Genomic DNA, 125,740 nt, shown 5'->3' with positions numbered 1-125,740 from the left:
GGGCTCCCACCGCCCAGCAGCACGGGGGGCCAGGGCTCCCACCACCCAGCAGCACAGGGGTCCAGGGCATGCAATTTCTCAGAGCACACTCCCTTCAGGCTGCTGACGGCGAGCCCGTGCACAGGGGGCCTGGCTCGTGCTGCAGCCCGAATGCGGCCTCCGCTCGGTCTTACCCCGGGAGTCCTACAGAGCTTACATGTGCTAGCTGTCCAGCTGCAGCGGGGGAGAGAGAAGGTCCTTCAGTTAGACACGCACCCTCTGCTCCGAGGTGCTCTCTTTGAGAAGCCATAAACAGAAAGAAAATCTACTTCTCTTTATTGCTGGTACACTGTGGTGTTCAACTCTTGTTATCCCAGTTTGGAGGAGTCCAGCCATGCATTCGAGAATGATCAAAGCAATAAAACTGCTTACAAAACAACAGAAGGGAAAAGCCCTCATCATCACATCTGCTGGAGTTGTTTATTAGCACCAGGCTTTGGGACTAGCGCTTTATATTCACCCAACTGAAAAGAAGAACCTTGTGCGATTACTACCAAGAGATTCAAACCACACTGATAGTGGGAAAGGGACGTCTGTGGCTTCGTGGTCCTAACTGTGGTCCGTCCATGGCACCAAACCCCAGACAGGCACTCTGGAGCAAGCAGAGTGCCACAGTCCACGCTTACCCACAGGCCACCGCTCTCTGCTGCCCCCCAAGGACACACTCCCCGATTCCGATGTGAAAGCGAAAAGTAGCTCATACTTCACCCTTCTTTTTCCACAAAAAATACACCAGTTTTTTTATTCCTTTCCTCCCATTTTCTCCCCCACTTCCCCCCCCCCCCAGCACTGTTTCTTACCCAGTATAATCCGGTTTAGAGTTTCTCCTTCTATAGAGGACAGCCAGGATCATGCTGATGAGCAGAGTGAGACCTAGGACCACAGCAGTAACTATACCCACCACCACCCAAACTGGAAACACGGGCAAGATCTCTAGAGAGAAAGAACAAAATCGTTTTAAGGTACTTTCCTACCAAGAGAAGAAGTGGGATTTTATTAAATTAATAATAAAGTGCTTTAGCAGTTTCCACTTCCTCTTTTATTGTCCACATTACAAATTCCTAGTGTCTAAATGATGAAATACAAATATTAATGGATGAAGAATGAGCTACAGAGCGAAGCATTTCTATGCACACAATCCCTCCCTCTCAATGCTCTAAGGTCAGAGAAATTCCAGGGGTGTGAATTTACCTCAATTGGCTCTCCAACAAAGCAGACTTTGTCTCAAAAGGAGACACCAGAACCTGCATTTCCTGCTTACTTTCCAAAAAAGGGAAGAAAAAAACTGTCCTGCTTCTGCAGATGTGAAAACTTTCTCTCGGGGAATATGGAAGCAGTATTAATCTTCTTTCCCACTGCCCACCCCACCCAACCACCGTGAATTTGGTCTGACTCCTAATTAATACTAAAGAATGCACACTGCTGAATTTGGATCAGCGGGCTCCAGGGACACGGATGAAGAACCTGGCTAGTCCAGCTGGAGAAGCAGGGGCGCCCTGAACGCGCTCGTGTGAGCGAGCCACAGGTCCACGGGGGCAGGGGACTCAACTGCAGTACAAACACACTCCTTCCCAGCACACCCGGAAATGTAAGTCCTGCTCTCCACCTAAAGCTGAGATAAAAGGGACTGTGTCACCACTGCCAAAATACTCAAGGAAGTACCTTTCTCTACGACATAGAGCCTAATGTGTCCTGGCTGGGCAACAATGTCAGGAGGGTTTTTGACGTCACAAATATAGGTGCCATTGTGTATAAACTGCATGTTTTCTATGTTGATTGACGCATCTTTCTTGTCGAGGTCTCCAGCCCAGCTGATTCTGTCCTTAAATGGTGGGTAATTCCCAGGATACGCTTGCCCTTGGGAGTAGTGGAAAAACTGCAGTTAGAAAAAAAGAACACATGAGCTCTTCTCAGTGGCAGGCACTCTAAACTCTGTAACAGGCATGCTGTGGAAGGTTCTTTTCAAAAGACTTCACAGAGAAATACAACTTCATATGACAAGTGAGCTATGGAATAGAAGCCAGACCAGAGTTTAGAAATCACAGGGTTCGACCCTATTTCAGTTGAAGAAATAAACTCGTGTATCATCTCAAATCCTCTCAATATGCCACTGATGAAGTGATTACTCCCCATTTTTCATACATAAGGAAAAGGAGACTGAAGGAAGCCATTTGCTCAAGGTCACAGTGATAACGGGGTGGATCCAAAGTCAAAGTCAGGACCATCTGACCCTTCAGAGGCAGTGACCACACCATGACTGAGCCTGTAAATCCAAATGTTTCGGTCTGAATTCACGAAGTTTACCATTTAATTCTACAAAGACCTGAAGTAAGCAAAGCCTAAAGTTCACAGATCAGTTAGTTAATCTGATGGGCTTCTCCCTCTTATGTATTGGTTTCCTAGGAAAATGTTACAGGTGTGTGAGAGGAAGCCCAGACACCCCAATGTCCTCGCTTCTCTTTGAAGATTCCGCCTTCAGCTAACTTTCCTCACACCTGCTTTTAGCAAAGGAACTCATTTCTCAAAGAAATCTTGTCAAGCCCAGCACCTTGGAAGCTAGGTATGGTCTAATGGGTGGGGCATCTATCCTGATACTTGGCTTCAATCCCAGCAGCTCTGCAGGGGGCTTGATGCCTTTCTTCTTATTCACAGGTGCAATGATAGTGGGCCAGGGGAAGAAATCAGCATTAGTCAAACACAAGCTCCGTGGTAACTCAAACAGAACATTTTTAGAACCCTCTGAGCACAGTAAATCCTCTGTGTAATTTAAGGACATTGATATTTTGGTAACTCCCCAACCCCTCTCTCCACCTGTGGTGTTCCCCTGAGCTCTGAATCCTCACCCAGCTGCCTACTCACTTTACAACCCAGCTGCCCCACCTCCAAGTTTGTCACCTTCACCTTCCATCTGTGTGTCCCATCTCAACTGGTGGATGACTGCAGTCTCCCAAACTATAAATCCTGGAGTAATCCTTGATTCCTCTACCTTCCTTCCCATCCAGTTAACCTACTAATCCTGTCAATTCTACCTCTTAGTTTTTCTCTTCTCTCTATTGAAGTTCCACTGATAATACATCATTTCGTGCTCTCATCATCTTGGACTGTGGCCTCTTAACTGCTCTCAACCTTCTCTAATCCACCCTCCATGATGCCTAAATGATCACTGGAAAATATTAATAGTAATAATTATATTATTATTATTACCATTTATCAAGCATATACCCTGTGCTTAATATAACTTATATGCTTGTTAAGAACAGCAAGCATTCTTATTTCCTGGGGTGGAAAAGAAGTGGGAGCAGATAGGGAAGGATAGGACCAAAAAACCCCCACAAGATTCAAGATTTAAAAATTGGGTCCTTAGACAAACACAACTACCCAAAAGAACTAGCAAAGAAGGTAAACAAAGGGGAGAGAAGATGAGTTCCAGTTTAGACATGGGGACCCTGATTCCACAGACCAGAAAAGCCATCTATGGTATGTCAGGCTTGAATTTTCCTGGAAATCTGTAAAAACCAAAGCATCCAGCTCATCTTATTAAATATATTCTGATACTTTCGAGTTAAAAGATCTTATATCAATAGCTAAGCATTCTGGAATTACCTGTAATCAGGTTGGTATGTAAGTATAAATTGATTAGCCTAATATGCTCATGAAAAATACAGCATGTTCTTTATATTAAGTCTTATAGACTTGCCTCAACCCACTTGACAAGAATGTTTTGAAAAAAAAAAAAAAAAGAATGTTTTGAGCATAAATGGAGCCAACTATTTGAGAGAGAGTTATTACCACTGGGTGTCTTCCTGGTGATGTTTTATTTCCTATAGACTAAACAATGCCCCTCACATCCACTCTTACCGAAGACTTCAGTTGGGAAACCTTCACAGGTTTGGACTCTCTCTCTCTCTTTTTAAAGATTTTATTTATTTATTTATTTGACAGAGAGACACAGCGTGAGAGGGAACACAAGCAGGGGGGAGTGGGAGAGGGAGAAGTAGGCTTCCCGCGGAGCAGGGAGCCCGATGCGGGGCTCGATCCCAGGACCCTGGGATCATGACCTGAGCCGAAGGCAGACGCTTAACGACTGAGCCACTCAGGCGCCCCGGTTTGGACTCTCTTGAGTAAACTTATGTGCGCTTGATTTTGCGTCTATAGGAAGCAGGTTCTGCACCGGGGCCACGTTCACATGAAGCAGCAGACTGTTTCCCCATGACATTTGCATGATTCCTGCTCTCACTCACTCCTGTGCTACCTTATACAGAATCACACCCAGCTGTACCCAGTGAGTAAGTTATCTAAATCTACACTCCTGGACTTGATCCCAGCCTTCCTTCCTTCTCAGGCATAACACGCAGGGCATCTTCCTTTTTTATGCACATCCTGGGGGACACAGGTCCACTTAAGAATTTGGAAGTCAGGGGGCGCCTGGGTGGCTCAGTTGGTTAAGCAACTGCCTTCGGCTCAGGTCATGATCCCGGAGTCCTGGGATCAGGTCCCACATTGGGCTCCCTGCTCAGTGGGGAGCCTGCTTCTCCCTCTGACCCTCTCCCCTCTCACGCTGTTTCTCACTCTCTCTCTCAAATAAATAAAATCTTAAAAAAAAAAAAAAAGACTTTGGAAGTCAGGTATATATATTCCAACCCAGTGCAACAGAGATTTTCTTTTGGAGACTTATTTCAACAGAAAATATGTAGCTTTGATGACATCGCATATGAAAATGAAGCCACTTAGGCTCAACATAAAAATGGTTTTATTCCAGGGGCTACAGTCATCTCTATACACACCCCAAGTTCTCCCAAAGGAGACCCTCAGGAACTCATGATGTAGAAATAATGGACAGGTAGTCACTCTGTTCTTTCAGGAAAGGCATCAAGGGGAAATTCTTAGCACAAAGACTCTCAGCAAAAAAAGACACTCAAAACTTCCACAGATGAACAAACAGCAGCTTCTAGAGTTTCTAGACCATGCATTCTCAACAGAGGTGACATCTCTCACAGTGGGGGCAAATATTGGCTCTAAGGGTAAAGAAGGATTTAAAAAAATCTTACTCTTTTTACAAAATAAAGCACAAATGAAGATGTAACAGTATATCTGTGGTCTTAAAATTTCATAGAAGGGGGACAGAAATTTGGAAAGCATGTTTCAAAAAGATTCCTTAGGAAGGTGATAATGAATAAAAAGACTGAGAAACACTGCTTTAAGCAATCCCTAAAGCCTAGAGACAGTAAGTATTATTAACAAATTTTTCCATCTGAGATAGAAAGGATATATAAGGGAAATAACAGCAACTGGAGGGAAACAAAACAGGGTTTGAACAATTCCAGCTTGTATGGTGTGACCTTGGGTAGGTCATGACCCTCTGAGCAGTTTCCCATGCCCCCCAAATCTGTAGTGGGGAAAACACTTGTTCCTCGTGAGGGTGAGGAGGCGATGTGACAGAGGCATGTGGGGGGCTCAGCATCCAGACGATGCTTAACAATGTAACTCGTCATCATGCAGAAGAATTTATCTCAAAGAAAAGTGGCAGACTCTGTCCCTGACGCGGACCGACACCCTGAAATGTGAGACCCTGCTAAAGCACGTCCATGTGCAGATGGAACAACAGAAACAGGATAAACTGTGCAAGTTAGCACTGCAGGAGCCAGACGTGGTCCTGAGCACTTGAACAATCCTCCGTGACCCTCATAGCAGCCCCAGGGGGAGGTCTGCTCATCCCCATCTTCCAGACAAGAATCAGGATGGTTGGGGTGCCTGGGTGGCTCAGTCATTAAGTGTCTGCCTTCAGCTGGGGTCATGATCCCAGGGTCCTGGGATCGAGCCCTGCGTCGGGCTCCCTGCTCCACGGGGAACCTGTTTCTCCCTCTCCCTCTGCTCCTCCCCCTGCTTGTGCTCTCTTGCATGTTCTCTCTCTAATAAATAAACAAAATCTTTTAAAAGTAAGTTAAAAAAAAAAAAAAAGAATCAGGATGGTCAGTCCACGTGGAAGCACCCCACTGCTCAGCTAGCACTCAGCTACTGACTGACTAATCTTCCTGTCAGCTCTCCGGGGCTCGTCTTTGTTCTGCCCCTCACCTTAGTCTGAAGTCCCCCACATACCATTCCTACCCCTAATTGTTCCCGGGGGAGGACACACCGTTCTGAGGACCCTACATAGCCCCTGCACAGTAAGTTTCCAGGACTACTGCTGAATCAGATGGACTACAAATCAAAAAACTTCATACTTAAATCAGAAAGGAGTGTGTGTGTGTATAAAATAGGAATACTTCAAAGAAATACAAATAAAAATGGGACAAATGAAAGCTGAAATGTGGAGGATAAACCGTGAATAGTCAGCCAGGTCAACTAGAAGCTACTCCGTGGAAGAGAAATTCCATAAGGGGATTTGATGGAGAAGAACAGGGGGCTGGAAAGAGGAGAGTGCCATCCATGTAAAGCCAAGGAAATAACTGCATTTAAGGGATGCTGAACTTATTTTCTTCCTGGAGAGTTTGAAGCTAGAGAAGGGCCCTGGAATCTACGTGTCAACACACTCATTTGGGAAGTGAACCATCAGAAGAATGGATATTCATTATACCACAGCAGTGAAGAACCCAGGAGGAAGGCTCAGCAGGAGGAAGTGAGCATTCTTACCGACACAGTGGTGTCGGTCCCCTCTGGCTGGAAGCTCCAGGAGACCGAGGTCAACGTGCCGGTGGTGTTAGTGGACTTGAACTTGCATGTCAGCTTCCCTTGTGTCCCATTTGCCACGAAGATTTCTTTTGGTGTATATACCTCCAAGGCTGATGCATCAGTGGTCACTGGAGAGAGAAGAACAAGGAAAGCTTGAGTAGGATTTAGCATAAATACCACAGTGCATATCTATTAGAGAAGACAACAAAGATAATGAGAAAGTTATTTGATATATACAGTATATCTGTCGCCATTGTGTACCATTGTGTACCATTGTGTACCATTGTGTACTACACATTTCTGGCCGAAGAGTCCACAGCCAGGTACTTCCAGCAAGCAGGATAAACTGCTGACCGTCTGGGATTCTGTTTTTGTTTTTCAGTAGGAAGATATTTTCACTAGTTCAGCTATACCTAATGTTTGTTTTCTTTTAAATTAACAGATTTTATTTCTTAGAGTAGTTTTAGGGTGACAGAAACACTGAGCAGGAAGCAGAGGGTTCCCATCTATTCCCTCACTCCCTGCCCCCACCAAGTTTCCCCTATTAGTAACATCTTTTGTTAGTGTAGTACGTGTTGCAATTGATGAATCAATATCGTTACATTATTGTTAACGAAAGCCCATCACTCACAGTAGGGCTCACTCTGTTACACATTTCACAGGTTTTGACAATGTATCCACTATTATAGTAAAATACAGAATCATTTCACTGTTCTAAACATCCCCTGTGCTCCACCTATTCACTCCTCTCCACCCTCCCCCTCAATCCCTGGCAACCACTGATCTTTGTACTGTTTCTTTATGTTTGCCTTTTCCAGACCACTATATAGTTGGAACCATATACCAAATGTTGCCTTTTCAGATTAGCTGCTATCACTTAGCAAAATTTATTTAAGTTTCCTCCATGTCGTTTTATAGCAAGACAGTTCATTTCTTTTTACTGTTGAATAATGTCCATTTTATGGATATCCACCTCTCGGAGGACATCTTGGTTGCTTCCCTGATGGTCTATTTTTAATAATGCAGAGGGCCTATTTTTTTTCACTTCTTTAAATAGTTCTATTTACCTGTTAAATTTCAACTGCTAGCACACTGAACTTTTCTCATCTTCCATATTTATTGCAATTAAAGCTATTCTAGGTAAGGTATCGCTTCACTTAAAGCTGTATTTAGGGGCGTCTGGGTGGCTCAGTCATTAAGCATTGGACTCTGGAGTTCAGCTCAGGTCATGATGTCGGGGTCTTGCGATCAGTGGGGAGTCTGCTTGAGATTTTTTTCCCTCTCCCTCTGCCCCCCACCCCGCTCTAAAATAAATAAATAAATCTTAAAAAGAAAAGAAAAAGAAAAAAGCCAAGGGCGCCTGGGTAGCTCAGTTGATAAAGCCAGTCCAGTCGGGCTCCCTGCTCAGTGGGGAGTCTGCTTTTCCCTTGGCCCCTCCCTGCACCCCGCCCCCCACTTGTGTGCACGCGTGCACACGCTTGCACTCTCTCTCGGGCAAAAATAAATAAAATATTTTTTTTTTTTAAAGATTTCACTTATTTATTTGAGAGAGAGAGACAGTGAGAGAGGGAACACAAGCAGGGGGAGTGGGAGAGGGAGAAGCAGGCCTCCCGCGGAGCAGGGAGTCTGCTTCTCCCTCTGACCCTCCTCCCTCTCATGCTCTCTGTCTCTCATTCTCTCTCTCTCAAATAAATAAATAAAATCTTTAAAAAAAAAAAAAAAAAAGCCATGTTTATTGTTTAACTGACCCTTTTCCTATATGGGATTTAAGGCAAAAAACATGCACAACATATTTTGCTTTCCTTAATGAAATGGTATCTACTGTTACATTTCAGCGTGCTTGATACATATGTATTCAAGAACTAGCTGACCACGCTGGGTCACATTTTCACTTCACCCATTGAGTTTATTCAGTTAGCCTAAGCCCAGAAATAGTCATTAAAATGTCTATCACTTATAATATAAAAATAGCTCCTTTTTTCAAATCTGTAAGCAGAGCCAACTGTAAGAATTTTAAGGATTGCTGCTAAAATAAAATAATCTTCACTCAAAAAAGACACTTTCATGGATTAAATGAAGGTTAGAAAAAAAATTATTTAGCCTAAAAATGAAACCAATTAAAGCTAACGTAGAAAAGATTATCTTCCAAATAAGGTATTTTTTTATTTTTTATTTATTTATTTATTTTAAGATTTTATTTATTTGACAGAGACACAGCGAGAGAGGGAACACAAGCAGGAGGAGTGGGAGAGGGAGAAGCAGGCTTCGCGCGGAGCAGGGAGCCCGATGTGGGGCTTGATCCCAGGACCCTGGGATCATGACCTGAGCCAAGGCAGACGCTTAATGACTGAGCTACCCAGGTGCCCCTAAGATATTTTTTTAAAGGCATAGTTTGGAAAGAATCCATGTCTGCAGTGTCCCAATTATTCCTAGAATGTAACAGATGAGCAGAATAAGGAAGGGTACTGTCTGTCACCCAGGACTGATGATCATATTCAGAATTTTTTCTTCCTGAGATCTTAACCATGACTCTAGGCCAAGGAGAACAAGAGTACTCCCCCAGTCCTCCCAACCATCTTCCAAATGTTTATTCTCAGGACACAATGGGCACTTTTGGCTATTCTTTTAAATAAACTGATAGCCACACTGCAACAAGCAGATTTTTTCTGCTAAAGAGGGTGGATTATTATTATAGAGAACAATGGATTATTATTTGTGGTCCAAACCTCAAAACAAGCCCTTCTTTCAAACAAGAAGCAAACAAAAGACGTTCCTTGCCATTGTGGGTAGGCAGAAAAGCAGCCCCAAGGCATCTGAGTTCAAAATGAGGGACAAAGCAGAAGAACAGGCGATCTGACCAGCTTATTCCAGGAAGTAGCACTGGTTTTTAATCCTTATTTACTCCGTGTCATTTTGACTAGTTTTCTCCACGGTGGTGAGCACTGCAAGGGAAGCCAGCCTACAAAGTCAATAAATAAAAGTCTCCTCAAGGGTTTTCTTAAACCAGATCCCTGCCTCAAGGCTGGCTTGCAAAATCTGACACCTGAGAGGTTATTTAAAGACGGAACTAGGCCAAGTGTCCAAGTTTACAGTCACTGAATTTTGACCATAAAGACTAACCAAATCCCTAAATGGCTTTTAGACAATCTATCTGAGACAGACTCAATTATATGAGAGCTGGTTAATGAACAAGTGACTTAAAAAAAAAGGGGGGGGGGGGCGCCTGGGTGGCTCAGTCATTAATCATCTGCCTTTGGCTCAGGTCATGATCCCAGTGTCCTGGGATCGAGCCCCGCATCGGGCTCCCTGCTCCGCGGGAAGCCTGCTTCTCCCTCTCCCACTCTCGTTTGTGTTCCCTCTCTCGCTGCGTCTCTCTCTGTCAAATAAATAAAATCTTAAAAAAAAAAAAAGTCACTCTTTGGCTAATTAGGACATGCAGCTCTTATTGCCAGGATTATGAATTCCAACTCTGGCCAATCAACAGTTCCAAAAAAAATAAAATGGCTCCATACATAGCTAGTTAACATCTTCTCATCCCTGGCTCTCTCTTTCTCACCAGCACTACTCTTGTCCCAGTTCTTGGGAGATCCCATTAGTCTTAAAATGAACCTTCCAAAGCCCTAGTCTCTTTGTTTATCTTCTCTTTTCCTATAATATCATCCTCAGGCCTATCCCAGCCACCCATTCCCACATCCTACCCGAGGCCAGGGCTTCTCAACCTCCGCACTGTTGAAAACTGGGCGGCACTGTTCTCTGCTCAGGGGCTGACTTATGCATGACAGGATGTTTAGCACAGTCCCTGGCCTCTACTAGAGGTCAGTGGTATCTGACCCCTTCCAGTTGTGGTAACCAAAAATGTCCCCAGACACCGAAACATCTTCTCAGGGCCAAACTGCCCATGGTTGAGAACCATGGCCTGAGACACTATTATTAATACAAGCACCCTCTCCACATCTCAGGCTTCTCTACTCCCTGACTCCACCTCCTGTCTTTCCAGAGCACTTCCCCCAATACCCTGAGACTTTGTTGATCCTTCAGCCGCAGCAGAACCTAAAATCCATCAACCCTCCAGTCTCTACGGTCTCTCATGCTCAGCACGTCTTCATTTTGTCCTACTCAGACTGGTTCCACGGCGCATGACTGGACTCATCCCCTGACTCTCTCCCCTCCGTGCACACTCCTGGCCAGACCTCAACCCAATCCTCTACCCCCTCTGCATCCCCACCAAGGGAGTGGACTATAGATGGAGAAAAGCACACAATCCCACTGACTGGTCTCACCTGAAATTCAGGACCAGTAACTTCAAAGGGGGCTCTTAATGCTGCCCAGCAATCCTTCCCCATTTCCCTAGTCCATCTACTTGCCACTCTCTGAGAGGACTATTTCATACCTTCCTCTCGAACCTCGACTTTCCACCCAAGACTGTGCTTCCTATTTCACTGAGAAAACAGAAGCAATCAGAAGAGAACATCCCTGGTTCCCCAACTCCCCGCGGCTGCGCCCACAAGCTCTTCCCTTCCGCCACCACAGGGAAACATCTGCGCTCCTCTCCAGGGCCGCCCCACTGTGCACAGGACCTCATCTTCTCTTGCCTAACTAAGGATGTCAATCCAGCAATTCTCCCTCTTTCTCTGGAATTTTTTACTCTCTCCTGAGTTACTGCCATCAGCCACATAACTGCCCATATTTATATTTATATCCCAGCTTTAAGGGAAAAAATCTTGACCCTGCATCTCCCCACCTCGATAGCTGTTTTGTCCTCTTCTATTTTACAAATCTTGAAAGGATAGTCCATGCTCACTGTGCCCAATTTCTCTCCTTCCATATTCTCTTATATAAACCCAACTGAGGCTTTTATTCCCAGTACTCCACTAAAACTCTTCTGGTTAAACAATCCAATGACTCCATGTGGCTAAATTAATAGTCAATTCTCAAACCTCAACATCTGACACAGTTGATCGCTCCCCACTTGGAACAACTGTTTTTTCTCAGTTTGACTTCTGAAACATCACTCTTTGGTTCTCTTCTTATCTCATTGCCTGCTCCTTTTCTAGTTCTCCTGACCTCCATATGCTGGAGAGTTCCAGACCCTTCCGCAGACCTCTTATCTCTTCTCTTGATGGTCTCATCTAGTTTTAAGGCTGTAATTATCTCCTAAATGCTGATGACCCCTGTATGTACACACACACACACAAATGTCTATGAACAACCTCACTTGGATCTAACTGGCATCTCAAATTTAATATGTCCAAATTGAATTCCCGATTCCCACTCTCAAACCCACCGGTCCATGGCCTCTTCCATTTCAGTAAATGTCAGCACCAGCCTTCCAGGGGCTGAGGCTTCCTGACACCTCTCTCTCTCACGACTCACCTCCATGCTATCACAAAACATGTTGTGTCTACTTAGAAACATCTCTCAAAAGTGATCTCTCCCTGCCTTGCCCCATGCCGCCATCTTGGTCCAAGCCATATCATCTTTCACTTGGGCTATTTCAGTGGCTGCCTAAACTGGTGTCTCTGCTACCACCTTCACCCACTTAACTGCAGCCAATCCATGGGGAGGCCAGAGAGATCTTTTTAAAATACGTATCAGACCGTATCACTCCTCTGCTCAAAATACTCCAAGGGTTCTCCACATTTGCCAGGACCAGGCTCACAGGCCCACAACTCTAGCCCAACTAGGAGCCCAACTCGTCTAGCCTCCGCTCAGACCTCGCCTCTCCGTCTTCTCCCTCAGCCACGCCGCAGCGCACCCTGGTCACTTTGTTGCTCCTCTGCCCGCGATGAGTGCCCCCAAGTACAGAGAACACGAAGGACAAAGAGATGTGAGGTATCCCGGGGAGTCGTGATGCCGTGAGACAAGGGCAGAGGAAGCCCCCGTCGGGAGGGCCGAGGCCGGCGCTCTGCCCAGCTGCGCAGTGGCCTCCCTTGCTTAGAGGCCCGCGGTTGGCCAAGCACAGCGCAGCCCGTTCTGAGCACCTGCGATGAGCAGGAATGGGCTGCGCCCTGTGGGCAACGGCAGGCACGGCGTGGGTAAAGGACAGGTTTCTCTCCCGCCGCATGCCCTGAGGCTCAGCCAGGGATGAGCTCACTGGTTTCTTAAACAACTCGGAATGGTTTGCTCTGTCCAGCCTCTCCCCACCCCCACCCCCCAGTCACTAGGAGTATTATGGAAATACATAGTAAAATCATTGTGGAATTCAGATGGCTTGTCTTCACAGTCATGAAAGAGAGTTAGCTAAAACGGCTAAAAACGCAATTGTACACGGAGATGTGGAGAAACTGGTGTTGTAAACCCCATCGCTCCACGCCACTGGGGCCTGGAATCCCAGTCTGAATGAGATATTAAGTAGGGATCTTTTAGGCCTAAGATTTAGGTTAGTGGCAAATATTGCTGTGAGAATTATTAAAGCTTTAATTCAAAATTCAGATGGGGAAAAGTCTCCTGTTGAATCCTGGAAAAACCAACTGCCTCAGGAATAAAAACACAGAAGTGAAATGAAATGAAATAAAAAGAGTAAGTGACATATAAACGTTTTTTATATCCTGCCGACTTTGGATTCTGAATTATATATTAACTCACATGTAAATTTCAAAATGGTTTAACGGGCGCTGAGCTTACTTTCTTCCTGGAGGAAGGAATCCTGCTAAGTTACACTCGCATTCAAAGGGCAAGAAATGGAACGAGGATAACCCTTCTTGTAGATCAATTCAAATGAAAAGCCTGAAAAATCATTTGATGAGGAATCAAAAAGTTTGTATAATCGACTCACCAGGGGTCATTCTACAGTAATCAAATATGATACCCAAAATTTGATATTCTTCTTTTTTGGATGGAGAACCACAACAGCTTAGGAAAAAACAAAGCAACAAAACAACATCCATTGCAACCACAAAGAAAAAAGCAAATTCAAGAATAGTTTGGCCAAGAGTCTATTTCTCGACATGATCGATTTCTTTTATTTTTAATTATTTTTTTTAAGATTTCTTTTTTTTTTTTGACAGAGGGGGATAGAGAGAGAGCACAAGCAGGGGGAGCGGCAGGAAGAGGGAGAGGGAGAAGCAGGCTCCCTACCGAGTAGGGAGCCCGACGTGGGGCTTGATCCCAGGAACTAGGGATCATGACCTGAGCTGAAGGCAGACGCTTAACCCACTGAGCCACCCAGGCTGGCACCCCGACATGTCCTATTTCAGTATTTTGAATTACTGAAGTAATGCAATGTCAATAATGCCTCCTAATTAACATGCCCAATTTACGCCAAGTAAATTCAAATTCTCATACCATAGAATCATTTGAAATACACTGGAATAGCATTATTATGAATGAATAAACACTTCCAAGGCCTAGACAGGGCCCCCAAACTTAACGATGGATGCAGTTCCTTGTCATATCACTGCTGGCCCGTCTGCAGCACCCCGGTTTGTAAAAACCTCACCCTTTCAACAACCCCCCCTACATTTTTCCTTGAAATTGAAAGAAGGCTTTTGTTTTGAAATTTTTTTTGAAACACTTTGATGTTATCAGTATATTCTCCTGCCTAAAAGAGTACAATCAAGCAATTTATTTAAATAGCTTTCTAGCCTATCTCTTGTTGGCTGTTGGTACACAGTGTTAATCTGGTATCATAATATCTCCTAACACAAGCCTAAATATGACCTTTTAAAACATACTAAAAGAGAAAAACAAAAGAACACGGAACACGATTCAGATGGTGGGTGTTAGTGGAAGAGGGTGGAGGGGGCAAGATGAAAAAGGCACCGACTATTGGTAATATTTGATTTCCTAGGGTAGGTCGTGAGGGCATGGGAGCTCGTTTTAACATTAGCTCTGTAAACTGTACACACACACACTCCTTTGTATATATTTTATTTTTCATAATAAAAATTGTGTTTTTAAAGAAAGGAAGACATCAGTAAGCTGATGAGACTTGCTTTTTAAATTCCAGAATGTTCCAGAGAAAGCATTCAGCACAGGATTCCTTCACAGTATCAACTGTGACTCCTACAATCAGGCTGGATAAAGTACAGCCAACGGATGATGTGTGTCAGTGGAAATCATACAGATGCTGGGCCAGAGGCCTCCCATCCTCAGAACAGGGCCACTCTGCCGCCGAAGTGGGCTCCTTTCTTCTATGAACCAGGCTCTCTATTTTGGACCTCTCTCAGCTGGATAGCACAAAGTAAGTGAGACTATTAAAAACATAACTCTATTCAATGAACCCTAAATATTAATAAATGGAGCTTTTCGGGGCACCTGGGTGGCTCAGTTCATTAAGCGTCTGCCTTTGGTTCAGTCATGGTCCCAGGGTCCTGGGATCTAGTCCTGCATCAGGCTCCCTGCTCAGCAGGGAGTCTGCTTCTCCCTCTTCCTCTGCCCCTCCCCCTGCTTGTGCATGCTCTCTCTCTCTCTCTCAAATAAATAAACAAAATCTTTAAAAAAATAAATTAAGCGGGCGCCTGGGTGGCTCAGATGGTTGAGGTCTGCCTTTGGCTCGGGTCATGATCCCAGGGTCCTGGGATTGAGTCCCACACTGGGCTCCCTGCCTAGTGGGGAGCCTGCTTCTCCCTCTGCCTCTGTCTCTGATGAATAAATAAATAAAATCTTTAAAAAAATTAATTAATTGGGCGCCTGGGTGGCTCAGTCGTTAAGCGTCTGCCTTCGGCTCAGGTCATGATCCCGGGGTCCTGGGATCGAGGCCTGCATCGGGCTCCCTGCTCCGCGGGAAGCCTGCTTCTCCCTCTCCCACTCCCCCGGCTTGTGTTCCCTCTCTCACTATCTCTCTCTCTGTCAAATAAATAAATTAAAAAAAAAAAAAAAAAATTAATTAATTAAGCTTTTCACTTGTCATGAACACACTCCTCTACACTCTGTCTGCAGTTATGCTCCGGGCCTCAATCTAAAAGTGACTTCCTCACGGCCTTTGCCCAAACTCCCCACCCTGTGCTTCCCCCCCCCCCACCCCCACATCCTGCCCTGCCCAGCTTGGCCCTGTGAAGGCCCCCCCTTACAGTCTGCTGGAATGACCGGCTGTCTGTAACCAGGAGAGAGTAGGGACTGTGTCCACCTTGTTCATCATCATATTCTCATTACCTCACAAATGCCTTTTGTCAATGTGTTCAACAAACATTTGTTTGAAAGTTGGAACAAAGGAAGGAAGGAAAGAAAGAAAGAAAAATAAAACATACCAACTAAACTCAGATAAGCTCAGCCATAAAAAAATATATTTGCTTCACAACAAATGCCCTTAGGATAATGCCCCAAACACTGTTTGCAGACATTACTCAGGGCCTAGTTAGGATGCTGACAACTATCTTGGAGGAAGTTTAGATAGGTTTCAAGAGTCTTCTTCCAATCTAGATGAGAGAGTCCCAAAGGAGACTCATCTTTTGAAATGTTCAATAAGAAAGGTGCATGTACTACTTTAAGACCCAGAATAGATAAGACAATCTTGAAAAAGAAAAACAGAACTGGAGGCATCACACTTCTAAACTTCAAGTTATATTACAAAGCTGTAGTGATCAAGCCAGTATGGTAGTGACATAAAAAGACACACAGATCGATGGAACACAATAGAGAACTCAGAAAAAAGCCCCACAATCACATGGTCAGTTAATCTGCAACAAAGGAGGCAAGGATATGCAGTGGGGAAAAAGACAGTCTCTTCAACAAATAGTGTTGGGAAAACTAGGTAAGCGGCATGCAAAAGAATGAAACTGGACCACTTTCTCACACCACACCCAAAAATAAACTCAAAATGGATTAAAGACCTAAATGTAAGACCTGAAACCCTAAAAATCCTAGAAGAGAACCCAGGCAGTAATTTCTCTGACATCAGCTGTAACAACACTCTTCTAGATATGTCTCCTGAGGCAAGGGGAACAAAGCAAAATAAACTATTGGAAGTACATCAAAATAAAAAGCTTTTGCACAGCAAAGGAAACAACCAACAAAACTAAAAGACAACCTATTGACTGTCATTTGCAAATGACATATCTGATAAAGGGTTAGTGTCCAAAATATATAAAGAACTGTAACAACTCAACACCAAAAAACCCCAAAAACAATCCAATTAAAAATGGGCAGAAGACACGAACAGACATCTCTTCAAAGAAGACATCAGATGGCCAACAGACATATGAAAAGATGCTCCACATCACTCATCATCAGGTAAACGCAAATCAAAACTACAATGAGATATCACCTCACACCTGTCAGAACGGCTAAAATAAAAAACACAAGAAACAAGTGTTGGTGAGGATGTAGACAAATAGGAAGCCCTGTGCACTGTTGGTGGGAATGCAAACTGTGGAAAACAGTATGGAGGTTCCTCAAAAAAATTAAAAATTAAACTACCATATATTCCAGTAACTCCATTACTGGGTATTTACCCCAAAAATATAAAAACACCAATTCCAAGGGATACATGCACCCCTATGTTTACTGCAGCTTTATTTACAATAACCAAATTATGGAAGCAACCTAAGTATCCATCAATAGATGAATGGATAAAGAAGATGTAGTATATATAATACAATGGAGTATTATTTGGCCATAAAAAATGAAATCTTGCCATTTGTAACAACATGAATAGATCTAGAGAGTATAATGCTAAGTGAAATAAGCCAGCGAGAGAAATTCTCGACAAATACCCTATGATTTCACTCATATGTGGAATTTAAGAAACAAAACAAACTAACGATGGGGAAAAAAAGAGAGAGACAAACCAAGAAACAGACTGTTAACTATAGAGAACAAACTGATGGTCACCAGAGGGGGGGGGTGGGTGAGGGGATGGAGGAAATAGGTGAAGGGGATTAAGAGTCCACTTATCAATGATGAGCACTGAGTAATATATGGAATTGTTGAATCACTATATTGTACACCTGAAACTAATATAACACAGGATGTTAAGTACACTGGAATTAAAATTAAAAAAAAAAAAACCCTTTATCTTGAAAAAGAATAATAAAAGAGAAGTCTAAAAAAAAACCCTTTATCTTGAAAAAAAAAATAGTAAAAGAGAAGTCTGTGTACTTCCACTAAGACACAGCATTACTAAACTCCTCTCAGAGTCAATTCCTTCCACTCACGATCAGCGTCCAGCCGGCCACATCTCTATCTTTAACCTTTTTTGCACCAACAAAGGTCTTTCTGTTTCTCAAATGAGAGACATTCAAAAGGTCCTGAATCAGGCCAGTCATTAACTGATCATTTGACTCCTTAAAGCCCTGGTATTTCTTCTTTGCCCTCCTCTATGTATGTACTGTTCATCTTTCTTTCCTGCTACCGCTTTTCTTTTTTTCAATCAACAATTCATTCTTTCAAACCACACTGGGACTCAGCCTCTGCCCTTAATGGACTGACCGTCTCATGGAGACAAACAAATTTCTACAGTGTGGTGAGAGAGGCACGGTGCCTGACCCCCCCGATGCACATGGTGCTAGCGCAGACTTTACACAGGCTAAAATGGGGCCCCTGGGTGGCTCAGTTGGTTAGGTGACTGCCTTCGGCTCAGGTCATGATCCTGGAGTCCCAAGATCGAGTCCTGCATCGGGCTCCCCACTCAGTTGGGAGTCTGCTTCTTCCTTTGACCCTACCTCCTCTCGTGCACTCTCTCTCTCAAATAAATAAATAAAATCTTTTTAAAAATAAAAATTAATCAATTAATTAATTTTAATAAGGCCAAAATGTGCAAACGGTCAAGCAGTCAACACAAATGCCATGGTTGTAGCCAACCTGAACTATGTCATCTACACCAGGTGTCCTAGCATTTCTCAGTTCTTAGCAAACAGATGAAAGTAAAAAATCAGATCATTTTACTTCTGAAAGATTCCAGTGGACTAAAAATGCTCAGTGTAAAGAACATGTTGAGACCTCTGTGGGGCACATCTTATAGATTAAAAAATAACACTCTCACATAGTTTATACTTCTCACATGCTGAAATGGCTTACAAATTTCATTCAAGCAAAAGACCACTGTACTTAAATCTATCTTTCTGAGCTCTCAAATCTTATCAGAAGGTCTACAGTATGTTAGAAGATACTTGAACCACAATTTAATCCAAATCAGAAAAAAACAATACAAAATATTAGAGCCAACAACAGACCATGTGATTGGAAAAGAATATGCCTATGGTCAATGACAAGAAGGGTATTCCTCACCTCCAAAATAAGGCAAAAAGGGTGCAATGGAAAAACCACCACTTACTGAGTGGTCATTATGGGTAAAGCATTACTGAACTAGGGAACATTTCTTATTTTTCCACAACACTGTTGGGTGTTATCTACTGAACAGAAGCTCAGAGAGGCTAAGAAACTTGCCCGAATCACTTATCCGGCAAATGTGGACCCAAAAGTTGAATCTAGGACATTCCGACCCCAAAGCCCAGCTCTTTCCACTATGCTGATTATCATGCTTTAACTGAATCTTTTATTCAAATAAAATATGGGTTCTCGTGGGGAAAGAAGACAGAGGTAGTTTTCACATACAAGTCAGATAAGAAGTACTCAAAACTCACAATAATAAATAAGGCCCAGAACTCCAATACAGCACAGTGGTTCTCGACCTTGGTTGCACATTGGAATCACCTAGAGAGCTTTAAGAAATACTGATGCCTACTGAAACCACTCAAATACTCCGCATGGTAATGATGGATGCATACGCACAGAATGTACAACATTAGAGTGAGCCCTAATGTAAATCACGGGATACAGGTGGTCATGATCTATCAGTGCAAGTTCATCGACTGTAACAAATGCACCACTCTGGTGGGGAGGTTGGTAATGAGGGAGGCTACGCATGCCTGGGAGAATATGGGTATATGGCATATGGATATATAACCGTTCTCTCAATTTTGCTGTGAAAAATAGTCTATTAAAGGCAAATATTGATGTCTGAGTCCCAACTCTAGCCCCAGGAACTCCGCTTAATTGGTGTGAGGTGTGGCCTGGGCATCAGGATTTTTAAAAAGCCCTCAGGTGATTCTAAACTTGTAACCACTGAGCTATCAGCTCCACGTGCACCTGAAGCCTATGAGCCAAGCCTTGCCTGGCATTTGGTTGAGTGTAGGTACCGGTATGTTCCCTTGTAAAACCACATTAGTGCACACACACAGACGTGAGTTTCTTAAAAGACTGGGGCAGTGCGCTACTACCATCTTAATCACACACGAGTATACACAGAAATGCGTACACAGAAATTACAATAATCTGCTTTATCCTGAAGAATGCATTAGCTGCCGGAATTAACATGGCAGTGGTCTCAACGTCCCCAAATTATGCCTCTGACTTCGTATCTATGTATGTTGTTCTTCGTTATTATCTTAATAATTGTTAAAAAATAAACTTTAGGGAAAAAAAAGAAATGCACATCAAACATTTGGAAGCTCTAAGGCACAGGTGCCAGAATTCCCCAGGAATCTACTGAAGAGAGCTTGAAAACTACTGTTCTGCTTGGTTTTTGAAAGTTTACTACGGAGGTGTAAGACCACAGTCTTCTCCCACCGCAATCGAAAGCTGGACAAACAGACTAACCATAGTTTAACCACACAGGGGAAGTGAATCGAATGGGGAAGGAAATACCAAATCCTTTTTAGAGCTATAGGTACTCTCACAGCTGTTGTCTAATCCCTGGTTATCCTTTGGGCAGATTCTTAATTAAAATGCAAATTTATCCATGCCAATTTTTAAAATTTAAAACCCAGTTTCAAAGCTGCCCCATTACGTCGCCAAGCCCACAGTCCTCGGCATGGCACACTAGACTTCTCAAAGTAACACGGCCCTTTTCGGCTCTACGTTGGCGAGGGCTGTTCCTGGTGAGCTGTATCAGCTTGCTCTCACTTCCCCCAACAGGCCGGGCAGATGGCCCAGCTTCGGGCACATGGCGCGCAGATGCACTGTGAGCTTGGAATGAGGCCCGTGTCTAAAATCGTACAGAATCTCAAGGCTCCACCCAAACGTGACTTTAGTAAACTCCTCCCTGATCTGACTACCTCTTCTGCCCTGCCTCTCAATATTTCCTGTACATCTCTCTCTGACTGCCGATTACTGAAGCCACACCGTCAAGTGAGAGGCAAAATCTTTTCGGGACTAGTACAGCAATGAACTGGAGCACCCTTCCTAGACTCAAGAATCCTTGAGGGGTGGAGTTACCTCTTACTTGGCCTTCGTGTGCCCAACACACAGGATACTTCCTGGTGGTCACAAAGCCCTCAAAGAACATGTCAGGAGTAAACAAACTGATAACAGCTGAATTTTTAGGATTCCTATAATGTGAAGTTATTGTTAATCAAACATATAAGCATTTTTTCCCCTAAAGTAAATTAAAGAAACCAACTTGCCCTTAAATGGATGCTTAACCTCAGTCAACAAGATTAATCAGCACCAACTTAGCACTGCCAGAAAGAGTTCAAAGTGTAAATGCTCACCCTTGGACAGAAAATAAAATATGAGAGAGAATTGAAAACATTTGCCACCCCCTCAATCCTGTTGAGATGCTGGCTTTGTTAGAATAAAATAACAAAAAAGATAAAAAAGATTAGTATCAATCAAACAACTAATTTCCTGAATAGCAAATGAAGGGCTAGCTAGTTCTGTGGGGGATGCAGTCTCATTGGATACTCTGCATGAACATACACATCCGTATGAACGTGTACAAGCGACACCGAGCGCCAGCAACCTGCGGGGTCGGGCACAAGGCAGGACACAGGAAAACGGTCCTCCAAACAGGGATCACAGGCTACCAGGTCTGTACTTGACTTGTTTATTTCACTTCATCGTCCCTAAAAAGTTCCTATGGAAGCCTCTCCTTAAAGTAGCAAATAGACTATCTGTGGTTATTTAAAGTTGAAGTTCGAAAAATGGAGAGGTCAGGGATGTTTCATGGAGAATGCACTTGAAGTTCAGCTGGAAGTTTGAGAAGAACCAAGATAGATGGATAGACAAAGAAGACATCCAAATGGCCAACAGACACATGAAAAAGTGCCCAACATTGCTCGACATCAGGGAAATCCAAATCAAAACCTCAATGAGATACCACCTCACACCAGTCAGAATGGTTAAAATTAACAAATCAGGAAATGACAGATGTTGGTGGGGATGCGGAGAAAGGGGAACCCTCCTACACTGTTGGTGGGAATGCAAGCTGGTGCAGCCACTCTGGAAAACAGTATAGAGGTTCCTCAAAAAGTTGAAAATAGAGCTACCATACGATCCAGCAATTGCATTACTGGGTATTTACCCCAAAGATACAAATGTAGGGATCCGAAGGGGTACGTGCACCCCGATGTTTATAGCAGCAATGTCCACAATAGCCAAACTGTGGAAAGAGCCAAGATGTCCATCGACAGATGAATGGATAAAGAAGATGTGGTATATATATACAATGGGATAGTATGCAGCCATCAAAAGGAATGAGATCTTGCCATTTGCAACGACGTGGATGAACTGGAGGGTATTATGCTGAGCGAAATAAGTCAATCAGAGAAAGACATGTATCATATGACCTCACTGATATGAGGAATTCTTAATCTCAGGAAACAAACTGAGGGTTGCTGGAGTGGGGGTTGGGGTGGGAGGGATGGGGTGACTGGGTGATAAGACACTGGGGAAGGTATGTGCTCTGGTAAGCGCTGTGAATTGTGCAAGACTGTTGAATCTCAGATCTGCACCTCTGAAACAAATAATGCAATATATGTTAAGAAAAAAAAAAAGAAGATAGGAGGGGAAGAATGAAGGGGGGGAAATCAGAGTGGGAGACGAACCATGAGAGACGATGGACTCTGAAAAACAAACTGAGGGTTCTAGAGGGGAGGGGGCTGGGAGGATGGGTTAGCCTGGTGATGGGTATTAAAGAGGGCACGTTCTGCATGGAGCACTGGGTGTTATGCACAAACAATGAATCATGGAACACTACATCTAAAACTAATGATGTAATGTATGGTGATTAACATAACAATAAAAAATTTTTAAAAAAGATGGATAGGAAGGGCATTTTGCAGAGAGAGAAAAAGGAGATGATGTTTACAAATGAACTGTGTAGGTTAATTTGGCTGGAATAGACAAAAGCCTTCAAGTTGAAAAGGCACACTGAGAAGTTGGAACTTGATCCCGTGGGAAGTGGGCACCACCGAGTGTATTTAAGAAGGGCAATATAGTAAAAGTGGACTTTTTGGTGGAGATGTGAAAGAAACAGAAAAAGGAGGGAAGGAAGAGGTACATCCCCTCAAAGGATTTTTGTTTGTTTCATTCTACCCCCAACCCTGGACAAAACAAAAACTCCCAGGTGTGACTCATTTCTAAATCTTTCAAAAGTAACAATGCTACTAACAGACCAAATTATTTGTACATTTATAAGCCTACAAATTGACTTTAGGTATGTGAGGAATATTTTTAAAAAACTAAGTAGTGTATATATCTAATTTCTTTGAAAGAATTTAGAATTCTGCATGGCTATATTTGTCCTATGGCTGCCACAAACTCCTTGAAGTGGTTTTGTTTTGTTTTTACAGATTTTTATTTATTTGAGAGAAAGTGAGAGAGAGCACAAGCGGGGAGAGGGGCAGAGCGAGAAGGAGAAGCAGACTCCCTGCTGAGCAGGGAGTCCAATGTGGGGCTTGATCCCAGGACCCCAGGATCATGACCTGGGCCGATCATGACCTGATGCTTAACTGACTGAGCCACCCAGACGCCCCTCCTTGAAGTTGTTTTGTAACACCACAAGCATTTTGATGGAAATATTGCTAAAATGTATTATCTTTTTTCTGTCTTCATAAAAAGATAATAGAGTGAGGGTTTGCAGAAAAACAATACTTACACACTTTCAAAGTATTCCTCCACAAGATAGTTATTAAATACAAAGGGAAAAAATAGTTACTTTACAGTGCAAAAATACGGCAGACACCATCTTAACTAGGGATCAAAGGTGACATCATTAGTAATGGAAAAAATTGGTAGGACATGCCTCCCTGCATCATGCACTGAGAACAGAACGCCAAACATGCATAACCGGAATCATCAGACAAATGTGATGGAGGGGCATCCTGCTATATAATTGGCCTGTACTCTTCAAAAATGTTAATGTAAACGCAAGAAAAAAAGACTCAGGCAGACTGAGGTGACAGAAGGGATCTGACAACTCAAAGAAACTCATGATTCTCTACTATAATGGACATTATTGGGACAACTGGCAACATCTGAATAACACCAGTATATTAGGGAACTGTACTGTATCAATATTAATTTCCTGATTTTCATAATTACATTGTGGTTATGTAAGATAATGCCCTTAGTCTTCAGGAAACATTAAATTACTTAAGGATAGGGGCACCTGGGTGGCGCAGTCGGTTAAGCGTCCGACTCTCAGTTTCAGCTCAGGTCATGATCTTAGGGTTGTGGGATTGAGCCCCGCATTGGGCTCCACGCTGGGTGTGGAGTCTGCTCGAGATTCTCTCTCCCTCTCCCTGCTCCTCACATTTCTGCTCTTTCTCTCTAAAATGGATAAATAAATCTATAAATAAACAAATAAATAATAAAGTACTGAACGATAATGGTCACACACAAAGTATTTAAGGATAAAGGACTGGCATTTCTGCTGCTTTCATATAGTTGAGAAACACACACATGAGGGAGAGGGATTAAGAAAATGTAATAAAATGTTAACATTTGAGAAACACAGCTGAAGGGTAAATGGTATTCTTTGGATTCTTTTGCACTTTTTTGTCTGTCTGAAATTACATCAAAATAAAAATGGGAAAAAAAAGAATGTAATATTTCATTTAACTGGTTTTTTTGCTATTTGGTAATAGGACTTGTATGAACGTCAGGAACATAATATAATTTAGTGATGTTTCTGGGGCCACTTGGATATGCAGGGCTATTTGCCCCCATCTAGATGTCCCCAGCATGATTATTTTCGAACTTTGGTAAATGCTTTTAATTATTTACTATCTGCTCCATCCCAATCAAGTCATCAGCTAACAGCAGCTTGCCTTCAGGGGCCCTTCCTGTACCTCCTAATTAATTGCTCTGACCTATTTATAGGCTTGGAAAAACTCACCTAGTTCAGAGTTCATTTTACAGATAAAAGAACTCTGGCCCAGAGAGGGTAAGCAACTGATCCATATTATCAAGAACAGAAAAAGGATTTGAACAACTCCTTTGTTCTTTTTATGACATCATGCTAGTTTGATCAGTGTATAAAATAAGAGGAAATTGTTTCTTTATGAAGAACTGTGTTATGAGTAAAGCTCAAGAACTTGAAGGAACAGACTTTGTCATATTAATCTTAGCTGTCCATCGCCCCCCCCCCTTTTTTTTTGCTTACTTTCAAGTAGACAGATAAGCCTCTGCAGATTAGTCAAGTGTTGGTGTATTCCAAGATTTCCCCCCAAGCTTACTTTCTTTAAAAAAGAAACCCACATTTCATAGTCTCCAGACATTCTATAGCCTATGGAGTGCCTGGCTGAATTGCCCAAAGTTCAGATTATTACTCACTTAGATTTATAGACGTGAGACACAACCATGCAGCAAAAAAGCAAAAGGATGACACATGCTACGAAGTCATCTGCAACCAAATATAGTTAAAAATGTACAACAAAATTTTTGAGCACCTTATTCCTCCAAAAGTATTTTTCCAAATATTTTCAGATAACTAAATATTCTGCCTCCTGACTTATTATAAACATTTAATGGAATGAAATCTCCTGAAACCATTCTTTGGAGTCTTACTCCCCAGAGGACTGGCATTTACTCAAAGGCTTCTCTAGATGGCAAGAAATGCTTAAAACAATAAAGTCTGTCAAATGGTTGAAACTGCCATTTTGAGGAGGCTGATATGAAATAACTTTTCGAGCCATTTGATATTTCAAATAATTTCCAAATCCAAATGTTTATGTATGGGTGGACTGTTCAAATAAATTTGGTATATCTATAAAAGGGAATACCGTGGTATCATAAGAAAGAATGAGGAAGTTCCTCAGTGTTGATATGAAATGATCTCCGAGACATATTATTAAATGAAAAAACCAAAACATAGACACACCATATACAAAAATTAACTCAAAATGGATCACAGACTTAAATGTGAGAACTAAAACTATAGAACTCTTAAAACATAGTAAATCGGGGCACCTGGGTGGCTCAGTCATTAAGTGTCTGCCTTCGGCTCAGGTAATGATCCCAGGGTCCTGGGATCGAGCCCCACATCAGACTCCCTGTTCCACAAGAAGCCTGCCTCTCCCTTTCCCACCCTCCACCCCCGGCTTGTGTTCCTTCTCTTGCTGTCTCTGTCAAAATAAATAAATAAAATCTTAAAAAAACAACAACAACATAGTAAATCTTTGTGATCTTGTATTAGGCAATGGTTCCTTTTTTTTTTTTTTTATTTATTCATTTGAGAGAGAAAGAGCGCGCACAAGCAGGGGGAGCAGCGGACTCCCCACTGAGCTGGGAGCCAGACATGGGGCTCAATCCCATGACCTGGAGATCATGACCTGAGCCAAAGAGAGATGCTTAACCATGTGAGCCACCCAGGCACCCCACAGGCAATGGTTTCTAAGATATGACACCAAAAGCACAAGCAATAAAAGAAAAACTAGGTAAACTGGACTTAAATCAAAATTAAAACTTTTGCGCTTCAAAGGATACCATCAAGAAAGTCAACCTACAGAAAGAGAGAAAATATTTGCAAATTGGGGCGCCTGGGTGGCTCAGTCGTTAAGCATCTGCCTTCGGCTCAGGTCATGATCCCAGGGTCCTGGGATCGAGCCCCACATCGGGCTCCCTGCTCCATGGGGAGCCTGCTTCTCCCTCTCCCACTCCCCCTGCTTGTGTTCCCTCTCTCGCTGTGTCTCTGTCAAATAAATAAATAAAATCTTTAAAAAAAAAAAAATTTGCAAATTTATATCTGATAAGGGGCTTGTATCCAAAATATACAAAGAAGATTTAAACTCAACAATAAAAAGACAAACCAATTAAAAAATGAGCAAGGACTGCAATAGATATTTCTCCAAAAAAGATACACAAATAACCCAATAAGTAAACAAAAAGATGCTGCAACATCACTTATCATCAGAGAGATGTAAATGAAAACCACAGGAGATGCCACTTCACGCCTACTAGGATAATGATCATCGAAAAGATATTAACAAGTATTGGTGAGGATGAGGCGAAATTTAAACTCTATGTTGCTGGTGGGAATGTAAAATGGTGTGGGCCTTGGAAAACAGTTTGGCAGTTGCTCAAATGATTAAACACAGAGTTACTATATGACTTAGCAATTCTACTAAGTATACATCCAAGAAAACTGAAAACATGCCTATCAGCTGGTAAACAGGTAAACAAAGTAAGGTATATCCATACAATGGAATATTTTTCAGCCATAAAAAGAACTGAAATATTGATACATGCTACATCACGGATGTACCTGGAAAACATAATCCTAAGGAAAACTAGATGCAAAAGGTCACATATCAGCGATTCCATTTACAAGAAATTTCCAGAATAGGCAAACCCACAGAAACAAACAAAAGATTAGTGCAGGTTGTAGGTAGAGAGGAATGGGGAGTGATCACTAAAGAGTACGGGATTTTTTTTTTTAAGATTTTATTTATTTGAGAGAAAGGGAGCAAGCGAGAGAGAGAGAAAGAGAACGAGAGTGAGAGAGCGCACATGCACACGAGCAGGGGGAGGGGCCGAGGGAGAGGGAGAAGCAGACTCCCCGCTAAGCAGGTCCAGGACCCTGGCATCATGACCTGAGCCTAAAGCAGATGCTAAACCCACTAAGCCATTCAGGTGCCCAGAGTACTGGATTTCTTTATGGGGTAATGGCAGTGTTCTAAAACTAGGTAGTAATGATGGTCACACTATGTGAATATACTAAAAACCACTGAATTTTAACCTTTAAAGGGGTGAATTCTATAGTAGGTGAATTATATCTCAATAAAACCACTGCTTAAAAAAAGAGCAAGCTGCTGAACATGTATGGGATGCTGTCAACTTACAGGTTTGCTCATGTCTCAATAAAATATCTCTGGAATGATACACAGGAAACTAACGTTAGCCTCCTCAGCAAGGACTCTGGAGAGATTTTCTACCATGTACTCTCATTTTTAACTTTGAACGATGCCAATACAGCAGTATTCAATTCTTTTTATTAGAAGTGAAATGAAATTAGAAAATGTTTTTAATAGACTAGTCCCTTCCACTAGTTTAACAATGCAAAATTCTGCGTAAAACAATACATTCAGGGGCTGCAGATGGTATAATGAATGTTACAATTAGCTGGAAGGAACAGAAAAATTAGCAGTTCTCTATACTGTTTAATTCTGGTTCCATTAACTTTTCCTCATTGGTCTTCTAACTCTCTATCTCAGTGGCTCTCTGATGAACAAATCTTCTGTGCCTCTTTTATTTGGAGACCCAAACTGAACAAGTATCTCCTATAATGGATCAAATTCCCAAACTTGAAAAAAAAACACAAACCAAGGGACGCCCAGGTGGCTCAGTTGATTAAGCGTCTGCCTTGGGCTCAGGTCATGATCCTAGGGTTTGGGGATCAAATCCTGCATGGGGCTCTCTGCTCAGCGGGGAGCCTGCTTCTCCCTCTGCCTGCAGCTCCCCCTGCTTGTGCGCTCTCTCTCTCCGACAAATAAATAAAATCTTTAAAAAAAAAAACAAAAACACAAACCAAAAACCTATTTTTAAAAAATTCTGTGATAAAATCTTCCTCTACCAGATGTTATATTTTAGAGGAAAGTAAGAATAAATAGCTCTTAATTTAGGAATAAATTTCAGAATAAATGACCCTTAGGAGAAAGCCAAACACAGCTTAGAAACAACACTTCCTACAGGCTTCCCCCCAAATTTCCATCCAGTTAGATGAAAACTGCCTGCCCTATGAAAGCCATTCTCTATTTTTCACCAGCAGTCGTAGAGGTAGTCCAGAAACAGGCTTCCAGAATAGGCCACCAAACCCCAACTCCACTCTCAACTGGGGCAGAAGGAACAGCCCCATTCAGTGAAGTTCTTCCTTCCAGTTAATTCCACAGCATCCAGCTAGCTCCTTCCATTTGGGAGAGCTCTGTACTACTGATTTTATTTGACATACTGCATTACCTACAATCTTCTGTTAACTATGTCAATGCTGCCCACCCCCTCGCTGACGTGAACAGGGGCCGGCTGCTTTACGAGGCTACAGGGGTTTATCAATACAGCTCAATTCCCCTGCCTGCCACATCAAGTCCTTCCAAGGCAGGCTCCAGGTTACCATTCTGCCAGTTTATCCGTCTCCCCATCTCGCCCCAGCTCCAACATCTCTGCCACACCAAACTCCTAACCCTTTCTCCAACACAATACACTCCATAACAACAACGTGCTTTGTGCACGCTCTTCTCTTTGTCTGGAATGCCATCTCTACCAACCCACTCGCTCAAACTGGGCCAACGCCTACTTTTTTTTTTTTTTAAGATTTTATTTATTTATTTGAGGTAGAGAGAGTAAGAGAGCACGAGCAGGGGGGCAGAGGGTGAGGGAGAAGCAGACTCCCCACTGAGCAGGGAGCCTGATGTGGGGCTCGACCCCAGGATCCTAGGATCATGACCTGAGCCGAAGGCAGACGCTTAACTGACTGAGCCACCCAGGCGCCCCTTTTTTCTGAAGTTTAAATGAAATTATGCTGAAAAGACATAAAGTTATAAAAATTAGCATATTTCATCAATTCTAAGATGCCATTGATGGTTAAGACACATTATTTTATGTGCCATCGGCAACTAAAAATGCTGGTTCTAACTCACCAACAATTGTAAGGCATATCCCAATGTCAGAGATATTCAAATGTGACAAACTGTCTTAAAGTTAAAGATATGCAGTAAACCACAAATCTTAAAGGTAAAGATGTTGTTTTCTGTTTACTTATAACACATCTCTTGATAATTGTTTCCCAGTCTCTCCCAGGCCTTCGGCATCTAAAAGTCTGAATTTTATTCACATTTGCCGCCTCCCAACAGTTAGCCCAGAACCTAAAATCCAAGAAATGCACAATAAAATAAGAGTCCCATTTATTAAATTTAAAAATAAGAAAATTAAGCATCTGCTTAATAAAGTACAAAAAGAATGTCATAAAACTTAAAAATCCTTAATGCCATAAAAATATGACTTTAAAAAAAAAAGCTTCTTTGCCTATTAATGATCAAGGGAATACCAAATATTTCAGCATCAGGATTAACCCAAACATATAAGACATGTTAAATATTTTCAATGTTTTTAAAAGATACACAGGACATGGCCTTGTATGACGGTTCCAAAAACATTCTTGACATTGGAGTTTGCAGAACCTCCCATTTGCAATATTAGATTAATGTGACACGGTATTTACTTCAGTCCATGGACAACATTTCTGCCCCATAATGTACCTAATGATAAGCACTTAAAAATATATTTGTAATAAAGAGTCTGAAGTTTGCTGACAGCTTCCAAGCTGTCCCACTCCCCTGTCCCTAGGCAGGGTGATAAGAAAGTCCAGGTGATTCCTCCTGTGGATCAGGCAGGAGGTTACAACCAACCACCACTCAGCAGCACGATGGGAGCCCGTGCCCCAGCCCCACCATCTCATCACAGTAAAAGGAAAGCCAGTCCCCTTTCCCTGTTCTTTGAAGCCACTTTTGAACCTGCCTGGGAAGCCTGCCCTGCTCTTCTCAGAGAGCGTCATGACAGGCTGAGCAAACCTCTTCATACCCTCTGGGTGCGTACATATGTGACATCTTTGTTCCCACACCTGAACCAGATACTGTGGGGACGGGAGGGGGCCCATCGCACCTCTGCGGTGCCCACAACAATACTGACTCTGATTTCACTCCCAATTAAAAGGAAACATTTAATGAAACCAGCAGATCGAACGATGTTCACTCACTGCTGTAAAGGGTCCATGAAAAGGACTGTTATTAAGGCCTGTGAGCTTGTTTCAGAGGGAGGGGGTAGGTGTACCATCTGTCTACTTGCAGGTTCCTACAGGACTCTTAGACTTCATTTAGTCACACTTTCTAATGGATCTTATCTGTTTTACATGTCAAAAGTTGTCCCCCTTGTAAGGTACATTTTTTAACAAGCTATCACAATTTTTCCTGAAAACCTACCAGCGTGGTTATGTGATCTGTCACCGTGGAAGCCAGAGGGCTACGTGAAATCGCAATGATGTGTAACCTGGGGCAAAGACCCCTTTGTGCCTCAGTTCTGTCTTCTTTTTTTTTTTAATTTTTAAAAAGATTTTATTTATGTGAGAGAGAGAGAGAGCATGAATGGGGGAGAGGCAAAGGGGGAGGGAGAAGCAGACTCCCTGCTGAGCTGGGAGCCCAACGTGGGACTTGATACCAGGACCCTGGAATCATGACCTGAGCCAAAGGCAGATGCTTAATGGACTGAGCCACCCAGGAGCCCCTCAGTTTCTTCTACTGTAAATGTGTTCTTTTTTTTTTTTTTTTTTTTTTTTTAAAGATTTTATTTATTTATTTGAGAGAGACAGAATGAGAGAGAGAGAGCACATGAGAGGGGTGAGGGTCATAGGGAGAAGCAGGCTCCCTGCCGAGCAGGGAGCCCGATGCGGGACTCGATCCAGGGACTCCAGGATCATGACCTGAGCCGAAGGCAGTCGCTTAACCAACTGAGCCACCCAGGCGCCCCTACTGTAAATGTGTTCTAATAATAGTGTCTACTTCACAGGGTTATTACAAGAGTGAAATGAGTTAATATCCCACTTAAGGGTTGTAAGCAGCTTAAAGGAACGCCTGGCCTATGGTCAGCTCCACACGTGCCTCTGACAAATAAATAAGCAGTTGCAATAACACTTAGGAATATTTGTGCAACGTGATGCTTCTGGGCTCTAAAAGGTACCCTCAAAATAGACAACAGCCCCTCCCTTCTCTGAAAAACTGCTGCATCAGTAAGGAGTCCAAAAGTGTTGGTCCCATTTATTTCATGCATATTTGTTATCTCTCCAAATGGACTCTAAGCACCTTGAATGCAGGGGCGCTTGGGTGGCTCCCGTCAGTTAAGCGTCTGCCTTTGGCTCAGGTCCTGATTCCAGGGTCCTGGGATCGAGTCCCACATCGGGCTCCCTGCTCATCAAGGAGCCTGCTTCTCCCTCTGTCCCCTGCTCCTGCTATCTCTCTCTCTCTCAAATAAATAAAATCTAAAAATAATCACCTTGAGAGACAGAGGCCACTCCCACCACCTTTCACTGTACCTGCCGCAGGTGAAGTGTCAGCCTCCTCAGTTGTAGACAGTAATGCGAGTGGGCTGGCTGGCTTTGGCGATGGCGTAACAGCGCTAGAAGGAGAGGCTAGAAAGGCTGCCCAGCCCACCCCAGTGAGATCTATCTATTTTTCTCGAAATGGAAGGTGTTCTAAAGTAATCTGTAAGTAAAGACCGTTCAGCAATTGTTCATGCAGAGTCCAGAGACAGAGGCTAAGTTAACCAGGACCGGAGCACTGGAAAATAAAACAGTATGATCCACCGACAGAAAACAAGAGGCATCATTACGTTTATTTACTTAAACTCTGCCCACTTATATGAAGGAGTTGATGTTGCTTACTATAAATACATATAAATATAAATATTGAATAAAATACAGAAATCAGGAAAAATGTAAGTTAAAATAAAAGGCCGATATTGGGGGTAGGAGAATAGAACACAGATATGCAGGAGATATGGTCCATTACTGGCTAAAACAAAGCTTTTCCTGGCCAGTGTCCAGGAGAGATTTCTCATGTACATTATTAGGTAGGGCACTCTGAGTAATGCAAGGGGCGTGTCCCCAGGAACAACCTATAGTAGTAAATAGTGAGTTTTCTTTTTTTTTAATATTTTATTTATTTATTTGACAGAGAGAGACACAGCGAGGGAGGGAACACAAGCAGGGGGAGTGGGGGGGGGAGAAGCAGGCTTCCTGCGGAGGAGGGAGCCTGATGCGGGGCTCGATCCCAGGACCCTGGGATCATGACCCGAGCCGAAGGCAGACGCTTAACTACTGAGCCACCCAGGCGCCCCAGTAGTGAGTTTTATAAAGCAAGCTATCCTGACACCCTTTAAAAAAAAAAAAAAGCTAACAACATGACACCACAACAAATTCAAAGAAAGCAATTGTGTAAGGGGCCAAAGCGCAAGTGTCCAAGCACAAAGCCTAACCAAGGACGAAATGTGGAACCGCTACAGAAATAAACGGACTGCGTATCACTTCAACAATCCTGTACAAATATCACTTCCCTTAACTGGGCTCCTGACAAAAGTTGTTTGGTGAAACATTTCCGTTATATTCTTCGCCAGTATGGTCTGTGTTGATTATCAAAGGCAGACCCACATTCTTAACAGATCAAAGAACAGAGCAGGTTGAAAAAACTACGGTGCCAAATCAAAGCTGTGTGTGGCCCGGCTCTGTGGCCATCTCACCCACAGGTCGGAGGTGAGCGATGGGTAGGCCCCTTGAAAGCAATGACAGCACTTTTCTTAGTAACTCTGGGAATGCTCCAGAATAAATTACAAATGACGGGTCACACTGCCAACTCTAGAACACAGAGCACAGGCACGATCCTAGTCCAGAAACTTCCCACAGTACTTGCTGCCACCGGCCACATAGTCTGTAGGGCCCAAGCCAGGAGTGGGGAAAGGCTTGGTACCTGGATCAGGAGGGTGAAGGTCCACAAAACTCTGAGTAGATGAAAAGAGATGGTAGGGTTTCCCCAAAGCGGTAGTCCTCGCTGCATACAGTGAAGGGACAGAAGGGCAAGGAAAGTAGGAGCATTTGCAAGGGAGTGGTTCTAACAATGGACCAGAGACTCTAGGCTGGAGAGGGAGAGAGGAGCAGCCAGGAAGTGACTAATGTAAGTAAGACAGTGGGGAGGCATCGGAAGTAATGAGTTCCAGAAAGTACCACAGTCAGACTCTAAGAAGGAGGTGGTGCTCGAATAGGGTGAGATTTGGGAGTTGGTGCATTTTCTGGTAATGACGAGGTTCAGAAAGACAAGGGGGTAGGAGAGATGGTTGGTGTAGCAGATGTTCAGAGCACTAAGAAACAACTCCTCAAGAGAGATCGCACACCCGGGGACTCCCTGCAGGTGACTGTGCTCACCAGGGATATGACAAATGAAGGGTAAATCCAGACGTTCCCTGAGAGTGAAGTACAAAACAAACTCTGGCTGCATTCCCCAGGTACCAGCTGCTCAGTGGGTTCCCCCCTACAGGCTTTGCGGGGAGGGGGGGGGTGCCATGGCAATGCGTATGGGAAGGCAGCACCTACTGCAAATTTCAGAGCTCAACTTCCACACTTTTAGAAGGTACATTAATACCTTAAAATTCTAGAAAGTTTTAATTTTTATTTTAAAAATTCAGAAAGCTCCTCTATTTCAAAACTTTAAACTAATAAACTTTAATAAATAGCAACACTTTGCTAATGGTGACCAACAAATACATTCAACAGACATCTACTGGATTCCTGCTGTGTTTTAGGTACTTTTCTGGGCCTTGGTGTAGATTCACACTCTAGTGGGAGAGCCAAGAAAGAAGAGACAAAAGGAAAAAAATACTATATTTTCAGCTATAAATAGTAGGGAGAATACCAACAGGAGCAATGGAGATCAGCAATAACGCTCAGTTTTACTTTGGGCCACACTTGTGTTCACTTTTGTGCACCCTGACTCCTAAGTCATCCAATGCATCCATCAGTTATATTCCTACTGATGTGGGAAACACAGGCAGAAGGAAATGTAGATAAAATTTAAATTCCTTATAACCTGCAGCCCATTGACAAATACTTGAGATAGGCAGAGTATAACTTTCCTCCAGGAACTCCCAACTGTCTCATGCTTTGCTAGAGGGGAAAACAATCTTAGCTTGACAATAGCCAGGCCTCCAGGGTCCTGTGAGTCTTCTTTAGCATATGAAAGTCCTTTTTGGAAACCTCCCTCGGTCTTTACCTCCCCCAACTCCAAAGTTTATATAATCAGCCATTCCTCACAACCACGTGCAGCTCTTCTGCCCAACGGTCTCGTCCCCATGCTTTAATAAAACCACCCTCTTACACCAAAGATGTCTCAAGAATTCTTTCTTGGCCGTGGGCTCTGAACCCCACCACTTCCAACCACATCACTGCCATGGACAGAAAGTTGTTTCAGACTATCTTGGCTTCCACTGAGCTGATCCCATTTTCCCTGGGCAATCTTGGGAGGACAGTCTATCTTTGCACAGGGAGAAAAATGCACTACCAACCCCACCCACTTAACTACTCTAGCCCCCCAGCATTTATAATGCTCACTGTAAGTTAATAAGCTAACATTATGTTCTTGCTGGGTATCACGCCCTTGAGAACTTGGTTAGACAGCTTCCCCCTGAGCCCTATCACTGTCAAATCCATGTCTGGACTCCCTGGATTTTGAAGTCCCAAGTTCTAGAAGGACCTGCCTCCTTATTTTCACTCAGTCTCTGCTCTAATGCTTACAGTTCCCACCTGGGGTTCAGTTTAACAGTTCACCTCCTATCTACTGAACACTTAACTATGTTCTAGGTATAGTGCTAAGTGCTGGAGACCTAGAGAGAATAAGACACAGCTTCTGCATGTGGAGAGGCAATCTTATAAAAAGATAATTTTAGGGGTGCCTGGGTGGCTCAGTTGGTTAAGTGTCTGCCTTTGGCTCAGGTCATAATCTCAGGGTCCTGGGATTGAGTCCCGTAGGGCTCCCTGCTCAGTGGGGAGTCTGCTTCTCCCCCACCCTACTCGTGCTCTTTCTCTCAAATAAAATCTTAAAAAAAAAAAATAAACAAACAAAAAGATAATTTTATATTAAGTGACAGAGAGGAAGCTTAGAGGTAGGGTGCTTGGCCTTACCTGGGGAATATCTGCTAGATGACACTGCACTGGAGACAGAAAGGCTAAACAGGAGTTAGGCAGGTAAATAAATACAAAGGATAATCAGGAGGGACAGTGAATATATCATACACAAATTCAAGCAGACAAAACGAGTATCATGCAGAAATGTTGTAAACAATCAATGAAGTGCAAGGAAGGGGATGGCAGGGGATGAGGGCAGGACATATGAATCAAGCTAAGGACCTGAGCTCATCCTGGAGATAACAGGGATGGAGGGTCTTAGCACAGGAGTAGCACGATTACACCTGCCCATGAAAGATCCCTCTGGCAACGGTCGGAGGGTAGTCCTGAGGGGAACATGTCGCACTGGGAGACCAATTAGGAGCCTCTCACAGTAACCTGGACTTCCAATGACTGGCGCTTGTCCTGGTACAATGAAAAGGAAGGGGTGGATTCAGAAATAGAAGGTTACCACTGGCAAGACTCTGATTTAAATCCATGGTGTGTGAGGGAAAGGGAAGATTCTGAGATGATGCTCAAGTGTCTGTCTTGGGTGACTGAGGGAAAGGCAAAGAGGACAGTGAGAACAATGGGGGGGTAGATTGGAGGCTCAGTGTGGGAAACAAGAGATACACGGAGTTGAGTTTTCAACATACAAAGTTTGGGGTGCCTCTGGTCAATCTAATGGATATGGGCAGTGGGTAAGAGTCTGCAGTTCAGAGTGATGGAGACCTATTTGGGAGTCATCATTTACAAATCGTTACTGAATGCCTAGATCTACCGAATATGGGTTGTAGTAAAAAGAACAGAAGTGGAAAAGATCACCGAAGATGAGCACATGGTGAGACTATCAAGAGGGCTGAGAGCAGAACCTAAGGAAAATCAACAGTGGGGCTTGGAGCAGACAGGGAAAAGCGATGAGAATCAAAAGTAATGTCACAGAGACAAAGGCAATTAAGATCAGAGCAGTTAACAATGTCAAGGAAAGCAAAGAAGTCCAGAAGGAGAAGGCCTGGAACAGGTCACTGATTCGGCATATCAGGTGGCCGTTATCAAAATATCACATAGGTGTTTGGAGGCCAAAGTCAGACATCACTGACTTGAGGTGTGAATCGGAAGCGCTAAAATGGAGCAAAGAACAGAACTGTTTACCATCAGGGGAAGTCAACAATTGGAGGTATGGCTTATCTTTTATAATTCATTACTGGTGTGATGGTTAATTTTATGTATCATCTTGGCTGGGTCACCAGCTGGACCAAGGGTCACCAAGTACATAATACCTTGACCATTCATCAAACTAATGAATATAATGATACTGGCTGGTTGTTCCTAATGTCACTAGATAAGGTGGGGAAAAGGGAGAGATAAGCTCAGGGATTCAAATTCCAAATTCAAGTGCTGAATAAATGATCAGAAAACTTCTCTGTCTATCCTGAAGAGACCCTTATCTCCTTTATTTTTTTTTTAAAGATTTTATTTTTTATTTGACAGAGAGAGAGAGACAGCGAGAGCAGGAACACAAGTAGGGGGAGGGGGAGAGGGAGAGGCAGGCTTCCCGCCGAGCAGGGAGCCCGATGTGGGGCTCGATCCCAGGACCCTGGGGTCATGACCTGAGCCGAAGGCAGACACTTAACGACTGAGCCACCCAGCCCCCCCCCCCCCCCCCCCCCCCCCCCCCCCCCCCCGTCTCCTTTAGCCACAGAGCTGAAACTGCTGAAACCAAAGCCAGAATCTCATCCTGAGAGTGGCTGAATTACAAAGCACATTGAGTTCCCAACCTCAGGGGATGTCTACTATTACAGTGAGGGCACTGATTGGGAAGGAACAGAACCCTGAACACTGGGGACCCTGATGAAGCTGGAGACATCGAACCCTAAGTACTGATGAGTCTTCTCTGCCAGTAGAAACAACTGCTCCACCCCTGTCTGAGGAGACTGAGTGCTTTGCCCGAGGGACCGGGAAAGCTCTCCCCTGAGGCAGCTGCCCTGAAAAACACGGCTGATTCTCCTCAGGACCCACCCCACCACTCCTCTTTGCTTCAAGATTCGTAACTGGACGTAAATCACAGAAGGCCCCTATAGGTACAGAGGATGACCCACAAGGAGACCCACTACATTCCAAATCACTACTTGATTTTTCTAATTTATACAGACAGAAATCCAGGGAATGTGTGTGGGTAACAGTAAAAGAAACAAAGTTGGATCCGACCAAATTTACAGATACGGGCCCACTAAACAGATAATTCTGCATTTCATGTTGCAACTCGGGAGAGTTAGAGCTCTAATAGTTTGTTTCAGTTCCGTGGCTGAAATGTGGACCATATAAGGGGCCCACAGTAAATGACCTTGAAGCACCAGACCCGTCTTGATTTAATATAGAGGAAGGGATTCAAAGGCTTAGGGAGATTGGAATGTTAGAGTGGATTTGTCATTTAAGACCTACTCACCCACCCTTGGAGGGTCCAGAAGACATACCTTTCACCATGACTGTGAGAAATAAATTTGTGAGAGGAGACCCAGCATCTTTGAAGAGTTCTGTGATCGCTCTGCTCTGGAGACCAGACCTTCAGTGGGAGGCAATGCTTCCTAAATACAACGGAAGTGACTGCATCCTGGGGGAGCAGGGGCCAAGTGGTGGCACTCAATAGCCAGCGGGGGGGTATGGTAACCATAACAGACCACGAATGAGCAGCCACCAGAACAGTCTGACTCACAGAGACCTGCATGCAGCATTAGCTGGACGATCATGGTATTCCTAGAAGAGATACAGATGGGCAGCCTACTAAATTCCTACTTGATCTTTATAGGCAGAAAAGTTCTAGGTCAAATGAACCAAAGTCTAAGTTGAGTCATGGGGCACCTGGGTGGCTCAGTCAGTTGAGCATCTGCCTTCGGCTCCAGTCATGGTCCCGGGGTCCTTGGATCGAGCCCCACCTGGGGCTCCCTGCTCAGCGGAAGTCTGCTTCTTCCTCTCCCTTTGCCTGGCGCTCCCCCTGCTTGTGCTCTCTCTCTCTGACAAATAAGTAAATAAAACCTTACAAATAAATAGAGTCATAAACACAGAAAGTTACATCCCGTCAATCAACTTCCAGACTTGAGCTTGTTTACAGACCCAGAACCCCTCAATAATGGGGAGGCCAGGCCCAAACTAGCATAAATTAAGAAAGGAATTTGAATGAAGGCATTTCAGTGGCAACCATCACCCTGATGTACCAAAACATTTAAAGAACTAAAAATGTGTTTTGTAGTTCTTAGTATTTACAAGAGTAGAAGAAAATGTCAGAGATGCAATACTGCACAGGCCCACGAGCTCTAACAGAAAACCCTTGGGGCCAGATGTGTTTCAGACGTAGAATTTTTCAGATTTAAAAAAATGAACTTAATGCGTACACTCTATATCATCTACTAGCCTCAGCGGGGTCCAAGGCAGCATCCCATAATAAAACGCATTAATATTTCTGTAGTGAAACACATGATTAGTCATACCAAGTGGGATCAAGGCTAAAAATAGTCTCTCATTAGTACAGGTCAAATCTTGCAGCCACAAGAGTTTGTATCAAACGTAGGGAAAAAGTTTCCATTTTCAGAGATCTGGGGGTTTGAAATTGCTAATAAGAGATTGTGGACCTACAATCTGAAATGAGAACGAGAAACTGCCCCTCGGCATGTTCTGTTCTTAACTCCACATACTGGAGCCTGATTATAGTCGGAATCACCTCTGCTTACTATCAATACATTCTCTAGGGGCTCCTGGGTGGCTCAGTCGGTTAAGCGTCTGCCTTTGGCTCAGGTCGTGATCCTGGGGTCCTGGGATCTAGTCCTGCATCGGGCTCCCTGCTCAGCGGGGAGTCTGCTTCTCCCCCTCCCTCTGCTGCTCCCCCTGCTTGTGCGCACTCCTGCTCTCTCTCTCTCTGTCTGTCAAGTAAATAAGTAAAAATCTTTAAAAAAAAAATACAAGGGGCGCCTGGGTGGCTCAGTTTGTTGGGCGGCTGCCTTCGGCTCGGGTCATGATCCTGGACTCCCGGGATCGAGTCCCGCATCAGGCTCCCTGCTCGGTGGGGAGTCTGCTTCTCCCTCTGACCCTACCCCCTCTTGTGCTCTCTTTCACTCTCTCTCTCTCTCAAATAAAATAAAATTTAAAATAAATAAATAAATAAATAAAAATAAAAAATAAAAAAAAATACATTCTCTAATTTCTCTAGTGTGTAAAATTCAGCAAGCCTCACTGAGGTTCTTCAGCAAGGCAGCAGAACTACGTTGGAACCTCTGTCACTGGGGTGGAGGGGCTGGGCAAAGGCGCCAGTCAGCGCCTCTGGTGCGAAGACCCAGAGCCTGTTTGCACATCTTGCGGGGCAAGCCTGCCAGAAGTCTTAACTGTAGACGGATTTGCACAGCCTCCAGGGAAGAACTCAACCCAAGCAGGAAGGTAAGGCTCAGTGGCTTGGTCCATACGTAGTGCCTCCTGATGAGGGGCAAGGGACCTTTCTGACGTGGTGTCAGACACTTCATTAAATGGATCCACGCTGTGTCCTAGCCAGAAGAATCAGTATAAGAGTGAGAAGAACCTACAAAAACCACACCATTACAAATCCCTGCGGAGTAGTCTGAGCACTGGGTGGCTCAGATTCTGCTGTTAGTAAGGATGCTTTCCACATATCAGCTCTGTCCCTCCAAGCAGAGTCAGCAGTAATCCAGCCATCACGATTCTTGTACAAACATTACCACGAAGAGAAGGAAACTGGATACCCTGGGACAGAGTAAAGACACTCTGTAAACATTTCAGATATGCCAAAAGCCTCCTAAAAAAATGGTTAGACTTTGAAGGAGAAATTCTATAATACAGCAGAGAGGCTGCAAATATATGCTTTGAGTCCCAACTCTATCATATATTAGCTTTCTGGGACCTTGGACAAGTGACACAACCTACCGGATTCTTAGTTTCCTCATCTATAAAATTCAGAAGAAGAGTAATTATCACACAGAATTGTCGATGAGATAATGCATGCAAGTTGCTCAGTAGAGGCTTAGCATATAGTAAGCACTTAGTCAATGAGGGCAGAGCAAAAGAATAACATGAAACCAGTTGTACAGCCAAATTTCTAAGGGCTAAGAAACAGGAACTATACTTGACAGAAGACACACATAGGATCTGCATCTGTATCTATATAGACAGATATAATAACAATGAATTAATTCAAAATTTCTCCCTAACTACTCACTCACTCTCTCTGCCATTCTTAGCCATTTAGGAGATCTCAAATATTTCCATTTTAATACATTTTTCTCTTAGGAAACGGAGTCCTTTACTGGTGTTTCTGAGCAACACCCTTTGAAGAAGGATATATAGCAAATATAACCTGGATATGACTGGAGAGTGAGTAACTATAAGACACCGTCTGGTACAGGGTCATATAAAGTTCTCACTGAAGCTTAGTCTACAATATAGCACCTTTTTTAGGTGCTATCTGGAAAAAGCACAAGATTATGTTAAAGTGACATAACTCCACACTGTGTTCCTTAATGTTTGAAGAGAAAAGAATACATTTCTTAATTTTGATAAAAGCATTTTTTTAATGTTTTTAAATTGCACATAATAAATTTCCCAGATTCCACAGTAGAGTATCAGGGTCCTAGTATAAACAATGTTCATTGCAAATTCATCAAAGTTTGTTCAGTTGGTTACAGCATGATACTAACAAAGCTCAAGTCATGGATTTCAATCTATGCAGCAATTACTACAATAATAAATAACTCAGGCTCAACAAAGACACAGTACATTTCTAAATTCAATTAGCTAAACCTAATAACTGGGTACAGTGTATCACAGTTGCTAGACAACTACAGTGGAGTCTTGAACAGTACCAGTTTGAACTGCATAGGTCCACTTACACATGGATTTTTTTTTTAATACAGTACAGTACTGTAAATGTATTTTCCTTATGATTTTCTTAACATTTTCTTTTCTCTAGCTTACTTTATTGTAAGAATACTGTATATAATACATATGACATACAAAATATGTGTTAATCTACTGTTTATGTTCTTGGTAAGGCTTCCAGTCAACAGTAACCTCTTAGCAGTTTTCAGGAGTCAAAAGCTATACTTGAATTTTCGACTGTGTGGGGGTCAGCACTCCTAACCCCAGTGTTGTTCAAGGGCCAAGTGTATTCCAACTATGTGCCCAGACGGTCAATCAGAGGTATTACAAAGTTCACAATTTCTAAAGAGTCTGAGTTTGAAAGATAAGATAAATAAAGTTACTGAAGGAGAATTTATTAATGAAAGCATCCTTCTTTTCTTGATAAAGACTTAATGGGACCAATGGAAATTTTTAAGTGACTAAAAATTACAGCAGCCACATGCATTCAAAAAGATACTGAATAGGGGCGCCTGGGTGGCTCAGTCGTTGGGCGTCTGCCTTCGCTCGGGTCATGATCCCGGGGTGGTGGGATCGAGCCCCGCGTTGGGCTTCATGCTCGGCAGGGAGCTTGCTTCTCCCTCTCCCACTCCCCCTGCTTGTGTTCCTGCTCTCGCTGTCTCTCTCTCTGTCAAATAAATGAATAAATAAAATCTTTAAAAAAAAAAGATACTGAATAAAGAGGTTTAAGGGCAAAGATATAAAGGTCCCAAGAGACAATTAAATTTCTCAACTTAGGCACTATGAATGGTCCCAAAGCCAACTGCCCTCTGCCCTCTTATGGCAGTCAAAATCCCAAGGACTGTGGTCTGGACTCTAGGGCATTGCTAATATCAAGCACTTGGCAAAATGAGTGGAAAAGGAAGAAAGGGGAAAATCACTCAAGATACATGAAAGCTTCGTATCTCATCAGCCGTAGGGACCAAGACCTGGAGCCATGATACTTGAGACCTCAGGAGATAGTTCTAGTTTTTCTAATAATTAAATTCCCTTTGATGGAGCCTAAAGACCAAACTAATCTAGAATAAATTCTGTCAGAGCAAATCCTTTATTGTCTCATTTCAAATGATGCCAGTGTTCGTAGAGAACAAGATTAAAATCTTTGCAAGGTTTAGGTACACGTGAGATGCATGTCTTACACAGAGAATTCAAATTCTCAGATAAAAGATACAACTTAAATAAAAACACCCTTGGGGCCCTGCAGAAGATTCTAATCATCCAGGAAAAATGTGACCACGGAATCACATAAATCAGCCTCAGTGGGAAGAGAAAGGAATGTGAGAAATATTTAACAGGTAGGTCAGCATTTTCTAGATGGAGGGCATGCAACAATATTTTTGAAAAACTGCATATATCAAGTTTTTCCCAATCAAAGCACATTTTAAAAGCTCAGTAGGAAAGATCAGCCATTAATGAAATCCCACAACGTATCCTTTGTACGTTTAAAAAAGATCTACTTTGTAATACAAATAAGTGTTCTATAGTTTTTTTAATTCCGCAAATTTTCGTAACAGGTGAATCATATTTTCTTTAATAGGTGAATTATTTTCTTAAAAGTGGTGACTGTCAGGAATTTAATCTGTCCTTTATTATTCATTTTCAGTATGGGCACCCTGTGTAGGATCCAGTCTCCCTGCTGTATCCCCAGTAACTAAAAATAGCACCGCGCACCCAGTAGGTGTTCATTTAGTGCCTTTGCTTTGTAAAAACACAAATTTTTATTTCATGTACTTTTCACATATACCTCTCTTTCACTTAAGATTTGTTTTTATTTCTTCTTTTGGCAGTCTCTGAGCCTAGTGACTATCCTAGAGTTAGGGTAAAAACAAGTGATAGAATTTTTTTTTTAAGGACTAAGTTTTGTTCTTTTTTTTTAGATTTTATTTATTTATTAGAGAGAGAGAGAGAGAGAGAACGGGCGGGGAGAGGGACAGCAGGAGAGGAAGAAGCCGGCTCCCCTGGGATCATGACCTGAGCCGAAGGCAGATGCTTAACAACTGAGCCACCCAGGCGTCCCCGGACTAAGTTTTGTTTTATTATCCTAACTAGTAAATAAGTAAAAGGCTGAGGGAATAGTAGTGAAATTTGTGGCCTTTTGACTGAAGAGGTAGTATCTCAAGTCTGAATTTTGTCAACAAGCATCAAATGAAAGTCCTACTGATAAAACACTTAAGGGCTACAACAAACATGATAAAATAATTTAAATATATAATAACCAGAAATTCCAAAACGACAGTGTTTAAAGTAGTGGAAGAATGTTAATTCACTGCATACATTTCTAAAGAAATATGAAATGGTACTTAAAGAGTGAAAATAACCAGATAATACATAAAATCACACTTGGAAAAAATATTCCTTTTTTCAAGGGACATGTATTGGGCACCCACCATATGCCAAGCTAAATCCTGTTTATTACAAACTACTAACAAACTGTTCTCGAGACATACCTATGCCTTATTGCCCTTAAATAAACATTACTGTCTATCATATCCACTGTGCTAAGCACTAGGAATATTTCTTTAATAAGTTTTTTTTTTTTTTAAGATTTTATCTATTTATTTGTCAGAGAGAGAGAGCACAAGCAGGGGGAGTGGCAGGCAGAGGGAGAAGCAGGCTCCCTGCTGAGCAGGGAGCCCGATGCGGGACTCCATCCCAGGACCCTGGGATAGTGACCTGAGCCGAAGGCAGAAGCTTAACCTGAGCCACCCAGGCACCCCAGCGCTAGGAATATTTCTATAAACAAGACAAACACTATCTCTGTCCTGGATTCTCAGAGAGGAAAAAAGAAAAACCAAGTAGTCAGAAATTACAACAAAGAAATAAACAAAGGACCAGGAAATGATAACGGGGAACTCCTCTGGATAGGGTGGTTGGATAAAGGCCTCTGAAAAAGTGACATCTATACCCTCACTGATGAAAAGGAGACAACTCTGGGCAGATCTGGGGAAAGGGCAGGAAGAGGCAGCAGGAACAGCAAGTGCAAAGGACCTGAGGTGGGAATGAATGTCAAAGAGCTAAAGATGGCAGTGTGGCTTGAATATAGTGAGCAAGGGTGCGTATGGCACAAGCTGAGGTCAGAGAGGCAGAAACTAGATCACACAGAGCACTGCAGGCCATGGGGAGAAGTCGCTATGTCATTCAGCGTATAAGGGGAAGCCATTAAGACTTTTAAAGAAGAAAGCAAGATGATCTGAATACATTTTCATAAAAATCATTCTTGCATTTGGGTGAAGAATGGATTAAAAAGAGGCAGGATGGAGGAACGGGGAGACCAGTTGAGTGATTTTGACTAAAATGCTAAGAGTGGACTGCTGACAGAAACCTGGTGAATTCCAAACACATTTTGCAGATGGCAGATGAGGTTGGATGTGGGGCTTGATGAAGGACAGGGAGGAATCGAGGGTGGATCCTAGACCTGGGTTGAGCAATTAGATGAATGGTGGTACCATTTACTGAAGTGGGTGGTGCAAATTACTGAGATTTATTCTTCATATACTGTGTGCTCATTCCTCCTGATGGCGGACCAAAGACATGACAATCGCCAAATCCGATGAATCCTCATCATATTTAATCTCCTCTTCTGACATTGTTAACCACACCCTCTTACTTAAAACTTCATTCCCTCTTGGTTTCTAAGACACCTCATTCTTCCAGTTCTTCACTTACTCATCAGACATCCTTCTCAGGTTCCATATACCCAAGGGCTCTGTCCCTGGCCCTCTGCTATTTCCTTCAACACACTCTCTGTTGGTGACCTCATCCAAGCAATCCATAACTTTAACTACTATCTACATGATGCCTTCCAAATCTGTATCTCCAACCAGAACTTTCTCATCTCCAGAACCATCTATCCAACTGTCCTCTGCCCACTTCTATTAGGATGTCTCAGCTGCATCAGAAACTCAACATACCCAAAAGTAACTTCATCATCACTGTTCCCTCAACCCCACATTCATCTGTGCAAAGCCCCACTTGCCAAAAATGGGCCCAGCTTCCCAAACCCCAAACCTTAGGATCATCTTTCACTCCCCTTTCAAGTCCACAGCAAATCAATTTGCAAGCCCTATCAAATTTACTTTCTAACTAGCTCACAAGTGTCCTCTCTTCATATCTCACTGCTTTAATTCAGCTCTTCATCTTCCTCTGGATTATTACAATAGCCCTCTGGTTTCTTCAATCTCACATCGCTCCAACCCATTCTTCACGTCTCCAGAGAGAAAGAAATCCTTCACCAGCTTCCCACAGGATAAAAATCCAGCCTTACAAATGGCAAATGAGGTCCTTTGTGAGTTAATGCCTCTGCCTGGCTCTCCTGCCTCAAGTGCCCCCCATCTCTCTCCCACCATACACTCCTACCTCCCACACCAACCTACCAACGCATCTATTCCTCCAGTGGCCTGGACTCCAGTCTAAGATGACGGCCCTCCTTAGTGCTCTCAGGGCACCCCACTGTCAAAGAGAACTTCTCATATTACTTATTGCACTGTGCTTCTCCCTGTAAATTATGGGAGGGCAGGGACTGTCCTTCTTAGGGTATTTTTGGTGCTTAATTCTTACAAGGTGCTTAATAAATGTTTGCTGAATAACTGTATCTGGATCAAATTCAGGAAGGTTTTCTATAAAACTGGACTGCTATCCATGGACACCATCCATGACCAGGAAAAGATGACTTGGCAAGGAGAAACATTCGATGGTTTTCCAAAATTAAGCAGTAACGTTAGTGGCTGATTTTCACATACCAACATTCATCTTTCCTTACTGAAGAGCTAGGCACATCCAAGGTGTATGCAGCTATTATTCTGATGATCTTTTCATATTAATATCCATTAATACTTAGTTTTTCAGTTCTGCTTTTAGTACCTTGAGTCTAATTAAGATCGCCCTCCCCGCTTTGTCCTCAGTGGCAATGTCTGACCTCTCCTGTGTAATTATTCTGTCTGAAGCACACAAGATTTCTGATCAACCTCATTTTTAGGCTATTTCCTACCTGTTTACTTAAAACACAAATATTGTCACCATCACCAACAAAACCCACCCCCCACACTTTTAACCTTTTTTTTCCTCAAAGGAGACATTTACACAGAACCTGTCAACCTCCAGAGGATGAGGAGACTTTGACCTTTATACGTTACCACCCTTGGAATCATTGGTTAAATGATAGCTTTCCTGGTTCCAAAGATCACATGAAGGACTTTTCCACGAAAGAAATTACTGAGTAAACTTGTATTCAGACACTGTGATGCAACTGACATTTTGTGAAACAAAAGAAACGAAAAAGTCGACGTGGTTTCTTAGGAGTTGGCCTTCTTTAGAACCATTACTTAACCACGTTCTGAGGCAGCAACAAGTCCTTTGCTTTGAACAACAACACAAAAAAGTCCTATGACCGACACTACTTCAGATGTCCATAAAACAACTCATCCAGTGCAATAAATCGAGCCTGAGGTTTACCTTAAGTTGACCCATGAAATTTGGCAAGAAAAAAAGGTCATTAAAAAAAAAGAAGAAGAAGAAAAAAGGGAAAATGAGCTTTTTAATGTCCTGTGTCTTGTCAAACTGTGGTGACTCTGCCTGGCGTTATTACGGATTTGACCAAATTCCTTTAAGCCAGGTCATTTCAGTGGTATTCCCAGTCTTTGCCTCCTAACCCAGAAGTAATGTAAATGTCCCCGCGGTGGGTGCTCGGCAGACTGGAGAAGAGACCCAGGAGACTCCAGGGCTCCTTTATCACGGAGGCTTAAAAAACGGAATGGAGGGCATTCGAAATGGAACTCACAAGGTAAAACAAGACATTCGTCTAAAACAAGGAAATAAACCAACAAAGAAAAGCCTGCAACCTTCCGCCACCTCCTAAAGGTGGAGAACGCCAGAACCCCGGGTTCCCCGAACCGGAATCCCAGGCGGGAGTGCCGGGGCGACCCCGGGTCACACGCGGGGAAGGCGGGCGACCCCGCGCCAGCGCGAAGCAGCCGCCCGCCGGCCCTCGGCCCCCGCGGCCCCCCCAGGAGGGAGCAAGGTGGGGAGCTCGCCCCTCCTCCCGCACACGCAGGGACCGGGAAGAAGGAAGGCTCGGCGCTCCCCACCCGCGCGGCTCCCGCGGCTCCGGAGCGCGCAGGCCGCGCCCCCTCCCCACCTCGGCGCCCGCCGCCCCGGCCCCCGGCCCCCGCCGCCCCGGCCCCCGGCCCCCGCCGCCCCGGCTCCGGCATCACTCACACAGCCCGAGCGCCGCCGCCAGCACCGACCACAGCCAGCGCCTGCGGGCTGGGGCTGCTGGCACTGCCGCGGCTCCCGCGGGCGCTGCCATCGTCCTCCCCACGCCGCCGCGCCCCGGGCCCCCGTCCCCACTGCGCTCCGCTCGGCTAGCCGCAGGAACTCTGGCCTCGACGCCGCCCGCGCCCGCTGGCACCTCCACGCCGCGCTCCCCGCTGCCGGCCCCAGCCGCAACCCCCGCCCCGCGCCGGCCCCCGTGGTCTGCTCATTGGCCTGCCCCGCGTCCTCGGGAGGACGCCATTGGAGGACACCGACCGTCCATCAACCCCTCTCGTCCGGAGGGCCCGCCCCCCGGTCCCACCCAGGCTCCTTCTCCCCGCGTTGGAGGCCGGGGTCTCCGGAGGTGCTGGGCTCCCGCCGCCCGGCCCTCCGCCCGCCTGGGTGTCCGTGTGTGTCCCGCCTGCCGACCGCCTGCCGCCGTCTCCTCTGTCTCTCGGAGGTCCAGTCCCGCAAATCTCTTCACAGTCTCTCCTGGCCGCGGGTCCTTGCCGGGTCTGTGCTCGCCTCGGGGTCAGCCCTTCTAGGTTTTTCTGGGCCTCACCTACAGGAAAAAGCACTCCATTTACAAAGGAAAAAAAAAAGAGGGGACGATGGGATGATTCAGTCGGCCGCTTGGAACACATCTCCCGCCTTGCCCTTTGCAAGGCCTGTCCTTCGCCTCGACTGGGTGATTTATGTGTTGCAATTTGAGAAATCAGCTAGGTTAAAAAAGAAGTCTCCATTTTGCCCGAATCTCCTCTTAGGAGGCCTTCTTTAGGCTTAAGAAAGGCTGGAAACCGGGAACTCTTTCCTGCTACTTGGAACACAAATGAATGTGCTTTTAGTTTGTTTTGCTTTTGCAGACAAAATGTCCCTTGATTTGTCAATAAAAATTGGAATGGGGAAGTTCCTGAGCCTGAAGTGCCTTGGTTGACTGCTCAGCTTGGTTCCCTTGGCCCAGAACAGTGTCTGCTGCTCACCGGTTGCCCAATAAATGCTGAAAAGTGTTTGGAAGGGTCCTTATGAGAATACCCTACAAAGGGCACACCAGAAGGAGGGACAGGAGCATGACAAGACGAGAGTGAATGAAGAAAAGGAAGAATCTAGGTGGGCGGCCAGTAGAGTGAAGGAAGGAACAAAATGTGGACCATTAGCACAAGAGGAGGGGAAGAGTATGGTGAGAAAACCAAATGTAACCTCTCATTTCAGGGTTTTTGTCTAAAGTCAATTTAGACAAACTGATATTTTTGCTGTTTTAGCCTACTAGCCTTGTAAGGAAACTCATAATAATTAGCAGTAGTGAGAGAAAACTAAAAAAGCATGACAACCACTTTGCCCTATTTTTCTCTGCAAGATCCTTATGAAGTGTGTCTGGAATGTCATAGGTTGGATTGAATACAAATGCGTTAAGTGAGTAACTACTATGTGCTGTAGATGTAGAACACCTAGACTTTACTCTCAAGAAGCACATAGGCCTCCAGCGTAGACATTACAGGTACTAAATTTTTTTAAATGCTTGAAGAGAAGGAGAAACCCAAGGCCAACAGACACATTGTTTCTCAAGGACACATGTAATGTTACAGGCATCTCTGACTGTGATATACCTCAACACACACCTTCCTCTTCTGGGAACCACTGGCCAAGAGGTGTATGGGAAAGATGCAGAAAGGATGTAGCACTTGAGGTGGACTTTATTTTTTTTTAAAGATTTAATTTATTTATTTGACAGAGAGAGAGACAGTGAGAGAGGGAACACAAGCAGGGGGAGTGGGAGAGGGAGAAGCAGGCTTCCCACCGAGCAGGAAGCTCAATGCGGGGCTCGATCCCAGGACTCTGAGCCAAAAGGACATGCTTGATGACTGAGCCACCCAGGCGGACTTTACAGGATGAGTAAAGGTTCACTGAGAAGGTATAGGAAAGCAAACTCAGAAACGGGAAAGCAGTACCAGGTGCAAGAAATAGTGGGTAAATCTTCTGTGGTTTGGAACTTCAGAGGAGTTAGGGAAGGAGAATGCTGGTGGTCTTTTGAAGAACCTTGGGTTGTCCATCCTGTGGCCACTAGGGAGAGGTAAAAGGGGAATGACAAATTCAGGTCTGTGTTTTAAAAGGTTGACCACAGCAGACAAGGTGAGCGAGAAAAGAATCCAGGGCGCCTGGGTGGCTCACTTGGTTAAGTGTCTGCCTTGGGCTCAGGTCATGATCCCAGGGTCCTGGGATGGAGCTCTACAGGGAGTCTGCTTCTCCCTCTCCCCCCCTCCCCCCGCCTCATACTCATGCATGTGCACGCTCTTTTTCTCTCTCAAATAAATAAATAAAATCTTTTAAAAAGAGAGAGAGAAAAAAAGAATCCAGAAAGACAGATACGACCTCCAGTTTCTAGCCTGAGTGGAGAATAATGCTACCAGTCGACCGAAACGAAAAGCCAAGGAAGAGAACCTGGTCTTCGAGGAGGGCTAACAAGCTGGGCCTTGGACATAGCTTAAGATGCTGACAGACGTCAGGGGAACTGCAGAAGGGCTTCTTGGAACTTGAGCCGCTGTGGCAGCAAGGTGTTCCACAAGAAACATTGGACCATCAGTCTCAAGTCAATAGAACGTCCTTCCCTTCAAATATGGGATGTAAAGGAAAAATGACTTCCCTTGGAAGGGTCAGAGGGCTTGGTCTATCTGAGCACTAGTTGCTATCAGGCCTCCCTAGGGACTCCTGGGTGACAGCAGATGTGGCCACTCCCAGACTGAGTACACCAGCCCCCCTTTCTTCCTTAGCTTCAAATCCCCGGCCAGCTTCTCTCCCTGCTTTGCTTGGGATCTTCTCCTCTCCCCCAAAGCCTGTGTGCACCCCTGCAGGGAGGAAGACCCGTCCAGAGAGAACAAACAAGAACACTTGGACTCTGAGGTGTTTTGCAGGGGGCTGGATTTCCATGGATATTTCCACAACTTCCACAACCACCAGAGAATGGACAGAATGAATTTCCCATTTACTCCCTTTTTAGAGCCTTTCATTGGCTCCTTATTGCCCTTAGCATGACGTCCAAACCCTTTGACTGGCATCACATCCCTGCAGACTGCTTTTGTGAGCACCTGCCTGGGGCCCTTCACCCCACACTCCAGCCATGCAACCCAAACCTGCCTTCAGTTCCAGCGCAGGCGCTCTCGAGCCTGCAGGGCTGCATTCCCATGGCTTCCTCGGGCCTTAGGCCTCCCTCTGCCCCTTGACGGTCAACAGTTTATCTTCCCATCTTTCAGAACATAACTTGAGGGTGAATTCCTCTAAAAAGGTTTCCTGCAGTCTCTAATATCTCCCTGCACTGCCCTGTGTAGACTTGATCACTGTCACCCGGTACAGCTGTGTACTCATTCAGATTTCTAATGATTTTAAAACCTAAGATGGGGGCGCCTGGGTGGCTCAGTCGGTTAAGCGACTGCCTTCGGCTCAGGTCATGATCCTGGAGTCCCTGGATCGAGTCCCGCATCGGGCTCCCTGCTCGGCAGGGAGCCTGCTTCTCCCTCTGACCCTCCCCCATCTCATGTGCTCTCTCTCTCTGTCTCAAATAAATAAATAAAATCTTTAAAAAAAAATAAAAAAATAAAACCTAAAATGGGACTCACATCTCAACGTCTTTTTGAACACAGTTGAGAGTAATGTATTAGGTGGTAAGTTCTCGATACAGGTTACTATTATCATATCAGCACTTGCTTGCTATTATCCACTCACTTGTCTGTCTCCCGTATAAAATGGTCCCCTTGAGGGACACAAGGGACTTTTTTCCCCAGGGCCTAAGACAGAGCCTGGTGCAGAGTAATGCTCGTCTCCTGTTAACCTCACACTTAGCTGCACTGTCCTATTTGCTGTTTCTGGAACATTTCAGGTACACCCACGTCTCCCGGTGTTTGCACTGGCCGCCCCCTCTACCCAGTTGGTTCTTCCAGATATGTGCATGGCTCACACCTTGTTCCTCTTCCAGCTTTTGCTCGCATGTTATCTTCTCAAAGAGGCCCATCCTTACCATCCTGTTCAAATCACAAACCCTCCCTATACAATTTCTTTCTTCATTGTATTTATGTTTTGTCTTCTCTCACTAGAATGTCTGCTCCACCCCAGCAGGGACTGTTTCTGTTTTGTTCACGAATATACTCAACACCTCGCACACAGCAGATGCTCAATACATTTTTGCTGGGTGAAGAGATGAATGAATGTTTATTAAATTAATCTAGAGAAGTTACAAAAAAACCCCCAAAAAACATCGTGCAAAGTTGTAGTTTCTGACCCTGCTGTAGAGAGTAAATGGGAAAACAAACAAGCCAAAAACCCCCTTGGATTCCAGTCGTTATTGTTAGTCCGAGGTCCTCACTCAGCAAACCTCCTTCTCTTCACGTACCCCTTTCTTCCTCCTGGAAATTCCCCTTTTCCAGCGCGTGCAATTCAGACTATACAAACAGAATCAACTGAAGACTTCCAATCAGGTCAGAAAGGTCCTTTCAATGGACGGCTGCCTCTGAAAAGAAGGGGCTCCTTGGGGAGAATTTTCCCCACAGAATCAATAATAAGAAAAAAATCATGTGCAGAGGCCTTCTGATAATAGTTATTGAGACAGGCCCATTGGCCTCACAGACCTCCTTTTTCACGCAGCGCACAATAAATGCAGTAGTGAGGAGGGGTTTGCCTTGGCTTCACTTAATAGAGATAAGATAAGGGGCGCTCAGGAGCATCTACTGCTGGCAAATATATAAGGGCAGAATTTTCTAGAGCTGGAATTAACGGGACAAAGTAGGAAGATGGTGACAGGCACCAAAATTTCAAACAGATCTTTGTGATTGTGGTGGGATCCTCCCCGCCTCCTGTATTCTCATGGGCATTCCTTCCTTGCTTGTCTTTTTTAAGATCTGTTGCCACAGGAATTGGAACACTGTGATCTGTGGGTAGTGAGAATTTGACTATTAATGAATAAATATCAGAGTAAAAAATGAATCCCAGGCCATCGTGAAAAAGATTTGCCTGAAGCGAAATCAATTTCATTAATATTTCTGTTGACAGAATGGCTTAATTCAGGAGAAGGGTTGCATTTTTTGCTAGCAAATATTGAAAATTTGAAAATTAGAGTTCTAGTGTCTCCGGTGTTTCTGGGCACCAAATTGGGGGAACAAGAATAATGGGGGTCCTTAGAGAGGTGTTGTCAGTAAAAGTAGATGTCACCAGGCTTTTTCATTTGCTGTGACTGGGATAAAATGTTCCTCAAGACCCTCTGTCCGCTTGTACACTGTAACAATCTGTGTACTACAAGGGAAGGATGTGCCCTGGAGGGGGTCACAGGCATTCCTTTACCAGGATAGAGATGTTTCTCCCTGTGAGTTAGGCAACTGATATCCTGAGTTTTGTTACTGTCAGTTTTCCTGCACCTTTGTGAGAGGCAAATGAGATACTCTAATGGAGCCTGAAGAGTAATAGACAAAACTATTTTCCAATCACTAGAGAGAAGTAGGAGTAAGAAAAAAAAAAACAAACCCTGAAAATGATAATAACTATAGTAAATTCAAGTGGGAAAGGAGAGCATAGAGACCTCTTAGTAACTGTAGAAGCTCAGGTTTTCAGAAATCTGAAGTGGTTACAGTATTTTACCTTACAAGTTATATTTTTTAGTTTCCTCGTTCTCATGAGAAATATAAACTTCTCAAGTGTCTAGGGCACATTTTTTCCAGTTAGGTTTTGATGAATGAAGTGAGCTGGCACCTAGAACCAATTAACATTTTAAAGGGTATTCTTATTCTCCTTGCCTTGAGCGCTAAGAACTCAAGACTCTTGTTAGGACAGTTTCAAACAAAACAAAGAAGGGTGGGGAATGTTAGAGATCCAGAACTATAATTTGCTAGTGTCAAACCCTAGGAAGAAAGTTGACAATTCAGTGTCTGGTACATAGTGCTTCTAATGTTTGTTGAATGAATGAGCAACCAGGCGAATGAATAAACTGATATGAAACAAAATAAGTGACTAGGTTCTATTTCGGATAGCCACCCTTCTATTTGTTGTTGTTATTTGTTGACAGTTCACACTTACTAGCTGTCCAAGTACCAAGATTTGTTTTGTTGAGGAACTTGAAACTAATTGCAGTCATTTATTGAGCACCAGCTTTGTTAGCATAAGCTTAAATACTAAGTATTTAAGAATTTAAAATACAGTAAACAAGCCATGCGGTAAAGGTATTGGGACAATTGGACACCAATCATAATGAATTATACATTTGGTTGCCAGTTACACAGATTTCAGTATTGTCCTCCAGTAAATTATGATTAGAGGAGACAAGACTGCACGCCAATTATATATCACATACAGTTGATTTTAATATGTTAAAGGATCTTTCTCTGGGAAAGTTAGAGTTTGGGATTTATCCAAGAGGAAAAAGATTTTCCAGCTGAAGAGAACACTTTGAGTAAAAACACAGAGATGGGAATTCACAAGGCTGGCTGGCGTCTTGAGCACTAGGATAAAAAGTAGAGAAAGAAAGCGACAATTTTACTATTATTGGAAAGCGCAACGTCCAGAACTCAGTAAAGAAGAGAGTCTGGAATCTTCCTGCCACAGGGACTTTGCCACAGATACCCTGCAATTTATTAGCCGAATATAAACGGAATTATGTCTTTTGAAATGAGAGGTAAGTATATTACAATGGTAATGAGACCGCTGTTTTCTTCTGTATCAGATTCTTAAAGATAAAAAGTAAAAAAGAGAAAATAGAAAACCTACATAAAGCACAAAAACAAGTGAAGGATATAAACACAATACATAAATAACCGCTTGGGGGCGCCGGACTAAGTAGTTCACCTTCCTTTAGCATGGCAGGAACACCAAAACTACGCCGGCTCGTTGGTCTAGGGGTATGATTCTCGCTTAGGGTGCGAGAGGTCCCGGGTTCAAATCCCGGACGAGCCCTCCTTTTCTTACTAAAAATTTCTGATAATAAATACAGGTAATAAATACACGTTGCTGCAAAACACAAAATTGAGACTTTTTGAGCTTTTGCACACTGCACATCCAAATACTATAAGAAGACAACGTAAAAACGTAGAAAGTTTGAAAACATTGTGATACTCTGAAAACGCTGTCCCCACCCCTGCTAGGTCCGGAGTCGCGCGCGTGTGCAAGTGACACAGAGTTCCGCTGTCGGCTGCCCGCAGGTGTGGTTTAAACACCCCCCCCCCCCCCCCCCCCCCCCCACCCCCCGCCCGCGTCCAGCCGCAGGCCTGGTGCTGGGCGTCGGCAGGAGGACCGCGCGCGCCTCGTCCGGGACCGCTAGTCGCCGGCGTCCTGCCCACGTGCGGGGCTGTGATCGGGGGGTCAGGACTCCGCACGAGGCGCCTCTTTTTTCCTAGCGCGCGTGCTTTAAGGGTACAGCGGTTCTCACGCGCAGCTCTCCGACGCACAGTGGCCGTATGGTACAAATTGATCCCATTCGATTTCTTGCTTCGCAAAACTGGGGGAATTAACAGTCAAGCTCAAGAGACCATATTAGTTGGTTTCATATAAGCCTCTAAATGCGTTGTGTGAGGAAGAGGAAAAAAAGGTTTTAAATTTAAGGTGTGGAGCGAAAGAAAAGCCTGGGCTCGTCCGGGATTTGAACCCGGGACCTCTCGCACCCGAAGCGAGAATCATACCCCTAGACCAACGAGCCACTCTCGGCAAAGCGGCTCCCGGTGCCTCCCTTCAGCCTCGCCCCGCCTCTCGCTGCGCTTCCCAACCGACCCGACCGGCGACTCTTCTCCCACTGCCTGGACCGTGCACCCATCCAGGCGTGGGCCCCGGAGCCCCTCTTGTCGCGGATTTTGCGGAGCCGGGCGGGTCGCACCACCCTGAGCCGGGGCCCATGCTGCACCCAGCGGTGGCGGCGGGCTCGGGAGCCGGGGCTGGGAGGGCGCCGCCAGGTGCCCGCCTAGGCCAGTGCTCGCTGGGCGCGACGGGCCCCGTCGGGCTGGGCTGAGGGCACGAACGGGAGCCGCGGCTGAAGGCGGGCGGAGCGGGCGGGGAAGAAACCCCAGAGGAGGTTAAAAGAGAACTTTCCCAACATTCATTATGGGATCGTCCGCCCTTTTGAGGGCTTTGCAGGTACGGAGCTCATTGGATATTCCTGACGTCCTGCTCCTAGGTGCTCCCCGCCTCCCTTTGCAGAGGGAACGCAGGCCCGGGACCTCAGGTAGCTCGTTTGGAGCCGTGGGCAGGGAAGGCCTGGGAAGGGGCCGCGAGCGGGCGGGGGCGACGGGTGTCCCGGCGGCCGCGACGGGTGTCCCGGCGGCCGCGGGAGCGGGGAGGACCCCGGATGCGTGCGCCCCCTGCAGCCGACGGCAGGGGCCCCGCGGTGGTAGCGCGCCCCGCCTCCGCCCCGCCCCCTCCGCCTGCGTCCCCGGCCCCTCCGCCTGCGTCCCCGCCCGCCCCCGCCCCCACCCGGGCCCAACTCCCCCAGGGCTGCGGGGGTCCTGGCTCCCGCAGCCGGCTTCCGGACCCCAAGCTTCCTTTTTCCGTGGAAGCTGTTCTCCGTAGCTGTCTGACAGTCCTCCGAGGGTCCAGTGGTGTTCTTGCCCCTCACCTTTTGGGAGCTCCCCGTTGCACCAGCTTCTCCGCTTTCCCCCGCCCCCTTCCTCCTGAGGCCCGCCGGCACCTGGGGTGTCGCTCAGTGACGGAAGGTCAGGACCGGAGCTCGCGCCCTGGGCGGGGGTGGGGGAAATACCAGCGAAAACACCTCAAATCAAAGAGCAAAAGCTGAAAAGCCAAATCTGGCCCCGTAGAGATCCCGGAGCCCTGCTGCTCCCTGGGGTAGGAGGACGTGGCTGGGGAGGCAGACTGTCAAGCTAAGCCCTCTATTTGCTTTGATCGCATGTAAGACTTTAACGACATCCTCTCCTTGTCTGAGACCACCTTTCTTCCTCCTACTGAGCCAAGGTTTCAGAGCTAAATACTGCTTTGAACTTGAGGATAGGTTCGGGATGCGGGTGCGGTGGGTTCAGGGGTGGGCGTGGGGCAGGAGGCGCTCCCCGCAGAGTCCTGAGCAATCCGCTTCTCCCTCTCCTTGAGACCATGGGCTCACTCTGCCCTGCCTGGGCTGAAGCCCGCTCCCTCCACTCGCCTCTCGTGCCATGAGAGGTGACAAGGCTGGAGGCCTCTCCTACCTCTGCCAGTGTCCCCTCTCAAGGTTGTTGTTGAATTTCCCACACCCGCTTTCTTATCCCTTAAGTTGTTTGTAATGACTTCATCCTGTTCCGTCAAGACAATAGGGCACGATATTCTTATTTTTCTGTAAGCTACGTAAGTGGTGTCCAACATTTCATCGATGTAAATATTGCTTGACGGACCCATCTGTGTGTATACTTTTTTCATGTTTTAGGTGATTTCCTGAGGTAATATAGTCAAAGGAGGTGACCACTTTGACAACTTTTATGGCTCTTGATGCAATTTCATGCCAATGAGCTTAGCTTGGCTGGTTAGCAAGTAAGATGGAAACTGGCCTGGAAGAAGAGGACCTGAAAGAGGAGAACTTTGAAACCCATGCTTTAATATTTTAATTTTATTAAAGGGATCTGGAAGCATCAACGCTTTTGAGAATGGTGGGAATGTTAAAAGTACGACTGAAGATAATTTTGACTTGGGGTCAGATGCATGAGAGGAAGATGATGACATTAGAGTAGGTCCATTAGGAGATGATTAGAATAACTCTGGGATGATGTCAGGGTGGATGCCTTGACACTGTGAATGGATTTAACAATCACTTTCATTCCTATTTTATAACTAAAATTAGTTGGCACGCTACTGAATTCAGACCCAATCTAGACCTGAGTGGTGCAGACTGTTCTGACCTGACGTGGTTAGTCTTTGGAAGTGAGAATACAATTCAGTCACATGGGTCGGCCATTCAGAGGACCCTTCCTGCTGACTCAGCACCCGGAACTGGAGGACTGTGTGCTGAGCCTTATTTGCTGCCCATGAGGTTAGGCTCTAAGTGACTTTCAGGCCACCACGGCTGTCATAACTGGCAGGTTTGCTTCACCATCGCAACCATGCCCTGATCCAAACGGAAACTTGAATCTGATTGAAGATGTGTGTCTTTTTCCAGACCGGTCCAATATCCTATAATAGCTTCAGCTCCTTTTTACTAACAACATTTCTACGTGGTTTCCCTCAATGATTCTTTTTCTGAGGTCTATCTCATGCCTTCCTCTGAATTTTGCAGCCCCTGAATCATCAGAAATGAATCTTTGGAGCTGCCTCAGCCCTTTCTTTTTTCATTCAAAAGTTTTCACTTGATTTAAGTTTTGAGAGTGCCTGAAGTCCCAAGGTGATAGAAATCTAAGGCCGAGAGTGTGAAAAGAACCACTTTCTACTAGAATACCATTTCCACGAGGGGATCTTACTGTCCCTCTGTTTTATACAGACTTGGTCTTGCTCTGGATGTTATTGGCTGCATTAGAAGAGGACAAAAGTGTATCGTTCTCATGATCAGAAGTGTGATTGTTTATGAAGACACGCTCATGATAGTATGTTACGAAAAGGAAAGATGCACAGTTACATGTATTGAGAGCTTAATTTTGTAACAAGCAAGAATTAAAACAAATATATATATGCATATTAAAAAACTAGAAAAAAATCCATAAAATCTTAATATTAGCTATTTCTCGGTAGTGGAATTATAAATATGTTTTTACTTAATTATTTTTCTTTTCCTCCACAATTTTCTAAAATAAAGATGTATTGCTTTTATAATAAAAAATAAGGATAATTAGCATCTTTAAATCACACTTTAAGAACTCTGTGCTTGGTAGAAGAAAAGAGACACGAATCAGAGGCAATGCAAAGCAGGCCCTTTTGCTTTTTCAGCCCAGCTACTTCTGAAGGTCATCAGTAAGGCTTTTACCATCACTCCTGAGGGGCCAGGTGCAGCCATGATGGGGAAGTGCCTGGCACCATCCAGCACCCATGGGTTCCTTAGACAGTCCAATAGTAATGACTAGTGTCGGAGCTCCTACTATTTTTTTGAGTACCAACCATGTATAGTCATTCTAGAGTCTTGTGTTTGAATGCTGGTTAAAGTGCAATCCAGTCCACTCATTCTTTTAAAAAGAAGAAGTTGAGAAGTGTGATAACTGACATTACAGGTTTACCTAAATTCAAGTAATTTTCTCAAATTTTTATGTAAAACGACACCATGAAGGGCAAGAGTCATTACTTATAGGAGTAACCGGGGGGACCCTTGCTCATTTTGGCCCCTTCCTTCTGCATCCTGTTTGCCTCCTAGCATCTCCCTGGCAATGCCAGGATCAGCGTGTTATAGCTCCCACAGAGAAGCCCACAACTTTCCAGGATTAGAAGGAGTAAGAAGTCTTTATGCTCTGGTTTTTGAGGTAGCTGGTTTTTACCCTCGTGGCTCCCTTTTCACTGAGAAGCGTAAAACATACACATTGTCTCCTCCTCCTCTGTGGAGTCTCAAAGAACCATAGTTCCCTGCCCCATTTGACCACAGTGGAGCCTCTCCAGAATTCCCACAGTTCCCCTGGGATGTGAGGGCAGAGCCAGAATAAAAGTCTTCGCAGCAACCATAGCCACTCTGGTCAGGACATCACTAGGCTGAGTGGGAGCCTGGGTTGCCCCAAGTCAGAAAACTATGTCTCCTGCCCCTAGACTTTTCTATACTTTGCTCTTCTTTTTCAACCCCTCTGGGAAGGATTTCAAGAACCAACTCAACCCAAGGTGTGATGACAAAGGAAACTTAAAATATTACTTCTCTCAGGATATGCATTTTGATTGGGAAAGAAGACTGAAGCCAGTGGAAGAGTTGCTGATTATGATATTTCAGGCCTCTGGTATCAGATGAGGGAGGTGTTGGGCAGTGATCGATATTGAAAGTAATCTATTCCAGCCCCGACATCAGTGCAATCATTCATTACTTAACAACTATTTATTGAGCACCTATATTGCATGGGGCACTGTGCATAATGAACAACAATACAGACATCAACTGTACCCTCATGGAGCCCCAGGTTAGCTCTGGATCAGCCATATATTATTACATGAAATCATGAGACTGATATTCAGTGGTGGCTTATGAAAACGAATTCCACTTTCAGTAGCGCTTGCATTTTGCTCAGTGCTCTTGATATCTTCAGACGCCACCTGGTCATACATCACAAAGAAGCATTCTGGTCACATTATTTTTACCTGGTCCATAGAGCACAAAGTTGATTAGAACTCGTTGAGGTGTCAAACAAAATTTAATGTTTTAGTAAACAATGGAATAGTACTTTGGTATGTCTGGGCTTGCCCTCTTGGACACATCTGTTGTTGGTTTTTTTGTTTTTTCCAGCATAATTTCCTTTGGTAACAGCACCCCATTTGACACCCATTGTTCCCATTCAGAATCCTTGCAGATTGCACAGGATTGGCTTACCTAGCCCTTAGCTCTGGAGGTCACACGACCCAGGCCTGGCCAGTGTGATCTCCGCAGCTCCTTGGTCATAAAGACTGGTTCAGGTATGAACAGGTGATCCACACATGGTTTATAGAAAACCTTTGCAGGATTTTTTCCCCAGTGTTATTGGAAAAAAATAAGCTCTTTCCATTGGGTTTGCAGGCTGTGAAGAGCCGGCTTGGGAATATGGCCAACATAGAGGAAAGCAGAGACCAAGAACAAAGAGAGGTTTCTGATATTGCTTGAGTATTGTATTTAGGTCTATCCATAGATTTTTAATTTATATTATTCCGTATATAGGGAGGGAGGGAGGGAGAGAGAGATATTCATAGATACAGTTTTCTGGTTTTCATCAGCCAGTTTCTTTCATTAGCAACTGAATGTCCTCATTCATTCAACTGTGTTAAACTGTTACACTCTCAAGAGTATCTAATCAAAAGAAGATGATGAACAGGTTGCCTTTCTACTAATTTATCCCTTTATTTTTTGAGTGTCTAGTTGACTGGCAAACTGAGGTTTGAGCGGGGGGACCTCAGGGAGGAGAGTGGAGTTCTGAGGCCCCTGGGCTTCTTGTGGTCATCTGGCTACCTGGTTCCACATGCAGCTGAAACAGTATAACAGCCCCCTATTAAATATTGGCATCTCCCTTCACAGCATCCAGGGTTTTTTTCCCCCCTTGCTCCCTTTCTGGAGAAAGCAAAGACACAGTATGAAATTCAAGCCGGAAGACAGAGGTAAAGGAGGAATGACTCTGACTCTTGAGCCTTATGGCTATGAAGAAATCAGTGTTTTCCTTCAAGCCTATTAGGGAAGCCTGAATAAAACCATCTGCTGCTGTAAACTGTTGTGCTTCCAGACGAAAAAATAGTTTCATCTTCACGTCTACATCCCATGCTTTCTGGTCCATTCCTTTTTCAAGTAGAGGAAAGTGGCAGATACCCCTTTTCTGTCACACACGCTCACAATCATGCACACATTCACTAGACTGTGTGTATAAACAACCCAAAGACGTATGTAAGTAAAAGCATGTGTTGTTTCGGGGGTACACATCTCTGTGGATAGATGGGTGGATGGACAGATGAAGGACAGATGTAGATGGGTGGATGGATAGATGAAGGACAGATGTAGATGGATGGATGGATAGATGAAGGACAGATGTAGATGGATGGACAGATAGATGAAGGACAGATGTAGATGGATGGATGGATAGATGAAGGACAGATGTAGATGGATGGATGGGTGGATGGGGGGAGGGATGGATAGAGATGGATTATACTGACCTCAAAATAACTGAAACACACTTATCTCCAAAATTCCGCTAAAACATAAAACTTAAAATATTGGGCTCGACTAAGTTACAAGTTTTTGGAAGATGCATGTATTTAAAAAGTTTTGAAAAAATACATATCCCAAGTATGAACACTCTCCCAGAGTTCTAGGAAAACTGTAATGGGATGAGAACGCTGAGGTACCAGCAGTGACATAAGGCCTTTTTGTCCGGGGGATGACTTTCTGACGTCGGGGTAGGAAGTGGTCTAACAGACCTCCAGACAAACAGCCGCTCCACCTGCCACATCAGCACAATGAGACACTGAAATACGCAACTCTGGATAAGAACCAACCCTAAAGATTAAACATTTATTTGGATTAACAACTTTGCATCAAGAGGGGAGAGGAAATTAGTCAAGGAATGGGTAGTCAGGGCCCTGTTCCTTGCAAAGCCCCTTGCATTTTCCACACAGAACATTAAAGCCAGAGCTCCCAAGTGAGAACAGACTGAAGACCCAGCCCACTCCTCCTGAGTCCGGAAAGGGAGTCTGGGCTTTGATTCAAGAGCAGCTTCCCAGGGAAGCTAGGAAGGATGTTTTTGTTATGTACCTTTCAAAACAGACACTCAAGCACCTCCCAGGCAACATGGACTCCCTGCTCAAGGATCTCCTTCAGAAAGTGCAAATTTCATCCTCCCAGCCTACCTCAGAGGGTAGGCATTATTTAGGTATCCTTGCTCTGCTTTCAGGATGAGGAAAGGCAGCGTGCCCAGCCGTGACACCTGGCATCTGCTTCTCCAGGAGCTCTGCTCCCTGCCTCCACTGGACTGAGCCTGTCACCTCCCAGTGTACCATCCACTGGAAAACTCCTGGACAGGAAAGGTTCCTATTGCTGGAACAGATACCTATTTTTTAATGTTGCAATAAGTATCTTTTCCAGGCCAAGGTTTTAAAAATTGGTTGGCCAGTTCCAATTTGGACAAAGCTGAGAGGTTGTCTCAAGGGTCTTGATACAATTTAAGGTCTTCTGTAACTTACGGGATTTATATTTTCAGCAATGCGATTTTCTTTTGTTTCCTGCCACCTGAAATTAGTTTTTACTTCCATCTGAGAATCATAAAAGCTTCAGAACATTAAAAAGGCTATCGCTTTACACAAAACAAAATCTGAGAAGCTAAATTAGAATCCAGTTCCGAGGTCAGCCGCAGGGACAGGTGGGTGTGGATAGGATCCAGGCCCACAGGTTGACCAGTATCCCTGGGAGCTGTCGCCGCAGTAAATTGTTTTAAATAAGTTTTTTTTTCCTTCTTTTTTAAACCAAGTCCATCAAGTGACACAAACTCAAGCTGATTAAAGCCTGCTGCCCTCAGACTGATCTTTGTCTGCGAGGGAACATTCGGCGTGGAGACGGGAAACAACGCAATCTACATTCTCGGGCTGCCTCCAGACCCCCCCCCAAATTCTGCTCCAGCGATGGCTTCATTCTCTCTTTCTCTTGTTGCTGCTCCTTCGAAAGAGATGTCTCCAGCAGCCTCATCACTAGGCACAGTGAGCTCTTCTTCACATTTTAGTGTCCTGGACAGGGGTGTTATCCTGTGAACACAGGTGGAAAGGATGAGTTAGGAAGAGAGTGGGGGAAATCCTGACGCTCAGCAGACCTCCTTGGTGATACCAGATCCAGCAAGGATTGTAACACTAACAGTAGTGATGGTAATAATAATGCTATGTGCTTGACGGAGGTTTCTACGAGCATCAAATCATGTATTCCTCACAAAAGCAAGACGAGTTAGGTACTTCTGTTAGCGCTGTTCTGCAGGTGGGGCAGTTAAGGCACAGAAAGGTCAAGTGACTTCCCCTAGGTCACACAGCTAGGAAGTAACAGAGTCAGGATTTAAAACCAGGGACCAGAGCTTGAGCCCTCAACTATTAGGTGACATTGCCTATTCCTTGATGCCTGGCTTCCCATGCCCTCCCTGCCCCAGCTTCTTACTTACTAATTCATTCCCACTCAATTTCATCTTCCTGTTATACTGCTCAAGAAACTTTGGTGACATAAAAGTGGAAAGAGAACACAAAGAATCAAAAATAGAAGGTGGATACTTTAGTAAAAGGACAGGAAAATAGCTATTTATTCAACATTCAACCCAAAGTATGACTTTTAGCTCCTTCTGGGCTGGGGCTGCACCAGGCCTTACCACCTTGGGTTCTCTGGCTGGGAAACAGAGACATTTACGAATGTGTCCACAGCATCAGGTGGCACGTGCTCTGGGCCACCGGAACGCGCTGTACTGAGCGTGAGGGGGTGCTTGAGTCACTGCGGGTGTTCCTCACCGGAGCAGTCGGGGAAGGCCTACGGAGGACAGAGACTTCCAGGCTGCAGTGAGGGCAATCTCAAGTCGGGGGTGCGGGCGTTTCTGGTGGAGGGGACGGCAGGACGGGTGGGACGATGCGTTGCCTCTTGTGGAATGGTGGGTCCTGGAGGCTGGCTGGAGTCATGGGCCCCATGATGGGGGAGAGGGAAAGGCTGGGAGAAAGTTCAGCATGGGGAGGAGGGTGAACTCGATTCTCCAATGAGTGGTATCAAAGGGTTTCGGGTAGGAGAGTAGATACCGAGATGCCATTTTCAGCAAGATGAATTTGGTGCTAATGTATAGGGTGGGTCTGGAGACCAGGAATTCCTTGAGGAGCGAGTTGTGATTGTAGAGATAAGGAAGGGGTCACAGCAGTGGAGACGGGGCAGGAGGTAAAGTGAAAGGCCCTCCCTGGCAAACCCCCTAAGACCTGGGGGGCTGATTAGGCAGGGAGGTGGAAGAAACATGAGCACCTCATTAGCAGAAATGGGTGAGTATAACAAAGGAATGTGGGGTTTCAGTTGAATACAAGTGAAGAAACAGAGCAAGTAGGACGAGTTTGGTTTTTTTCTTTTCTTTTTTTTTTTTTTTTAAGATTTTATTTATTTATTTGACACAGAGAGAGAGAGAGAGAGGAATCACAAGTAGGCAGAGTGGCAGGGAGCAGCAGAGGGAGAAGCAGGCTCCCCGCTGAGCAAGGAGCCCGATGCGGGACTTGATCCCAGGACCCTGGGATCGTGACCTGAGCCGAAGGCAGACGCTTAACGACTGAGCCACCCAGGCGCCCCAGGACGAGTTTGGTTTTGAGTATGAGTGACTGGCAGGTGTCCAAGCACAGATGTCGGTTGGTGTGTGGTTGGGACCAGGGCCAGGCTGGTGCTAAGCAGTCAGGAGTGGCCCAGTGGCTGATGGTGAGGGGCAACCTTAGGGATCATTCACAAAATATGATGGCTGGAGCTTGGTAGTGGGGGCCAGAGGAGACTGCCAAGGTCAGATGTGGCAGTTCTTCTTGAGGAGACAGGGAGGGAGGGAGGGAGAGGAGTTGGTGGGGCGGCCCACCAGACAGAGGCTACGGTGGCAGGTGGCCTCAGGGGCAGGGTTGACACCTCACCGAGGTAAGAATGCCTACTCTTTGGTGGCAGGGAAGCAGGGAAGCACTTGTGAGCCTCACATCAGAGAGAAGCGTGAGATCACAAGGAGAAACAAAGGAGGGGAACAGCACTGGGTGTGTGGGGGAGGGACAGACTCGGGGGATTTTTCTTTAGGACTGGAGAGAACTGAGCAAGGTCTATAGGCAGAAGGGGGTGAGCTAGTGAGGAGCTAGAAACTTGGAAGAGCACCTGGATGGATGGGAAATTCTTAGTGTGACCCCTCACTTAAAATGCACAGACACACTCCACAAATGTCCTGTAAAAATGTCCAGAAAATGGCAGTTGGGGGAAGCCAGATCACAGCCGATGCGGGTTTGTCTTGTCAAGAAGGGACCTGTCCTCGGATTCGTACTTTGAGAGGACGAGGCTGCCCTTCCTTTCACTCACATAGGAGGTGAGGTCATTTGCAGAGCCCGTGGGGATGAGGGAAGAGTGACTGAGGAAGGTAGGTGAAAACAGGCTGATAGAATGCAGTGAGTGAGTTTCCAGGCAGCGGGGGAAGATGGATGTGGCTCAGCCCCCTTGATAAGAGGTCATAAGGGGTCCGGGCTGCTTGGCAAAGAATGTGGAGTGAGAGTGGCTGAGCTTTGTGGATTGATCCAGAAAGAGAGAGCAGGTCAGTGGGGAGGGCAGGACGGTCCAGAGGCTAAGGGAGGGGCTGAAGAGGGAAAGCAGGGGAGTGTGGTCCCAAGAGAAGTGAGAAGAGAAAGCCAAGAATTGAGGCTCAAGAGAAAGTGGTATCTCATCAGCTGAGGGAGAAAGACATTTCAAATCAAATATTGAGAAATCAAGGAGAATGCCTTGGACGAGCAAGGGAACCAGGCGGTTAGGAAGTCAGGGGTTACTGTCGGTCCTACAAGGTCTTGAATGTGATGTCAAACGTCTTGAATGTCGTGGCTTGGGGAAGTTTATCTTTGGCATACCTGAGTGCCCTACACAGTACTGGAAACATAGTGAGTGCTGGAGAAACACTTGTTTGATTTATTTACAGTATGGGAGCTGGATCCTAGTCAGTGCCCTCTCTCCAGGGGGAAGCAGAATCCCAAGTGTTGGGATTTGATATATCCAGCCTGTTCCGTGACTGAAATTCCCAGAATGACTCATTCCTTAAGCATAAAACGTTGAAATACTCGTGAGGGGCTATGCACTAGGAAATTAACCCTTTCTAGCGCTTTCACACGGCTGATACCTGGGGCCTTGTCGGAAGCCTTTCTCTGCTCTCTCCCTTGAAGAAGGGACGGCCCCATCCTCTGTGCTTCACAGAGCATAGCAAGTTCCTGGGAAGAATCACATTTCTTCTACTGCCTTGTATTATTTGTGTTTTTTGTTCATCTGTTTGTTTTATTTGTCCTTATTTGCTATTTGTTTATGCCTCTGTCCTTTTCATCTTGGAACCCCCAGTAAGTCCCATAGTGCCAGGGGTAACTGCTGTTTGGTAAATGTCGAGTGGGATTCCAATTAGTTTCTCTGATCAATGTATTTCTACCAATCAAAGAACCAGATGCGGATTAGATCAGGGGGCTGCGAAGCCGTCTGCTGCCTCTGCCGGACCCACGGAAGGCCTGGGACAGGCATGGGGTGTGCAGGGAAGCCGAGACCCAAGCAGCCCCCTTCACCATCACTGCACCGGCGAGTCCTTTTGCACCACTGCCTGAGGCTTCTTGCTTCTAACCTTGACCGAGCCTGACAAGGACAAGAGAGGATGGGAGGCAACGCCCCTCCCAGATTGAATAAATGATGCCGATGTGCAGAGAGGTGCTGTGTGGTGTCCCTGATTCCGAAGCCTTCAGCTGGCGTCCATGGTGTCAACATTGAGCTCCGTGACCTTGGACAACTTGTGTTCCCCTTTGGAGCCTCAGGTCCTTCCTCTCTAAAACCAGGGGTTTGGGCTAAGGGTGTCAGGATTTTGTGTCTCCGTGACGGAGAAGGAGACGGAAAGCATGGAGAGGTGGTGGGTGGATGTCCTCAGTGCCTCCCTGGGCTTCCTGTTCGGAAGAAGAGCACCTGCGAGGGTGTGGGCATCTTGCTCCCTGGCCAGTGCTCTGCCAGGCTGGGAATATAGAGGTGGCTCAAGAGGTTTCAGGGGAGCCTGTTCCAAAGCTCCTCCAGTTTCTGCAGGAGACCTTCCCGAAGCTTTGCAACCAAGGTGACTCCTTAACGCCTCAGGACCAGTGCTGTGGGAAGTTCTCCTGGCGAGACGGGCACCTCCCAGCCTGAAGCTAAGGTGGAGCCGCCCCTGGCAGGTGACCACGTGGACTCGCTGGCTTCGTCCTCAAAAAGAAGGGAGGATCTGAGGCAAGTGTTTGCCTTCTGGACATCTGGTGAAGAGCTCCAGGCTGATGGGATCAGATCACTCATTTTGATGGATGGTGCTGAAGAAATGTGAAGCATCTTTGCTTAACAGCCCACCCAGAGGAGTCTCACCCACACCTCAGGTGTCTTTGGGACTCCTACTACTTTCTTCTCCCCAGTCTAGTTTGAGTGGGAATAATGTGAGGGCCCCTGGTGAGCCCCTCTCCGAACACATCAACCCTTCTTATAACTCTAGTTGTATCATTAGAGATTATTTCCTTTGGGTCAAGCAATTTTCTCTCTTTTAAAAAATTTACTCATTCACTCAACAAATATATTTTTTAAGAACTACAGTGTTCCAGGCTCAGTGGTAGGGGCTGGGGATGCAGTGAGGGCAAAAGAATAAAGAGAGATGATAAGAAAATAAATAAGAGCATGTGAAATAGTGATATGCACCATGATGGCAGAGTAGAATAGTCCAAGAGAGTGACCGGGTGGTCCAGACAGGCCCAAGGGGCATCTGAAGGATGGGTGAGAAGGGGCCATGTGAGGGTCAGGAGAAATGTCTCGGGGGCGGGGGGTGGGGGAACAGCAGGACAGCGCTCTGAGCAGGGAGTGATCTTGGTATATTTGAAGAACAAAATAACCATTGGCATGGCTAAAGCACAGTGAGGGGAAAGGTCAGGGACAACTGGGCAACAGCCTCGCGAAGGGTTTGGATTTGATTTTGAGTGCACCGGGAAGCCGTGGGACAGGGGGTGGGGAGGCACAGGGGGTGGCATACCCCCAAAGATATGTCCAACCCTAACCCCCAGTACCTGCGAATATAACCTTATTTGGAACTGGCATCTTTGCAGATGTAATTAAAGACCTCAAGATGAGACAATTCTGGATTTAGGGTGGGTCCCACCTCCAATGACTGGTGTCCTCATGAGAGAAAGGAGGGCAGTTTTGAGACACCAGAGCCAGGGAAAGACCATGCGAAGACAGAGGCTGGGTCTACAACTCAGGGAGTGCCAAGGACTGCCGACCACCAGCAGGACCTGGAAGAGGCCAGGAAGGATTCCAGGGGTTGGTAGCAGCCGTCAGAAGTCAGGGGACGGGCATGGGACAGATTTTCCCTCAGAGCCTCTAGAGGGAACCCACCCTGCCAACACCTTGATTTTGGAGTTCTGACCTCCAGAATTGTGAGAAAATACATTTCTATGGTTTTAAGCCACCAAGTCTGCGGTAATTTGTTATGGCAGCCCTAGGAAGCTAACATAAGAGGTGAGTGACTTTAGCAATGAGTAGATGATCTAAACACACACACACACACACACACACACCCACCTCTTTGGTTGCTATACGGAAATGAACTATATAGGCAGAAAATGAGGAAGCAGGAAGCCCGGTAAGAGGCTGATCTGGTAGAAAGCTGATGGCCGCCTGAGTGAAGGAGTGAGTGAGTGAATGTACTGAATGAATGTACTAATGGAGGGGGGAAGCGAAGCACTGGGGGGTGACTTTGTTGATGAGATTGTCAGGTTTGGGGGTGGAGGGTAGAACACTGAGCTTCTCTTGTGGAGCTGAGTCTCAGCAAGGCATTCTGCTCCTGAACACAGGTAGGTGAGTTCAAGAGGGCTTCCTGGGAATGGTGGTGGTGGGGGTGGGGGGGCTGCTGAAGGGCCAGGAAGTGGGGGTGGGCAGGGACTGAGGTACCCCTTCCTCTGTGCACTTGGTGTCCAACACAAAGCTTCCTCCTCAAATGGCCCCACTCGAATGCCACCTTCACCCTGAAGCTTTTCCAGCTTCCTCCCACACACACGCACACACACACACATACACACACACGCGCGCGCGCACACACACACTGTTTCTCCCTCGCTTGTGCTTTGGGCTTCCCCCAGAGAACCCCCTGCCCCACGGCCACACTCCGCCTTCCTCAGTGTGCCCTAAGGAGATGCTGGTCTCCCGTGCTAGCCTGAGTTGATGGAAAGGTGCACCCCCCTTCATCTCTGAGCCCCCCAGCAGTGAGCCGAGCCCCGAGCCCTGCCTCCTGGGCCTTCAGTAGCTGTGTGCGGGCCTCAGTCACCGATCCGGGCCTGGTCTCCATACATCCCCAGAGCACCCCAGAACTCCGAGTGGGCAGGAAGGCGGACAGAGCCCGGCACATGCTTCCCTTTCTTGTATCTCTGTCCCCTCACCGTCCGCAACAGGGCCTTCGTTTCTGCACACCCGCGCTGATTTGTGAGGAAGTATAAGCAGACACACTCTGGCCCTGGCCTCCCCAGGTGACCGTGCAGGCCACTTACCTCGGGCTTGGGGGCCTCACGGTGGGGGTTGCAGCCGGGCTCCAGAACGGCCCCTTCCTCATCCTTTTCCTCGTCTTTCCCCTGCTCCGGGATGCGGGGGCCCTCCACCCCTTCAGGGGGGCTTGGTGAGGCCTCCCCCACTGCTCCGTCCACCGGCCCCTTGGTGTCTTGGCTCCTCTGTCTGGGCTCCTCTTCTTCATTTCCTGCCCTCTCCACCTTCACCTCCTCAGACTTTTCTGTCTCTTTCCCGGCTGCTTTTTCTTCTCTGGGGCTCCTACCTCCGTTTGCCGCCTCTGGGTTGGAGGCTTGGGCTGGTTGGACGGCCTCCCCTGTGGCTGGATGTGGGCTGGCCTCCTCTTCAGAGCCCCCCACAGCCTTGTGGGGATGCTGGGCTTCATCCATGGCCCTGCCCTTCTCCTCCTGCTTCTCCGTCCTGCTGGACGTCCTCCTCAGAGGAGGCTTCTCCTGAGACCCCAGCTGCCTCCCCACTTCCTCCGCCACCGGCCCCTCGCTGGGTGGAGGGGAACCCAGGGCCTTGCTCTTGGATGGGAACACCTCATCCCCATTCTCTTCCTTGGCACCATTCTCCTGGGATGACTCGGGGGCCCTGAAATCTCCCAGGTCCCCACAGTCCGACTGAGACCTTCGGAATCGTCTGGAGGGAGGGCGCCTTTTTATCGAGCCCTTCGTCCGCACCTGGAAGAACGTGTTAAGAGAAATTATCCACAACCTGTGAAAAAGGCCAAGAAGGGGACTGCATGTCTTTCGATGTCAGTCTAAGGCACTGCTTCATCAGCCAGCCTTTAAGGGCCATTTGATTTTCCAGCAGAACGGACCCCTGTGTGCTATGTGAAGTCACAGGGTAACCAGTAGGTTTTTGCCTCGTGAAGACGCAAATGCTTTCCATCCACTAAAAATGATAACCTACCTATACTTTTATTATCCTGTAAAACATTAATCCGTTTGGTGTCTAATTTAGCAATTTAATTCTAACATTTGTTTTTTCAGTTGCCTATAAATAACCAGCTCTTTGAATGTTCTTTGAATGAACTTTACCATATTACAGGTTTCTTCACAAATCCGACAAGCTGAATAAAATCTATCTCTATTTTATATAAGAGTCATGTTTTAACATTTAGGACATTTCACTTTGACAAAGGTGAATCCAACAGACAAGAGGGTTAAGGGCCTGCAGATGGCCTGGCCTTGCTCAGGGACCTCATGGGGACAGAGCCGGATAGCAGGTGACCAGCTTCGTCCCCTTCCCCAGCCTGGCCCTCCCAGGCCTCCGCAGAGCTGGCTAATCCCCGGGGAAGCTGCACAGACAGACATCTTCACTTTCCTGGGCTCAGGTCCACTATGAGCAGAAGCCGTGCCTTAGGAGCCTCCAGCAGAGCTGCCCAAAATCATCTCCTGTCTGGGAAGTGTGTGAATCTCAGGATCACTCGGGCCTCATCTAGGCCCACCGGACTTTGCCAGAAGTGCAATGGAAATGTTTATTTGGATGCCGTACTTTACTCAAGTGGTGTGTCCTTTAAAATTTTATATGTAGATGAAATCTTATTTCATAAACCTTAAATCTTATTTTTGTAAGTCTTATTTTCCCATTGGCTTACGTTTTGGTATTTGTCAATCCTAGCTCCTTCTCAGAAATTTGGAGTCAATAAGGGCTTCCCAGGCTCTTTCCTGAGACCATGGTGTGGCCAGCCCTGCAGGCTATCAAGGACTGGCCCTGGCCTCACAGTCAGCAGGGTTCAGGAATACACCCTGCTGCCCTAAAACACCCCCCCCCCCAACCCCGGACCCCATTACAAACAGGCGGCCCCGCCTCCCTCCTGGCCCGCCTCCCTAGTGATCATCCTGTGAAGAAAGGAGGCTCTCCCCTGGGTTCCTCTCTGCTGTCAGGGGTCTCTCCATTACCCTGAGCTGGAGGATCTCTGCCCTATCCCCAGCCAGCAGACTCAAGACTTAGCACATTTGTTTCCCTGGATTCTACCTGTTTCTACACATTTGACCTTCTCCGCCATGGATTTTCTGGAATGGCCCAGAAGACCCCACTCTTTCCATCCATTACTTTAAAGTTCTATCCATTTGCCATTCCCTGGCATCAGATCCCTTTATGTTGGCCCTTGCCGGGCTCTGGCCCAGATTTGCCGGGCACCTGCTTGGACAGTACTGGACCGTATCTCTGATTCTTACCGTGTATAGTAGGGCCGAGGATCTGACGAAAGAAAGCAGACTCAGGGCATCTACAGAAAGAGGCCTTACCTACATCTTTTTGTAAAGGGAACAGTTTGGCTAGTCTTTAAATAGGGCAAGCTGCGGTAAGAATGATTTGAACACATACTGGGGCACTTAAAAGTATTTACATCAAGCCAGAGCAGTGTGGTTTGGAGTCCTAATGACCCTGCCCACCCTCTGTGTGAATCACTGATCAGGTCTTCAGATTTTGCTTTCAGTTTTTTTTTTTTTTTTTTTTTTTTAAGATTTTATTTATTTGCGAGAGAGAGAATGAGAGACAGAGAGCATGAGAGGGAGGAGGGTCAGAGGGAGAAGCAGACTCCCTGCCGAGCAGGGAGCCCGATGTGGGACTCGATCCCGGGACTCCAGGATCATGACCTGAGCCGAAGGCAGTCGCTTAACCAACTGAGCCACCCAGGCGCCCCTTGCTTTCAGTTTTTGACACAACTATCTGTGTGGCTGGGACCCGTCCTGAATTCTCAGCCCTGTCTCCACGAAGGATAGAGCGCTCCATCCCCCAGGCGTGCCTTCCGGGTGAGGGCACAGCTCTGGGAGAGGGGATGAGAGAGGCAGGCTAGGGAGAGGGGCCATCTCAGGCACAGAGAAGTTTCCTTTCTGTTGAGAACCAACTCTGACGGCAGCTCACGTGCGTCCTCCCTTCCCCAGGACAACATCACGGCAGAGATGATTCAGGACTGCCCAGTGCCTGCATTTCTACCAACACGCCGCAGGGCTTTGAACCCAGACATTACCTTATTGTAACAGGGCAGATGGCTCCCTTCAGGAGGCTGGTCAAAGCTAACTGGCACCTCCTCTGTCTCCTGAGACCGCACGCCAGGGCTGCTGGGGGTGGAAGGTGGGCTCTGGAATGGTGACACCGCGGTCTTAAGTCCAGGACTCTTGGGCGAGGCCCCAGGTAGCAGGGCCGCTGGATCGAAAGCTAAATTGGCCTGCCAAGAAAAGGTGAGGCATTTCAAGTTGGGGTGGGGGACCCTAAGAGTTTCTGCTTGAGCTTGTTTGGTATGTGGCCTGGAACTGGTTGGGGCCAGGTAACCAGGTAATGTGAGGCTTTCTGTGTCGCTTCCTAACCAAGTATCCACTGCCCTGGTCCTGGAGGCACTGTCTCTTGCCACCACCCGCTCATACCCCATCCCCACCCCCCGCCTTCCAGAGCTGGATAAGACTGAGTCATGGTAAGAATTAAAAATATAGGGGCGCCTGGGTGGCTCAGTCGTTAAGCCTGCCTTCAGCTTGGGTCATGATCCCAGGGTCCTGGGATCAAGCCCCACATCAGGCTCCTGGCTCAGTGGGAAGCCTGCTTCTCCCTCTGCCACTCCCCCTGCTTGTGTTCCCTCTCTCACTGTCTCTCTCTGCCAAATAAATAAAATCTTAAAAAAAAAGAATTAAAAATATAAAACTACATAGCAATGCTGTGAGCCCGAGCCATGTTAAAAAAGCAGCATGTGATGAGTACCAAGGGGCAGGCTTGGTGACAGGAATTCAGGGCTGGGCGTTAAAGGAGGTCTCCCTCCCCACCCAAGTTCAAGCTGGAAAGTTCCCTCTGTAAGACTGCTTGCAAATAAAAATATATCTTGCTAGCTAGCAGGAAACTTGAGCTTTGAATTATGGACTACTCCAGGGAGGAAAAATCATACTTCATAACTCATCTAATAGAATATTTGGCTGAAAAGTCTAGCGGATGATGCATTTCTTAGTTCTTGGCTCCCCCTCCCCCCCTTCCCAACAAAGTAAGGTTCCTATGGGATCTGGCCAAATTGTCATCCTGTTGCTGACATTCTTAATGAGATTGAATGATTAGCGATCACAACCTTATTCTCAGTTGCTGTGCCTCCCAGAGAGGCTCCTTAATGATGGGGAAGGGAAGGGGAAGGAGACCAAGACTGTGGGGCACAGAGCACGTGGGAATGAATTTCTGGCACTCGGATGAGGGCTGAGATGGACTGCAGGGAGGCAAAGGTGAGGGTCCTGGCCTGCACCCCTGGGCTGGCTACGAGAGGGGATGTGCACATCTGGATCCCTTCTGAGAGATCCTCCTTATGTACATGAGATCCCTGCAGCCTCCCAGCGTGACAGGCAGCCCCACTCCTTCCCTGCAGCTGGAGGGCAATCAGGGCTTTTCAGTAGGAATTCAACTTCTGGGGAGCCCCCTCCCACACTACACAGGGTAAGCTCATGACCAGAAACCAGAGATGCTTTTCTTAACCCCAAATCAGGCTGGGGGCCAAATCCCTGGGCTCTCCCAGAGGTGGAATTGCAAAAGCTGTGGCTGCTTGTCTTGACACACCCCTAATAAGAGCTTTGGAGCAAAGTTGATAAGCTGGTTTTCTTAGTTGGGCCCAGATGGGAGGATACGGTGCACAAGAGCCTTGCTGTTCTCCCGGGTGGTTGCACAGAGACCGCGGTGAAAGCCGGGGCAGCCTCCACAGGCCCCAGCCAGACCTATGCCAACCCTCCTCTATGCTTTAGCTCATGCTGGTCCCACATCAGGAGCACCTGCCTCCTTCCTTTCCAGCCACCCATCCTGGAGGACCGATTCAGGGTCTAGGCGTTTCATAAAGCATGCATTAATTACTCCTGTCCACTCTACTGTACTCTTGCTCTAAAATTCCTGAGCATAAATAAATAAATAAATAAATAAATAAATAAATAAAAATAAAATTCCTGAGCAGTGGTTCTGATCTGGGGTGGGGGTGGGGGTGGGGGGGGGGCAGTCGCGTCCCGGGGAGACATTTGGTAATGCCTAGAGATGTCTCTCACTGTCACAGCTTGTTGGAGAGTGCTGCCGGCATCTAGTGGGTAGGGACCAGAGATGCTGCTAAGCATCCTGCAATGCACAAGGCAGTGCCCTGCCACAAAATTATCCTGCCCCAATATTGCCCAGGTTGAGAAACCCCGATTTAGAGTAGTAGGAGTCGGGGGGTTACACACAATTTAGATCTCGGTATTTACTCTCCGAGAGTTTATGTCTTCTATTGTATCATGTGTGAAAAGTCTCGTCTCCTCCCAAAGACCGTGAGCTCAAGTTCAGTGCCACAAGGTTCATGTACACCCCCAGGAAAGCCAGCCAGTTACGGGCACAGTGATGAGGGCTCTGGGCTCACAAAGTGATAGGTAGGGAGGCAAGCTTTCCAAACAACAGATTTGGCCATATCAGCGCAATGCCTAGCCGCTGAATTTCAGCCCTATGCACAACTGAAATGGTTTGTAGGGGCATTCAGTCCTAGGGGGAGAGGACTTGGCTAGTCCTGGAGCGTTTCTTGCACTCTAATGTCTTTTTCCAGACTCTTGGGACACCCCATTATCCACCAACCACCATTAGCTGTTGACCACATGAGCTGGTGCTGGATGCGATCTTTATATTAGCCCTTTGCCCCTGGATAGAGCTCCTCATCCTTCACAGCTGCTTATCAGAGATCAACTCTTCAGGTGACAGCAGGTGCTACCCCCAGGAGCCCCGAAGACATGCAAATGTTGGATAAGAGATGAGGTGGGGTCAGAGTACCATTTTGCACTTACCTGAAGCTTCTCAATCAGAGGCGAGCTCTTCACCTTGATTTTAGGAGGATGGCTTGCATTGGGCGGTGATTTCTATAGAGCAAACGGACCAAAACAACCAAATGAGCGAGGTGAAGAGAGGTGGTGTTCTGGCTGGAGCTCACAAGGCACAGGTGGAAGAAAAGGGGCACAAGCTGGTGTCACCACTTTCCCACTTAGCTTCAGCTACCTCGTTCGGGCCTGGGCCAGCGTAGGCTCCCCTCCACCCCTCCCACATCCCACAGTTGGCAAGACCACTTGAATCTATGAATCAGAGCAGGCAGGACAGACGTCTGAAACACAGGAGGCCTCCTGTTCCAGGAAGGATGACTTCATGGTCATTACGAGAGAACAGACCATGTCTGAGGGAATGAGATCGTCACCTCATGACCTTCAACAAAGTGAGCCAACAACAGGAGGGAATTCCAAAGAGAAAGGGTGAAATGACCATATGTTCTGTTTGCACAACTAAAACAAGAAACCACAGACCAAAGCTAAAACCTCACAGAGGTACAACTGAAAATCTTCCCTTGAACTAATGATATTTTGGAAAATCCCATCAATGTATTATTTATAGATTATCATTCTCCCAAACATTGACTATTCATTCTCATTAAGCAGACATTTACTCTCTACTACATTCTGGGCATTGTGTTGGTTATATGAAGATGAATATGATTTAGTCTCTGGCCTCTAAGAAGCGGTCAATGGCTAATACATATATAGAAAACCATACCTACGATCTGCTAGTTGGAGATATTTTCGTGATGAATGTACATCAGGAATCTTGTCTGTAGTTAATTTTATCTAAAAAAATGGACTCCTTGGGGGCGCCTGGGTGGCCCAGTCGTTAAGTATCTGCCTTTGGCTCAGGTCGTGATCCCAGGGTCCTGGGATCGAGCCCCGCATTGGGCTCCCTGCTCCGTGGGAAGCCTGCTTCTCCCTCTCCCACTCTCCCTGCTTGTGTTCCCTCTCTCGCTGTGTCTCTCTCTGTCAAATAAATAAATAAAATCTTTAAAAATAAATAAAAAAAAATAAAAAAATAATAAAAAAAATGGACTCCTTGTTTTGTGTACAATCCCTGTAACTTGAGTCTGGGTCCACAGATACATTGATCTCCACACGCAGGAGTGATAAGAGTAATGATGATGGTGATGGAGGTGACTTCCATGGGGTTTAGGAAAGGCCAAGGCAGAAAACAGACTTGTCTACAGTTTGGAGACCCCACATATGTTTCCTGCCCCTGTGTCCTAGTGTACCTGAATCATAAAAAGAAGAGTAACACCCATCTCTTGGAGATATTCTGAGATATTTATTGAGCGAGATGATTGTACGTTAGTGATGGAAGGAGGAAGACTTACTCAGTCAAACTCCTTGTGGCCTTTTTAAGGCCCAACATTGAGGGAGAGGTGCGGAGTGGTACAGTTTCCAGCTGGGACTTGGGCATTGACAGGAGCCGGATGGGTGCCCTGGTCTCAGCCTCCTAACCAAGACCCAGGCAGGCGGGTTAGAATAAATGATTCTAGGGGTGCCTGGGTGGCTCAGTCAGTTAAGCGTCTGCCTTCGGCTCAGGTTATGATCCCAGGGTCCTGAGACTGAGCCCTGGGCTCCCTGCTCAGTGGGAATTCTGCTTCTCCCTCTGCCCTTTCTCCCCTGCTCATGCTCTTTCTCTCAAATAAATAATAAAATCTTTTTTTAAAAATGATTCTAAGGACTCTTCCAGCGTGAAGGCACCTCCGGCCACATGAGTTTACGCTGTCAGACGTATTCCGAGAGCAGTCTTGCAAGGAGCCACGTGTCCCTGAGGAGTACGGCTTCCAGCCCCGAATCAGTTGTTTTTAATTTCTGTGCTTTATGGTGAAATTTCACAGGAGCCAGTGTTTCTGAAGACACTGTTTTGGGAACGGCGGCAAGGATTCTGCTGACAAAGATCACTTTATGTAATACCAGAAACTCTTCTCTTCCCCAAGCGACCGCTACCTTCTGAAGAGAGAGGGGACATTCGATAACCAGCCTCTTCGCTATAGGACAGCACTGGGAACCCAGCTCCTGCTCCACGACGTCCGTGCTGATTAGGAGCGAGCCGCAGAGCGGGAAGGCTCCGCAAGAGCGGCTGGTGCAGTTCCTGCGCTTGGCAGCAGGGGGCAGCATTTCCTTTGCCATTTAACAGGATTCCAGGCCAGCGGCCGGGTCTAGCACCATCCTGGGGGGCGGGGGGCACCTGCCTCAAGCTCTGGATGTATGCATATACGTCTACGCATGACGTTCCTGTAATGCCTAGAAATTACGAAGCTGATCTTTCAGATGGGAGTGCTTTTCAGCGCTTTTGCAGACGGCCATGCTAACTACTCTTGTGGTCCTCCAGAGAGGAGTCACCCCACGGTCTCAGGCCTGAGCAGGCCTGGGAGGGGCAGGAATGAACAAGGGGTGCAAAGACCCTTCCCTGCACCGAGGAGTCGCCTGCCTGGGGCCGTGCCCTCCAGGCCCCCCTCCGAGGCTTCGGGAATTAGGGCTCCTGCAGGCAGAAGCCTCTCTCCAGCCCAGCCAGACAAAGCTGGTGGTTCTTCTTATTTCTATGTGATTTCCAAGGTGACAAGAACTCATCGATCCTGGAAGCAACGTCCTTCCTATGTGCATGCAGCCTGCCACTCCAGGCCAGACTTTTTCTTCTAAAATCCACCCTCCTATTCATCTTGCCCTTGGCTCCTAGAGCCCGTTTCACTGCCGGGTGGTGCCTCATGGGATGAACCTGTAGATTGATTTCTCCCAGAGCCACTGAACTAAACTGACTCACTCTGCTTTTATTCCAGGGAATAAAACGTCCCCATCCAGCCCCCGTCATCTGTCTGGTTAGTGTTCGTGTCCCCATTTCACAAATAAGGAAGCAGGCTCAGTGCAAGACAGGGGCTTCTCCAGGGCTGAGCCCGGGTCATCAGGGGGCAGCCTCACAGTAGGCTCCCAAGGGCCACGGCCTCAGCCTGTGGCCTGGCACCGACACCAAGCCCGGGGGCTGAAAGTCACAAGGAGAAGTTGACCCTCCGTAAAGAGAAGTTGTTGGAATGTATTTGGTCATAGCACTGGCTAATAACTCCATGAGGCCACAGAATCATAATGTTAGTGCTCGAAGAAATTCCAACAAAAAACTCAGTTTTTAAAAACTGTATTTCTTGGGATTCCCATTCCAGAAGAAGACACTTGTTCAGGGCCTGGGGGAGTAACCTCAGAGCAGTGGGGCTCTAGATGCCCCCACCCCGCTTGACCGGCAGCAATGAATTTCCGCTTTCTCTGATGGGCTTCGGCCTGTAAGCCTTGGGTGGGAAAGGTTTGAAACTGTCGCCCTACTCCACACGTTCACTACCATAGATGCTCAAGGTCACTACCATAGGTGCACAAGTTCACACAGGTATCTAGTGTCTATCGTCAGGTTGCTGGTCCCCAAAAAGAAAGGAGGAGAGAGGTAGCTGACGTGGGATTTGGGAACTGAGCTGTCTTTGCCTTCCTTGCTTTCTCTTGGGGTTGGTCTTCCAGGCTGGACGAGAGAACATGCAAGTTCATTTCTGGGGGACCGTGACGTGACCACGATGAAGGTTCCATGGGCTGCTGGGAGGGGCGCAGAGAAGTCACTCTTACAGCTACGATGAGATAGATAAGGGTAGGTACCTACCCAGTCTGGGAATCTGTTGCTGGCTACGGTCTGTGATACCAGAGCTTTTCTTTTGTTGGTAACATCGGATATTTATATGTGAGGGCAACGAGGCCTCTGTGTGCTCTGATTGTCTTCCAGTGATCCAAAACGACAGCCAGTCTTTACAAGGATAGCACAAAACCACGGTACTCTCTCTCACGAGGCAAGTCTGCCTTATGTAAGTGTGGCCTCTCTTTCCAGGCGCCTTCTGCCCAAGGAAGATCACAGAAGTCGGACCTAGAGTGAAACATAACCTTGGTGACTCCTGAACCTGGCGTGGTAATACTCTATGGCCCGTTTGTTCTCTTTGTTGAAATTCTCCGGCTTGGAGAACAGTGCTCCAGTCTTAAACAAATCCTAAAGGAGTCTCCATGAGAAAGAGTAGAAAGGAGCCTGGTGTCTAAAGTAAAGTATTCCAGAAGCATGAAGAAGAGGAGCTTCATCCCTGAATCTGAAAGGGAGAAATTCCCTGTGCAGGTTCCAAGGCCTAAATGTGCGCGTTTCGTGCCCTCTCCTCTAGAAGGAGAACGCAGATCCATAACCAGCACCCCCTGAGCTCTGACACAGCACTTACCTCCTCACCGTTCTGGCCCAGCTCTACCTTGGGGGGGAACAGGGGGAGGGAGCAGGGTGGTTTCCTTCTTGTCGGTTTACAGGCTGGTGTCTAGAGGGAGGGGGACAGACACACAGAGAGAAAAAGAGAGAGAGCTAATCAGGCAACAGGGAGGAAGAGGAGTAAGTGGAAGCTGGTTTTAGGAATGTTCAGGGATATCCAGAGAGAAAAGATGGAGGGAGGGGTGACATGTCTTTAAGACGGACCCATTAGCCCTATGCATTAATTCTATTCCTCTGTCCACCCCTTCTGACTTCCAGGCTCCTGGCTCCTGGCCTGGTTCTTTTCTGCTGGAACATCCTCTCTGACTTGAGATTCACTGGCCTGAAACAACATCTCAAAATGACACCTGCTTCCAGCTTCCAAGTGTTGCTGGCACCTTAGGTCAACACTATCTTCTTCACCCTTTATGACATTGCTGTACTGTCTAGAAATTAAAGAATGATTTTTCAGATGGGAAAACAAAAGCACAAAATACTGCACCTAAAAAAGGCTGATGGCTGCTCCCCTGTTTGCCCCAAGGGGACCATCGCCCACCTTGGGGTGCAGTCTCCTTCCTGTCACTCCTCCTGAGCTCTGTATACTGTGTGACTCGGGAAAATCTAGCCCAAATCTCTCCAGCGTTGCGACAACCCTTTTTACACTGTCCTCTCCAACTGGATTCCCCTGGAGTCCGGTGGTCACTGGATCCCTGTCCTTCCTGATCCCTGGCCTCCCATCAGAATGCACTTCCCTGGATGTTTTCTCTTCCTCTTCAACTCTCAATTCGGAATCTGCCCCCCTCTCGCCTTGCCCCTGACTCCTGGACCCCGGAGCAGGAGCCGAGCATGGGCATCTCTGTATTCTGAGCCAGTCCAGGTCTGGCACATCTGGGCAGGATCTAAGTCTCCCACAGCCGATGATCAAGATGGAAATGAATCCAGACTCCCATGTTTCCAGCTCTCTGGCCTGTGTCTCCCCCCTGCCAGCCAGAGTGTAAGCCTCGCTCTGGTGGGGAAAGATTCTGCACAGGCCCAGCAGCCTGGCCACATTCCTCACATTCAGAGGGACCCCTCTCTGGCTTCTCTTCCTAATTTGGTAATTACCAAGCCTCCTCCCTCCCTCTCCTCTGGGCCTGACCCAGACTTCCCCTTCCTCCAGCCCCCTCCCAGAAGAGGGGCTCAGGCGCCGCCTGACTCACCTCCTTTGCAGTGGCAGCCTGCTCCCTGAACCGCCCGGCCAGCTGGGCCACCGAGGGGGGCGCCGAGTCATCCACATTGGCACTGGACTCTGCCGATCTGTCCTGGCAAACCGAGGGGAAGCGAAAGTTAATGGGCAAACGTGCACTCGGCTCTTCTCCATGTTGCTCCTGGGTGCCACTGAGCTGTGGCCTGGAGCAGGGAAGCAGGGACAACGAGGTATTTTAATAGCATCTTGCAATTGGCCCCAGCGTCCAAGGATTTTAAAAACCATCCAGTCAACCACCTTTAGTGCATTTTGACGATGCGCTCAGCCCTGGGTGTGGCTCCGGGGGTCTGGAGAGGAATACACTGGGTCCTCCCGAAGGGGCACCCAGGGATCTGGGAAGTAGTATAAGCCCAGTGTTCCTCATTCTGCAAAGACCCAGACTGGAAAGGGGTATATCCGAGACGGCACAGGAGTCTCCTTCCCTTGGTCAGAAGAGGTCTTCAGAAATGGTGGCAAATGCTTTGGAAAGCAGGGCTTTAAGTGTATGGAACGGGGTAAGCAAATGCCCTCTATTGAACTTCGAACATGTATATAGGTCTTGTCTTCTCTACTTAAGTGAGTGCCTTGGACAAAGAAGCGTTCGGTACCTATTTGCTGAATTAATCAAGAAATAATCTGAGGGGCACGTAGCATGCAGATGAAAGCCGGACCTCCTGGATCCAACCCCTGGGTTGCTGCATCTCTTACTAGCTCAGTGACCGGGGCTAATGGCTTCACCTTTCTGTACCTTTCCGTGGATTGAATGATTCACTATCTGAAGTGCCGGGGCCAGGCGGGGCACACTGTGAAGAGCTTTGGAAGGCTTGTTGTTACTGCCAGCGGCGGGCTCCTTGCAAGAGCCCTTGTGCTGATTCACATTAGGTCCTCGCGTGATGCATTCCTGCTCTCCACAGCGTCCTCCCCGAGAGAAGCTCAGCCCTTTCCCCTTCTGCTCCTTTTTGCTGAAGGAACTACCTGCAAGTCAGGTTTCTCCAAGTTGGCTACAAGCATGCGTGGCCCCTGCTCTGCCACGGGCGCAGGTCACCGGTCCCTCCCTCCAGGTGCCTCCAGGCTCCCTGACGCGACCAAGACGCACCCTGGACACTGATCGCGCCCACGTGCCACTTGTCACCGAGACACACTCGGTGAGTCAGCGAGCGCTGTAAACGGCACCCCACTTCTGACGTGTGGCATGTGGCCTACATAACCACCTGGTTTCAGTATTTTTTAAATGTCCTGTCCTAGAGACATTAGGCTCTTGTTTTGGGGACCACGATGACGGCATTTCTTACACAGCTGCAAACGCCCCCTACCACTTCCCCTCCCCACGTCTAGCCTGAAACTGGGATTTGGGCAGCAGCAGGCCCGAGAAAGCCCACCGGGGTCTCTGCACGGGGCTCGTGGCCCACAAAGACAAGGCATGCCCCCCTCCGGCTGCAGGCCTGCACCCCTGGGCGCCACACGCACGTGCACGCAGGCTTCCTAGGCCCTCCTTTTTGTGCTAGAAGGTGTCTCCAACCTTTCTTATTTGGGTGCTCCCTCCAAAGTAAATGTCATCAGTCATGCTAGACCCTGGCTGGTTGGAGCAGGGGCAAGGCAAGCCCCAAGCCCCACTAACCTCTTGTTGTGAAGTGAAGTAAACGGAGCCGAGCTCTGTGAAGAAGGCTTTGTTTAGAGATGGGAAGGAGCGGCTGGAACACAGACCTTCAGATCCGAGAACAGGCTGTTCTGGAGGAAAGACCAGTTCGTCTTTACTGTTTCCTGCTATAATTCAAGGTCAAGCCCGTTCCAGCCTAAACACCCAGTGCTGACTTCGCATACAGATGTGGAAGGATTCACCTCCATTCAGGGAGCCAGTGTTCCCCATAAAGCTGGGGAAAAGCTGGGGAGCCTGAGCGCCCCCCCCAAGTCGTGCCCCACTGGGCAGAGCTCCCGGGGCTCACACCTGTCTGCCTCCCACACCTGCCATGATAGGGGTGGTCACAGGCAAACATCGTGTCCTTTGGATCCTATGGAGAGGCTTTAGCACAGAGCCTCTAATGGAGCCACTCTTGGCCGATTGGTTTGTCCATCTGTCTAACTTCCTGCCCACAAAGCAGATCAGTCTCTCTGTCCGTTGCTATTTATTGCTCGGGTCCTGCTGACAGTGTACTTTACCTCCGCTTCGAAGGCACCAATCACTGGTGTGCAGGAAGATACATTCCAGATAAAAATAGAGCTGTACAGGAATCAAAAACTCCTCCCTAACTTCCTCGTCTCGAAACAGGGCCTGGCAAGGGGCTCAGAAGTGATAGAACTGGAAGCATTTAGGGCTTAAAAGCTGGGTTGAAGGAAAGATTATAAGACATCTGAGTTTGTTTTCCTGGAGCCCAGTGAATGGCTCTTCTTTAGAATGTCGAAGAACTCCAGAGCTTGTTGAAGCCTGGCAAATCCATTCACCACCAGCCCCTCTCCAGACTCTTATTCTGTGTTGTAGAAAACTGCCTTCTCCCAGCTGCCACACTGAAGCCCAGAGAGGGCAAGTAACTTAGCCAGAGTCACACAGTAGAAGCCAAACAGTAATCTATGAGACGCTTTACTCCAACACCTGCTAATCCAGCAATTGGTATCAGTTAGATAGTATAATTTGTGAAGGTGCTTTGAAAACTGTGAAGTGCTGTGTAAGAAGTGAAACTATTATTAGCCACTGGGTTGCACCGGTACAACGGGAGAAGCGTGGCCTTGGAGCTGGACAGAAGCCAACGCCTCGGGCTGCTTGAGGCTCCGCCTGGGTTTCTGCCTTGCGATTCTGGCAGGTACGGCTGCTGACCTCCTCTAGCGCTTCAAAGGCACCCCGCCTCGGCTCCAGGTTAGCGAGCGACTCCTCTAGGTTTTTCTCCCGGCCCTGAGGCTGGTTTGGTAAGACCACCGTCTCACCTGGACTGAGAAAGACTTCAGGGTCCCTTCCTAGCCCCAGACTTTCCTGGGACCCCACAGCCTCCCTGGGATTAAGTGTTCTTCCTCTGTCCCCAAGATGCCCATAAAGCATTTAACACAGAGCCCAGAGCGTAGAAAGTCCTTGTCGAAGGGCGCTTTCTTCCCCCTACCCCCACATCCAACTTAGCTCGCAGGGGCAGGGCTGTACCTGTTCCCAGAGTCGCTGACACCCCAACTTACCCCTTGGGACCATGCCAGTCACAGGTTCTCCCCGGCCTGCCTCCAGCCTGGGTCTGAGTCACTGCTGAGACCTCAGTGCGTCCTGTCTTCTTGGGCTAATCTCTATGTCTTCAATCTGTTTTCTGGACTCAACTCCCTTTGTGCCTCGCTTTAGCTGACACTCGTCTTTCCAGACTGTGGGTCTCCACTCCATTCTCCTGGGCCCAGATCTTGCTCACCAAGCCCTCCCTGCCACGGATCCAGCCTGGCCCTGCCAGCCAGCTTGGAAACCACTCGTGTGGTTCCTGTCTGACTTTGCCGAGGCCAGAAAAAAATCACCTCTGGTGTTTACTTTCCATTTCTATGGGACTTTCTTCTGAGAACTGAGGAGTCCCTGTGTCTGGACAGCATGGAACTTCCCCCGAGCTGTTGCCATGTTGAGTAAATACAATCTGCATGCTGCTGATCATCCACATAGTGGAACCTTTGTGTACAGGCCTGAATCGTGGGCTCTACCTACCTCCCTGACTCTGCCCCGGGTTCTCCATCCTCCTCCTTGGTCCAACGTCTATATCTGACGCTGTCTGGGCCCTGGATTAGGGAAAAAAGGCACCAAGGGAGGCCTCTCCATCTACAGCTTGGAAGGAGAAGCAATGAGAGGACCAGCTTGGGGGCTGAGGAACCCCTGCTCTCGGCTCGTAGGAAGGTTCTCTTTGCTCACCAGAAACAGGCCAGACAACCGGAGCCTTGAAAGTATGGAGTATGTTTGCTTCTTTGCTCTTTTAGAACGACGACGGATCTTAACACAGTCCTTTAAGGGATTCACACCCTTCCAACATGACCATACTTAAACTGTCACTTCGAAAGGATCAACAGACTGTCTCTCTGGGATGCCACAATTGTTCCAGAGTTTTCCTTTACACTCCTACCTTATCCCTGACTCTTCAATTCACCCAACGTTCAGCCATTACCATCCTGGGATGATGCAAACGGCACTGGACCGGGAACCAGGAAGGCCCATTTGACCTACCTACATTCTTAGAGCACCTGCTTTGTGGGAAGCACAGTCTTTATAGCACTTGGTACACTTGCAGTAACTCTCAAAACACTTCTTCCCGGAGAGGAAACCATCCCAAGTTGCTGAGTGACTTGCTATTCAAGTCAGGAAGTGCCAGCACCAGACTTGTCTAGATACCAAAGCTCCAGCTCTTTCCAGACCAACATGCTAAGGAACTCTAGACCTTTCCTGGAAGGGTTAGCTTACTCAGTCATTAATATATTCTGTCATCAATAAACATCTACTGTTCTAGGCCCTGGGGTATCACGGTAAACAAGACAGAGTCCTCACACTTAAGGGGTTGCTCTTCCGGGGGGGGGACATATACACAGGTAAATAAGAGGACTCGTTCAATGCTAAGGAAGAGATAAAATAGGGCATTTTATCTCTGGGGGTGGGGGAAGACATTTACGAGGAGGGATCATCTGAGTTAAATCCCAGCTGGGGAAAAGATGGGAGGAAAACTCTCCTGAGCAGAAAACACAGACAGAAACAAAGGCTGAGGGAGACACGGTGCGTAAGGGTGAGAGGGAGCCTGGGGGGCCACATTGTGGGAAGCAATTTGTAGTTTATTCTGAGGGCACAGCACGCCTTTCGGAGGGTTTCAAGGAGGGGTGTGAGCTAGGTCACACACAAGAGGCTCTCTGTGGAGGACGGATGGGAGTAGGGAGCAGAGAGACTAGGAAGAAGCTTCTGTAGGCGGTCCAGCTGAGTGCTAACAGTGGAGTGGCCAGGCTTGCAGCAGGCAGGGGTCAAAATGGGGTATCTGGGGGCACGACAGTGAGGAATTACTGATGCACTGGGTCTGGGGAACAAGGAAGGGAGCAGCCAAGGACGACTCCTGGAAGTTTGATTTGGACAACGGGATGCAGGGCTCTTTTTTCCTGGCTTGGGGAGAGAGATGTGAGTGAGGGTAGACGGGGGATGAACAGTTCTTTCTTGGTCGTGGAAGTTCAAAATGTCTGTAGACATCCAGGAGGAGATGCAGTAGAGGGACGCGAACGTAACCAAGTCCAGGGCTCAGAGGAGGTGTCCAGGCTGGACCCAGAACTTGGAAAGTCACTCGTTAGGGCTGGTATTCGCAGTCACAGGACGAGATGAAATCAGAGGATGCACAGAATAAGGAAAAGAGAGGGTCCACAGGCTGAACTCCGGGCACCGAGCTGGCTCTCCTGTGGCCGCAATGCGGGCCTGGCAGACATTTTCCTGCAGGCTGCAGATGGGATATCCCGTGGGGGCCGGAAGAGCACTGTGGCTCAGGTGACAGATGGTGAGAATCCTGGGATGTCACCGCACAGAAAAAGCATCGCGTCCACCCCCCGTGCTGCTGAGACCCTTCTTCACCATTTCTTGAACATCTGTAGACACCGCAACAGGTACTGGGATCACCGTGGTGGCCCTTAGAGGGTAACGGCCCTTTTTGGAGGAGGTGGGAATGGAGAGGAGGTGAAGAAGGGGAAAAACAGCAACAAGATGAGGCAGAGGAATAGCAACGGTTTATGTGAATGCTGATCAAATATTTCATGTAAGCCCCCAAAAGTCCCAAATATCCCCTACCTGCCCATTTGGAGGCTTTAAGGATCTGAAAATAGCAGGTCCTTGGCCTCTGAGATTCTCTCCCAGGGGAAACCCAGGTAAAGGACTGTGCTCACATGGAGGACTCACAGACCCCTGCCCCGGGGAGCGTGTCCCTCCTGAGGACCTTTAGGGCTTCCCACTTCCTCCCGGGATGTGGTTGCAGCCCAGCAGCGTGGACAGAATTTAGCAGCCCTCGGTCGGTTGGTGGGACACACTATGATACGTTAGTGGTCTTAGAATCAGTGTAGCCCACAGCCTCGGGTGCATGGCGGGTCATCCAGGAGCGGTCAGCTGGGTTAGTGGTGGTGGCACGGGCTGGGTTAGGGTCCAGGTGCCTTCCCAGGTCACAGCAGGGACAACAGAGAAGGGGGATAGAGATGTTCATCCCGAGTGCCATTATAGTGATAGGACCTTATAGATGTAATTTGGGAGATAAGATCTGTTAAATGTCTCTATCAAACCCATTACCTATTGGACAAGCATAAGGAAAACACATTTATTTTGAGTCTGGGCTCTAGTCTTGGATGTGGGTCTTGCTGACCCCCAGTTTCTTCATCTGTAAACAGAATTCTTAACATCCATCAGCCTTTGTTCCAACCCAATCTGCAACACGTGCCCTGTTTCCTGGAGGCTGTGCCATCATTCTCCCAGGGACACCAGGAAGTGGCTAGAATCCCCAGAGTCCCCACAAGATTCAGAATGAGCCCTGTCTATCGCAGGAGGAGTGCACAGCTGGCGATGTTCTCATGCTCTGCGTGGGACAGTAGAGCACGGAGCTCAGGCTCGGAGCCAGACTGCCTGGGTTCAAATCCTGCCTCTGCATTTACTAGTTCTGTGGCCTTGGACAAGGTACCTAAATTTTTTGTGCCTCAGTTTTTTTTTCTTTTTTTAAAGATTGTATTCATTTATCTGAGAGAGAGAGACCGAGAGAAAGAGAGAGAGAGAGAGAATGAGCAGGGGGAGGGGGAGAGGGAGGGGAAGAGAGAGAGGGAGAAGCAGGCTCCCCGCTGAGCTCAAACCCAGGACCCTGGGATGGTGACCCAAACCAAAGGCAGACAACCGACTGAGCCACCCAGGCTCCCCTTTTAGTATATATGCTGCTCAAGTGAGCACGGTGCCTCGTTTCTATCTGTAAAATGGGGATGATAATGGTAGCACCTGTGATATATGGTCATTGGAAGGATTTAATGAGCTCATGCATGTAAAATGCTTAGAACGGGGTGTGGCATGAAGTCAGCGTTCCAGAATTGTTAGCTATTACCAAATGCTCGCTATGGGGCTGGTGCCTACTCTCGCTCTCCCATTCCCTTTGGGTCACCGAAGCCTCAGGGGGAGCTCCAGCTGGCTGAGATGTGCTCCCTGCTGTTTCCTGCACTCAGGAATCTGTTGCTCAGGTGGGGCCATCTCGACTCCGCCATTTTAGTTGGCTATCTTATTACCAAGGCAGACTCAACAGACACTCCATCACTGAGTGTTCAAACCATCCCTGAGAAACTGATGTGCACCGTAATGAGCGATTAAAACAATAAGCAAAGCTAAGTTTAATTTTGTGCTTCTTAGGGTCATGACATAGGTCATGAATACATAAACATCCCAGCTGTCCAAAGCTCTGTGTCAAATCAAAAGAGTTGGATCAAAATATCAAGTCCACGGCCACTCACTGATGAATGCATAGGCAACTGTGGCATACCCATGTATTGGACTATCACTTGGCCATGAGAAGGAATGAAGTATTGATCATGCTACAGTGTGGATGAACCTTGAAGACATGATGATTGCTCAGTGAAAGAAGCCAGTCACAGAAGATCACATATCGCATGATTCCATTTATACGAAACGTCCAGAATAAACAAATCTGTGGAGACAGAGAGTAGATTCCCAGCAGTAGTAGATTACTCTGTCATAGATTACTACAGAGAGTTGTGGTTGTGTAGGGCTGGAGGGGAAGGGAAGACAAGGAGGTGGGGTAGTGCTAAGGCGTATGGGGTATCTTTTTTGGTGAGGTGACAAAAATGTTATAAAATTGACCATAGTGATGGTCGCACAATTCTGTGAATATAAAAAAAACCATCGAATTTTACCCTTTAAGTGGATAAAAAAAATTGTATGGTATGTAAATTCTCTCTCAATAGAACTTGTTGGTTTGGGAGTGGAGAGGCCAATGGAGAGAAACCAGCTCTGTTTCTATGTTCCTGACTTCCCTCCCGTCGTGTTTAGCATCCTCTATCCCCAGGTTTGGGCTTTGCCAGGCTCCCAGCACGCCTTACAGCTGCAGACCCATCTAAGGAGGCTCTTCCAGCTTGCTGCTGGACGGGCTGATTATGCAGCCTCATAAGTGTGTGAGGAGGACAGAATGAGTTTGATGGTCAAGCACCCAGGGAAGGGCCTGATACTTAGGAGGCACTCAATTCATGGTCGTTCACTTCTTTACTCACTCAGTGAATATCTACTGAGCATCTTTCATGTGCCCAACACTAGCTAAGTGTGGGGATATAAAGTTGAAAGTTCATGGTCCTGGAGCTCAAGGAGCTGAAAGACAGAATAATAAAAATCACCATAATGCAGAAAGACCGTGGCTGTAATTGGGAAATGCATGTCATTGCCGTGGAAGCTTAGGAGAAGGGGCACTTAGGTTTTGTGAGTGAATCAGGGAAAACTTCATGGAGGAAGTGATGCTTAAGCAACCTTGAAGGGTAAATAAGAGCTTGGCAGGAGGGAAGGAAGGAGTGGGGGGAGAGGGAGGAGGTCATACCAGGCACAGGAGCGGACTGGCAGGTGCAAAGTGTCAAAGCGTGGAAGATGAATATGTCTTTGGGAAACTTCAATTGGTTCAATATGGTCTAAGTGGAAAGGGGATGAAAGAGAGGAAGAGAAAGAGAAAGACGTGGCCTGTCCAGGGGGAGGCAGATCCAGGTTTTAATCCGGGCGCTAGCACTTATGTCTCAGCCGTATGGGTGACCTTGGGCAAACCTTATGCCTCTGAGTCTCAGTTTCGTTACCTGTGATATCAGGTTGATAATCCCTGTCTCGCTGTGTTGTAATGAGGAAGACACGAGATGACAGGGGCCCTCAGAGCCAACACCTGCTGTGAGCGTCCTCTGTGCTCGACCCTTACCTCCCGGGACGTGTGCAAGAAAGCCACGGTGCTCCGGAGGTGCTCCGGAGTGTGGACTTTAGTCCCCAGGCGATGGTGAGCTAATAACACACGGTGGAGAGCTACAGGCTTTGTCGTATAAGGGGATCCCTCTGGAAGCAGATGGTACACTAGCATGTATTTCCACCCATTCTGCAGTCCTTGGGCGACAAAAGGGATTTGCCGCTGCTCTTTGAAGGCGGGGCTGTTGAGAAGGAAAGTGTGTTTCCATCATCATCTTCTTCCTCCTCTCCTCCTTTTCTTCTCCTTCTCCTGATTATGATTATTGCTTGCTACCACCTCATGCAGGGAGCGCTCGGAGGCTGGCTGGTAAGGCCACTGGGTAGGTCCTGAGCATAGTCTTGGATCTGCCCCTTTCCTTGTGTGACTTTGGTCAACTCACATGGGCTCTTGAAGCCTTGACCTCCTCATCTGTACAGTGGGAATAATGCCCGCCTCCCCTTCCTCATGGGATAGTTGTGAGGCTTTACAGACATGATGGTGAATGCACACTGGGTGGAGGAGACAGAAATGGCCACGATGGGGGCTGCCTGCCCCCAGAGTTTATGCGCTACTGGGAAACAGGGACAGTTAAAACATATTTAAAGTGTAATAGATCTGCATGGTAGGCAGAATAATGGCCCGCAAAGACGTCCGCATGCTAATCCCTGAAACCCGTGAATATGATAGGTTCCATGGCAAAGGAGAATGAAGGTAGCAGATGAAATTAGGTTGCTAATCAGCTGCCCTTAAAATAAGGAGATCGTCCTGAATGAGCTGGGTGGTCCCAGTGCAGTCAGGTGGCTTCCTAGATGTGGCAGAGTGGGGTGGAAGGGGGCTGAGCGTCTGAGCGAGTGAGGCTGTGGGGAGGGCCCAATCCATCCCCGCTGGTCCTGAAGATGGAAGGGGGGCCACAGCCGAGACAGGCAGGCAGCCTCAGAGCTGGGAAATCGCGAGGAAGCAGTTTTTCCCCTAGAGCCTCCAGAAGCAACACAGCCCTGCCAACAACTTGATTTTAGTGCAATGAGACCCACGTCAAACTTGTGACTGCTGGCCTGCAAGGTGATAGACTTCCACTGTTTCAGCTACAGTTTGCTACGTCGGGGAAAGACTACAGCGAGCCGGCCAAGGCTTGCTGAGCAGCCCCCCTCTGTGCGCTCCGAGCTGTGGGCACGTAGTTGTGAAGACAAGGTGCCTGCTCTCACTGGGACCCACATTTGGTGGAGGGACCGGCAGTGAACAAATGAGCGAGTGAATGCAGAGTATGGGAGTGGTGCTAATGTCCTGAGGGGGCGCTGGGCGGGGCTTTGGTGCTTGTGGTCACAGGACACCTCCCTGGGGGGGGGGGGGGGGAAAGAGGAGGAGAAGGGGGGAGAGGTGACATTGAGTTGAGGATGCTGTGATTGGAGAAGGCCAGGGTGAAAAGACAGCCTGGGCAGCAGCCTGGCCAGAGGCATCTGGGAAGGCTTCCAGGAAGAAGCACCCACCTGGCCAAGCTTGAAGGATGAGCACAGCTGGTCCCTCTCCCCCCGGGGAGAGCAGGATGTGTGAAGGCTGTGAGGCCAGGGGCGGCTCAGGAAGCACAAGAGGTCCCTAAGCCTGGTGCAGGGCTTGAGGCGTGAGGGATGAGACGAGCAGCCGGAATGGGAAGGGCCCCCTAAGCCGGGGCCCTGTTCTAAGGGCCATGCAAAGTCATCAGAGTGTTTTAAGCAAAACCACTGGATTTATTCTGATGCTCCCTCTGGCTGAGAAATGGATGGGCTGGGGACAGGGAGCCCAGTTTGGAGGCTGTTGCCATTGTGATAAAAGGAGGACAGTGAGCACATGGACAACCCACCGCTGCCCACAGAGGTGGACCCTGGCCCTGAATGATGCTTTCACTGGGCCAAGCCTCCTTGCTGCTTCTGGATCTGCCAGGGGAGCCATGAGGTGAATTTGGGAAGAGCGAATATGGAGGAACGGGAAGGGGGCTGAGCCCTGAGAAACGTTGAGGGCCGACAACTTCTGGGGGCAGTGGCCAGGTTAACAGAAAGTCTGGTGACAGGGGGCCAAAGGGTTTGAAACTCGGCTCCTGCTACAAGGTGATGGTGGGCAAAGGCTGCAAAGAGAGGGAGAGGGTGCTGGGGTGAGGAGGTGGCCTCCAGGCTGGGCTTCCCACACACTGTCACCTGTCCCCGCCCCTCCTCCCACAGTGGGGCAGAGGAGCAGGTCAACCCCAGCCTTGTCCGTCAGGCAGCCTCTGAACGGCGGGCCTTCTCTTCGCTTTTGTCCTTTCTCTGTAGGGCAAAGGGGGAGAGCATGAAAGAAGTGACTGCCGAGCCGGCAGGGGTGATTTAGGGGGTTTCGCCCACCGAGGCCGACGCATCAACCTGCCATCCTTGGCTCCTCGAAGTGAGGCCAGAAATGCCCTCCCCTCTACCCCTCTCACGCTGCTTAGTCCCACGGTAAAGCCAATTTCACTGAGGGCCCCTCGAAGTCTGGGGGGGGCAGGGAGCCACCCGGGTTAGCAGCAGCCACCTGAGCCACTGCGAGTACCCCCCCCCCGGGGAGGCATTTCTGCTTCCCGAGTGACAGTGACTGTCAGCGTGTGTCCTGGGGTCTGGGACATGTGTCCTTCGGGCCGCAGCAGAAAGCCGAGACATACCTTCTAAGTTTAGAACAAGTCACCCGAGGACCCGGGCCTGCCCCCCGTCAGCCGCAGTCTCTCCTGTTACAGCAGCTCCCCTGGCCTCCCGTCCTCCCCCCCCAGGCTGAAGCTGGACTCGCCACAGGGACACCCTCCAACGCTCTGTGGGTTAGGTCACCATGGGCAGGGCGCAGTGCTGGGCCCTCTGCTCCCTCCTGTTGTTTTATCACATCTAGGACTCATTCATTCATCCACCCATCCTTCCATTCTTCCTGTGCTCCGGGCCCTGCACTGGGATATGACAACGAACCAGAGGACACTGGCCTTTTCCTCACGGAAGCTAGTGAGGGAGCCATGCATTCGACAACCATCCTTAGTTTTACCCCCAGTTTATTGTTCATCGGGGCAGAAAATGATACAGAGGGAAAGGACTGGGGGAGAGAAGTAGAAGGGATGCAAGCAAGGTGTGTGTGGAAGGGAGGGAGTAGCCAAGAGCATTCCAAGGAGAGTTGATACAAAGGCCAAGAAACCAGAAGAACAGGTGTTTGAGAAAATGAAAGGAGGCTGGAGCTCAGAGAGCTGATCCAGTGCCCACAGTTCTGTAAGCTTGTCTCCTTCTGCTGTAATCTCTGAGCACGGGGACCATGTATTATTCATGCCCCCCGCCCCCCAGCCTATTGCCTGGCCCATAGTAAGTGCTCAATAAATGCCAGTAAATGAGTGAATGAAGAAATGAAGGGTGCTGCAGGATTAGCCAGCACCCCTGGGCTGACATTGTGAAAGCTCCATAAATATAGATCAGGACCTTGAAGTGAAAATGGAAACAAAGTGTCAGCCAGGGTTGGCTCTGGGCTTACCACACTTGAATATTTTCATTAAGGCTCATTGACTCATCCAAGGTCACTGGAATAGTAACTAGAGGGCAGAGAATGAGATCTTCCTTGCTGGGTCTAATACTTAGCAATCTGAGCCTCCAGTCTCTACTCGAAGCTAGGTAATCCATCATAATTTCAGGTTCCCATCCCTGGGTATCTGTCGTCTCCAGTTTTAACAACCCAATTTATCCTAAAACATGACATACCTAAAACACACTTACAATGTGTCTATTTCTGTATCTAGAGTGGTGGAATCTTTGCGTTGGCTGTTGATATTTTCAGACACATTTCCTCAAGGAGCAAACTGAGGCAAAGGGAGGCACGAGTCCCTTGTCGAAGTAGAAGGACATCTGCCCTAGTGGATCTGAAATCCACAGCCCTGGTCTGGGCTCTGCAGCTGTCCTCCCCGCCTTTGCTGCCTGGGCCGCTCTAGGCAGAAGTCCCCAATCTCCGTGCATCAAAGACACGTCATGCGTGGGCCAGGCTCTACCTGCCCTAGAAGACTACTCAGCTGGGATGGGGCCAAAGGGGTCTTGAAGCTATTATTTACTGATCGCTCCTATCTCCTCTTGCCACATCCTTCAAAGAAGAGAAAAGAAAACTGCCTAGCTGAGTGCAGTGGCTTCGCTTGAAAGGTCTGTTGGGTTTTATAGAGCAAAACTGCTGGCCTCTTCGGCATGAAAAGGGGAGACTGGGAAGGGTAGGGAGTGTGGCCTTCAGCCTTCAGAGGCTTGTCGATGGCCAGACCTCTCTTTTTCCTCTGCACGTCGCTCTAGATGCTCCCGTTGGGCCTGGGGCTGATTCACAGTGCGAGGGTCCCCTCCAGGTGCCACCTGAGAACACTCCAGGACAGCAGTTCCACCTGCATCCACACCTGCGTGCAGTGACTGTGGTGGGGGGGTGGGGATTGCTGCTCGGGTCCCCGTTGTAGCCAGCGCTGTCCACACTCTGAGTGATCTAGCCGCACCTACTACCATCGCTCACACGTCTCTTTAGAAACTGGTTTTTAATTAGTAATAGCAACCTTCTGCTACGTATTTTCTCCACAGTAATAGAACAGCTCATCTGCTGAATGTTTATCATGCCAGGTGCTGTGTTAAGATCATCTTTTTCTTTTCTTTTTTTTTAAGATTTTATTTATTTGGCAGAGAGAGACACAGCGTGAGAGGGAACACAAGCAGGGGGAGTGGGAGTGGGAGAGAGAGAAGCAGGCTTCCCGCACAGCAGGGAGCCCGATGTGGGACTTGATCCCAGGACCCTGGGATCATGACCCGAGCCAAAGGCAGATGCTTAACCACTGAGCCACCCAGGTGCCCTAAGATCATCTCTTTCAATTCTCATGACATCCCTGGGACAAGGGTTTCATAATCACCTCCAATATGCTGATGAGAACACAGAGAGCTCAAGTAACTGGTCCAATATCACAGGGCTACTCACGCAGGCTTTGCATCCACGCGCAGCTGCTCTGCTAAAGCCTGTGTTCCTAACCACAGTACCATTCTGCCTCCAGCAGAAAAGCATTTGGCAATTCACATATTCGGATTAAAAAGTACTCATCAAATTTAGTAATAATAAGACAAACAACTCAGTAAAAAAATGGGCAAAGGATTTGAACAGACATTTCACCAGAAAAGATATATGAGTGGCTAATAAGCACATGAGTGATTAAGTAAATGCAAATTGGAACTGCAAAGAGACACGACCGCACACCCACAAGATGGCTAAGATGCAACCACAGACAATACCAAATGTTGGGGAGGCTATAGAACAACTGGAACCCTCATACCATTGGTGAGAATGCTAAATGGGATAGCCACTTAGAAAAATATTTTGGCAGTTTCTCCTCATCAAGTTAAATGTATACTAACTGAACAACCCAACAATCCCACTCTTAGGTATTTGCCCAAGAGATATGAAAACATATGTCCACATAAAAACTTGCGTGCAAATATTTAGAGCAGTTTTATTCTTAATGGCCCAGATCTAGAAACAACCCAAATGTCCATCAACTGGTGAGTGGGTAAACAAACATATTGTGTGTTGTATCATAGAGTACTACTCAACCAAAAGGAATGAACCAGTGATACGCACAACAACATGGATGAATCTCGAGAGCGGTATGCCAAGTGAAAGAAGTCAGACACAAAACACTACCAGTATGATTCCATACATGATATTTTTAAAAGGCAAAGCTATAATGACCGAGAGCAGATCACTGATTGCCCGGGACCAGGGGTAGGGACAGGGGATTGACTCCAAAGGGTACAAGGGAACTTGTGAGGTGATGGAAATGTTCTATCTCTCAATGGTGGTCTGTATCGTGTGTGGTGGTTACATGACGGTACACAGTTGTCAACACATCAAATTGTACACTTAAAACAGGTGAATTTTATTGTGTACAAATTTTACCTTATGAATGTGATAAAGCAAGCAAGAATGGTGAAGAAAGCACAGAATTTGAGGCCTGAGAAGCCCAGATTTTTTACCACCACGGGTGGTGGAATCTCAGGCAATCAACTCACCTGCTTAGAGTCTCATCTGTAAAATGAGGATAATAACAGCCCCTATGGGGTCATGGGGATGCTAAGAGCTAGTGTTTGATCAGATAGTTGGGGTTCAAATCCAAACCCTTCCCCCTACCAGAAGTGTGATCTTAGGCAAGACACTTAACTTCGCTGAGCCTCAGTTTCCCCGCTTGTAAAATAAGGCTTATCTCATCTGATTATATTATATTATTTGGGTTATAAAGCCCAGAGCAGATAATACACATAGTGCCTGGCACATGATAAGCTTTCCCTCACATTGTTGTCCCCTAAGGTACTGATTGCCACATGGTCGGTGTTAGTTGGGACGCGGCCCCGCTGCACTCCTTACAGGGACGCCAGGCGGCTGCCAGTTGGTGTTGCAAGGGCTGGGTGGAGATCTGCCGCTGCCAAGTCATTTTCCCTCTCACCCTGCAGAACAAGTTGGCAGACCAGGTGGGTTGGCACCGCATCTTAGTGTCAGAGGAATTTACAAACAGGAATTTTCTGAATCACGCAAAACAGCAGACTGGCTAACTCAAGTGTGATTCTGGACTCCAGCCACGAGCAGCCTAACTCACGGCAGGGCCATTCATGTACTGGGGTCACGTGGGTGTCTCGAGGATGTGAAGTGGGATGATGCGGGCAGGACCAGGCTTCTGTAGGTGGGGAAGGGTCTTGCCTTTTTCCCAGGACCCTGCACCATGAAGGGGCCATAAAAGGAAAGCCCCATAGCCAGAGTGCGAGGGTTGTGCCTGCCCCAGCAGGTCCAAGTCCGAGCAGGACAGTGTCTCAAGTGGGAGCAGATGCCCTCTGGGGCTACTGTAGGTGAATGGCTTGGGCAGCTCTCCAGGGAACATGCGTGGGTCCAGATGGTGCAGGGAGTGGGAATAAGGGGTTAAGTTCCTGGGAAGACATGCTCTGTCCCACAGAAGGGGAGATCCAGATGAGTTATTTCAAGAGCTGAGCAGCCTGGGGGCGGGAAGGCCACTGACCCAGCGGTCAGGGGAGCTGTGTGAACTCCCCGCCCCTCCCTGCCCTTTTGTTTCCTCATCTGTGAAATGTGGGGCTCGCCAAGGCCCCCTGAGCTAGCTCGCTCTTTGGTTTTTCACGTTAACACCACTACGAAGAGAACGGGGAACACTTAGGTTATCTGTCTTGGGTAGATGGCAATGGGGGCAGGCAGCCCCACTGAGTTCGGGCAGAATGGGAGCACACTGCCAGGAAGCTCAGGAATCCCAAGGAAATGCCGTGGTAACCCTGAACAGCTTTGCATACAGCTCTTCTCCTCCTCTTCCCAAAGATGAGTCCAAGAGTGGAACCCTCTCCCACTCTCAATCCGGGAATCAAACGGGTAATGCGATATAATCCCTTCATTCCAAATTAGCAAGCCAGGGGCCGGGGATTCTTTCGGCAAGAAGAGTCTAAGAGCAGCAAGACGGCATGGCTCAAACAGCCGAGGAAGCGTTTAGCCCTTAAAGAGAGAGTGGGTGAGAACCCAGGAACAAAGAACAACCCACACACTGGATCCTGGGGTACAAGGCTGAGAGACGCACAACTGTAAAGGGTGAAAGTCAACGTGCATGGAGAACTCGGGTTCTTTCCTGTGCTGCTGCCCAGTTGGGCAAAGAATAACCCTCACTTTGGTTTTCTTGGGAAGTTTATGTATTGGGGAGGTCATACAAAGAAATGACGACGGTTTTGGTTTTCTTTCCTTCACGCCCCTCAGCATGTTATCTTACTGCTGTCTGCCTACACCAAGGGGACAGGCTCAGCGCCTTGGCCAGCTTGAGAGCATCCCAGGTCTGAAGCAGGAAGGGTTGAGGCAGGAACCAGGGCTCTAAGAATTCATGGGCCCACAGGGAAGCCCTGGGGGGTGATGCAGACCCCCTGCATGGGAAGGAGGAGGGATCTCCATTTCTACAGGGGGCTCCCAGGGTCTGAGCAGAAGCTCCTCACAGGAAACCCAAGAAGGGTCCTTCCAGTGGTGAGCACACAAATTCACGGATCCCAGCCCAAGAAGCAAGTACAGGGCCCAAGACAAATAAACCCACCTCCTCCTGTCATCCTCTTCCGTCCCCACCGCCTGCACACAAGAAGGCTCTCTTTAGACACCGGCCAATTCGCTCCTCACCTAGATATCTGGGCAGATGACTCACAGGATGATTTGGTTTTTCTTTTGACAATGGGGCTGTGGCCATCTCAGGCAATACTTAACCCCATCATTCCAGCACACCCCCACGCGCTTGCTCACTGACTGTAGGGAGCCCAGGATGGCCATTGCTACGGCTTTTCCAGGAGAGGTGGCTCCACTCTCAGTGACTTCCAGGCCCCTTCACACACAGAGGATCTGGGAATGCCACAGGACCCCCTTGATGCCCACAGAAAGCAGAGAGGAAGTGGTGCTCAATTCCATCTCAGGGTCAGCATGGCGCTGGTAATGAGGTCAGACGTCCAAGCACCAGCTGGTGAGATGCAGTGTGAGGAATCCCAAGGAGAGTCCCAAGGAGAGTCTAGTCCCAAGATCTGCTCCTCTTGGCAGGGACCTATCTCCTCTAGATTTCATTTCTTCCTCTGTAAAATGAGGAGACTGGCTACATAGCATCATTATGAAGATTAAATAAAATGAGTGTGGGAAGTGTCTTAGAGGCCAATAGTTACTGTTCCTAATTTCCACTGATTTTACTTGATATTGCTAAGAACTGGCCCTTGTTAGAGCTTGCTTGGGAGTCAAGACATTTAAGTTAAGCAAGGACTTCTCTGTAGGTTCATCATTGCACGTGTTTTAAAGCCAAGTGGGATTTAAGAAGATTCAATATCCCCACAGAAGTCGTGGCTAAACTTCATCTTAGTGAAGGTTGGAGAAGTTCCTGAAAAACAAGCAATTAGATGGCCAACAGACACATGAAAAGATGCTCGACATCACTCATCATCGAGGAAATGCAAATTAAAACTATAGCGAGATATCACCTCCCACCTGTCAGAATGGCTAAAATAAAAAACACAAGAAACAGCAAATGCTGGCGAGGATGTAGAGAAAAAGGAAGCCTCATGCACTGTTGGTGGGAGTGCAAACTGGTGCAGCCGCTGTGGAAAACGGTATGGAGTTTCCTCGAGAAATTAAAAATAGAACTACCCTATGATCCAGTAATTTCACTACTGGGTAGTTACCCAAAGAAAAAGAAAACACTAATTTGAAAAGATACATGCACCCCTCTGTTTATAGCAGCATTACTTACAATAGTCAAGATATGGAAGCGATGCAAGTGTCTGTTGATAAATGAATGGATAAAGAAGATGTGGTATATATACACAGCAGAATATTATTCAGCTGTAAAAAAGAATGAGATCTTGCCATTTGCAACAACTTGGATGGATCTAGATGCTGTGATGCTAATTGAAGTAAGTCAGACAGGAAGACAAATACCATATGATTTCACTCATATGTGGAATTTAAGAAACAAAACAAATGAACAAAGAAAAAAAGAGATGAACAAAAAACAGACTCTTAACTACAGAGAACAAACTGGTGGTCACTGGAGGGGAGGGTGGGGGGATGGGTGAAATAGGTGAAAGGGATTAAGAGTCCACTTATTGTGATGAACACCGAGTTATGTATAGAATCATTAGATCACTATATTGTACACCTGAAATGAATATTATATTCATATTACATTATGTATATTAACTATAATGGAAATTAAAAAAAAAGCAATCAATCAACAAAGTTGGAGGGTGTGGTGACAGACAAACTCAGTCATGGTCCCTGCTCTGTTGAGTCCAGCTGGGGAAATTTGAAACCAGAGTGGAGTAAATAAGGAGTGAGTTAAGAAGACGATGGTACAGAAGTTGTATCCCTGCGGGGCATGACGAAGTGCCCGTGGGGTAAGACAGGCTGTAAGTGTTGCTGCATCTGGGGCCCCAGGAAGGAGAAGTGACAACGGGGTCAGGATGCGGGGTAAGACAGGATCAGAAGGTTGTTATAGACAGTGCTCTGGAGACCTCATGTTTGCTGCATATACCCACCCTGCTCCTTATGTGACCGTGGGCAGGCGACTGAACCTCGTTAAATGTCAGGGGTCTCATGTGGAAAGTGAGGATAGCAACATTTACATCACAGGCTTGTCTAAGAATCAAGTGAGAGCACGGGTACAGTGCTTAGCACAGAGTCTGGCACAGAATAAGTGCTCGAGAAATGCAGGTTATTAGTAAACATGAAGCCAAAGTAGTGAGAATTTATCCTGAAGGGTTAAATCCGGCAGGGAGTTGAAAGAAAAACGTTTGTCCTGAGTTCTTACAATGCAAACCCCCTGCCGCAAAGAGGCACTCGGGCAGCCCCCACGGTGCTGAAGACATCCTTTTGGAGACAAGGTTGGATGTTCAGGGAAGGGTGGGCGACAGGGCTCAGGCAGCAGGAAGGGCCCCCCCCCCCCAACCCTGTGACCTCGGAGGCCCTGGAGCAAGGGCATGGAGAGTTCAGGGACATTCCATATCTATCCTGGTAGAAAGAAGGACAAAATATAGAAGAGAGCTGGGACAAGGGAAGGAAAAAAATCCCATTTAAGGAGCAAATGGGGGAGGGGGCTGTCAGGGGCGGGAAGAGAAGACAGAGGCTAAGAGCTGGAGATAGAAAAATTCCAGACTGGTATCAGCGATAGGATCTAGCCAGAGAATAGACACGTGGCCTGAGGGGAGCCTGGAATAACAGCATGCTTTGCTAAATTCCCACGCCTGGCTCTGGGGTTCATGACATTTTGAAGGCACTGAGATTAGCTGGCTGAAGCATATGATATAATAGCAGAGTACAGGATAAAAGAGTGTTAACATGAAGTATTTCCCTTTTTTAACCAAGAGAGAAATCCTAGAAGCTATTAAAAAAGGCCCTCTAACTATAAAAAAAGGAAAAATTTTATGGCAAAAGTACTGTAAATGAAGCAAAGAGAAAACAATAGATTGGAAAAAGTGTCACATGGATGAAGAGGACATGGGGTCTGTTATATAAAGTGCTCTCACAAAATGACAAGAACAATGTATCTATAAATAAGCGGTTCACAGAAAAAAGCAAACCCCAAAAGTCCAAGAAACATAAAGGATGCTCAAATTTATAAGTTGTCAGAGAACTATGAATTAAATTAACACTGAGACTTCTCTTCATGCTTATCAGACAGGCAGGAGGGTGGGGGAGGCAGGAGGGAAGACAGAGAAGTAGCTATTGCTATTTGGGAATTGGGAAAAGGAACCATCATACATTGCTGGAGGGACTGTGAGTTGTTACAGCCTTTTGGGAATGTTATCTGGCAACATTTATTAAATTAGATTACACAAACCTTGCAACTCAGCCCCATGTTCCTGAGAATCTATTCCATAAACATAAAAGGCCCAGTATATAAGGACGTGGAGGCTGATTCCCTGTTACTGGGAACAAAGCAAATACACATAAAGAGGGAAATGGTTTATGGTCCATTCACATAGCGGGTTATTATGAAACCATTAAAAAGAATGAATTAGAGCCCTCCAAACTTCCATGAAAAATTGCAAAGTGAGAACAGTAAGCTGCACGGAAGTCTGTCTGATATGGCCCCAGTTTTATGAAGCAACAACTCAACAAGCCACCCCCATATTGTGTGTATGTGTATATCTACATGAGTGTGTTTGTATAATGTATATGCAATCATTTGCATAGTTACAGAATATGAAGTATCCTACAGAAAGTGTTATAGGAGATTTCTGGAGGCTGGGGTGTGGGGAGGCAAGCTGATTTGGAGGAGGCAAATCAAACGAAAAACACGGCCTGTAAAAACCCAGCAGGCTTGCTATGATTTCAGTTACGTCAAATTGTGTATGTGTATTTGAATGAGTAAACTAGAACTGATTTATAGAGTTGTCCATGATTGTTTTCTTTTCTTTCCTTTTCTTTTTTAAATGATTTTATTCATTTATTTGAGAGGGAGAGAGTGTGAATGGGGAGAGGGGCAGAGGGAGAGAGAATCTCAAGCAGACTCTGCACTGAGCGTGGAACCCGACGTGGGGCTCGATCTCATGACCCTAAGATCATGACCTGAGCCAAAATCAAGAGTTGGACATACTTAACCAACTGAGCCACCCAGGCGCCCCACCCACGATTGGTTTCAAAGGAAAGAAGGGAAGTTGCCAAGACGTATAATAAGGTAAACATAAAGAAAAATGTTTAAAATACTGAAACGAGAGTTTTAAACTCTACTCTCCAAATCTTTTGGGAAGGTATGGTTTGAGCAGGGGAAATAAATATGTGAAAACAACTCTGGAGTGAGTTGTCAGTCTTCTCCAAATATCAAAACCAGGGCCTGAGTGTCAGCGGACAGGACACATATGCCCAGTGGGGAGGAGGAGGAGGAGAGGGAGATGAAGTCAGTAATTCCATAAAGATATTGTGTCGTTATCACAATTCCGGACTTCAGGTTATATTATGAAGCTGCAGTAAGCATCACGGCATGGTACTGGCACAAAAACAGACACAGATCAATGGAACAGAATATAAAACCCAGGAATAAACCCACAGCTATGTGGTCAATTAGTCTTGGACAAAGGAGGAAAGAATATGCAATGGGAAAAGGACAATCTCTTCAACATCTGGTGTTGGGAAAACTGGACAGCTACATACAAAAGAATGAAACTGGACCACTATCTTACACAAAAATAAACTCAAAATGGATTAAAGACTGAAACGTGAGACCTGAAACCATAAAAATCCTAGAAGAGAGCACAGGCAGTAAGGTCTCTGGCACTGGCCAGAACAACTCCTTTCTAGATATGTCTCCCCAGGCAAGGGAAATAAAAGCAAAAATAAACTACTGGAACTACATCAAAATAAAGAGCTTCTGCACAGTGAAGGAAACAATCAACAAAACTAAAAGGCAACCTGTAGAATGGGAGAAGATATTTGCAAATGACATGTCCAATAAAGGGTTAGTATCCAAAATATATAAAAAACTGATAAAATTCAACACCCAAAACCCAAATAATCAAATTAAAAATGAGCAGAAGACATGAACAGACATTTTTCCAAAGAAGACATACAGATGGCCAACAGACTCATGAAAAGATGCTCAACATCACTCATCATCAGGGAAATGCAAATCAAAATTACAATGAGTTATGACCACACACCTGTCAGAATGGCTAAAATCAAAAATACAAGAAAAAACAGGTGTTGGCGAGGATGTGGAGAAAGGGGAACCCTCTTGCACTATTGGTGGGGAGGCAAACTGGTGCAGCCACTGTGAAAAACAGTATGGAGTTTCCTTGAAAAATTAAAATTAAAACTAATGTACGATCCAGCAATCGCACTACTAGGTATTTACCCAAAGGATACAAAAATCCTAAATCAAAGGGATACGTGCACCCCGATGTTTATAGCAGTATTATTTACAATAGCCAAATTATGGAAGCAGCCCAAGTGTTCATTGATAGACGAGTGAATAAAGAAGATGTGGTATATATACAATGGAATATTATTCAGCCATAAAAAGAATGAAATCTTGCCATTTGCAATGATATGGATGGAGCTAGAGACTATAATGCTAAGTGAAATAAATCAGTCAGAGAAAGACAAATACCATATGATTTCACTCGCATGTGGAATTTAAGAAACAAAACAAACAGGCAAAGGGGAATAAAAGAGAGAGAGAGACAAACCAAGAAACAGACTCTTAACTATAGAGAACAAACTGATGGTTACCAGAGGCGGGGGGTGGAGGGATGTGTTAAAGAGGTGATGGGGATTAAGGAGCGCACTTGTGATGAGCACTGGGTGATGTATGGAAGTGTTGAATCACTATATTGTACACCTGAAAATTATATAACACTGTATGTTAATTATACTGGAATTAAAATAAAAAGAAAAAAAAGATACTGTGTCATTAAGTTTAAATATATGCTCCTTGAAGCTGTTTCTAGGTTTAGTAAAATCTAGGCCAATTTATCCCATTTGCAGGAGCCCCGAATACATTTTTTTTTTAAATGCTGTTGCTTTGTTATTACACACTGCTCTCTGCTCAAGGAAATGATCAATCTGAAGCCAAAACGTCCTCTTCCACCTCAGAATATACTCAGAAAAAAACAAATCATAAGACAAGAGAAAGGAGAAACAGGTAATTTCCTTTAGGCCCCACACCCCGATTTTCTACAGATCTTGGACAACTCAGCATAGAGACATTTCCATCCTTGGTGATAAATAGACTATGTCGCCGGGAAGTCGTGTATTTATCAGTTTGGGAGAGGAAAAGGAGGACAGGAATCAACACTGATTGAGTGCTTACTCTGTGCAAGGCACATCAAGGATGAGTTCAGCTCACTTAATCCCCTCAACAGCCGCGTGAAGAAGACCTTACTACACTATGATCCTCTTTGACAAGGAACCGCGGAGATGGAAGAGCCTTCCCACAGTCACATGCCCTGTAGTGGAGCTGACGTCACTGATTCATTGCTCTTAATATTAAATAATATCACAGGCATTATGACCTCCTCATTGAATTCTAAGGAGGATCAGGGTGAACTGCAGACAGGATGAGGGAGGGACCTGTTAGACTTCTGTTCCTGCCCCTCAGCAGCGACCAGAGCCCTTACCCATCCTGAGCGTTGGTCTCCTATTCAGGACAACGGACCAGTAATACCCAACTCACAGAATGGCGGTGAGGGTTTTAAAAGAGAAGCTGTGTAATAAAAGTATTCAATAAATATTTGTTCCATTCCTTGTAAAAGACAGATAGGAGGCTCCATAAATTCACGTATATTGTAATATAGGTAAATTGAGAGAGATTATGTTGCTTTACTGATGGTCTCTTCACTTTACAAAAGGATTTCCTGTCACCAAAAGGTTTCTCTGGTGTGTGAAAAACAGGATGTTTTCCTCAAAATTTTAGTTTGTGCCTAACTTTTTGGGGTAAAAATAAAGAAGCATTCTACTTTTTCAATAGCTGTTCTACAAAGCTATTGTAGGAGGTGGGAGAACTGTCCTACAAATGCGAAGTAAAGAATGATTCTACTGGAGTTACTGGGCAGCCCGGTCATGAATGTCACATCAGCTAGGGATGCATAAACCGGGGGGCTGCTGGAGACCAGAGACTTCCTCCTCTCCAGTGCCCCCATGGGCACCTCTCACCAGGGGCTCTCAGGAGTGAGCCCTGCCTGCACCACAGGTGAAAGATGGAAAACACACGCAGGTATGAGGGGCCGTGCATTCCCCTCACCTTGCCCAGAGGGGATTTGAGGTGGCGCCCAAAGGTCACAGCAGGGAGAATTTTTGGAAGTCTCAGGAACAGAGCTGATTATGTCATGGGCTCTGTTCTTTCTAACAGCAAGACCAAAGGAAACACCTGTAGACAGCAGGAAACTAGAGGAATTAAAAATATCTGCCTCATCCCTAAAAAATAAATAAAAGAGGAAAGTAAAATGGTCTCTTTTCTTCACAGGGAAAACAAACAAGGCAATATCTGGTTTGAGCCATTTCCTCTCTGCAAAGCACCTCCCTCCTATGGACTACCCTCCCCAGGCAGAGATGTGCCTGGCCCATATGCTTCAACAGCCCAAGACATCCGGATGCCTGAGATGGTTGTCAGAGAAGGTCCTGAGCAGCTTCCAATTGACCAAGCTTGAGATTTCTTTTGCAGGAGTGGGGGACTGAGGAAGCTGAGCTCACTTCCTTGGGGAGAGGTGTAGCCTCCAGCTAGTTTTGGAAACAAGGGGCCCCTAAGCTCTTCCTCTGCAGTCTTCCTAACCCCTGGGAATCAGTCTCTGGGAGCCAGGAAGATCAGGACAACGGGCCCATTCAGAGAGGATGGGTTCGCTGCATCTGGTTGATCAGGCCGAGCACAGGAGCAGACTTGCAGGTGGTGGAATTAGGAAACATCAGATTCTGCTCTCTGTCCCCGGCCTTCCCACATCCAATAGGTCACCAAGCCTAGTTGCTGTCTTCTGGTTAATTTGTATTTCTGGTCTGGCCTCTTCATTCCCACAGTGGTCACTGTATCTGAGGGCCCCCCTCACCTCTCCTTTGATTGGGAAAGAGATTATGGCCACATGATTTCTTTGCCTCTGCTCTTCTTCCTCCTGTCCGTTCTCCCCTCTGTTGCCCAAACAATCTGTCTAAAATCTGTCTGATCGGGGGCGCCTGGGTGGCTCAGTTGTTAGGCGTCTGCCTTCGGCTCAGGTTATGATCCCAGGGTCCTGGGATCGAACCCCGCATCGGGCTCCCTGCTCTGCGGGAAGCCTGTTCTCCCTCTCCCACTCCCCCTGCTTGCGTTCCCTCTCTCGCTGTGTCTCTCTCTGTCAAAAAAATAAATAAAATCCTAAAAAAAATTAAAATGATTAAAAAAATAAAATCTGTCTGATCATGTCTTTGCTTGGCTTACCTACTCTATCGTCCCTACTCTATGATAAATCCTCTCAGTATAGAATCTAAGGCCCCTGTCCATCCCTCCTTCCTAAAAGATTACACCTTCTCACTAACAACGGCCAATACATCTAGAGCATTTACTACGTGCCAAGAATAATGCCTAGTGCTCAATAAAGATGATCTCCTTTGGTCAATCCCCAGCCAGTCAGACAGGCATTATGATCATCATGTGGTGGATGGCAGACTGGGAGCTTAGAGAGGCTATGTGACTTGCTGTCGTGGACCTGGGACCCCGGCCCTGGCAGGCTGACTCCACGCCCTGCCCTTCCCACCATGTGTTCCTGCAATGCCCCCAGCACACCACCCATTTTCATGCCTCTGTGTCTTTGCACATGCTGTTCCTCTACCACAGAAGCCTTCACCCTTATTCCCTCCACCTGGGTAGCTCTTCTTTGTCCAAGCCCCAGCTTCTTGCTTCCTCCAAGAAGCCTTCGAGGCCCTCTCCCATAGCACCTCCCCGGCTACAGTGAACTGTCTGCCCCTCTCACTGGCGTGACTCTGCTTGAAGGCATGTACCATAGACTTTACTCGGGCTTTCCCCCATTCCTAGCAGAATGGGCCAATTCATAGTAGGGGTGCAACAAATATTTATTGGTTTGAAGATATCTGCCACTGGATAAAGATTGAGGTTCTGGTTTCTGGATCAAGTCTCTGGGACTCTGGGGCCTCTACCTGTTAGAGGAAACCAACAGATCCTCTCCTGTACTTCCGACGGGGCTAAGGTCTGTGTTTTAGAGACTCTCCCACGTGACTCTAACATGCGTCCAGCGTTGAGAACCATCGCTCAATCTAAAGACGACATAGTGGTGGCAAGGCTGCCGGGGTAGATCCTCGTTAAGGGAAATCATACAACATGTGTATGCATGTGAAATCTTTGCAAAATAAGCACCCACAAGGCAACGGGGCAGATAAACTTCCAAAACCAAGGGAGAAAATACTGACCTGAAGTTATCATTTGGGAGGCCGCAGAACGTTGACAGTCAATACTGAAATGCAAATTAACTTTAAGGGAACATCACACAGCCATTAGATTGGCAAAATATGTCACAACGATAAGAAGCCAGAGTTGCCAGGATTACAGGGAAAATTCTTTCTTTAAAAATTATTGTTAGCATTACATCTTGATTAATTCTGCCCTCTCCTGGGACAATAGTCTGGCACTGGGTAGCAAGAGTTTGAAAACGCTTCGCTCTATTTTTAGAACAGACGTTAAGGAAATAAAGAAGAAAAATGCAGTTTCTATGAAATTATCTATAGCACTGCTATTCACATAAAGGTGAAAAATTAGAAACCATCTGAATATTAAATCTGAGAGAACAGTCGGAATAAATTATAGAGAGCATGAAGGCAATATACCACTACGCTCCCATTCAAAATGACAAGTACTCAACGTTCCTAACGCAGAGATGTGTACGGAACAAAAAGAAAACAAGGGCTGGAGAAATTTGGTGTTTTGTGTGCAGTGATGAGACTCACAGAAACACATAAATCTAAATTGACAAAGACAAGGGGCGCCTGGGTGGCTCAGTCGGTTAAGCGTCCGACTCGATTTCCCGGCTTGGGTTGTGGTCTCAGGGTTGTGGGATCGAGCCCCGTGTCGGCCTCCATGCTCAGGGGGAAGTCTGTTTGAGATTCTCTCTCTCTCTCTGCCCCTCCCTGGCTCGCACTAAATAAATAAATAAATAAAATCTTTTAAAAAAATTGACAAAGACGAGAAGTGAACTTGGAAGGATGGGCAAGAAAATGTAATGTTCATCAGCTCTGAAGTCGTTCACAGTCTTCATCATTAGAGCACGTGTGGGTCCCCAGCGAGGGCAGCCACTGGTCAGGGTGTCTCCACGGAGGGGCGGGCCTGGCTCCAGGCTGACAGCTGCTCATATCCTTACCTAGGCCTCCAGGCTGAAAATACACTCTGTATCTGGCCGTGGGGAGGTTTCAACGTTAAAGGGGCCCAGTTCCTTTTAAACTCAAGTTGTCGCCAGTCCAGATGATAAGAAGGGAATCACGGGTCAGGAGGAGGGGAGAGTGAGCAGAGCAGGAGCTGGGGCAGTGGAATCTACCCCCCACCCAGGGGCCTGGAAATGGGGCGCTGCCCCCCTGTGGGCAAAGGCACTGGTGACTGTCTGTGTGAGAGGAAGCATCTGGGACCCACCCCCAGATAAGAGTGGAGGTGGGGAGGAGAACAGCCCCTTCAGCACCGGCTGGGAGAGGCCTAGAGGCTCTGCTGCCTCCTGCCGGCCCCCGGGGGGCAGACAGGCAGTGGGTTGGTCCATGCTGGCCGCTGTCCTGCCAGGCCTCACCCTTCGCCCCAGCCAGGTAGACACGGCCTCCAGAACGGGATAGTGACTGGGGAGGAAGGGCCCCATAGTAACAAAGCTCCCCCGGGGTGCTGGGGCGGAGCAGTGAAGTTCCAGACCAAGGGACCAGCACGAGCAAAGGCCTCCCAGCCAGGAAGCCGCGAGAATTTTCCAGAGGGGTTGGAAAATGCCGTGGGCGCAGTGCACAGCCCTGCACTCTGCGCAGGCAGGAGAGGGGGCCAGAAGGAGGCGGCGGCAGCTGTACCTGGATGAGGGGAGCGGGGCGTGTGGCGAGAGCCAGGCAGTGGCGCTGCCAGCTCCGGGTTCAGCGTGCCCTGCTGCCCTGCTGCCCTCTCTCCAGGACATGGCCCAGGGACAGGCATGACAGAGGTCACACGAGGAGCCAGGCATGGAGTGGAAGGTGGGCCCCGGGCCACCGCTCTGGTGTCCAGAGCCATGACCTCCCCTGCAACCTGTCCGTTCTCACCCTCAGCTGGAGGTGAGGCTCCGGGTCCGGGGGCGTTTTTATGGGCCAAATGGTGTCCCCCAGATTCATACATTGACGTCCTAACCCTCAGCACCTCAGAATGAGACTCTTCGGAGACAGGTCTTCAAAGAGAGAATTAAGTTAGGATGAGGTCCTCAGGGTAGGTCCTCATCCAGCGTGGCTGGTGTCCTTACAGGAAAAGATTAGGACACACCCTTGGAGAGGGAAGACCCCGTGAAGATGCAGGAGAAGACACCCATCCTAAAGCCAAGAGGAGAGGCCTCAGAAGAACGCAGCGCGGCCGACACGTGGGCCTTGGGCTTCTGGCCTCCAGAGCCGTGAGGAGACGCTTCTGTCGAGTAAGCCCGCTGTCTGCGGCAGCCCCACCAGCTAACACAGGCCGTGCCCCTGGCCCGTGCAGGCTGCCTCTGGGCTGTGCCCCAACGTCCCCCTCACGCCAGCAGACTACGTGTGCTCTTGCTCACGCATGGGGTCAGGACCAAAGTGCCCCGCATCCCTCTCCCCTACGCTGTCAAAACTGCCCAACTTCACACAAGCAGAGACATTGGCTGGGCTGGCACTGTGACCTTCCCAGCTCCCTGCTCTGTTCTTAATTGGGACTTTCGTTTCTAAAACTCAAAACACTTCACTGGGTAGAAGAGGGGTCCCTAGAGCTCCTGAACTTCGCGCTTGACTGCGGCTAGAACGGAGCTCCCAGCTGGCGTGATGGGGCAGTGGTCCCCCTGGTACGGACAGCAGGCCCACGACCCAGCGGCTCCTGGGGGCATCAGGTCAGAGATGTCCAAACACTTAGAGAGTCCAGAAGTCCTGCGAGCCCCCTGCTCGTCCCCCCACTGTGGCTTCAAACATGGCTTCTGTGTCCCAGCCGAGTGACCTGGGATGGGCCGGACCTGGTCTTTCATCTAACAGCTGCTCAGAACTTCAAAGGCAAACCACAAGAAGAGGAGGAAGCAGAGACCCAAGCAGAGGTGCACACCCTGTGGCTTCCCCACCCTCCCCCTGCACCCCCCTCCCTCTCCCTCTTTCCCTCTCTCAGGCTCCAGGGCACCTGCCTCTCTTTGAGGGACCAAGTTATTTCCAGATATCTCCCTGTTTTCCAAAGCACAGTGGTGACAACACTCTGGATCTGTGGTGTCCTTTGTACCTTCTCCAAGGCCTTGACCACGAACGCATTGTCTCATTTAATCCTCCCAATAAGCCAGGCAGGGATGGAATTATCATCCTGGTGGGGACCCCGAATCTTGTGCCATTGATCCAAGATCCCACAGCGATTCAGTGATGGAACTTAGTCCAGAGCCCTGAACTCTGGCACCACCGTGCCTGGCTTCTTCCAGCTAGATTGTAACACTCGCTTGGCTCTCTTCCAGCACACACAGGACACCTTCACAGGTGAACTGCCTTCCATTATGGACACTAGAAACCCTGCCCCAGGGCTTTCCTCCCTCTAAATGCTATGGTCACACCTGGGCATCCCCATTAGAGCACAGGTCCCTGGAACCAGGCTTCTCCCTCCCTTAGTCCTCAGTGAGGCCTGTGGGGAGAAAGTTCTTGGCGAGGGGCCCCCTCCACCTCCCTCTATCCGTACACTTGCCTGATCTCTACCAGACGGTTTGCCCAGCCCCCTGAAGGACCCCATGCCATGCTCTCTCCAATCCACTCTGCGAACCCTAGCCACAGCAAACTTTCTAAAATGTAAATCTGATCACATGACTACCTGCCCCCCAGTGCTCTGAGAATCAAATGAGTGGGGACCCAAAAAGATGGCTTTGGAGAGCTTTAAGTTCCCCATAATCTCATCAGCCATGCCAAAGAAACATCCAATTTACGTTAAAAAGCATGAGCTACAAACGCAGCTTCAAGGACTGTCAGGCTCCCCATTGCAGTTGTGCCTGTGAGCTAAGTGCCCCTGCAGAGAAATCCTCACGCCCCCTTGACCAAAGTCTGAAAGAGGCTCCCGGGGTCTTGCATGGTCTGCCACTTCACGCACTCCCCTCTCTCCTGCGTCCCCAGCTGGAACATCCTTCTCTTCAGAGGCTCTCCATCTCCTCAGCCTGCTGCACTGAGCTCAGGTGTTACCTCCTTTGGGAAACCTTTCCTCCCTGCAGTTCACACCCAGATCTGTGTCCTGAGCACAGATCTGGAAGGAGAGGTGATCACGCTGTTCCAATCCTGACGTCCTTACTGGACTGCAAGCTCCTTGAGGGCAGGGCTCAAGTTTTACTCCCTTTTGTGTGCAGAATTTCCGGCACAGAACCTGACATAGTGGGCGCTCATTAAATATTCATGAAGCAAGCACGTGAATGGCTCTCCTCCCTAATCCAGACCACTCTTGCCCATGACCCTGAGGGATTTCCTAGGAGCAAGCCCACAGCTCCCTAGAGGCCATTCCCAACACTCAGGGTGTTCTGCTCCCATCCTTGACTGGAGGGTAAGGTTCTTGCTCACTCTGCTCTGGTGGTTCTTGCTCACTCTCCCTCTTGCTGGTACATAATATTCCCCCATCTACAGCTGCTCCAGCAGGAAGTACCAGGTTGTTGCTTCATTTCCCACGGTGCCCACAACCCCTTCCTGCCCTCTCCTGCCCCTCCCTGCTGGTGGAGGGGGACCCACAGGAGTACCTGGGAGGACAGGGCTCCGTGCTGACCCAGGCCCCACGGGTCGCTCTCAGCTCACATTCCCTTCCTGGCACATCTCACTGAGCCGACCAGGTACAGTGAGCCTTTAAGGAAGGAAGGAAGGAGGGGGCCAATTTGGCAACACTTACTGAGAATCATAAAAACAGTCATATTTTTTTGACCTAATAATTCCACTCCTGGGAATTGCTTCCAAAGAAATAATTCAAAAGAACAACAAAAAAGAAACATGTACTGTTTATAGCTCTGTTATTTACAATAAGGAGACAGTGAAAGCAAATGCCATGTCCCAAAATAGAAAAAGAATTAAATAAATTATGGTATATTTGTATAACAGAATACCATTCAAATATTTAAAATGAAAATAGGACCACGTCAAACGAGCATATTGTCTTGGAAATAATATTAAGACAGAAGATACAGACTTGCATGTACACTGATGACAATTTTGTAAGAACTATGTATCTGGCAGAAAGTAATAAAGACACACAAAGTTGGAAGTAGTTGCATTAAGGGGAATTGTCTTTCCCAGTTTTTTTTTTTAAATGATAAAGGGATTCAAATTGAGGATCAGAAAGGTGCAAAGAAATTAGAAGAAAATAGTTACGTTAGGAGGATGAATGTTTACGATTTTACCTTAAGATGCGTAATATTAGTTTAATAATGAAATAACATTTTAAAGCTAAAGCAAATACCCTGAACACAAAGTCCTAGGGTTTTCTAAGAGGATTTTTTGTTAATCGTGGTTTTAACATTGTTTTACAAATACTAACAAGAATATCCCTAATTCGGACCTTCCCTATGTGTGGCTGGAGGTCTATAAATGATCTGGTGTGGGACCTGTAGCCTGATTACCACTAAAAGCACTTCAAAGACCTTTGCCCAGTGGATAAAGAATTCTGTCCCCTCTCCGTCCACTCTCTCCATCTGGACTACCACAATCCCAGTCCCCAGGGCCTCCCTTCCTTGAGCGTGAGAGACAGCCAGGGGAAGGAAGGTGGGGTCCCACCAAGGAGAGACCTAGGGAGGCTGCTTGCGCAGGGTGGAGACTCTAGGTCCTACATCGGTGGGAGTACAGAGGGAAAGCCTGAGATGGAGCCTTTCTTTTCTTGAGTGTTAGTTTGTGTGAAGTTAATGGTGGGTTCAAACTCCCCACCCTCTGCATTATAAATTGAAGTGCTCCTTCACTGTCCTTTAGTCTCCTGGTGTCCCTCACAGGCAAGGGGTGTCCACGGACTCGTCCTTGGCCTGATTCTCTCCGCGCAGTTGCTCTCACCTCCCCTGCTTCAGGGAGCACTTCTGTGCAGGTGGCCGCTGACGGAGTCTCCACCCAAAGCCCCTCCAAGCTCTGGGGCTGAATGTCCGGCCAACGCCTCAACCGAAACGCAGCGTCTCCCCGCCCAAACCAGCAACATTCTCGTCCCTGCACCCGGACTGAAAGTGCGCTCCCTGTGCACCATGCACACCTTTCTCTCTCACCGCTGCCTCCACGGCAGCCTTCAACCAACACCAACCACTGGGATCCCTCCCTCAGTTTATTCCACAGCTTCTTCGCCTCTCCAGTCTCAAGGCCATCTCTCATTGATGCTTTAGCCCCTCGACTGGTACTTCGGCCTCTAGAGCCTCTCCATCTGCACCCCCTTGTGTGCTGGGACCAGATGTATGGCCTTCCTGCGCCCCCTGACCCCGGGAGCCCCTCTCCTCGAGGGCCTTCATTTCCCACGGAAGAATGCCCACATTGTCTTTCTAGTCAGAGCACAGTCTGGTTTCATCCTGTCTGCGCCGGTGTCCACCCTACCTCTCCCCATCCCCGCGTGCACATACACGTGTACGCACGTTTGCACAGATGCCCCCTGTGTGCACGTACACATGTACGCACGTATGCAGGAACGTCCCCTCCGTGTAGTCGTACACATGTGTGCACATTTGTACGCACGCCCCCGTGTGCACATACACATACATGCACGTTTGCACGCACACCCATTCCCTTAAGAGACCCTCCATGTTGGTCACTGCAGGTACCCATCATTGCCCACACACGTCCTTCATCCCCTTCTCCTCGTCACATTAGCTTCTCCCCACCGTTCCTTCTTTGCCCCTGCAACCCTGCCTCCTGTTTAAAAAATCTTCCTCGTGTTCAGTGCCCACTCTGAAGTCACCCCTCCTACGAAGCCTTGTCCAGTTGCACCAGGTGAGGATACTCTTCCCCTGAGAAGGTCCTCCAGCCCTGTGGTCTTGTTGCTCACATAACAACCTGTGCCCTGCATTTCTTCAGAGCTGCATCGTATAGCTTCCCACCACCACTACTAAACCTTCAGCTTACTGAGTACCGTCCTTATGCTTGACTCCCTCTGAGAATCCCAACAGCATCTTCTTACAGTAGGCCCAATAAATCCATGTGGAAGGCTGACCAAACGAATGTGTATTTCTAAGCCAGGTCTCTCCCGTAGAGTTGCATGACATTTTCCTAAAGCTAAGCAGAGGACTTTGCATTCGTCCCTGTTTCATTTCACTAGGTTGGTTTTGGCCCAGCACCCCACCCTATATAAATCATCTTGAACTCGAATATGTCATGTAGCATATTAGCTATCCTGGCTGTGGGTCATCTGGATTCTTTCCATTTTTCATCCAAGTCATTAACAAAAATGCTTAACAAGCCAGGGCTAAGGACAGAGCCTGTCCCTGGAAACACCCCTCAGGAAAAACCCGAGATGCAAAGTGTAGCTCACTACACTTTGGGCAAGGTAGCTCATCCTGCTCTGAATTCATCTTACCAAAAAATCCTTCGTAATACAAGTAATGTAACTGTTTGAAAAATCGGAATACCCTGGTTGGCATGTGAAAGCCCTCAATTCCTTCAGCCCAGCCAACAGCTCAGGATCGATGTCAGCTGAGATGGATGTCAGCGGCAAAGCCTCCAATCCCTGCAGCTATCCTAGCAGTCTCAGAATCCCACGTCCCACTCTGGTCAGCCCCCCAGCAGGTGTGAAAGGTGAGGACAAGTCAGGGAAGAGGTAACCAAGGTATAGGAGAGGGAGGGGTTGGGGGGAGAGGGTGGGGGTGGGGGGAGAGGGAGAGGGTGGGCAGAGAGGGAGAGGCTGGGAGGAGAGGGAGGGGAGCGGTAGTTCAGTGGTAGGACTGTCTCCTTCCCATTTCCTCCCTCCTCATTTCACTCACTGCTCTATCAGGGTGAACCCACAAAATACGCTTGCTGTCTCCTCTCTTCCCCTCCCTTTCCCTGAAATGCATGTATTGAGCCAATGATCACTCCCTTCCTCTTGCAGGCTTTGGCTGCCGTGGGAGCCTGCAGCCTGGATTTGCTGTTCCATGTCTGAGCCTCCCCCATTTCCCAGTTTCTGGTCTGGACTTACTGTTCCAGCACTGCCCCAAGGACCAGCCTCCTCCAGAAGCTGTAACAGCAGAGGTCTGCACGCAGTGTGCACTAACTGCCCCCTACCCACACACACTCAGGGAGTCACACGCTCTCCTGGAGGAGAACTTCAGATGTCCTCTTGTCCATCCTGGGTCCCAGTCAAAGCAAGGGCGTCTATAAAAATCGACTTATTTATCCCAGCACACAATCATGTCACACCTAATATGTACCAGGCATTGTTCTAAGCACTTCACACAAATATTAACTCATTTAATCCTCAGAACAACCCAATCCTGTAGGTACGATTCCTATTTCCATTTTACAGATGGGAAAACCAAGGCACAGAGAGGTCACAGGCTAGTAGAAACTGGAAAAATCTGGATTCAAAGCCAGCTGTGTGACTCCCGGGTCTGTGCCCTTAACCCTTACGTCATGCTGTATTCTGGTCTTCATTCAAAAGGGTGTGTTGAATACCTGCGATGCTCATTGTAGGATAACTAACACCAATGATGGGGATTTTTAGAGCTTATCATTTAGTTTAAGAGCTATGGGAGAGTGTTTTAAAAAGAAAGCGTGGTAAAATTGTATTTTCCTTCTTCCCATTTTGTGCATTACCTGACCTACAGTGGAAGGCTTAGCTCTGCTCATATTCACCAATGTCACCTTCTTTGCACTCCCTCTGCCACCTTCCACTAGGCAAAGAGAACACCAGAACCTTCTTACAGAAGACACACTCAGGGATGTTACGATTTCCCACAATATCCACTTAATGAATATTAATAACCATAGGAAATCAGGAAAAATATCTCCTGATACACTCCCTGTGTAAGTTCCCAGGGAATGAGCGTGAGGGGCACAGACACAAGCTTTCTTCCTCAGCCTTCACACCTTTGCCAGGCTGAAAGACACAGTCTTCCTTCCAGACCCCATTCAATGACACCTCCTCTGGAAGTTCTGTCAGACTCCTCCAGGACCCCGATGATGTGCATTAGACACTTCCAGCTCTCATCACTTAGGGCACATGGGAGGATCGCTCCTCCTTTTTCCTGTGGTTGAGTGTAGCTGTGGGCTACTTCTGACCCTTCCAGGCCAGAGCCACAGCGAGTGCAGGGCCTCCAGAACTTTCCTTCCCTCTGCCATGACAACTGATAATGTTGCAGGGACATGGACAACAGTGACATGGAGCAGAGCCCCCAGCCCCACTCTTGACAGACGCATAGCACGAAAGAAATAAGCCTGTGTTGTTTTCAGCCACACGTGAGCCTGTCCAAACCCTGAGAGGTACCTGGCAATGTGCCCCCAAACTGTTTGCCGATCACATCGTTTGGTATCACTTCTTCCGTCTCTGCCCCCTCTCTACCTCCAGACTGTATGGATCTGAGAGCAGGTATTGTGTCTTACTAGTTCCCATTTAGTAGCTGCTCAAAATGTGTCCTTAAATACACGAATCAAGGGATGAATCAAGAATAAGGCATTTGACAGCAGAATATCAAATGAGATCACACAAAATGTGGTTTTATAATCTTGCTAGGCACAATCCTTTCTGAAGGTGGCGATGATCCTGGACGATCTTAAGTAGCTCTTCCCAGCCTGCTAACACCATATTTATCTCATTGGGAAGAGATAACCCTTATAGCCCTATGGAAATGCTCCATAGCACCCTGTGGACCTCCTCCCCCAACTGTGGGTCTGACCAGAAAGAACTGTGTTTGTGACCCACCCCAATACGGGTGTTGTAGGCTCCCCAAGAGGCAGGAAATCAGTCACAAGACAGATACCGAGGAGTATTCACTGGTAATTCACTTGAGGGCAGTGACAGAGATGGTGGTGTCATAATATGGCCTGCAATAACCAAGGATTCACTCTGCCAAACCCCCAAGTCCCCTGCCCTTATAATGGACAGCAAGTTGTCTGCTGTCGTGGGCTGAATGGTGGCCTAAACCGTGGCCCCTCAAGAAGATATGATCACACCCTAATCTCTGGAACCTGTGAATGTTACCTTATTTAGTAAAGGGTTATAGATTTGAGATGTGGAAATCACCCTGGATTATCAGTGTGGGTCCTAAATCCAATGACACACGTCCTCATGAGAGACACACAGAGAAGGTGAAGTGAGTGTGAGGCAGAGATTACTGTGGCCACAAGCCAAGGAACCTCAAGCAACCACCAGGAGCTGGAAGAGGCATGCAAAAATTTCTCCCCTAGAGCCTCCATAGGGAATGTGGCCCTGGGGCACCTAGATTTCAGATATCTGGCCTCCAGCACTGAGAGGATAAATTTCTATTGTTTTAAGCCACCTAGTTTGTAGCCGTGTGATGGCAGTCCTAGCCAACTCCTCTACCTGCCCACTCCACGGGCTCTAGATTCCCCATGTGGGCAGCAACCTGGCATTCTGCTGTGGCCTGGGGCACCCCATCTCCGTGCGTCTCCCATTCATGTCCCCTCGAAAACACAAGGGCTTGGAACCAACCTTGTTTTTCTCCTCCCAAGGACTTCAGTCCAGGCCCTCGGAAAGTGATTCAGGCACGACTGGGAAACAGGGGTCAGGGGCTCTCCCAGGAAGACCCCTCCAGGAAGGCCAGTAGGAACAAGGCACAGGGCTGCACCTGTGGGGTTGGGCCTCCCAGCCTCAGCCCTGGATCTCTTGCCCTTGCGGGCTAAAAGAATGACAATAAAGGCCATTCCTCTCCCTGCCTGTGTCACCCCAGAGATAATGGTGCTTGCTAGGTAAAGCCTAGAGAACCGAGCACCCCCAGTGTGGACTTGGGAGAGCCTCAAGGAGACGATACACAGAAATGGGGCAGTGAGACGGTGATGATGAGCCGATTTCCACACACGATCTATAGCGCCCTGTGCAGGGGAAGTTCCTGTGCTGAGGGCCGGGAGGCCTTCATCTTAGGTCTGACTTTGCCCCCTGACTGATTTAAAGTGTGACCATCGGTAAAGCTTTTACGTGTAGTTTCCTCATCTTTAAAACCAAGGGAACTGGAGAAATTGCTAACATTCCTTCTTGCTCTCAAAACTCTAAGCCCTAAAATTGCATTTTTATTTAAACTTCTTTTTTTTGCCACAGACGTTCGCACTAGTCTCACCCAGATACAGCTGGAACCTTTCAGAAACCTTTCAGGTACGTAGTGAGGGCTCAGAGTGAATCTCTGCCAGACCTTAAAAGTCCCATGCCTTGAGCCACCTGGCCTCCACTGTGGGCTGGCCCTGAGCTGGAGGAGGACCGGCCAGGCCCAGGGGCCTGTGGTCTCCCTGTGAGCACACACACACTACGGGGGTGGCCAGAGCAGGAGAAAGAATAGGGGCCATAGGATCCCACCCAACAGGCTGGGTTCCAATGTTGGCTCTTCTGGTAGTCACCTTCTAGGCCTTGGGCACATAATTTAATCATACTGAAACCCCAGCATCCTTCTCTAGAAAACAGAGGTAACAAGACTTTATGAGGACTAAAAAAGACAAACTTATGCGAAACATCTGTATTTAGGAAGCATTCAACAAGTGGTAGGAATCACCCAGATGACAAGCTTTAGGTTTCTCCCCACACTGACATCGATGTGGCTGCTCAGAAATGATTTCCCATTTTCCACCGAAATGTACCTCAAAAGCAAGATGAGCCAGGGACCTGAAGCTTGGGAATGCATTTCAGAGGTGGGGCGAGGTGGGGGTGGGAGACCGGCCTCTAGCTCACGTGCTTGGAATGAACGAGCCCGTGGGGGTCTGGAGGGGAGGCCCCAAGGAGGCCTGCAGTCCTCTGTGGCATATTGTGACATGCAAATTCTCGGTGACCTCTGGTGTGGGAGTTGGGCTTGTGTAATAGCGGCCGCAAGGCTCAGCTTCCTGTTTCTGCTGCGCGGGGCTTGCTGGGCCCAGCCCGGGCTGGTGCCTGTGGTTGGCCGCTGTTACTGGGCCCACCTCAGCCTGTCCTTGCGCTGCCTTGGGCCGAAGAGGAGAGACGGTGGCTTTTCAGACCACGCACAGGATGTGCGACCACAGTGGGAGGAATGAGTGGGGCTGCAGGTAAAGGTGTGAACAGGACGAGGAGGTTTTTCGTGAGCGTGGCTGTTCCCAGAGGCCTCTTTCTGACGGAGGCGAGTGCCATGGCGGTGGCTTTTGGTGAGCCTGACCAAAGGCGTTCCCTTGGGGCCTGGAGCCTGTTTCAAATGGATTTCCTGAGCAAGAGTGTGTAGGAGCAGGCCCACTGCAGTGCACCTCATCACTAGGTTGAAATCCCCATGGTCGTGCACCCCCAGGGCTGCCAGGAGGCTGCCACATTTGGGGGGGGATCCCCAGCAGAGGAAGCAAGCTTTCTCTAGCTGCCATTAGAGAAGCTGACTTTGAACTCCTACATACCTGCGAGCTTATCAAGATACTATCTTATACTTTGTATGTCACGTCATGTGTGTACATCTTGTTTCCCCAAACAGAAGAGAGCTCCTTTAACGCAGGAACTGTAACTTCTATTTCTCTGTATCCTTCATCCAGTCCCCCAACTTCAAATACCTTTATCTTGCTTTGTCCTCCAGCAATGAACTACGGGGAGTCCCCCCAGGCACACCATGTTGTTTCCAGAACCAGAGGCTTTGCTCTTGTCATTCCCTCTGACTGGAATGCTCGTCCCAATTTTCTGCACTAGAACTCCTCCTCATCCCTCAAGACCTAACTTAGAAATTGCCTCTAACAGGAAGTCCCCCTGAACCTTGGGCTGGGTACACTGCTTCTCCTCTGTCCTTGCGAGCTCACACCTCTGTTCTGCACTCACCTGTTAGGTGCTTGCCCTGCTCCTAGACCTGAGTTCTTCAAGGCTGGGCGGAGTGAGGCATTTATCTTTGTGTCCCCGGTGCCTGCCCTCAATGCATGTCCGTTGGACCTAATTAAGGAGTGAGGGTGTGGTGTCCTGTGAATTGTTAGCGATGCATTATAGAAGAGCCAGTCTGAGAAAGAGCTTTGATTGCTACCCTGAGGCCAGGAGGGTGGCCCTGATATGGCATAAGCAGTGTCGGAACAAAGGGCTGGGGACATCTGACAATGCAGATGCTTAGTTGAGTTCCAATGTTTGGAATTTCTCCGTGCTTCCAGCCTGGGGGCGCCAACATTATCCATCAAGCATGGGCTCTGATGGCCTCTCACAAGTGTCTCCTGCATGTTGTGCATGTCCACATCACCTCCCCAGGGAGCTACTGGGGCCGGAGCCCCTCCTCTCCCAAAAGGATCTGGGGGGCCTCACGGGTTCGGCAGTCATTTTCCACAATTCCCAGAAGACAGGTATTCAGGAAGCCCGAAAGGAAGAAGATGGGGAGCTCACTGCCCAAATGACCGGCGTACAAGGACAGATCCGTTCAGGAGATCAGCTCCTGGAAAGTCCTAGAGCAGTGAGGTTGATGGTGGCCACCAAGCCCGAGCCGGTATCAGCAGGATCCTTGTATCCTCTTTTGCACAGAGAGATAAACATGTCTACATAACACCCCGAAGGCCAAACCTGAGGTGGATATTGCTTTTGTGATGAAACTGATGATCTTACTTCTTAAGGTTTAGGCTGCTCTGCTCCCCGGATGAGAGAAACACCGCAAGCTGCTGGCTTCCCAAAGGTCCACCAGCAGCCTCGGCGGCTCTCTTTTCTCCCTCACAACGTGGCGGGGGCAGCTAGAGAAGGTTTCCTGCCACCCACAGCTCTGAAATGTTTCGATTCTAGTAAGTCGAGTAGGGGTGGTCAGGCTGGCTGCAAACCTAAAGCTATTACTAGAGGAAGGCAGGGCTGCCTTCAGATTTCTCTGGAACCAAATGCTTTCGCCTGTGGCCCTGATAAGATTACTGGGCCCCTGAGCCGCCAGCGTTCAGATTTCCCACGGAACCCCGCTCTGGCTCTCCTTGCCTCGAGGGGGCACACTGCGGATCAGGCTCTGAAACCTGACTCCATCCCGGGAATGCGCACTCACCCTCCTGTGATGGGGCCTGGGCCCTTCCAGTCGGACCGCCCCAAATTCCCCCTGTCATTGCCGGCCAGTGAATGAAAGGTGGTGGCTAAGCGGAAGCCAGTGTTACTTTGGGGGTCCTGCAGAGCACCCGGGAGCCACACAGGAATGGGAGGGTACTTGGGGATGCCCACAAGTCTTCCGAGCTAAACCCCAGCTTCCAGAGGCCATGCAATCCCTAATTATGACCCATACGCTCCAGCCAGCAGCCAACATATGGCTCAGCGAGAGGGTGGGTCCAAAAACAGCAAAGGCTGTTGGTGAAATTGTGGTAAAAAAAAAATTTAATGAATTAAAAAAAAAATCAGTGAAAAAGTAGGTTACAAATTGAACACATTATGCACACACGGGTACACATACGCTCTCTGTCCCTCCCTCTCTTTCCCTGTCATCGTCACTAATGGGCTGAGATAGTCTGCGAGGAGGAAAAGACATGATAGCCCAGTGATTTTTAAGTAACATTTCAAACACAAGGTTCAGTATGGAATAAATGCTCAATAAATACTGAATAAATGGATGAAGAACAAATGATATCTGGAAAGGACTTGGCGTAGCCTCGAAGAAAAGGGCTCATTAATTGTCCCCATCTAAATTAGAGATTATCTGTTCAGTGGCAAGAAAGTTTAATCTTCACAGACGAAATCCTTCATATGTTCAACTAAATAGTAGACACGTGGTTGTGGGAAATAAGTTTAAATTTCATGTGTCTCCTATTCATTGAACAAACGAAGGATTTCATTCGTGAAGATTAAACTCTTTGCAAGCACTCTCAGGTTATTTGGTAGGGCCTACAATTTATAGTTAAACAACTAAGAATATTAATTTAATTTGGATGTCCTAAGTCTCCATGTCTTTCTTTACTATTTATTTCTCTCTTCTGGGCTCCTATCCACAGTGATGTCCCCCATTAGCTCTTCTAAAGAAGAATCCTATTTGCATCCTAAGAGGTCTGTATTTCTCAGGGAGTGCTGGGCATTTCAAAACCAATATACCTAAACCTTGCTTTAAAAAAAAAAAAAAAATCTCATCTTTCTCCCATCAACAATCATTTATTTACTCATTCAAAAAGCATTTATTGAGTGTCTGTTGGGCCTTCCAGGGGGAGAGCCAGCTGGGCAGTTGTAAGTCGGCCTAGTACTGGGACCCAGCTTGCACAAAGTGCTCGGGGAGAGAGCCGCGGGGTCTGAGGGCATCTGCCAAGGCCTCCTAGGCGGAGGCACTGAAGCTGTGCACTGAGATGTCAAGGACTTCCCTGTTTCTCTTACTTCATTTACCGAGCAAACTTTTCTTGAGAAGTGAGAGGATTATAATTCGAGGCACTGTGCTAATCTCTGGGGACCGGAGGATCAACAGGACAGATCCTGCTTACAAAGGGCTTATAGGCTTACGTAAAAGCTGCACTATTCTCCTTGGTGTCTCGGGAACTCCACCCTTCTGGGCACCCTGGTGAGCTCAAACACGGATGTCACTTCTGATTTCTCCTTCGACACACGGACCTTACTCTTCCATCTTTTCCATCCTTATTTTCTCTTGAAGGCAGAATCTGTGTGGACACTCAGAGAAGCTTCTCAGCCTGGTTCCCTTGCTCACTCTATGAGTTGGCATTTCTGCCAGTTCATCCCTGCTTCCTCATGACCACCATCTTACTAAATGCCCTGTAGAGTTTTCTCCTCTCCGTGGAGCAGAACCCAGAGCCATCCCCTATCTGGCCTTGGAGGCCTGCAGCTGGCCTCTGTCTGAATTAGAAAAAGGCACCCTTTTGGGGGCACAGCTAGACAAGGAGACTTTGTATGAAGAAAAAGTAACCCTTTCCTCCAGATGGCTTGGATTCCAGCTCCCACTCACCCACTTGGCCAGCATCCACTATACTTGGAGGCCCTGTGGTTTTTATCTTATTACTTTCATTTTTTTCTCTTGCTGCTTCCCTACCTTCCTCTCAGCCAACTGGCCTACTTTCCTGAACAAAGCTGACATGTTCTCCCTGTACCCATTCCTATGCCTTCTCCTCCTCACCACCCACTATTCTTTCAAGGCTTCTGCCAGGTCTCACCTCAAAACAGCAGCATACTTACCATCTGCAGTAGTCATTCGTTTGGCATTTACATGTTTGAAAACTCATACATGACAGGATCTAGTAAGTCTCATTTGCCCTACTGCATTGTGAGCTTTTAAAAGGCATCTTAATCTTGTTTATTCCAGAGGGCTTATTGAGGGCTGAAGTAATGACTGATATTGATAACAGTGACTTAAAAAAAAGAACAGATTTCCCAAAGACTTCCAATAGGTTAGTGGGTTCTAGAGAATGAATGTTGAGTAAGCCTTGTTGATCTGGCTTGAATTCCTAATACTGAGAAGTCATATAACTCAGTTTCTCCCCAAATAGAGTGGTGCCTTCATGCCTCAAAAGTGGGTTTCATCTCTCAAAAGAGGGGTTTACTCAGATTTGTCAGGAGTTCCCAAATCCCACTCCTGCATATCATGTCCCACCATAAAAAGTTTACTTCCTGGCTACGAATTGTCACTTCCCCAGCCTCTCGGTTTCCTCTTTACTTCCTTTTCCAGGGCTAGCAGCTGCAGTTCTTTTTTCGGTCGTTTTGACAAAGAAAACTTCAAAAGCAGTCACTGCCAATCAGCAGACTCAGGGCAAACCGACAGGCTTCCTGGCTGGCTGAGCAATTCCCTCCCAGCCCCCATCTTGGTAAATTGCCCCCCAGCAGTTACGACCCATCTCCCTTTGTAGACCGGAGGGCCTTGTCTTTTCCCAGCCCCAAGCCACACAGGAAGTTGCTCAGGTGACATATTCAGGGCCTCTACCACACACCATTCCTTCTTCAACTGAGGGAGAAGACAGTGCCTCTGTGGAATGAGTCCCTCTGTGTCTTCCGAGAACAAAGTTCACACACGTATTTGGCCTCACACACGCATTAGGCCCCCCAAGCAGCAACATGCTTTTACTCCTAAGGCTTGCTTTGCTCTTATCCCCAACCCACTTCTGCAAGAGATTAGATGGGTCCTAAATCATATCGAACCTCTAGCCTAGGGCCTGAAGCCCCTTGTACTCTCCCAGAGGAGGGTACTCACTTCTCAAGCAACTTCTTTAGGAGCCTTCATTCACCCCACCCGACAAGCTGGGTGCCCCCCTGGGCCATCTCCCTCCTCTGCCCTGAAGCTGTAGCCAGCCGGAGAGAATCCTGATGCTTTGGGCTTGGATGGTCTTTGAGCAGACCTGCACACCACCTGCTGAGCTTTGCTCTGTGGTCCCCACCACCCTTCCCCAGCCCTAATCTGCATGAGTTTCCCTGACTTGCCAATGTTTCCAAGGAGGGTGGATCCCACACTCTAAAGGCTCCCTGGAGATGGTCCCTGTTCCTTGAAGACAACCAGTTGAGCTGGATGCCTGAATGCAGGATGCCTGCTCAGGACAGACAGAGAGCCCTGCAGAGAGTCACAGGGCTTCACAGGCCCAGCAGGGGTCTAGCTCAGGAGAGCCAGCCAGGGCTCCGGTGCAGAGCATGGAGCTGGGAAGGAAGGAACACTGTGACTACAGCCTCAGGAGGAACAGTCTTCCTTTTGAGTGTGGGTGGGAATCACCTTAGAAGCTACATTAACATTTGCACCTTCTCCTTTCATCTTTTTCAAAAGCCCCGTCCTGTTAAGATTGGCTCAGGGCTGAACGTCAGGTCTCCATTTCAAGGGGGAAATCTATGGAAGCCTCAAAATGTGGAGAAGGGCGGGACAGGGGAACACACGGGGCATTCCTCCACTGGCGGGTGGCGCCTGCACCCCACTGGGGTGGGAACAGCGCCAGGAAAGAGCCACGCAGAAAAGCCGTGGGCACCCCACAGATGCGGCCAGCACCCCTGACACAGCCGGTCTCAGGAAGCAGGGACGTACATGGGAGTCTCAAGTGTGATCAGAAACAGCGCCATTTGACTGCCCGCGAGGGGAGCTTTTCAGAAAGTTCTGACAGAAGATGCGACGGCCAGAGAGGGACTTGAGAAGCAAGAGGACTCTCCTAAAGGTCAATCTTCAGTCGAAAAGGGAAGCCCGCAGCCTGGCACAGAAGCGCCGCACGTCGCCTGCTCTGTTTCTCTTTCAATACCCATCTCTTCAGACCCTCCAGATTCAGGGGCTTCTGCTTTATTGCGATTTTTTGGGCCCACATGTTCGCCCATTTACGAAGTCGCTGCACCTAACTTCTTACTTCTGAAGCACAGACGTCCTGAACCCAGCACCTGGACCCCCGGAGGCCCCCTTCCCCGCCCCCGCGCCCTCCCTCGGAGGTCCTCCCGCCGCCCGGCCTGCCCGGAGGGGTGTCCCGGGAGCCCCGGGCGCATCTGCCCTCCTTCCCCGCCCGGGCGGCCGGAGCCCCGCGCTCCCCGCCCCGAGCCCCGCAGCTGCGTGCGCCCCGGCCGCAGTCCGCGCTGCCCGCCCGGCGCTTTACCTCCATGGCCTCCAGGTGCCGGCTCCGCGGCGGCGGCGCTCGCTGTCCGCTCGGCTCCCCGCGCCCGCCGGACCCGGGGCTGCGGCGTGCAGGGCAGGGGCGGGGGGGGGGGGGGGTGGAGCGGCGCGCCGGCGGCTGCCTGGCTCGGGACTGCGGGCGGCCCGGCCCTGCCAGAGAGCACGAGGAAGGGGGAGGCCGCGGGAGGGGGAAGGGGTGGGGAGCGGGGGAGGGAGGCCGGCGATCAGGGTTTAATTTTAGACACAAATCTAAACAGATACTGTCCCCTCCCAGGGCAGGACTCGAGCGAGGGAGTCACGACTCCATTAATC

The 125,740-nt window shown here is 47.5% G+C and overlaps 2 protein-coding genes and 2 non-coding genes across 4 annotated transcripts in view; 1 reads left to right on the top strand and 3 right to left on the bottom strand.

The window, feature by feature from the left end:
- MPZL1 (myelin protein zero like 1) overlaps positions 1-47,903 on the bottom strand; it is a 62,929-nt gene extending 15,026 nt beyond the window's left edge. Inside the window, exons 1-4 of the mRNA XM_032389278.1 lie at positions 47,690-47,903; positions 6,670-6,836; positions 1,702-1,915; positions 840-972 (exon numbers count right to left, since the gene is read on the bottom strand). Coding sequence (XP_032245169.1) covers positions 840-972; positions 1,702-1,915; positions 6,670-6,836; positions 47,690-47,780 — 605 coding nt within the window. The 5' untranslated portion in view covers positions 47,781-47,903. The remainder of the gene's footprint in view (positions 1-839; positions 973-1,701; positions 1,916-6,669; positions 6,837-47,689) is intronic.
- A 6,674-nt stretch (positions 47,904-54,577) lies between these two features.
- Positions 54,578-54,649, top strand: TRNAP-AGG. The gene has a single exon. It is a non-coding gene; the product is annotated as a tRNA-Pro (tRNA).
- A 667-nt stretch (positions 54,650-55,316) lies between these two features.
- TRNAP-CGG lies at positions 55,317-55,388 on the bottom strand. Its single transcript has one exon. It is a non-coding gene; the product is annotated as a tRNA-Pro (tRNA).
- A 5,996-nt stretch (positions 55,389-61,384) lies between these two features.
- RCSD1 (RCSD domain containing 1) lies at positions 61,385-125,489 on the bottom strand. The gene is made up of 7 exons (XM_032389337.1): positions 125,412-125,489; positions 80,798-80,899; positions 79,579-79,668; positions 75,302-75,373; positions 72,517-72,714; positions 69,524-70,219; positions 61,385-63,028 (listed from the first exon to the last, which is right to left on the bottom strand). Exons 1-7 carry the CDS (start codon positions 125,415-125,417, stop codon positions 62,996-62,998), a joined length of 1,197 nt encoding a protein of 398 aa, XP_032245228.1. The 5' UTR covers positions 125,418-125,489; the 3' UTR covers positions 61,385-62,995.
- Between the last annotated feature and the right edge of the window lie 251 nt (positions 125,490-125,740).

The sequence above is a fragment of the Phoca vitulina genome, unplaced genomic scaffold (assembly GCF_004348235.1).
Source record: "Phoca vitulina isolate PV1807 unplaced genomic scaffold, GSC_HSeal_1.0 scaffold54, whole genome shotgun sequence".
Lineage (NCBI taxonomy): Eukaryota > Metazoa > Chordata > Mammalia > Carnivora > Phocidae > Phoca > Phoca vitulina.
The sequence above is the reverse complement of the archived record's forward strand: the minus strand, read 5'-3'. Positions and strand labels throughout refer to the sequence as shown.

Coding starts and splice junctions, on each gene's coding strand:
- RCSD1 (XM_032389337.1), bottom strand. Junction 75,374..79,578: donor TGGGCCAGAACGGTGAGGAG/GTAAGTGCTGTG, acceptor TTTGCTCTATAG/AAATCACCGCCCAATGCAAG. Junction 70,220..72,516: donor ATCTGCCCTGTTACAATAAG/GTAATGTCTGGG, acceptor ACGTTCTTCCAG/GTGCGGACGAAGGGCTCGAT.